Source organism: Parasteatoda tepidariorum, chromosome 4 (genome assembly GCF_982258835.1).
Source record: "Parasteatoda tepidariorum strain Cologne lab strain chromosome 4, Ptep-v5.0, whole genome shotgun sequence".
NCBI classification, from domain to species: Eukaryota; Metazoa; Arthropoda; class Arachnida; order Araneae; family Theridiidae; genus Parasteatoda; species Parasteatoda tepidariorum.
In genome coordinates, this window is record NC_141758.1 from 48,650,077 (window position 1) to 48,794,255 (window position 144,179).

General features: G+C 29.0%; 5 protein-coding genes and 1 long non-coding RNA gene across 7 annotated transcripts; 3 read left to right on the plus strand and 3 right to left on the minus strand.

The window, feature by feature from the left end:
* Positions 1-321: 321 nt before the first annotated feature.
* Positions 322-26,537, minus strand: dnr1 (E3 ubiquitin-protein ligase defense repressor 1). Its single transcript, XM_087161068.1, has 6 exons — positions 26,262-26,537; positions 24,508-24,698; positions 22,312-22,609; positions 16,100-16,344; positions 2,845-3,280; positions 322-1,187 (listed from the first exon to the last, which is right to left on the minus strand). The coding sequence occupies exons 1-6, from the start codon at positions 26,346-26,348 to the stop codon at positions 960-962; spliced, it is 1,485 nt and encodes a 494-aa protein (XP_087017194.1). The 5' UTR covers positions 26,349-26,537; the 3' UTR covers positions 322-959.
* Positions 26,538-31,225: 4,688 nt separating this feature from the next.
* LOC107443272 (dynein regulatory complex subunit 4) lies at positions 31,226-62,466 on the minus strand. The gene is made up of 8 exons (XM_071182250.2): positions 62,310-62,466; positions 61,751-61,840; positions 58,625-58,822; positions 56,787-56,993; positions 52,942-53,202; positions 49,347-49,499; positions 47,313-47,399; positions 31,226-31,438 (listed from the first exon to the last, which is right to left on the minus strand). The coding sequence occupies exons 1-8, from the start codon at positions 62,319-62,321 to the stop codon at positions 31,373-31,375; spliced, it is 1,074 nt and encodes a 357-aa protein (XP_071038351.1). The 5' UTR covers positions 62,322-62,466; the 3' UTR covers positions 31,226-31,372.
* Positions 62,467-75,796: 13,330 nt separating this feature from the next.
* Positions 75,797-76,948, plus strand: LOC107456228 (chromatin target of PRMT1 protein). The gene has a single exon (XM_016074051.4). The coding sequence runs from the start codon at positions 75,797-75,799 to the stop codon at positions 76,493-76,495; it is 699 nt and encodes a 232-aa protein (XP_015929537.1). The 3' UTR covers positions 76,496-76,948.
* A 7,687-nt stretch (positions 76,949-84,635) lies between these two features.
* Positions 84,636-101,761, minus strand: tamo (PUB and ZnF_RBZ domain-containing protein tamozhennic). The gene is made up of 4 exons (XM_016074052.4): positions 101,430-101,761; positions 98,417-98,757; positions 96,949-97,128; positions 84,636-92,400 (listed from the first exon to the last, which is right to left on the minus strand). The coding sequence occupies exons 2-4, from the start codon at positions 98,747-98,749 to the stop codon at positions 90,766-90,768; spliced, it is 2,148 nt and encodes a 715-aa protein (XP_015929538.1). The 5' UTR covers positions 98,750-98,757; positions 101,430-101,761; the 3' UTR covers positions 84,636-90,765.
* Positions 101,762-102,012: 251 nt separating this feature from the next.
* On the plus strand, positions 102,013-126,406 carry LOC107450727 (uncharacterized). 2 transcript variants are annotated; one of them, XR_015433045.1, is made up of 4 exons: positions 102,013-102,103; positions 118,156-118,320; positions 124,849-125,095; positions 126,248-126,406. It is a non-coding gene; the product is annotated as an uncharacterized LOC107450727 (long non-coding RNA). The 2 variants fall into 2 exon arrangements; XR_001584988.5 differs by lacking the exon at positions 102,013-102,103 and adding an exon at positions 117,054-117,148.
* Positions 126,407-128,182: 1,776 nt separating this feature from the next.
* LOC107450728 (uncharacterized) lies at positions 128,183-132,147 on the plus strand. The gene is made up of 2 exons (XM_016066598.3): positions 128,183-128,338; positions 131,650-132,147. The coding sequence occupies exons 1-2, from the start codon at positions 128,318-128,320 to the stop codon at positions 131,995-131,997; spliced, it is 369 nt and encodes a 122-aa protein (XP_015922084.1). The 5' UTR covers positions 128,183-128,317; the 3' UTR covers positions 131,998-132,147.
* The last annotated feature ends 12,032 nt before the right edge of the window (positions 132,148-144,179 follow it).

The following is a 144,179-nucleotide window of genomic DNA, read 5'->3' on the forward strand; positions in this document are numbered from 1 at the left end:
ATAAACTTGGGGTGTTAAAAGAGACATTAACAAAATCTAACTTTAACAAATGTTAGTCAAATGCATATAATTATAAATTTCATAGACATTTAAGGTAAATGGTAAAAATTCTCAAGGGTCTATAAGGTAAATGACCCTTCAAAATCTAATCAATAAACACAATTTTGTTACATTTAGCAAAAAAATTTGAATACTAAAATCAAATCTTGTTCTTGTTTGATACAAGTATGAATGTTCACTTTCAATGAATTGAATTATCGAATTTGATTAGCTGTTTATGACAATATTATTTTAAGAAATATCTTTCCAAATAATAAAAAATTTTCATTTGCTAAAAATATATTAGAAAAGAATTAAAGAAATTACTAAGCTTAAAAAGACAATTTAATCTGTACGGAATAAAAACTTAATACAATGTTTAAATTAAGTATAATTGTTTTCGAACAAATGTTTTTGTCCACCAAAGTTAATTAACTTCGTCAAAAAAATAAATAATTCATTGAGAAACTCTTGATTGCCTCCCTTAAAAGATTTTTTTTCCTTCACACTAGCATGTGAAACAATAATTAGTGAATTGCCAGATTTTGTACAGGTCAAATATTTTACTCATAATTATGAATTTAAAAAAAATCAAATTCTCACATAGATTATTTATGCTTGTAGCATCAAAGATTAACGATGCTACAAAGCACAAACAATCTCCAGTCAATAATTCACTCTAACATAGGGTGAAAGTCTTCTCACATTCACAAAATAAAACAGTTTTATATGGCTTAGACTATAAGTTTATGTGAAATAAATATAATAAATAATTGTACTAGGAAAAATGAATTCCTTTTCTGTCTCTCACTGAACACAAGATCATGAACAACAAATTTGAGAATATAATTTGATATAAATAGCATAAAGCTCTATTTTTTATTTATTAGTTTATAATTAAAAGACTATTTTTGATAAAATCACACATTTTCTTCTATTTTCGAAGTTTTCCTGCCCGTATAAGGAAGATAAACGTGTTGTGTTTCTGTAATGGTGCTTCTGCATAGTGGGCAACTCAAACAGAGGGGAGCACAAGTACTGCAGCATGCAACATGACGACATGGGAAAAACACTGTACTAATGTCCAAATCCATACACACACGACAAAGCATAGAATCTTGAAATGTGGCGAGTTGTTCTTGCACCAACTAAAAATTCAAATTAGTAATAATATTAGCATAATAATTTCAGTTTCGTGTTCATATAACTCATTAATTCATCTAAAATAAAATGGTTTTATTTATTTTTAATATAAAAGATGCAAAGTCAGGGTGCGTAGCGTTTTTAAAAAGTGCTTATTTTCGTTTTTTAAAAGCCCTTAAAGGTGCTTTTTTCATTGGGTGTTTTTAAAAAGTGCTTAATTATCCCTTTTTCAAAATGAGATTTTTCCTTTACTATGTTGATTTTCGCTTCGAATTATGCAAAAAGACACAGTTAACATTCTTCTTTCTATTCAACGCTTTCATAATTAATTCAACTCCAATCTATTTCACCTTATAGTTAGTCCATAGCGTTTGAAAACGCCATTCGTTTTACATAATTCAAAATTTCATGATTTTTGACAATTGTCAAAAACAATGTCAAAAGGTTTTTTTTTTTTTTGACATGACGGTTAAAACAAGATAAAACCGTCGATTGTCCAACCCTGCCTAATTTTGATATTTTTTTAAAGTGCTTAAAAATATTTTTGAGTGCTTGAAAAGTGCTTATTTTTTGTTGAATTATTTAGCTACGCACCCTGAAAGTGCGCAAAAAAATAATGGACCACCCTGATGCTAGTTAATTGGGCAGACGGTATTTTAAAATACGAAATCAAACACAAAAACGCACTTGCTCTGAATAAACATACTTTTTTTTTTGGCGGATTCGGATGTTTGACCCCATAATATATAAACTATACAGGATTATTCATAATTCCTTCCAGGGTTTCGAAGCGTTATAGTGAAAAAACAAAGACGAATATGGCAAAAAAGAACATATGAAATTATTCTGAAAGTTTCCAAGTTTTAATTTAAGCAGTTGCCGGTAGATGGCAGTAACATGTACCACTGAAGCCGGTTGTAGTAACCAGAGGGAATTATGAGTAGCCCTGTATAAATGTATGTGACGAACATAAATCAATAATGCATTGTTAACATTTATGAAGGACTGAGAACGAATAGTATAAATTATGCCTTTCGCTCATAGTTTTAGAAGTTTTACGTATATGAAACTTTTGACAGATGTAATGTAATGTAGGGTTTAATGAATCATTTACTAAAGTAAACAACATTAACATGGTTTTTCGAAGCTCTTTCTCCAAGGGAAAAAAAAAAACACTGTTTAAGTGCCTTACACTTGAAGCAACGCTATATTTTAAACTCTATATACCATCTTGTTGTGATCCGGACTTAGGAACAGTCCAATGACTTGAATTTTTTACAAGTTATTAAACTTAAAAAAGAAAAAGAAAAAAAAAACGCCTATTTGGCGACATTTATCAAAATCACTGCCTTATTCTCAGTTTTTTGCAAATTTTTGCGAGCTTTACATAAGTAAGTTTTAAATATGGAAGAAAAAAAATAGACCACAAAGACTTAATTTTCACAAAACTGTGGCCTTCTTCCACATTGACGTTTTGTGCCATTTTCGGAATAAGCATAGAGAGCGCTGGCTATAGATAAGACTAAATTTGCTCTAACAGTCGAGAGTAAGTGTTGCGAATTCACAGAAGTTATGGAAATAGCAAATAATTCGCAATGAGCATCATTTCATATGACGACGTAACCTTCAAAAAACAGCCTGAAGGACAAAGAGCACACTTACCTTACAAGACGCAGATTGGCAATCTTTTTCCTTCAAGTTATTCAGCTCGTCCATTGAGCGTGTTTTTGATGGATTCATAGTCTTTTTATTGCAAATATCTTCCACCTGATACATGACTCTTCTAGTATGGTCATACACTTCTCTACAAGTTCTTTGAATATCAAACACATAGTTCTTTCCCAAGGCAGTGTTCTCATTAAATAAGGACGCGATCGTTCCCTTAAGGTCTCTAATGTACTGTGAAGTAACAGCATTACGCACTGTTTCACAGCTGTAGAAAGCATGCTTTTCAGTAACAGCTCGGTACAGGGCACTTGCCGAATGACAGTTTTCGAGCTTGAAACCAAGAGGCTGTGATTCTCCAGAATGGTTCAGGAAGGTCAGGAAGAAACAACGACCTGAATGCGTGGCTAGATGAATGGATGCATAGGTGATGCTGCAAATGGAAAGAAGCAATTAAGAATTTTTTAGAATGAAGAAATATTTTGCATTGTGGGTTAAGTACATGAACGTTTGTAGTTAGGAATCCATTTTATATTATCTGTTACTGTGTAAGTTCGAAATTTATTTTACCCCTTTGATGCAGAATTTTTACAAAACATATTTCTTATAATCTTTTCATTATTTTGTATTTATTTAGATCAAAATAAGTAATTCCAATGATCAGATTTGTTTTAGAAACTTTCACACTTTTTCTTATGATGATATATATATATATATATATATATATATATATATAGGGTGTCTCACCCGCTTTAAAGGTTTAATTATCATTATTTTAGAATGGTGCGTGTCAACATTCCGTAAAATTGATGATGAATTAAGAAATAATTTATATTCGATTGTAGGGAATCGTATAAATACGATTAGCTACAAAATGAGGAATTTTTTTTAAATTTTTTCTGCTTAAAAACGTATATTAAAAATGTAGTGTGTATTAACTACCTTAAAAATTTATGTCCTGTGCAGTTTTCAACGAATTTTTTTAAAAATTTAAAAAAAATAATTTTGTAATTAATTTTAAATTGCTCCAAAAATTTTGATTTTTTTAAATATTTATTTAGTTATAGCAATAAATTAGTTTTTTGTTTTATAAAAATAGCAAAAAATTCGTTTTTTTTTTTAAATAAAAATGTTCGCATCTCCATAAAATTTTATGCGGTTATCGAAAATAACAACTTAAGTAATCAATACAAGCTTATTGCTTGATTTTCTGGCATAGGATGTTTAAAAATACTTGTTTTCTTTCGTAATTAATTGTCAGTCTCCCAAACCTCTGAAAGCTTTAAATCTTATAGCTAAGTATGAAAAATTGTATAAACTAAACATCTCTTAAGTTATAAAATAATCCTTTAAGTATTTCCCGAGAAATTTAGAAAAATGGCAAAAGTGTGCAGTTGATTATTGTAGGGTAGTGTATATCGATATATACATTAAATTATGTAAATAATGCTAAAATCTAACAAGTTTAAATTTTTTAAAGGAGTTAGAAAAACGACAGTTTTACATTTAAAATACTTTGGAACCATCTAAAATCCATAAAAAAAATTATATTAAAATTTTGTACTAGGTGACATTTCCTTGCTAAACCTCCCTTTTAATACACACGGTGATAATTTATTTTCCTACGTCAATAAATTTAAAAATAAAATCTGTATAAAGAACACTACGATATTTTTTTTCTTCTTCTGTTATATATCATAAAACGATTTTTTAAAATACTTTGGAACCATCTAAAATCTATAAAAAATATTAAAATTTTATACTAGGTGACATTTCCTTGCAATACCTCCCTTTTAATACACACGGTGATAATTTATTTTCCAACGTCAATAAATTTAAAAATAAAATCTTTATAGAGAACACTACGATATTTTTTTCTTCTTCTGTTATGTATCACAAAACGATTTTTTTTAAATACTTTGGAACCATCTAAAATCCATAAAAAATTATGATATTAAAATTTTATACTGGGTGACATTTCCTTGTGAAACCTCCCTTTTAATACACACGGTAATGATTTATTTTCCTATGTCAATAAATTTAAAAATAAAATCTGCACGACGTTGCATTTATATTACAGTGCAATCTAGCACGCAATTTCAAAGTTGCAAATACCATTATAATATTTTTCAATTATTCTGAAAACGCAATTCGCGTTAATACAAACTGTAACAAAAATGCCTATTGCGGAAATTCGTGAGTGTATGTTTATATTTTATGATCATCCTGAATAAATTTTTTCCTGACTCCATTCCCACGACAAAGTATAACAGGAAAGAATGAAAAAAAAAGAAAACATTTGTTCCTCAGAGGAAGGAGCCCCGAACAGGAAGAGCGACCCACCTGTATTTATGAAAGAGGAGGAAGAAAGATGAGTTTTAACAAAAAAAAAAAAAAATATCAAACTATCAACTCCTACCAAAAAATTTTTTCCCAGCAGTAGTGTGGATAATTTGGAAAGTTTTCTTGTAGCTCCTGCAATTTTATTCGAAAACAGCAAGAGCATGGATCATATAAGTAGTACATTTAAATTAATGTCAATTACCTTTTAACAATTTAATAATATAAAAGTCGTATTTCTAAAATTTAATTTCTCAGGAAATATTCGATCAATTGCGCACAAATTTTTGCATTTTGCTATGTAAAAGTACATTCTTTAAAATTATGTAAAAATTACAAACCTTGCAATTCAAAATTTTTCGAGTATTATTAAATAAAATAATAAATAAACTAATATCAGTGACGCGACAGCCCAATGCCTATCTCAGTGCAGGGGCAGATGTTCCGGTTAGGTGGTCAGTTGAATGCGAAACCTCCAGTGTTTAGTCCCCAAGCATGCTTGGTACTCATTTATCGACCCACTGAAGGGATGAAAGGCTGAGTCAACCTTGCTCTGTCAGAGGATCGAACCCCAGACCTGTGGCACGGGAGTGCGAAGCGCCATCACTCAGCCACCGGGCGTCCAAAATAATAAATACTTTTTAAAAATCCTAGTTTTCGTACTGAATTATATTTTGGGAAAACGAATTTTATACTTGGGTGCAAATTTTTTTTCAATACGCTTTAAAAGTTCTCGAGATATGATAAAATACGCAAAAAGTAAAATTATCCGGGTTTAAACTGCGGTCACCCTCTGAATTTTGGGGGTCAGAAATCCGAATCCGTCGAAAAAAGGGTTTGTTTATTCAGAGAAACTACGTTTTTGTGTGTCTGATGTCGTATCGTAAAATTTCGTCTGCAGTAATTAGCATATTTGAGGTCACCCTCTTGAGCCATTGAGTCCGAGAACATGCAGATCCGACCATTAGATCAAAAGTTATTCAGGATGGTCCGTTTATTTTTTGCGCACTGTACTAAGTATGCACTTGCGTTTATTTTACTTGAAAAATTCAGCGATTTTACATTGCTTTACATTTCGGGATGGAAAATTTTCATAAAATTTTACATGTTTTAGGAGTGAGCTAATCATAGATTCGCGAAAATTTTCTTTGAATGAAGTCTTAATTTTTGGAATCACATTCCTGCTATAGAATATAAAGAAGTTAACAGTTACATCATCTGTTATTCTTCTATTCCCTTCAAACATTTCAACGTGCAAATTTCTTCAAAAATGGCGGAAATCGAACTAATAAACGCCTGAAAATTTCCAAACACGACGAAAATAAACGTCTCAATAATTCGCAATAGAGAGACAACCATTTCATTATAAGGAGGATATTTTGAGCGTAGTTTAATGTTCCGATTAAAAATTTCGATGTAGGGAGACTTCGCCTTTACGTATACGCTCACCATTTAAATTAAATACATTACCGAAATAAATGTAAATGAATAAACACTATTAGCAGCAAGTTGGGACGTCCCATTACTGATGTTCTAGGGAGAAAAAAAGTTTTTTCGAGTATCGTTTTATAAAGATTAACCCTTTGACGCAGATGGGCATCGGTGTCCCTTTAATATATATATTTTTCTGACGTTCAAATTACAAGAAAAATGCATTTTCGTATTTTTTAATTATTAAAAACAGTCTAATAGTTACTAACAAAATCAGTTACACTATCGGAATTATATCTGTACAAAAATAAAAAAATAGAAAAAAAGAAGCTAGAATTTTTTTTTTTCATTCATATTCAAAAATGTATCAATAATTGATTTTGTAAATTAAAGTAATTTCAATAATGAATAACTGTTTCTCTTAGGTTTAAATAAGTGCAAATTTGAAAAATTATTGTTTGGAAGTAAGCACGTTTTGAAGATTTTACCTTTAATGCAAAAAAAGATAACGGTGTTTCATGCTGCAATTCATAACCATAAATTATTAAAATGCTACATATATTTTTCACTTATTTCGACCGAAATTTATGCAAAAGAATGAAAAAAGTATGAAAAATATGTTTAGTAAAAATTCAACATAAAAGGGTTAAAGTATACTGTTTCATAAAGCAGCGGTTCTCAATTTTTTTTTCTTCTTTTCAGTCACGGAACCCTAAATGATCGAACTTCTTTAAGGGGAACCCTGTTCTGTAAAAAAAACGTTTATCAGGGTTCATTGTAAATGTGCTAAAAGAAAAAACATTCCCAATTAATAGAGAAATATTTCATGCAAATGAAAATTTTTCATTGTTTCATCAATAAGTCTTTAAAATTGGGTTTTATGTTAGGTAGTTGAATTCTCACGTCTGCAGCTGCTACGTTTTTGCTTTATAAGTCTAGTAGTTTTTCCGTATAAATTGAAATCGAATAAATTAAGCTGAATTATGGTTTTTGAAAACGAAATATTATATACAGTGAAAATGGTTAACCGGGAAAAATAATTCTTATTCTTGAACTTGTTTATTTTATTTTGAAGTTCGATAAGAAATACTGATGCAATCATGTGTAAATGCAAATCCTTTTAGTAATTTATTAAATATAATGTTATTAAAAAATATTTTTTTGAAATTTGCTACTTCTTTTTTATTGCGATTTTACATAAATAATTTCATATAAATAATCTTAATATTAAATAAAGAATGGATTATTGGTTGAATACAAACTTATTACTGGTTTCAAAAATCCTTACAGGTTAAAAAAAAAAAAAAAAAAGTCCCAACACACGGAACCCCAATGACCTTTTCATGGAACCCTAAGGGTTCTCGGAACACCATTTGGGAACCGTTGGTATAAAGTATTGTCAGCTTCGAGATAATGTAGCGTTTGGGGAAAGAGAAGTGAGAAACCTTGGATACATTTATCGATTCTCAATTTGTTTTAATTGTGATGCAACTGTTTAACTGTATTATCGTACCATATGTATTTAGGAACATAATAAAGTGGGAAACGGGACAAAAAAAAAAAACAAAAAAAAGCTCACGATATTCCCTTCAGAATAGAGAGCAACACGAAACCATAAAACGGAACATTTTCATTATACACAAACGATTTTTCTAATGCCCGAAGCAATTTTTCCTTGTTTGAAAATACAGAAATTTTATCTTAATTTTATAAAACTATTATTAATCTGGGGAAAATTGATATGGACTTCAATTATATTTGATGAGTATAATCTTTTTTGGAAGAAAAAAAACTGCATTATGTGTATATATTTCTCTTATGTAATGGAAGGCTTGCAATAATGAGGCTCGTACAATAGAGAGTACGTAGTCTGTATTTAAATGTATGTGTTTGAATGAATGAATTTTTTTTAAAAAAGGTTAATAAACTTGGGTGATGTTTTAAACATTAAAATATAATTAAACTGTAAAATGCAATAACAATAATTAAAACTGTAATAAATAAATAAACGAATTTTTACCTTCCAAGTGGAGTTAATAAACTTTCAATAACAACATTTTATGAGAAATAAAAAAAAAGAAAAAAGACACATTAGCTTTTTACCGAAATATCATTTTTAACATTAAACATACCATAATCGGTCAAATGACCGTTTAAGAACTTTTGCATCGAAAATGCGCTTATCATCTTATCGTTTTTGCACATTTGACTTCATAACTTTTTCTAACAATTATATACAGTTAATATTCTATTAATATTTTTTTTTTGTATTTTGTTTGTTTCGAATAATACTTCTCGTATACCTATTTCTACTACAATCTGTCATTGTCTGTCTACTACATCAGACTACAATCTGTCTACTACATCCGGAAGAACAACTTATTGCTTTATAAGGTTACCGGATCAGAAATTACGATGTAATACGATGTCCAGACCTACGAATTCAACCGATTGACATAACACCTATAATTTTAGGATTATTATTGATTAAATTTCATTAAATCACATAAAATATTATCAAAAGGAGGCGTTGGCCTAACGAATGATTAATTCTAAGGCATACAGTAATTTGAAAAAGCAAATAGAAAATTGTTTTAACTTTGAATTAGTAGAAATAGACCTATTCCATTTTCACAAAAAGTGCTATTGCGATAGCAATTTTAGCTAAAATTCGTTTGATTATTTTAACAAATCGTGCTCCATTTAATGTAGAATTACAAATTTAAAAAGAGGATATCAATCTTAATAAAATTAACATTAACTCATTTTTTTTTCTCCATAAGTCCACTTTCTAAAATAGCAGATAATTTAATTAACTCATTTGTAATTTTTGTTTTATTATCTTAGAAAATCTCCTCAGTTAACATTATTTGTCAGTTAACTTTTTTTTCTTCCAATATTTAACTAATCATTGCCCATGCAAAAAAAATAAATAAAAAATAAATAAATAAATACATGGGAAGAATAAAAAATAGATAAGTTAGATAAAATTAATACAGGTAATGAAATCGCATTAGATTTTTGTTTTTCCGTTTAAATATTCTGACTATTGCTGTTTTTCTATTTATATAAAAGCGGAAGATGTCTGCCTAATATGTCATCATTGTTATCGATAATTAAACTTTAAAAACATACACCCAAAACAGAACAAATCTAAAAACAAATGGCGCAAATCGATCAAAAACTTTTCATGCGTAAAACTGCTAATCTTGTATCTATCTGAAGTTTTGTCTAGCCCAACAAAAGCAACCGATTAATGCTATATCAAGCATAACATAATTTTTCCTATTAAAATGCTTCAATGTTGCTTATTAAGACATTCTATAGAAAATGATTTTTATGATTTGTCTTGTTAGCAAAAATAAAGGGACTTATTCTATTTTTTTTAAAAAGAATTATTAATAATCATCTGTTGTACTTATAACTGTAATTAATGAAAACCTATTTATTAATTGTTTTGTTTAAAAGAAAGTAATGACTGAAAAGCAATGTGAATAACAATATCAAACATCTTTTTTCCGTTTTAACATATTTTTTTGATTAGATTTAATCATAAAATTTCTTTATAATTATTGCTTATGGAGTAATTTAAAATTAATTGTTATAATTATTTAAAAATGTAAATCTTTTTTTTTTATAATCATTAATTTTTATAATTATTGCTTATGTCAACAAAGCCTTATTTCTAAGCATAACTTTTGTTGAGCAATTTCGTTGTTAACAACTAGAATGAGCAATTAACTTTTATTTCCTTATAATTTTCACAATAAACGTTTTTCAATTGCACTTATGTGCTGAAGTTACACACGTTTTACGTTCGTCGATCATTTCAAAGAAATTTAAATTTAAAAAATACAAAGGTAGCTTATGAGAAAATTTTAATGAAAAGCTGAAACATGCACACTTTTACATATTGACCGAGTCCTTCATTTGCATCATTCATTTATGTATGAAGAGCTTACCAGGAAACATTCTACATGAGCAGTTCTTAAATTTTTTAGGCTGTGGAACCCTAAATGATCAACCTTCTTCTGACGGAACCCCCCAAGATTTAATGAATAAATTTCATTAGCAATTGCAAACATATTAATTAATGAAAGACTAATTTATTTTCAAACAGGGGTAATTGTTACAAGAAGTGAAAAACCCTGAAATTTTACGTGCAAAATATCACTTTATCTACCATACATGTTTCATATTTAACATAATTTTGAAATAAGATTTATAACTAAATTATGAACCAACAAAGAATGGTAATGGTAATTAATCGTTAACATCGTTATGGTAATTAATTATGGAAAAATCTCAGTTCTAGCAAGAATTGCAATATTGCAATTTGAAATAGCGTGAATATGAATTACGATATTGGATTCTTAAAACGAGTGAATATGAATCGCGAAATTGATTTAAAAAACGCGTAAATACATGAACTTATAAGCCGTGTGAATACGAATCGCAATGTGTAATTTTTAAATCACGTGAACACGAATAGCTAGGTGTAACTTTTAAATTAGGTAAATAACGAATTCCGGCGCAGTTCCAAACATTAAAAATGGCGAAAATCAGTGAAACCGCCAAAATAACATGTATGTAAATGTTTCGTTAACGGGATTAAGCGTTTCAAAATTTAAATTTTAGATTGCGGAATTTCGCGATATTCCCAGAAAAATCATTCGCTGGGTCCTAATTTTTAGATCCCGATGGACGATACGAAAACCCCGGAATTCAGGAGTACACACAGAATACAATCAGCTTTGTTAAAAACATGTAATAATCTAAATTTTATTAATTATTTTTGAAAGATTTAGTGATTGAAATTTTTTCATCACATTGATTTTATCAATTTTAGTCTTAAAATCGGTTCTTATGTCCACCAGCTGATTTGCACAGGTTTGGGACAGCATCTGTTGTCTAGTTCTTAATTTGAATTTAGTGCATGCATAAACTAAAAAATGAGTGAGCTGGTTATGGTTTCCATGAAGAAAAAAAAGGAAAAAAATAAAATAAAAAAACGTTGAGAGCAACATATTTCTTTATTGTTGAATTCGGTTATTTTTATTCGAAGCGAAATACAAATGGAATTGTTCACAAATGCATACATGCTTTTCATAATTCATTTATTATACAGGGTGGCCACTCAAATCAGATTTCAAATTTCCCTGATTTTTCCAGGTTTTCCAGATAAAAATCTTAAAATTTCCAGGTTTTAGTTTCTTAATTCTAATAAAGTGTAGGCGAGAAAAGTGTCTATATTATAAAATATTTTATTCAAAATGATATTTTTTTAACATATCTTGAAAAAAAAAATTTATTTTGACAATTTGGCAAGATTTTTTATTCATTTTAATGTTTCGGTACAAAATTTTGAATCAAAAATCATATATTGACCAAGAAAAGAGTAAAAGTAAATATTAGTATATAGTTAGTTCCTAAAAAAAACCTTTTTTTAAAATTAAAATATGTTATAAAAGGTTAAAATGAAATAGAAAAAATTAGCATTAATGCAACAATTGTAACAATTTGTCGATAAACATTGCTGTTAGCGATTATAAAAAAAAATTTGCGATTGGTTGGTTTGCTGAGAAAAAATAATTCACAGATTTCTTTTAATGGGAATACAAAAGCTTTCAGAAAAAGAGTGCAATATAAAATCTATTATTATTATTAAATTATAACCAACTAATTTTTGGAGAATTTTATAAAGTTAAAAATACAAAAACATTTTGTCAAAATGGAAAAAAATTACCACGAAATCATAGGAACAAACTTAAGCCATAAATGGATTCAGCCCAAGGACAGAATTTAAAAACAGAAGCTAATATCCCTTCTTCCACCTCTACCACAATATTTCCTAAATTGCACAGTCCATAGCGGTCAAAGATCTCCACATTCGTTTAGCAACAGTGGGAGAATTTTATGTGGCATTCTAGTTTAACAGAGCTGTAATGGAGCAAATTTTAATGCAAGCAAAGTATTGCTAAGTTGATGATATTTAAACTGCTTGGAGATACATTTCCGTCTAAAAAAATGGGTATAATAGATGAAATAATTTAAATTAAGAAAATTAGTAAATAATTTACATTAGTGAAATTAAAAAAATTTCCAGCTTTTCTTTAAAATTCCCTGATTTTTCCAGGTTTTTATCCAAATTTCCCTGATTTTTCCAGTATAAAAAAAATTCCCTGCTAATTCCAGGTTTTCAAGGTTTTCCAGGTGGGTGGCCACCCTGTTATAATACTATTAGAAAAAACATAGTTTTCAAATTTCTTTCTTCACGAGCATTTAAATTAAATAACCTCATAAAAATAATAGAAATATTAATTAAAAAATCGATTATTAATTGGATAGCAATTTAATGAAAGGCTTTGAAAATCGTAACTGGTTTTAAAAAAAATCTTAACTCTTGGAACCCCTGTGACCTTTCTGAACCCTAGGGCTCCACAGAACGCCATTTGGAAATAGCTGCTCTACACGGTAAAGAAATTTAATTGCATACAGAACCACAATACAGTTTAGATTTTTTGCAAAATCTCAATAAAATGCTTCTTAAAATTGCAGACACAATGCAATGCTTAAATTGAAACAATTGTCCAAGATACCATTATGATTCAACGTAAGATTCCAAAGAGCGTATAGTTTTAAAAAGAAATTTCAAACCAAATAAATCCATTTCTTGGTAATCATAAAGAAGATATCAAAAATTTTTAGTCAAACTCCCTCTTTTTGCTTTGGAACCTTAAAAATTGAGAGTATTTTCAAAATGTCACGAAACACGATCATCCACCAAACTCTTCATGTCCTAACATAAACCCTGAATTAAAAATAGGAAATAACACCAATAATTTTAAAGGTGCATTGGGGCTTAAGAAAAGAATGAATAAGAAAAATTTAAATATTACATAAACACCTAACAGAAGGAGAGGTTTGTGATTTCCTAATTTTTGCTGACAAAGAGGCAGAAAAGCCGCAAGCTTAAGTAAGATATCAAAATGCCCATTGTTTCAAAATTTTCTTTAAATAAAATGTACATGGAAAATATCAAATTTGGTATAAAATTTAAATTCTTGTAGAAGGAAAAAGTGAAAAAATTTTTTTTTGAAGAGTTTCAGAGTTTTGAAGTATTTTAAATCACAGAAGAAACACACAAAAGATTTCTAAAGAAAATTCTGCTCTAAATTATAAAAAGAAATTAAAAGATAATTTTGTTCTATGCAAACTTACATCTTTTACTTGAATTTAATCCTAATAGAAATCAAAGTTAAAGCAAAATACACATTAACCAGATATACTAAAATTTAGAGCATTAGGGCAGTTAAAAATATTTGAATAATCTCTACGCTATTATAGTGATCTTTTCCAAATCTGGTGATAGCAAAACAAAACATGTTTAAATAACGTTGATAAAAAATTCTAAGTTTTAGCCTGTCAAACAAATTATTAGCCATACCACATGAATGGCCATTCATATCATAAAGAAATTCCTCATTAAAAAAAAAAAGGAAAATTGAAATGACAAAATCATTGACACATTTTCTCCATGATTATTTAAAATTCTAAGGATTTTTCACACCTGTATGCAGATTAGAGAAGAAAAAATTCATAACAGGGGCAGAAATTAGAAGAGGAAAAAAACAGATAAAGTTGTATAACTTTTTTGAGCCAACTTTAAGAATCAAGTATAATATTAAGAATGTTCTGGTTGGTTGTATACTGTGGAAATTATAATGAGAAGACAAAAATAAATAAATCTACAAAACAAATATAAAACAAAAATTTTTACAACATGGGTATTGAAGAAAACTGAGATTATATAAAAAAAATTAAATTTTATAAAAAGCTGTGTCATACTATAAATCCATACTTGACAATTAAAAATTATATTTAATGTTTATTATATTTATTATGTATTTTATAATTATCATGTTTTTATGTATATTATATTTTTAAATTATATCTTATGTTCTAATTATTTAAATTATTGAATTTATGTAATCTTTTGATAAAAATAAATTTATAGAAATGAACTTTAATTATTACCATACTAAGTTTTATCTGGTTCTGCCTGCATTTTCGATATTGTATAAATGATTAAAAAAGATTTTTTGGTTACCATTATTTGTTTCGTTAAGAAACTGTAGGTTCCCAAAATTGCATATTTTTCAGAGAAAAAGAAAAATCATACTCTTTTAGAAATGAATAAAGTAACATTTAGATTTTGCATTTTTATATATAATTATATTGAACCAAAAGGAATGGCAATACAATTCGGAAGGGAAGTAACTTAAGAGAATTTTAAATTATTAAAAAAATTATTATATAACAAAACAATTAAAGTATAAAAAATTTTAAAATAACTTTAATCTATAGGTAGTAAGCGTTTTCAAGTTTTAGAGTACAAATTGCCCTCAAATGAGCAATATAAATAAAATTACAATGGATATTTTTTAAATGTCATTATAATACTCCTCATTTTAGTAAAAATGTAGGAATGATTCTTTTTGAAGAATCCCACGTACTTGGTTTCAATCTTATTTCGTGCACAGTTGTAATTTTATTCAGTCGAAACTGTTAAAAATCTATTAATTTTTTAAAACTGAAAGTAACTTAATATAGGTAATAGAAATGAGTGAGCAGTATAAAAAAATAATATATTGCTAAGTTTATGAGGTTAATAAAGCAAGAAGCTTATGAAATAAGAATGTTAAATGCAATTGTAAAATATATATAAGCCTGTAGCAGTTAAAAACACGAAATATAAGTTCATGAGATAAATTTCGAGAAAAATCATTTTCTAGTTTAAAGATAATATCAAAACTAATCCCTACAATTAATTTTTAAAATTCAACACAAATACTAAAAATAGCTTGTGTAAAAACATTAAAAAAGTTATGTAAAAACTTTCTTAAGAAATATTTACTTAGTTTTCACATATGCTAGTTAAGTATATTTATTTATATATTACATAAATAGAATAATGGGTTTCAGTGGTCTAAACTGGACAAAAATGATTCTGATCTGAAAGGGTAAATAAACTCCATGGTGACTAATACAACCCAGATTTCTTGTTATAAAAAAAAATCATGAAATGATTTATGAATGATAGCACTTAACTAGAAAATAGATTTTTAGCAATGAAAATGACGAAATAATAGTTTGTATAAATTAACTATATCCTTGCAAAAGAAAATATAAGGGATACATGCGAGATAATACAAAAGAAATAAAAATGTGATTAAATAAATAATTATAAAGTACAAAAAGCTTAGCTCAGATCTAATTCAAAATTTCCTCAGACCTATTTGAAACATCCCCAGTAATAGACAAACCACGAGTTATAGTTTCCTTGCTGTCGGATTAACCATGAGAGGATCCCATGCCACGAAGGTGAGTTTACACATTGCATAGTAACTACGCTTCTAATATTATTTTTCATAGATAAATAACTTATTAAGGCTAGAAAAACAATAAATGAAATGCTTACTTGTGTTTTAAACGAAGGTTGAGATCATGAATGAGAATTCCTGTAGGCCCAACACCAATTCTAAAAGTCTCCCCATTTCGGTTTTTCACAAAATATTGCTCCATACCAAAATCGTCAATTTCAGAAACTTCTTTTAAAAATTCATAGATTGCAGCATTTGTTTTTATACCTCTGAGCAGGATATGTTCTTTTAAAACATCTTGACATATTTGAGTGATAGCAGTTCGATCAGATTCAATAGAAACCTAAAGTAGAAGCATGAACCAATTAAATAATATAATAATAAAATTAAATAATATATAACCTCATTGATTCATTCTAATAACATAAAATTTCTTTAACGGTTTAAATTTTACTATTCACAATATTTTTAACGATTCAATATGTCCATTTGAGACTGTATTTAATACCATTAAAACCATGGTTGGTTATTATATAACTTTAAGTACAAACTTTTGATTGAAAATTATTAATACAGTAAAATTAAAAGCTTTTGTTGTTCCAAACAAAAAAATTAATAATACAATATTTAGCTTCCATTTTTCATTATTTTTAACATATACTCAAGGCGTTTGTTAAGAGACTAAATGAAAAAAAAAAAAACTAATTTTGAAAAAAATTTAATTAAAACTTACATAAACGAATGTCTAGAATAAAAAAAATTAAGGAGCTAAGTCCTGGTAAGGCATGTTATACAACAGTGTTTCTCAACACGATTTACTTAAAGGACCAGTAAAATATTTCAGCTTTTTATTGTGGACTGGTAAGGTTAGCAATGTATACTATCGACTTAACTTTTACACATACAAAATTGTGTGATTTGTACAATTTGTTTAATAGCATCTAATTTCTCAGATAGTTTTCTTTTATAGTGAAAAATATTTTAAGCCTAAATGGATTTAAATAGTATAAATAAAATTTATATTAATTCTAATGCAAATATAAATTTTTTTAAAATTAAATATTGATTTAAGCAACCATGTGTAGGTAGCAAATGATACTAGTTAATCTGAAATAAACAAAAAGGAAATAATTAAATTTAATGTGTTTGCTGACTAAGGCATCAATGAGTAACAACAGCACACATAGCAGGGCCAAGATTAAGACAATTTTGATGTTTTGTTTTAATAACAATCATAGTTTCACATAAATAAGTTGAAGAAAAAGGCAATAAACAGTACAGCAGCTCAAATCGGGTTTCAAACTTCCCTCAAAATTTCCAAGTAAGAGTGTTTTTTTTCCTATAAAATGTAGGATAGGTACGAGAAAAGTATTAATATTATGAAGTATTTTATTTAAATTGATATTCTTTTTAACATATCACTTAAAAAAAATAATTAGACCAGTGGCCCTCATCCCCCCTAAGCTCTTGGGCGCATTCTTGGGCAAATTCTAAAATCCCCCCCAAACTATCGTTTTATTTAGAGTAAAAATTCCCCCCAAAGCTTCAAGTGGGCGCATTGTGCGCCCACCTTTCCCGCTGAATTAGACTAATTTTATTTTAACTACTTAGCAAGATTTTGTGTTTTTATTTTATAATAATCAATGTAAATTTTTAAAGAATTAAGATTAAAGAGGAAAAATAACATGTTCAGCTTATAGAATATATTGTTTTTATTAAATAAATTTTTTTGATGCGTTACTATAAGTAATTTTTGCATAAAATGTTGAATTTTTTCTTATAGTTATTAAGATTATAACCTCAATTCATAATTCCTTTTTTTAAAAATTAAAATAAAGAAACTTTTAACTTTTTATTTTAAAATGTGGTGATACTACCTATAATTTATTATGAATAAATATTTTATCATGCTGCACTATGACAAAAATTAAAATGCAAAACAATGGATACCTATGTGTTAAAAGGACACCAATTGAGTTTGAGAATTTAGCAAGGTTAGCTTGACATTGCAGTGAACATGACATAGTAGGATAGTTTGATTACTATTATGTAGTGTTCATTTTACATTTTTATTATAATGTATTTAAAAATATATATATATATATAGCATAGGGGTGCACAACCTGCGGCCCGCGGGCCAAATGCGGCCCTTTGACTACTGAAGTGCGGCCCGCGAGAGCTTCTGAACACAATAAAATTTTTTTTATAAAAATGGCAATTTTTAATCGCCCTTTTAAGTCATCACGTTTTGACACAATCAATTTTTACAGATTCTTTAGTAAATGTACGTTTAACGCGCTTTCTTTAAGCCGATTTTATCGTAAATATAAATGATTTTTTTAAACAGTTATTTCCGCTTTCCTACGTGATTTTGAAAATCCCGAATTTTTATTATGACGCGAGTTTCAGACCGCAAATTTAAATAATTACTTTTTGTGCACTTTATTTGTGACGATTTCATCTTAAATCTAAGTGATTTTTTTATCCTTTTTTTGCAATTCTTTCTTTTCTTTCAACAATTTTTTCGGCAGTTATTGCTAAGCGTTCCCACGTATTATAAAAAATTCCAATTATTCTATTACGACATACAAATTTTAAATCATGCATTTGACACGCTTTATTCGTGCTGAGTTCAGCATAAATATATTTTTTCCCAATTATTTCTATACTTTTCCACATGATATTGACGATCCCGTTATTTAACTATGATGTTATTACGACACGTGATTGTTAATCGCGCAATGAAATAATCCCTTTTTGATACAGTATTTCGGTACAGTTTTATCGTAAATCCTAGTTATTTTTCCTTCGTTTTTATTTCCGCAACGAATATGATTTGGTCGAATGTGGTTATGAATTGTGATTTGATCAAAAACCAAATATTCGGCAAAAAAAAAAAGAAGCAAAAATCGACTGAACGCCGTACACTTGGGGCCAAATAGCAAAATCTTAGAGCAGCATAGCAACAATGAAACTAAAATTTCAATGCTCAGAATAATATTTCCTGGAAAAACGTATTCATAAATTAACTCTAAAAAATAAGGCCAATCAAGAACGTTTTTGAAAATGTCGAAGAGCGAAACAGAGAACATAAAAATCAATCTTAATTTTTGAAATTTTTTTTTAAAGCTGAACATCTTAGTTTTTCAATTACCAGAAAAAGCCAAGAAAAAAGAATTAAGTCAACAGAAATGCTATTAAAATTAATGCGTTATAATGAAAACGTCTAAAAAAAGTTTTTTTTTATTTAAAGAAAATAAAAAGATAGAAAAAATGTTCTTAATTTTTTAAATGAAAATCTTATGCCGAAAATCTCAATTTAAATTTTTCTCATTGCCATAATTTTAATGGAAAAAAATTGCTATAAAATAAATTATATTAGTAACTTTATTTTTAAAAAAAATGCTGAGTCATAATAAAAATGCCTTAAAAAAGAAAAACAAAAAAAAAACAAATTTTTCTTAGTTCCTGAAACAAAACTTTAATACTGAAAATCACACTTTTCTATGTTACTGGTTATTTATATTACAGTACAGGGAAAGAGTGATAATAAATTAATAGTATGAGACGTTCTGTTAAAAATGCTGGGTTATAATAAAAACAGCAAAAAATGGGGAAAAATCCTTCTCAATTCTCAAAGTATCGAAAAAATAACAAAATTGACTTGTCTGATTATAATTTTAAAAAAAAAAAAGTAATATCTATAAAAATTCAAAAAAAAAAAAAAAAAAAAAAAAACTTGGAAAAATAAATTTCGAAAAAATATTCTGCCGAATATTTGACTGATCATTCAACCAACTGAATTTTTAACAAAAGGGCCAAATACTCGTTACATCCTTCCCTAATTTAAATACAATGTTATTGCAACTTCAAAAATTCATAAAATGACAGAAAACGTGAATTTTTAAACTGCTCACTGTTTGTAGTTTAGATTTCAATTTTTTGTTGCTTAAGTGATCTTTTTCGATAAAAAAAAAAAAGGAAAATGTTCACAATATAAAAAAATCTAATAATTCATAAAATAAAATAATAAAGTACATTACAAAATAAACATTTAATTTTATTTTGAACTATCACATTTTTGTTTTTATTTTAGGCTTTTGCTTAAAACCTATAAATTTTCTTCAATTAAAATATTTAATTTGAATTTATATTACTTAATTAAGACTAAACTTTTTCCTACTTTCATTCCGTGGGCATTGCAGTTTTTTTTAAATTTATTAGAATTTAATTCTAAAATGAATTTTCATATTGCATGATATGATAAAAAAAAATACATTTCTTTTCTTCAATGTTTATTTATTTTGATAAATCTATTGTTCATATGATAAAAATAGCAAGTTTTTTTTTTTTTTTTTGTAAAAAAAAAAATTATAAGTTTTTTTTATTTTTGAATGAATTCTAATAATGGAACACTACCAAGTTATTGATATTACTAGGTTTATTGATAAAAAAATGGAACCCTAATGTTTAAATAAACATTTCTACATTTGTCATTAACATGTCTAAATACATGGGCGGCCCTTCGTTAGCCAACCTGCTGTGCAAGTGGCCCTTCACTCAAAAAGGTTGTGCACCCCTAATATAGCACAACCATGCAAAGTACATGACCATCTTGCAGGTAGTTTTTTTACACAGTACTTATTTATAACGATAAAAAACACAATTTAATAAGTAAGAAAAATTAGTCAACAAATGAGATATAATTGGCATGATTAAAATTAGCTCTTATAAAAGGAAATAACAAATTATAATATGCATCGATAAGAAACATTAATAAGAAAATAATAATTATAAAAATAAATAATTACACAATTAATTAATAAATTTATTTTTCATACTTAACTATTTTAAGATTGAAATGGAAAATAGTAAACAAGTTTCGTAAATTTTTAGCATTATATTTAGAGTAGATTTCTGTGAACCTATAATAAATAGGTATATTAAAGTATGTAACAAAAATCATATTGTCACATTTACACTTAATGTAATGTGACAATTTAATTTCTAATTTTGCTTAGGCCTTTAATTTTTCTTTAAACGTTTTCCTTTTTTCCAATTTAGCAATTTTATTTTTAACTTTCTTGTTGACCTTTCTCATGGTCATTGCGGTCATCGCACTTCCTGTGGGGAAAGTCAACCAACCCCTCTATTCATGCCTTTCTTTTTCTTCCTTTAATTTTAGGGGGGCTAACTAACCAATCTCTTTCCTTTAAATTTCAAACTCTCCGCCTCTTTAAATTTAATTGGCCGTAATTTTTCTGGTCCTATACCAGTTAAGGAATTTTTAAGTCACTTTTTTTTAGGAGATTCTCTGTTGGTTTTTCCTTCTTGCTGGTTCCTTTTTTCCGAGATGCGGACTTCGGTCTGTATCGAGGGATTTCTTTTTACATTTTTTTCTTAACCTTTGTTTTAAATTAAATCCATAGCTGTAATCAATTTCTGTAAAATTTAAAATCAACATGTTATACCTTTAATTTTCTTTAACATTAAAAGCCCTCTCAAATTTAAGTTTTCTTTTCATATTTACTTTAACGGTTAAATTAATCGTTCTTTTATATTTAACTTCATGCCTGACGCCTTTGGTTTCTTTAAATTCTCTTGTCACCCATTTCCTTTTAAAAGATATATTTCTTCTGTGCCACAGAATGTGTTGCAATCATATTGTTTGTTTGTTGCGATAAGTAGTTTTACAAAAATAAATGTTTAGTTGAACAGAAAGTTTTGTGATTGTTTTTTTAGCTTTACCTTTATAACTATTAGTTATCACCTTTTTCCTTCTGTATGTGGTGAGTACTTTTTTTTTATTGTTATGGGCATGCATAAATGTGAATTTATTAGTTTTTCTTATTGGAAACATCAGCTTACTGTATTAAATCATATATATATTTTGGATATAGCATGACTTTACCTTATTTATCTTTAATATTTAATTTATTTTAGTTTCGCCCTTTTTCCAAATTCGGTGATACCAAATCATCCAATTTGTTCAAACCTCACACTTTGTGACCCTTTGAACCTATTGGGTTATTGTTATCCCACATTAGCATTGTACTACCACTTTCCTTAACCACCACATTCCCCCTTAATTCAATTTAATTACCTATATATATTTTAGGCCTTAAATTAATTATTATATCAATCATTTAACTGTTTTTTTAATCATGACTATATCCAATTACTAGTACATATACCAAATATTTCAATCTATTAATTATAATTCTTAAATAACTTTGCTTCATACGCACCAAATATAATACTATTTTATTTAACTCTTACACATATTTAATAATTATATAGAACAGCTTACTTGTTGGTCATCATCTGCTTTTGCTTCAAAGGAATCTTCATTACTATCATTATCGCTAGTACCACCGGATCGCCATCGTACACGCAATTGTGGAGGTCTGTCATCAGAGCAATTAACAGCACAATTAGATGGCAGGAATTTAGAATATCTCATTAAAGCAGTGGTTGCATCAACTGCTACTTCAAGGTCACCAAGTTCAATTTGAGCAATCAAAGCAGCTAAGTGGCACATCTTACATTGTGAAGTTCTCAAATTATTTTCAACAAATGCTCTTCGAGTATCCAAATAAAAGTGATGCCTGAAATTAAAAGAAATATCAAAATCAATAATTAGATTATGAAAGATTTTTAAATTTAATAAAGCGTAATTTTTTTTTGCATGAATATGTTTCTGATTAATCTCAAAGAATAATCTTTGACAGGGAGAATTTCCGAAATGGTACATGCACCAAAATGGTCACCAAATTTTAGCAACCATTAGGTATAAACCAAAACAAATCATCACAGAATAGGGCAAGTGAACTAGCTTTAAATGAAACTATCACACATTGACTGAATTTTTTATGTTGTCCTTAAATATTAAAATAATATTTTTGAAAAAGAATTTTTATCTAAAAAACAATGAAGGAAAAAATTCTATATGAAAGATTTATTTAATGTTGATATAACTACTTTTCTAATTAAATTAAAATAATTATATTAATATATAACAAATTTTAATTAAATAATTCATAAGAAACAGTAATAAAACATATGTTTTTCTCAGTATAGATTTTTCTTTCAAGGTTAGAGTTAGACAGTGGCGTACGCAGAATTTTTTCAAGGGGGGTGTTCATAATTTTCTGAAGCCACTAAAAGAAATTCGAGTATGTAATAAAGCACTATTATTTCCCTAATTTAGACATCTAGACAGTTTTGTCTTTTTATTTAGACAGCATTGCTTAGTTGAATTTTGATTTGATTTTTTAAGTTTAAGAACATAATGTAATATCTTCTCGCATGTAATATCTTCTGAAAAAAGTCCAATGTCATATGGGTGGGAAGAAACACTTTGAGGGCCACTTTCACATTCATCAGATTTCGTTATGCTAGAAACGTTTTCTTCAACGGAAGTATCACATTTCTGTAGAACAGAAAAACTTACATTGTACTCCGTTCTCCCTTTTATATAATTTTTCACCACATCTCCAAAATTCTCGAATTGTCTCAAAGACGACAGAACGTCTAAGATTCCAGAATCATCGCGTAAAGACCTCGCAAATGACAGCCAGTCTCGAAAACTATCGCGACTGGCAGAACAGAAAGGAACCAGTCCATAACAGTGGTTTCAAAAGTACAACCCTATTATAGTGATTGTTTTTTTTTTCAGTATTCTGAGAAATACCCTGAGATAAAAAGGTAGGCATAAGGCAAATAAAAATATATAGTCTTAAAAAATAATACTCGCATAATTTCTACTAAAATGTTTATTTTTGCCATTTTGTCTGAGCTCAAGGGGGGTGTTCAAACCCCTAAACTCCTCCCTTGCGTATGCCACTGGAGTTAGACTATTTTATAAACAGCAGTAAATATTTGTTTTGTCCTGTTTGAAAAAGAAAGGATACTTAAAAATAAATATCATCCTTAGCTTGCAAATGGTTGTTTTAATTACCAACAAAAACACAATTTGACTAACAATTATTACTTTGTTTAAAACAATATAGTTCTGAGAAAGGAAGTTATTTTTTCTTATTTACAGCAATGCCCATTTTTACAACATTGACATTTATTTGAAGAAAAAAAAAAAAAAAACTCATCAATATGCTAAAAGTTAAAGCGCCATTGTTAAAAAAGTGAGTGAAAAATTTTTTCCAGGTGCATTACATAGGTAATAAATTGGCCTGTTTTTGGACTAAAAATATTTTTAAGCCTTGAAATACATAAACTTCTAAGTATTAATAATGGTAGGCCAATAAAAAAATATTTTCTGCAGATATGTTGCAGAAATATAGAGCATTAATAATAGATTCAACAATGTAGACATATTAGTATGCAATTATGAAACAAAAATTTACAAAAATCATAAAGAATTACATAAAAATTACTAAAAGATATATCAATTAGTTAATAACAATAGTATTAATAATAATAAAGGGCATAATTTCTGATTTAGAATTACTAATTTTAAGGTGGTAAAATGTTTAATACATATACATACCGTGTTACATCTTGTAGAATTAGATGGGGAGGAACAAAAAATTTAACTCTTAGATCAAGTCGATATGGTGGAGGCCCAGGCAATTGCTTTCTTAGTTGGTTACGCAAATTTAACCACAACTTTTCTCCATGTGGACCAGCATATTGCAAACCCATGTAATCAGATTCAATTATACCTAGAACTTCACAAACCTAGAAAAAATACAAAATAAAATATTACACCAAGACAACTATTAAAAACCACACTGAATTTTAAATTAGCCCATAAGTCTAGCTCTACTGTGACAGAATCAAACAAAAATAAAAAAAATTATTTAAATATTATAAATATTTAACTAATGTAAAAGATTTCACAAATGCAAAATTTTGTACTAATTTATCAACTCAATCTATACTACAAACTTTTTAAAAAATAAGTGAAATATTATCCATAAAATTAGCAAATTTTATTTTATTAATCTTTGGTACATGAACTATAATCATTCTATTAATTTTCTAAAGAATAATAAATCTTTAAATTATTTTTTAAGAAGTAGTATGCACAGAATAAAGATATTTCCCTTTTGTAATCTATTGCAATCATCAAGGTACATAATGCATTTTGAACTTCCAATTTTTAAAAAAAAACAAACATGTACAGTTTTGCCTGGGAATGGCTTCGAGTTACACCCTTAAAGTCAGTCTCCTTATAAAATGTTTAACTTTTTTTAAATCAATCATGGGCTGCATCCCCAAAATCGCAAAGATTTGGCAATTATTCTACCGTATTGCAAATCACAATACGGAAATCTTCCTTAAAGAATAATATACTTAAAACTTTAATAGTAATGAACAATATAAAAATTCTAGCACTAATATGAAATCAAAGTAATATTGATTTGTTTTCTTTCTTTCCAAAAGGAAGATAAAATAGATACAATTACATGGGGAGATTTCCGTATCGTGATCTCTGTCAGAATAACCGTCATGTCTTGGAAACTTCCGGGCAGTGGCCAGCGAGAAACTTAAAAAAAACATCACAGAAAGGGACTAACTTGAAAGGTATAAGTCGTAGCCACCCCCAGGCAAACATCGAAATTTTTTTTTATTAATTAAAAATTTGCAAGTTTAGGATCTATTTGGCACCTTGGCGATTGTAGTTGGAGCGACAGATCACGTTACGGAAAAAAACCCCGATTATAAAACAAAGAAAATTTCATACCAAAACGAAAGGAAAAATTAAATTAAATATAGCAATATTGACATTTTTTAAAAGTAAGATGATACCTAAAATAACTAGATAGTTTAACATTTCATATTTCAAAGAACTGAATTTAAAGAACATTTTTACTGCTTAGAAATCTGAAATTTTTTAATTTGCTAAATATGACAAAATAGGCTTTTAACCATTATGACAATTTTATTAAAATAATTTCAGTAATTTAAATTTTCAGATATATAACTATTTTTTGAATTTCACATAAAATTAAATAATGAAAATTTTAAAAAATCGTGGAGTTAGATAGGTATCTTCTATGTGGACAAGTATTTTTAGAAGATTTCGTGGTGCATATTTTATTTTTCTCAGAATTAATTATTAAAATTTTATTTACTGAAAAATGAAAATTATGGTTTCAGATAAAATCAGAATTATGATTTAAGTATCGAAAAGTAACTAAATGAAACACATCATTAATACATTTTCCATTGTCTGTGCATGAACTCAATATTTTGTCAACAAAGTAAATATCTTCATTCTTCATAAACAAAACATACTTTATCAAGGCATTGTTTTCCTTTTGCTTTGGAATCTATCTCGACTTCAAGTATCACAGAATCAGCTTGTCTCACAAGGCACAACATAGTGTTTTTAAATCAAATATTGAACATTTTAACAATATTTAATTGTAAAAAATTCCATTCTAGCTTCCTTTCATTGCTGAATACCACACCAGCTGACAGTTTCCTAGCAGAACTTATAACAAAAAGAATAACAAAACAACATGTAAATGTAATGTGTAACACGGTTAATCTACAGAGGTTCTATAACGCAATTATTAAAGATACTCCCCAGATGGCAGTAAAAAGTTGAACACTGAAAGGAATACTCATCCTTTAAGGGTGATTCTTACTGCATTTGTAAAATTCGCAGATGTAAATTTGGAGAGGCAAACGAAAACTTGATTGGCGATTTTTTGGTTGTTCACTAATTTGCGATCGCAACGCTCGAATACGCCGTCTGGGGTGAAGACCGGTTCCATGTCTTGAACCTCTCCCTCTTCTCTTTTCAGCTGTTCAGGAATGTACAACAATATTTTCCTCTTTCTTGCCATTTTTCGTATTTACTAGTCAAAATTATTATTTTTAAATTTCAGCGACGTTTCATTTTATAAATATGTTCAATGCAGTTTTCAGTTCCATATAGTTACCTAACTTCAAAGTTTTTAATCTATTTGAAAATCAGGTCGGAAACTAACCTATGACTCTCCACACTTTAATGGTGAAAGCATGCGAAGTGTTACCACATGTGGAGAGCGCTGCTTTACGCCACCTGTAGCCCATTTCAATCGTCAATACTTTTCGCATTCAGACTCTCAAAAATATGTTTCAAACTTCCGACGATGCTCACTCTAAGAACTATGTTTAATACAATTTCGAATTCCGTAGAGTTTCAAAACTTAAAAAAAATTAAATCAATTTGAAAGTCAAGACGGAAATCGAAGTCTTTCCATCTCCTATGACTGTCTACATGATAATGGTGAAAGTATGCAAGGTACTATAGATCAAGAGTTCTGCTATATATAGCCCATTTTGATTGCTACTTGACGACAATTTCTGTCTGAGATTCCTTCACGTGCAAAAAAATCGTAGGTTGAGAGAATGGTTCTTAATGTTAAACCGAAGACAATTCTGGTACATGCGCTTTCTATAATAACACAATTAGATTGGAGAAAAGGTGGTGGTTTTACTCCCCTGGTCTCCGCACCACACTTCTTAACCATGTGAGGACTTTTCCAGCTGTCAAATCATCAAGGGCGCGATTACAAATTAACAATTGTGCAATACTAGTCCTTTAATTTCAAGATTGCTTCCTTTGGAGTTTGAATAATTCCATAACTTCGTTGGTAGAGAATGTTAGGGAAGCGACTTCTTCTTTGACAGCACTACAGCCCAGTGCAGGACAAGGCCTTTTCGGTCTGGATCTTCCAGACAGTTCGACTAGTAGCTAGATTTCTCCATCTATTCACTCCCAATACTTTTAGGTCCTTCTCCCCCAAGTCCCACCACCTTGTCTCCGAGCTCCCTCTCTTCCTTGTACCCTCAATCTTTGAAAATGTTTTTCAGCTGCATCAGAATCTTCAGGACGAAAAACATTTCGCAGCCATTTGGTCCTGTATGACTTAACTCGCAAAACGTTCAGTTGTCAATATTTATTATGCATCTTATGGTGATATAAACTTTTCCATGTATTATTTTCTTTCACTATTCCAAAAATTGATCGACGAATTTTTCTTTCAAAAGTGAGTAATAAATTTCTTCTGCTTCATTAAGCACCCCAAGTCTCACTGCCATACAAAATAATCTGTCTAATAAGTGCCTTATATAAGTTTATTTTAGTACTCATGGAAATATATTTAGATTTTAATTGGTTCTTAAGTCCAAAGTAATAACTATTAGCTATCAAAAGTCTGTTTTCAATTTCTACTTTTAACTCATTTTTATTGGTAATAAGTGTGCCAGGTATTTAAACTGGGTGAATTCACTAAAGATATAATTACCAATCTTGAGTGTGAGTAATTAACAAGTGTGCACTATTAGTCCTTTAATTCCAAGATCGCTTCTTTTGGGGTATGGATAAAAATGCAATGATTTTGTTTCTAGTTGTCTGCATAGGAAATATAGAACAAGAACTCTTTAACGTAAAAAACAAATGAGTGTAGAAAGCCCACTACATCGACTGAACAGCATTGATTTGGAAAATTGAATAATTATTTATCATCACCTGATATTTCTGAAACTGAGTATATTTGAGAATGCGAGCATCATGAATTCTAATGATATAACTTATTAAATTAAAAATGTCAGCAAATTCTTGCTAGATTACTCAGTTGGAAACCTTGTTCTTTTAAAGAGATAAAATCCTGTTGACAATTAAAATTCTTTAAAAAATTATTTTGCTTTGCTAAAATTTTTTTGATTAAAAAAGATTAACTTAGATTAAAAAAGAGAAAAATATTGTTATTGATAGTAACGTTGATGTTTTGAATTTTATTAATAATAATATGGTTTCTAATATTAATACTTTTGACTTTGAAAATTTGTACACCAGTATACCACATGCACAAATAATTGATATTTGTAGTGGCATTTCTGATAAATATTTATTTAAAGAAAATATTGATAAATCTTATTGGATGGATATTTGTAGGTTTAATCTTTTCGAAAATGTACTTTTTTATGGCCTTAATTATTATAAGAAAAATATAGGGATTCCGCAAGGTAATTCTTTTACTGGTGCTTTTACCAATATTTTTTTGAAGCAAAAGCTAGCGAGTTTAGTGATTTTAAAGCTTTTAGATATATTGATGATTTAATTTTATTTAATTGCGATAATTATGATTTTATTTTTAATATTTATCCTAAAGAATTGGTTTTGAAGAAGACTAATGAAAATTGCTCAATGTTGAATATTTAGATTTTAAAATTAATATTGTTGATAAACAAATTAAAATTGGTGTTTATGATAAAAGAAAGGCTTTTAATTTCAAAGTTATTTTTTTCTGTAATTTTAAAACTAATTTGTACAGTAAAATTTTCAAAAATTTAGTTTTTCTCAATTGTTTAGAATAAATAAAATTTGTAATAATCTGTAAGTTTTCAAGAGGCAACTAGTAATTTTTCAAAAAATTTAGAAAATAATGTTTTTTTAAAAATTTTCTTAATATTGATTTTAAAATTAAAAGTATGATTGAGAATTATTAGTTTTTTCCTTGAATGTGGCAAGATCCCTGTCAAGTTTTACTATTAATGAATTCACTTTTTTCTGACTCTTTCTTAACTTCTCTCCTTTTTTTTCTATCTACTGTGCAAGGGAGGGGGCTTTTTTGTTGTTGTTTGTTTCAATTCAGTTGTGTCTTGCAGTCAGCTGTCATATCTAGTTATTGGATTTTTGTTACAAATAAGCTTTTGTATGTACTATTCTTGCGTATTTGTCTTGTTTTTATTCTTCTGTATTTGTTTTATGTATTTTATATTATGTATTATATTTTTTTCCTGCACTTTGGTAAAACCTTTGGGGTACAGAGAGAGCAATTTTAGACTTTTGTCGTGCTCTCTCGATAGAAAAGGTCTTGCTTTTATGACTTCCGGAGCTGGTACCCCATGAAGACGTCAGCTTTGGTTGTCATATTTATCCATTTTTTACATAATACATTGTTTCTTATGAAGCTTTGCATTTTATACAATTTTGTGTTACATAAATTATTTCACACAGCTTAAACTTAACTACTAAATATGGCAGCAATATTAGTCTGGAACAGATCAATAATATATAATTTTCTTTTATCTAAATATGCATATTATTATTGGATAATGAATGTTTTATTGGTTGTAATTACTTAAATCAAAATTTTAAAATCAAAATATTTAAAAACATTTTTTTAACACTTGCGCTGTTTGCATAGACAAATTTCATTGCTAATTCATTTATCATTGATCACCAGCATTTGACGATTTCATGCTTTTTTATACATAACAAAACTTACTTAATTTGTAAAAAAAATATTAACTCAACTAAAATTTTATTTTAGAATAACATAACCGAAAAGGCATGGAATGTCTTAAAAATAATATAAATTTTGACTGTATAAAGCTAAGTACAGATGGTATTAGGGGTTGAAATTCGCTTTAAGACTTTCTACTTTCGATTTATTTTTTTGCCTCAGTTTGAAAAAGCGAGCCATTGAATATTATACTTGTAAATGTTTCCAATATAATGTGCTATTTCAATATAACTTTCAATGAAATAAACAAAAACGAATTCGAAAGATTCTGCAAGCATGCTATGATGCTACTCAAAAAATAACAAATGGCAATATTTTTCACAAATATAGCCAAATAGGGGATAACATTCGAAACATGATAAACCTTACGTTTTATTTATCTTGTGATATTAATTTCCTAAATTTTTTTACAGCTGGCGACTTTTTGGAATTTCTAAGTTACAAAAAACTTGTATAAATGGTAAAATTACGAGCAAATTTAAACACAAATCACAATAATAAAACTTCCTTGACTATCAATCCTGTTCACACATCACCTCGTAAACATTACATAAGTGGAGGGATACACTGGAATTTTTCTAAATTTCTTTCTGTTTTAGGAAGCTTGTAATTGTTTACATTCAGTCAACCATCCATATTAATAGAGAAAAAAGAATTGGCGGAGACTGATGATTCAAACTGATTCCATGTACAGAGCAAATGCTATGGAATAATTCATATGTATGCTCAACAAGCCTCATATATGAAATTGGTCAAATATTTCTGAGACATAAGAAAATAATATTACACAGATTTTAATAATTATATTAATTTATTTGGCACAGTGATTTATCTCATGCATCATACAAATACCATGAAATGAAGCATATATTACATATTTGTGAACATTGGTAAACTATTTTAATTCTGTTAATTATCAAAATAATAACACTATGCAGTTACAAATAATTACACAAATTTATACTTTCACATTTTAATTCTTTATTTATTCCATTTGCATGTTACATAAATTTTTAATTTTATAAAATAAATGCCATGAAAGATCACAAATTGCTATAACTAATTCTTTAATGAGCTTCAAATTCAAAGTGATTCCCAAAGAAGTTATACTTTCTCATTATTTTTATTCGTAAATTTTTCTAAGTTAACTTCAATGTTTTTGCTCCTTATCTGAAAAAAAAAATATAGAGTTGCTCTAGGTGCTACATTTTTATTTATCATATATCCTGGTGTATAAGTTGACCCGTTGTATAAGTTAAAGTCCCATTTTTGATTACGAAGTAGCAAGTTTCTGGTATGTCAGGTGTATAAGTCAATCACAGAAAGAACCAAATATGAAAATTTCAATTTTATTGTAAATTTTTTTTAAAATTTGTGGAATTTCGATTTCATTGAATGGGGGTGGACATGGTTTTTTGTGGGAATCAGTAGAAGAGGATGAAGTAGAATTCATTAAAAAGTGGGATCCTTATGATGATACTGCTTTGTTGTAGAATCTGACACAGATGATGTTTTGGAATTTTTAAATTTATAACTGTATGGTATGTTTTAGAAGTTTTCACAGTCAGGGGCGCCGGGTTAGGGGGTGATGAGAGGTCTCTGTGATCTCTCAAAGATTTTTACTATTCAGCAAATTTTGCCTGGCAAATTCAGGATTTTTATGAACTTTTATTTTCTATTTCTTTTTTTAGAAAACAAATAAAATTGATCAATATTACAATTAACTTTTAATTTAGTTAACTTTTTTAACTAACGATGATAAAATTATGGAAAAATATAATTTAGCGTATTTATTCCCCAATTCTTACATTTTTCTTAATAAATCTAATCCCTTTCTTACAATTAGAAAAACTATTTTTCAATCATTTGTCAATGAGCTCCTATTTTCGAGTACAAACGAACCAGTTCCATCAGAAATTCAGAGATAAAACATTAATTGTCTCATATTCAAAAACCCCTTGTACATTTCTTTTATGAAAAACTAAAATTCGAGAAGTCCAACAGGGAATATCGGCAAATGTTGCACGAAGTTGCAAAAAAAAAAAAAAAAAAAATATTTTTTTTATTGTAATTACATATTGCAGAAACTTGACTTAATTTTTAAAGACTTAAAATTTTTAGGATTAAAAGAGTGCTTAAGTTCTGGTAATGAAAACCAAAATATATGGTATTTAAACCATTTATTTGGTCTAAAGTATCACTATAAAATTACCAAATTTTATCACACATTCTAAAACCATGTTTCACTGTTAATTATACTAGAATCATGAGTTAAATGCTTCTGTGAAAATTACCAAGCTTTTTGGTGCTCTTGCGGTGCTCGCCACTCTCACCAGTCTTACCGCCAGCTTGGCGATTTAAGATCTTCAGGTAAAAGCAACCCTGTGATCCTAGTGATATATATTCTGTCCTTCAGAGGAAGAACAGCCACTTACCTTTTCAACTTTTTCACTAGCTAGCTTGGTCGCAGGACGACCCATAATGTTTAATTTAGTTTATGTTATATTGATGTTTGTGTTCATGAAATAAATATGCTTTAAGAGAAACCCGCATTTCGTACTCACTTCAGTGGTGACCCGGACTTCGCAGCATGCTAAGATCAACTTTCATGGAAGAACCCTTGGATTATACTGTATGAATTATGGCATTACAAAGCTAGCTGGCGACGATTCAAGTATGTTTTTATGGTCATTCGCTTGGTTTAGGTATGCAATTTGTCCCTCTTAGTCATTAAGTTATCAGTGCTAGTATTTATATTTAGGTAACTAGTCAATTCTAAACTTAAAATGCTTGTCAAATTACGTTAATACATTAATTAGTTTTAGCTGTTTAAACTTGCTTCTATTTAAAGTTCAAAATGCCAAATGAAGGTGAGCAGAATCTTGCCGAAGCACAAATTGCTCGTATAGCTGTTAAACTACCACCAATATGGAGAAATAACATCAAACTTTGGTTTGTTCAGGCAGAAAGCAATTTTGATTTATCAGGAATTACTAACGACCAAACTAAATATAACAATATCATTGCAGCAATAGACCCAGAGACTTTATCAGCAGTTTCAGATATTTTGTTTAATCCTCCAACTGCAAATAAATACCATACTCTTAAAGAAAGACTTATCGCGGAATTTACAGACTCTGAAAGTAAGCAAATTCGTAAACTTCTTTCTGAATTACAATTAGGAGACGACAAACCGTCCCATTTATTGAGGAAAATGCAAACGCTGGCAGGTACATCTTTAAATGAGGATTTTTTGAAAACCTTGTGGCTGCAGCGTTTACCATCAGAGATACAAACAATTCTTTCCGTTAGCTCAGAGTCGCTAGAAAATTTAGCTAAGCTAGCGGATAAAATAGCCGAAGTTAAAACGGATTCCCTTCCAAATGTTTGTGCAACGAATAACGCCACGAGTTCGAATCCCTTACTCTCAGCAAAAACACGAGAAAATCCGTCAACATCGAACCCGCTATATCAGGAAGTATGTGCACTTCGCCAGCAAATAGCTGCACTTAGCCAGCAAGTTGAAAAATTTTCTCGTGAGAGATCACTCAATCGTTCTCGAACAAGATATAATAATTTTCGTAGATATACATCTAGCTCTAGGGATCGGAAAAGATCGTCTGAAATCTGTTTTTATCATTCGAAATTCGGCCAAAAAGCTAGAAAATGTTGTTCACCGTGTTCATACAACAATAACCAGGAAAACTAAAACCGGCTGTCGCTATTACAGCGACAAAAGATCCGACAGCCGTACGTTCGTGTCGCTTATTTGTATATGATAAAAAAACTCATTTAAAATTTTTAGTGGATTCAGGTTCAGATGTGAGCTGCTTGCCCGTCCCAAAAATGATTAAAAATTTACATCCTGGTCCCTTACAGTTAACTGCAGCTAATAATTCTAAAATTTTTACCTACGGAAGTAAATTATTGAACATTAATTTAGGATTACGAAAAGACTTTAAATGGAAATTTTTAGTTGCTACGGTGCCTATTCCAATTATAGGAGCAGATTTTTTAGAGCACTTTGGACTGTTGATAGACCTAAAACGTCGTAAATTAATTGATGGTGTCACTAATCTTTCTTTATTGGGCATAACTGCCAAAACTAATGTTTTTTCAGTAAAATTAATTTCAGGTGACACATATTATCATAAATTATTATCAAATTTTCCGGAATTAACTAAATTAACACCAAAAATTAAGCAGGCGTGTCATAATACTGTGCATTACATCGATACAACTGGTCCGCCTATACACAATAAACCTAGGCGATTAAGTCCAAAAATATACGATGTTGTAAAACAAGAATTTCAGTTTATGTTAGAGCAGGGTATTTGCCGGCCTTCGAAGTCACCATGGTCCTCTCCACTCCATGTCGTTACTAAAAGCTCGGGAAGTATTCGACCAGTTGGAGACTATAGGAAATTAAACGCCGTGACAACTCCGGATCGGTACCCTATTCCCCATATACAAGATTTCACACACGCGCTGAATAACAAAAATATTTTTTCTAAGATTGATATAGTCCGTGCTTATTTTCATATCCCAGTACACCCAGATGACATACAAAAAACTGCTGTGTGTACGCCTTTTGGGCTTTTTGAGTTTCCTTTCTTAAATTTCGGTCTATGTGGAGCCGCGCAAACTTTTCAGAGGTTCATGAATGAAATTCTGGGAGATTTGCCTTTTTGCTATGTTTACCTCGATGATATCCTTATTTTTAGTGAATCAGAAGAACAGCATAAAATGCATGTTCAAACCGTGTTTCAAAAATTAAATGAATACGGTTTAACGGTAAAGGTATCAAAATGTCTGTTTGGTGTGCCAGAGATTTCATTTTTAGGCCACTTAATAACTAAGGATGGCACCAAACCATTACCCAATAAAGTAGACCCTATTTTAAATTACCCACAACCAAAAACAATTAAGGAATTGAGAAGATTTCTCGGACTTCTAAATTTTTTTCGTCGTTTTCTACCTCGCGCAGCTCATAACCAAACTCACTTAAACGATTTTTTAAAAGGCTCAAAGCGCAATGATAATCGTATGATTAACTGGTCAGAACAAGCAATAAGCGAATTCCAAAACTGTAAAACTCTTTTAGCGAACGCTACGCTGCTTGCTCATCCTAACCCCGATGCAAATTTAGTACTGCAAGTAGATGCCTCGGATTTTGCTATTGGGGGAGCATTATTTCAAACAGAAAATGAACATCTTCAGCCGTTAGCATTTTTTTCGCGCAAGTTATCCGAAACTGAAAAACGCTATAGCGCATATGATAGGGAGTTGCTTGCTGCATACGCTTCAATCAAACAATTCAGGTATATGCTCGAAGCACGAAATTTCGTTTTGTTCACAGATCACAAACCACTCACCTATGCATTTAAGCAAAAGTTAGATAAATTTTCACCACGTCAAGCTCGTCAATTAGATTTTATATCGCAGTTTACAACAGATCTAAGACACCTAAATGGTTCTGACAATATAACTGCAGATGCGTTATCAAGAATAGCATCTATAAATATGCCAAATCCTATAGATTACAGCGAAATTGCAAAAGCTCAGGAAAATGACAAAGAATTGAACTATTTAATCAAAAATTCTCAAAGTTTGGATTTAAAAAAAGTAAATATGCCAGATTCGAACACTATTTTATATTGTGATATTTCTACTAAAAACGTTAGACCTTTTATTCCAAAACAATTTCGTAAACAAATATTTGATACTATTCATAACTTATCACACCCAGGAATAAAAGCAACTAATAAATTGATTAGTAATAGATTTATTTGGCCTAATTTGAATAGAGATTGTAATGTGTGGTCTAGACACTGCATTCCATGCCAGAAATCTAAAATAATAAGGCATACTAAATCGCCTATTTTTAATTTTCCAATACAGTCCAAACGCTTTGACCATATACATCTTGATATCGTTGGCCCATTACCACCATCTAAAGGATTTTCATACTGCTTGACAATGATCGACAGATACACTAGATGGGTGGAAGCTGTTCCAATTCCTGACATTACAGCGGAGACAGTAGCGGAAGCTTTCCTTAAGACCTGGATTGCTCGCTTTGGATCACCTTCAGTGATAACGACCGACCAGGGTCGCCAGTTCGAAAGTAGACTCTTCAAAGCGCTAGCACAACTTCTGGGCATCAAAAGAGTTCGATCCTCGCCTTACCATCCTCAAAGTAATGGGATGATAGAACAATTGCACCGACCCTTGAAAGCTGCACTCAAGGCCTACAGTACAGACCATTGGTCAGACGCCTTACCAGCTATCCTGTTGGGTTTTCGAGCAGCATATAAGGAAGATCTACAGTCATCATCAGCAGAGCTCGTGTACGGGACAACACTTCGTCTTCCAGGAGAATTTTTTGACTCAACAACAATGGACTCGTCCCCAATTCAACTAGTCGAGGATTTAAAGAAACATTTCTCTACTATCAGACCATCTCCAGCTTCCAGCCACTTTACAAAGTCAGTGTTTGTGCATCCAGCCTTAAAAGAATGTAGTCACGTCTTCATTAGGAATGATGCTGTGAAGAAACCCTTGCAAGCCCCTTACGATGGACCTTTTAAAGTGATTCAGAGAACTGATAAAACTTTTGAAGTTGATATTAGAGGTCGGAAGTCGACAATCTCCATAGATCGTGTGAAACCTGCCTTCATTGAAAGTGAATTATTACAACCTTCTGAAATAACTAAGACTCTAAAGTTTGAAATACCGTGTACTCCTGTAATGCGGGAGACCAAAAATAGGTTTGGAAGAACTGTGCGTTTTCCAAAAAAGTATAGTAAGTGATACACTGCGGGGGGAGTGTGCGGTGCTCGCCACTCTCACCAGTCTTACCGCCAGCTTGGCGATTTAAGATCTTCAGGTAAAAGCAACCCTGTGATCCTAGTGATATATATTCTGTCCTTCAGAGGAAGAACAGCCACTTACCTTTTCAACTTTTTCACTAGCTAGCTTGGTCGCAGGACGACCCATAATGTTTAATTTAGTTTATGTTATATTGATGTTTGTGTTCATGAAATAAATATGCTTTAAGAGAAACCCGCATTTCGTACTCACTTCACTCTCATAGAGCCAGAAACAGAGTAAAATTTACCATATTCTGTTAGTTTTGACAATACTTTTGCTCAGTATGGTGTTTTTTATACAGTCCAAAAAAGTTAATAAAAAAATGCGCATTTGTTTACATCGTTTGGATAAAACAATGCCAAATATTTTTCTTTCATTTAAAAGATAATTGGGATTATTTTCATGAAAGGACTCAATACCTGAAACATTATATTTCTATTCAGTATTTGTTGATACTTGCTGATTACTACATTATTTGTTATTCGATTTGTGAGATATTAAAAAAACCAATGTTTTCATCTTATCTGTGAATAAATTTTTTTTTTAAATTTATCAAATGTTTCTTGAATAGTTTTTAGTTTTATGTGTTCACTAGAATTAAGCAAAAAATTGTTAAAGTAGTAAGATATTGGTAATAGCATAATGTGAGTACACTTCCAATGGATTCCATCACACGTTGGAATCAAAGGTAACGAGATGGCGGACTCACTGGCTAAAGATGCTTCTTTGGAACCTTTACAGCCAGATCTACCTTCCACTTTCAACGAGGTCTTTGCAGAGTGCAAAAAAATGTTTATGGACCTCTGGAGGGTTCCTCCTCCGCATAGTTGGTATTTCAGAAAACGACCTCGAAGTGCCTTGCTTTTTGAGGGACCTAGAAGCCAGCAGACTTGTTTATCTCGCTTTGCAAGTGGTCACTTGAGGTGTCTCTCGTATGTTCAGGGGCAAAAGACTTTTGGACTTTGCACTAAATGTAGGACTGCTCAGGCTTCACCCGAGCATATTCTAAACTGTATCGATTTTAAGATCGACGAGGTTTTTTCAAAACCTCATCTGTTTTTAGACTTCCTGGACATTTTTGGACTTATGGAATTGGTCTAATTGGGATGGACCTCTTGGGGATTAGAAACAACAACAACACATAATGTGAGCATAGTAGCAACAGAATAATTTCCTTTTTTTACTGAAGCAAATGAATTACATCCTTAAATATACTTTATTCTACAAGAATACGGCTTATAACATTACTTTTTCGAATTTGACACATATTTTAAAAGATTTAAATAAATTTATATTCAATATTCGGCAACATTTGCTGAATTGATCACTTTTTTTAAAAAGTTTTTTTCAAGGGTCAGTGAAATAAAAATTGCAACAATAACTTTAAGCCTCAATTTCTGCAGCATTTAAACCCACAACAACGATTACCTGTTATTTTTTTATGTGTTTAAATTAATTAGGTATTTATGATGATCAAGAACATTTTAAATCATATTTATTATATAAAGAAAAATAAAAATGATTGCCTTTTTGTAATTCAGTCCAATTATGAATTTCATTCACCAAAATCAGAATTTCCCCCTTCCCAAAAATCAAAGTTAATGGTGTTCGGTCTTAGGCGAAGCGCCATCTGTAGCAATTGTTGTGAACTGCTCAGTTTCTCTTGAACTCTTGTTTGAGCCAGTCGTGGCTTCCATTGTAATAGTGCAATGATTTTGGTTATTTACAATTGTTAAAATAAAATATTGTTTGTTGAAATTATAGTATTTAATGAACCAGCGCACTGTGTACAATCGTGTACATAATAAAGTGATCCTAGTGGAACCGGAGAAATCGTACTTTCGAACTTTCGGTTTGTTGTGGAATGCGTAGTTTCATTTCATTTTCTTCATAATGAGCAGTAGTAGTGAAGAAGACAAAAAATCAGAAAAGACTGTGCTTAGTCGCAGAAAGGGTTATTTGAAAGGTCGAATAACCAAATTAGAGACATTTGTTCGTGAGAAAGCCGAAACAGCTGGACTATTATTGCTTCAATGCAAATTAGAAAACGTTTTGGATACTTGTGATAAACTAGAGAAATTAAAATTGGATTATTATGCCACCCTCGATGAAAAAGATTTGCCCAATTTTGAAGCTGAAATGGACAATTTAGAAGAGTCTATAGAACATATAAAGGTAAGCTTGCAAACCTTTATAATTAAGTTTCAACATAGTGAAGTTAGAGGCAATGATTCTATTGTAACTAAAGTGAATTTGAAGTTACCAGATATTAATTTGCCTACATTTAATGGACAAGTTGAGCATTGGTCAAGCTTTAAAGAACAATTCGATAGTTTAATATCTAATAATTCTTCATTGTCTGATTTACAAAAGTTGATTTATTTGAGATCATCGCTTAAGGGCGATGCTAAATATATAGAAACTAGTGAAGATTCATTTGAATCTTTAATGAAAGTTTTAATTGATAGATATGAGAATAAGCGTATTGTGGTAAATAGTTATATTTCTAATATTTTAAACTTAGAAAAGTTATCGTATGATTCTTTTAAAGACATAAGAAATCTTATTGATGTGTTAAACCGTAATTTAAGAGGTTTAAAACTTTTGAAATTAGAAAGTAACGATTTATGTTATCAATTGCTAATGAATATTATTCTACAAAAAGTAGATAAAAATACACGTAAGGAATTCGAAATGTCTCTAACAACTTCTGATTTACCCGAATGGGATAAGTTTTTGGACTTTCTTCATAAAAGAGCTCAGTTATTAGAGAATTTACAAGGTGTGCAGCCAAATAAATCGAAACTTCATCCCGTAAATAAAAGTAAATCTTTTATTCTAAAATCCAGTTTGAAATGTTTGTTATGTAAAAAACCGCATGAACTGCATAATTGTCCATTATTTTTAGATCTTTCCCCTTTAAAAAGGTTTGAAGAAGTTAAAAAATTAAGGCTATGCATTAATTGTTTTGGTAATAACCATAAACTTTCTAATTGTTTATTGAAAGTTAGTTGTAAAATTTGTAACTGTAAACATCACGAGTTACTTCATAGAGATAATTCTCGCCCGCTTGAAACTATTAAATCAAGTTCAGATATGCCAAAACAATCCCCCACCCTGGCGCCAAATGTATTGAGTAATATTTCTGAAGCCAGTGAAATTGCTGACTCAGAGAAATCGAAAGAGAGTAGCGTCTCCCACGCATTCTCAACTCGTAATCTAAATAGTAATAAATTAGTTCTTCTATCTACTGCCTTAATTAACATCTGGAGTCCGCTTAAAAATAAATATGTTTTAATTAGAGCATTGTTGGACAATGGCAGTCAGTCGAATTATTTAAATTCTGATACTTGTTTTGATTTGGGGTTGAAGCGAGAAAAAATAAACATTTCTGTTAGTGGATTAGGAGAGAATAAAATGAATGTTAAGTGGAAGGCGACTTCTTTGATTTGTAATAAGGATTTATCTTTTTCTTCCCAAGTTGAATTGTTAATAGTTCCTAGAATTACGGGCTTGATTCCATCGACTCCCATTAAAATTAGTGAGCATTTAATTCCTGATCGTGCGTTATTAGCTGATCCAAATTTTGAGATACCGAGTAAAATAAACATGATTATAGGAGCTGAGCTCTTTTATGATATTTTAAAGGAAGGAAAAACCAGAGTTTCTCCTAATTTGTTATTCCAAAATTCTGCTTTTGGTTTGATAGCAACGGGTAAGGTTCATGAGAACAATTTTAATTCCTTTTGCAGTTTAACACATACCTCTGAAAATATTGAAGATTCTCTTCAGAAATTTTGGGAAATCGAAAGTGTTTTGTCAGATATGCTTACTGGTGAGGAGGAATATTGTGAAAATCATTTTTTAAAAACTCATTATCGCAACGAATGTGGTAGATATGTGGTTCAAATGCCACTCAAAAAGGATCCCCAATGTTTAGGTGATTCAAAGAAACTAGCTCTAAAGAGATTGAATAATATATATCGAAAGTTAGACTCTAATCCTGAACTTTGTAACTTATATAAAGACTTTATGCTTGAATATCAAAATTCAGGACACATGCAACTAGTTGACACCGATATTAATGTAAACGCTAGTTACTATATTCCCCATCTTGGCGTACATCGCCCTGACAAAACTACCACAAAATTGCGTGTCGTTTTTGATGCTAGTGTGCAAACATCGAGTGGTGAATCACTTAACTCTATACAAATGAAGGGGGGCGTGCTTCAGGATGATTTATTTTCAATTATGTGTAGATTTAGGAAACATCCTGTAGCCTTTACGGCTGATATTAGAGGTATGTTTCGCACTGTCTTAATTGATGAAAATCAACGAGACTTACAAAGAATATAATGGAAATTGAATAAAGATGAAGAAGCTAAAATTTTCAAACTCTGTACTGTAACCTATGGTACTACCTCTGCTCCATTTTTGGCAACGCGTGTCTTAAGACAAATTTCGATTGATGAAGGGAAGGATTTTCCCATTGCAGCTCGTGTCGTCCAAAATGATTGTTATATGGACGATGTAGTCTCGGGGGCTAATGATATTTCTTCTGCCTTAGAGTTAAAAAATCAGTTAATAAAACTTCTTCATCGGGGTGGCATGGATTTACACAAATGGTCATCTAATGAACAGTCCTTGTTAGAAAACTTACCGTATGAAGACCAGGAGTACCATTTCGATATTAAAAACAACGTTAAGACTCTCGGTGTGATATGGAACCCAAATGCTGATTTGTTTGAATTTTCAATTTCAGATAGCACTAATCTGACGAACTGTACTAAAAGAACTGTTTTATTGTGCATTTCAAGACTGTTTGATCCATTAGGCCTCTTGGGGCCGGTGATAGTGAAGGCCAAAATTTTTATGCAAAAGCTCTGGCTACAAAAACTGGACTGGGACCAGGCACTGCCAGATTGCAAAGTTAAGGAGTGGGAGAAATATGCTTCCTCTCTTCTCTGTGTGAAAGACATTAAAATAGACCGCTGTGTAGCGAATGGAACTGTTTCCTCCTTTGAAATCCATGGCTTCTGCGATGCTTCGCAAGATGCATACGGTGCAGCGATTTATTTACGATGTAAGAATGAATTGAATCAAGTGACTATTAACTTACTGTGCAGCAAGTCACGCATAGCGCCGATAAAAAAGTTGACGATTCCTCGTTTAGAATTATTGGCGGCTGAACTAATGTCCAAACTTCTACAGAAACTGTTAAAAGCTCTTCAAATGGATATACAAAGTGTCTACTTGTGATCGGATTCAACCATAACTTTGGCGTGGATACGAACTGATCCATGTTTGTTGAAAACTTTCGTATCGAATAGAGTGTCCAAGATTCAAGAAATCACTAGATTATTTAAATGGGGACATGTGCCTTCCGAAAGCAACCCTGCTGACCTCATTTCGCGTGGTGTTACTGCAGACAAAATCTCAAACTCTGAACTTTGGTGGAATGGCCCTTCCTTTCTAAAGACTGAGGACTATAAGCAATTCGAACATTCTCCTTCTTCCAGCGATGAATATATGGTTGAACTCAAGAAAAATTCTGATCTTAGTTTTACTGTGTTTGAGAAAAACACTTTTATTACTGATTTTTTGATCAAAAGCAATAGTTATATGAAACTAATCAGAATCTTAAGTTTTATTTTCAGGTTTGTAAGAAATGCTAAAAACTCAGCAAAGAAAACTACGGGACCGATTTCGAGGGATGAGTTAAAATTATCCGAATTGTTTTTGATTAGAGAAGTACAGAGGGATGAATTTTCTTCTGATATTGCAGATATTCAGAAAGGTGCAATTTCTTCTAAGAGTAAGATTAAATCACTTAACGCCCTTTTAGATGCAGATGGAATATTGAGGGTGGGTGGTCGTTTGGCCCACTCGCAGGTAAGTTTCGATGCTAAGTTTCCCATTATTTTGCCTGCGGGTCATAAGCTTACATATGTAATTATGTTGTATTTCCATTTAAAAGATTTGCATCTTGGTCCATAGGCATTACTTAATTCTGTTCGCCAAAGGTTTTGGCCAATTCACGGAAGAAATCTTGCCAGAAAAATAGTGCACGAGTGTGTTACTTGTTTTAAATTTAGACCTGTAGCTATTGATCAATTAATGGGTAACCTTCCATCTTATCGATTAAGTCCTGAGTTCACCTTTAATAAATCAGGCTTAGATTTCTGCGGACCGTTTCTTGTCAAGCAAAAAAATCAAAGATTTAAATTTGATCTTCAAAAAATGTATGTAGCAGTTTTTGTGTGCCTTTGCACTCGGGCAGTACATTTGGAAATTGTCTCGGACTTAACAACTGAGGCCTTGATTGCCACATTAAAAAGGTTTTTTGCAAGAAGGGGGAAATGTTCTATGTTAATGAGTGATAATGCGAGTAATTTTTGTGGAGCTCGGAACGAGTTAAAACGGTTATATAGTTTAGCTCAATCCCCGGAACAAGAATTAATTGATTATCTGTTAACAGAAGAGGTTACTTGGAAATTTATACCGCAATGGGCCCCCCATTTCGGGGGTATTTGGGAAGCAGCAGTGAAATCCTTTAAAACCCACTTTAAAAAGACAGTTGGAATTTCAAAACTAACCCTTGAGGAATTTTTGACCCTTGTTACGCAGATAGAGGGAATTTTAAACTCTAGACCAATTACCCCATTATCTACAAATGCAAATGATATGAACGCTCTGACGCCAGGTCATTTTTTAATAGGGCGTCCAATAACTGCCCCCATAGAACCCGAAATCACTCAAATTCCAGATAACAGATTGTCTAGATGGGAAAGAGTTACAAAATTGACTCAAAATATTTGGAAAAGGTGGCAAAGAGATTTCTTGTCTAATTTACACGAGCGAACTAAGTGGCAATTTTCGAAGGATAATGTTACCCCTGGTACAATGTTTCTAGTTAGGGAAGATAATCTTCCAGTATGTCATTGGGTAATTGGTAGAGTTGAAGAAACTATAGCTGGCAAAGATAAAAAGGTTAGGGTTGTTTTAGTGCGAACTCCTAAAGGTTTATTTAAAAGACCAATTCATAAATTGAGTATTTTACCTATTGAGGACAATAAATAGTTTGGTATTAATTGTAACCTCATTGAATTAATTTTAGTTAATATTTGTATTGTATCATTGTATTTTAATAATCTCCTTTAAATTTGGAATTGTGCATTCATTTAATATTGGAACAAATATTTTTCTACAGTCCATAATTTTATTCTATTAATTGAAATCAAATATTTCTAATAATTTTATTGTGATTCTTATAGTTTCAATGTATATTAGTTATTGTTGAAATATGTTAAATATTTCAAGGGGCCGGCATGTTCGGTCTTAGGCGAAGCGCCATCTGTAGCAATTGTTGTGAACTGCTCAGTTTCTCTTGAACTCTTGTTTGAGCCAGTCGTGGCTTCCATTGTAATAGTGCAATGATTTTGGTTATTTACAATTGTTAAAATAAAATATTGTTTGTTGAAATTATAGTATTTAATGAACTAGCGCACTGTGTACAATCGTGTACAAATGGCACCCCTGTTCATTGTATCATACTCTTTGAAATATGTTTGAATAAATGATCTCAACTTTTCATATTCTTAATTTTTTCTGAAAGTAATTTAAATTTTCTTCCTAAGAAAACTTTTATATATAAAGAAAATATTAGGAGAGAAAATGAAAATATAATTGTTTATAACATAGTAAAAATAGCTCTCGAAATTGGTAAATTCATACAGAGTTATTCATATTTATAATGCATCAGTATTTCACAATCAGGGAATGTTTGATTTTATTACCAATGTATAAGTCGACCCCCTGATTTCCATAAAAATTTAGGCGTTTAAAAAGTCAACTTATACACCGAGATATACAGTATTTAGTTCAGGTAAAGAAAATATATTGGCTTCCATTAACAAGTTGTCAGCCATTTATAAAGACTGCACACAGAATACATACAAACATTCAGCACATTTTTGGCGCACTTTGCTATTGAAGTTGACATTAGAAATAGGTATGTTATGCATTACAAATGAAAAGCTCACAAATATTTTTTATGGCCCCACCAGGGTCAGCCCAAGGAATAAGCCTACTAAGCGGCTGCGTAGGGCGCCAAGTATGGGGGGTGAGGCTCTGGAGTCAAGTAAGGCTAGATTAAAAAAAAACTTTTTACGGTTTTTTCACCTTCTAAAAACTTTTTTTCTTTGCTTGCTTGTTGAAAAATAAAAGTTAAAATGAACTTGTTTTCCTAAAATAAAATGGGTAAATATATCTAATACTCTAATAACAAAATAACCCTTCAAACTGTGTAGCAATGCAACATTCCTTATCTTAGTGCTGATAATAGTCTGGTCTGAAAATTTATGATTTGCGGGTGCAGTCACTCAGGCCTGCACCCGCCTGACTAAGGCCTGTTAAGTTTCTTTTGTTTCTTCAAGAAAACCCTTTGGAGACAATGTGAGTGACTTGCCTATAGTAATTTCATCTCACAAATGTTATAAGAAAAATTTATTATGTGAAGGTAAGCACTTTTTCTTAAAAGAAAAATGGGAAGTTGCAAATATACAATTAATACAAAATTTTTAAGGAAAACAAATAAGCGAAAGGTAGTTTTTGATTCGTCAGAAAAATTAACAATTACTTTGTTTGAGGAAGGGTATAACAGGCACTCCTTGAATTTCTTGCAGCACAGTGCTATGAAAGCAAGTATCGATTTGAAATTTTTCATATTCTAAAAGCATACCAGCATTTTCAGATTCAAGTTACTTTTTGATTCTTTTTAAAAGTAAATACAAAACTCATTGCTTTCCTTCAGTTAATTAATAATTTCATAAATTTTCAGTTTTCAAAATGCAATATTAATTTAAAAGTATTATAATCATATTGTTTTATTTTATTTTATCAACATATGATTTGTTTACAATGCTTTATTTTAATTAAAAAATCAAAAACTTGAAATTTTTTTCCTTTTAATTAGTATGAAATAATGTGAACTTGTCAGATCAGATTAGTATTAATTTCCTTAATTAATTATTAAATTAGTTCTTTTTTTCCTTCTCAAATCTATTCTGTTCAAAGAATTGCCGATTGTATTCAAAGTCCTCCAAGTTCGCATAACAAATCATTACCTCTGGGGGACTGAATTGGAGATTGATCATTTTCTGATTTAGGTCAAAATTACGCTATGTTTATGAATGAATGGAGTAGGATTGAGCCCTCCCTGCAAAACTGGCTGCGATATGTATGTGGCTGAAGTCGTATTCGTGGCCATAGATTGTGCCACTGTAAAAACTAGAAATGCGTCCTTTGCTTTAAAAATTTGCTTGATTTTAAGCAGGCTTGCTAATATTGGCAAGTGGCATAACAACAACAGCAAAAATTATATCACTCTTTATAATTATATTATCACTCTTTATAATTACATTTCTTTATGATTATATCAATTATATAATTATAAAGAAATGTATTGATATTTTAATAAATATTTAGCAGAGAATTCACATAATAAAGTAAGAAACTCTTGAATGAAATATCTGTATGCATCTGATAGTCCAATGTGTAAACATTTGAACAATTTTGAAATGTTTGCAATATTTCGTTCATGCTCTGTATTTTGGCATGTTAAACTATGAAGCAAAACAAAATGTTACACTTTATTATCCAATTTTTCTTTATCATTATCAAATAAAATGATTTCAAAATATAAAAAATTAAGATTTAAAATCGTATGCAAACAATACTTTCTTTTCATCTGAGAATGCCTGTCATAAATGAAAAGTAGATAAAAATGCAAACATTATGTAGATATCTAATATTTTGATTGCTCTTCTAAAATTGGTTAGGGTAGAGTATTTTTTTTCTCCACGCTATTGAATTTACATAAAAGTATATTATAAAAGTAATTTGTACCGCATTTTTAAATAAAAAAATAAGTATAGAAAATGTGTAGACTTTGACTTACTAAAAAGTATTAAGAACAAAATTAATTTCACTCTGTACAGTATATTTATTATTATCCTTAACGTATAGAGTGCCAAAAATATTTTTGCTTACACTTAAAAATTGCCACAGACCAGCCCTGGGTGCCACAAATTAGATGACCAGCTAAATTTGTTAACTAAGTTTACATATCAATCAGCATAAAAAATGAAATAAAATATTTTTTAATATTTACCTCTTGTAGTCTAGCAAAAAGAAAATCATTTTGAGATTTCACATGCTTTAATTCCCTTTGAGTGTTTCTTAAAGCAGATTCAATTGCCTACAATAATTAATAAATATTATTATCTAAAAAAATTAATTTATAAGTTTTATATGCAATGTTTACAGTTAATAAACTACAGCAGCAATTTTATGTGGAATAATAATTAATGACATCTATTAATAATAGTGTTGTGTTTTTTAATCAATAATATAGCCAGAATTTTATTTTGGAGGTCTAAGAAATTTTAATATTCATTCTCTCTCTCTGTGTATACATATGCGTGTGTGGTCTTCACTTTCTCCAAATAAGCTATCAAGAGAATAATAATCGCTTATGTAAAGAATTCTCTTCGCAATAATATCAGGAAAAATGTTCTGACTAACTCTGGAGTAATGCTAGTTAATAGGAATAACTCCGGAATAATGTTAGTGACCATGGTTACGATGTTTAACTATTTCAAGAAGGGGTGTGGATAAGCATTTAAGACAGGTTTTTGCTGAGTGAGAGAATCTTTCTCTCTTTAAAATGCTTTATTTTTTTATCTTATAGCAGCGTTGATTTTTTTGACTGTCTAAGATTTTTGTAGTGAGGGGTGTTCTATATATAGATAGGGAAAGAAAATAAAAAAAAAAGTAAACAAAATATTTTGTGCTTCAATTTTTCCAAGGAGTCAAATTAAGTATTATTTACCATGATGTTGATTTCTTGTTAAACAATAATATCGCCTTTTTTTCTAATTAAAGGGCGAATTTTTTTTTTTTTTCAAAATTGATTTTCACCCTATGGACTTCTCCTCTGCTGCACAATTGACTTAAATGAATATTACTCCTTTAATTCCTTATTCAATCTCATGACAACTAATATTTAAAAAAATGATTACCATTTTATGTCATTAGCCAAGAAATGGAGGAATAAGTTTCATAAGAGTATACAAAAATCTATAGAGAATATTAACATTTTAATAACGATAACATTGTAGAATACGTGTCATAAAAAAGAGAAATGTAAATTTAAGTTAATTCCTTTCATATAAACTTGAAAGTCTGTTTGTTTTGATGTTTGTTGATAACTCCAGTGTAGTGTTATTTTATAGTGATTTGTGTTATTTTTTTAGAGCAAAATGTCAATAAAACAAAAAAGATTGCTGAAATTCATTGTTTTAAACTAAACTTTTCTTCATAAGCTTTGATAAAACATTTTGTGTCTATATATAAGGACAATTTTTCAGATTATTCTGCAATATTTCCATATTCTAATCTCAAATTAATCATACGCTGAATGATATATTTTATTTTACAAAGAACTATAAACAGTATTGTAACAAAATTCTTATCTTTTCCATTTTTACAAGTGCAAGCAAGATGAAATAAACTCAATAAAAAAAAAAACTGATGGTATAAAAGAGTGAAACTGTACTTTTTGAAGATATATATAAGATATAATTTGCAGCTACAGTCCTGTATTAACCAACCATGGAATATAACTTATAATATAACCATGGAAATCTTAGTAAAAAAAGTTATTATGTCTTACACATTAGGAGTCAAAAATTAATATTCAAATGAGAAAAAAACATGATAGCATTAACAAAGTAGAAGTTAAGCTTCAAAACTAGTTTATTCATTAAGGATGAGATCATAATTGTTGACAATTGATTTAAGATGTTAAGGTAACCTTTAATTGCTTTAAATCTAAATTCAGATTTTTACTTTAAAAAAAATCCGAATTCTTTCACTGAATATTCATTTTTGAATTTTCACTCTCCTAAGCACTTTTTATTTATTGATTACTGACATTGTTGCTAAAATACATACCAAAGATGGGATTTGGAGAATACTTAAAAGTGATTAAATGACTCAAATCATCATGCATAAGGGGTTGATATATGTATTAGCATTGAATTCATTTACATCAAAAATTTTATACGCAATATTGAATTATCGTGAATATTAAGAATTCCAATAAGGTATAAAGAACAAAATATAAACTTTATATAAAGCTTACTGAATAGTGTGTTTCATCCTGGAAAGAGTTTCTTTTATTTATACATTGCTGGAAATCGGCAATTTTTTCACCCAACCTCTTATTTTCTGTCTGCAGATCAGTTATAGCATCTTTCAAAAAACATTCTTTCCTTACAGAAGCCTGTAACTTTTCCTGTTATGCAAAGAAATTAACATATGTAAAATTACTTAAAAATAAAATATTAGTGCCATAAAAATGGAAGCAAATTTATGTTTCAGGAAGTACAATGCTTCTCACATATATATATATAATATTTACCTACATAATGAGAGAATGAATATCCAAGGGACACAAAATTGGTGTGCCCCCCTCAATAAAAGTTAGGGAAAATCTTGCAAAGTAAATTCGCAAAATGTCTCGAATAAGAAAAATCTTAGTAATTCTAATAGGTCTATTAAATAAGTCGTGGGAAAATATATTTCTTACAAGTTAGAAAAGGGAAAAGGATTAAAATGTTAATTAACGCATACTTGAACTAAAAATAGATTAAAAGACAGGATGCGAATATTAAAGTGCGAGAAAGAGCGTTTTGTTTTGAATGATAAATTAAGAAAAAGATTTACAAAAAAGGAATAACATAAAAAGTTTAGTTGAAGCTTTTTATATTATATTATATTATATTATATATATAGCAATAGAATGATCTAGAACATTAATAAACATTTGCTTCATTAAATCATAAATTTTCCATCAAGTCTAACTTTTTAAGTGCCTATTGTTCACTTAATAAGTTCACAAAATAGAAGATAAAATTAAAATAACAAAAATGAAGCATATAATTATAACATGAAGAAAGTAAGAGAATAGAATTGTCATGTATTTCTTTTATTTATTTTTTTATAAAAATTTATAACAGAGTAATTTATATGTAACATTTATATGTAATTTATAGTAATTTATATGTAACATCATGAGTTAAAATAATTAAGTTTGAGAATAAATATCCATTACTGATGATATTTTTCAACTGTAGTTGTAGTTTGTTAAAAACATTCCCTTTAACTTTTAATCACTAAACTTTTTGTTTCTATTTAAATAACTCATTTGTTGAAAATCACACATGTTCAAGACTTCTAATGTTTGATATTGCTTAAATACTTATTAACACAACCAAACAACAATGAGTAAACATTCAATTATCTTTATTCAGCTGCAATTATGAATGTGATATAGCAGTGGTTTTATAAGATCATGATTAGCTTAATAGCTCAAAACAAATCTAGATTCATTTTAATATTATATAGTGGTAAAAAAACAATGGGATTATAAATGGTGCATATACAAATCTTGTGTTTTAACTTTGTGATGTTAAATAACACAGAAAAATTCTAAAAATCTAATTTAAATATTTCATATGACACAATGAAATATATGATTATAATAAAAAATTTAAACAGACAATTTAAGGTTATGGACAGAAAGATTTGGCAAAACATTCTTTGGCAAGCCCCACTACAACAAAAAATATGAAATATTTTAGGAGGATTGTGATGATTCAGAAAGATTCAATGTGGTTAAAGAAAACCAATGTGACCAACTTCTTATGCTTAAAATTTATACTGAAAAAAATGACAATTTTTGATAAAAAAATCTTCAAAGGATGCTGGTGGGTTGATTTAAAAATGATTCTTTAATTAATTTGATAAAACCAAAAGAAATTTTTTAATATATGCTGTTAAATTATTCTAATGTAATGTAAATGTTTTTATTATATATTCATTTAGGACTTTCCTTACATATTGGTTGCTGACATTTAAGCCTAACTTAACTCAAAGGAAAAAGAGATAAGAAGCCTTTTGTTCATCTTGAACAAGACTTACACTGCCAAAATTAATAAATATTAGCATTAACAGTATGAACAAAAAAAAAAAGTTTTAAAATAATTGTTTTTATTATTTATTTTAACATATAAGTAGCATTTGGAAACAAGATGGTGTTATAGATTTTCGCTAAGCCCTCTCTCTAAAAGTACAAAATGAGTTTGTTGAAATTTTTTCAAAGTAAATTGTGCATCAAAAGACATGTAAGTGTTTCGATTTCTGTTTTAAAAAATTGGTCTACAGTGAAACCTCGTATTATGGACACTCCTACAAAACGGACGCTCCTCAATAAGAGCATGATTTTAATTCCCTGTGATATCCATAATAAAAAATATTGTTAAGCTATTTCACTACTAAAGAATCAATCATCTTGCCTTATCTTTGCAAAGAAAGGAGAGAAAATATTTCTCATGTGAAATAATTCAGACCGTGGCATATTTTGATCTTTTCATCTGGACGACGCAAGTTATGAGACCCGCACAAGCTGAAATGACATATTAAATGCTCTCAATGCTTCTTCCCCATTGAAAATTTCTTTCATTTAATTGTCAATTTCAAGGCTGAATTTAACACAGCTGGGTCAAAAAAAAAAAAAGAGAACAGAAATATAGTTTTTGAGGTGTTCATGTAAATGAAACATTTATTCAGATATTTGACAGATGATCACTTGTGAATATATCAAGTCCATAAGTCTTTGTGCCGTACAGGTATACGCGGGAGATTTACTTTCAAAGAGATATAATAACCATGTTTCCTACCCAGTGTCGGGTAGGTGTTAAGGGGTGTGAACCTAATAAATGAAACTGTCTGAGGTCTAAAAGCTCCTATTTGGTATCATGTGACTAACTTGAATATCTGTGTTAATAGGAAAATTATATTAATTTATCTGTATATTTAGAATTACTATTATAGATTACTAGCTATATTTAGAATTATGTATTTATAACAAACTTTTTCATGTATATAGAAAAAAATAATTTTTGAAGTTTAAATAAATATCCTTGAAGATAGTTATTGTAGATTATTTATTTATTTCGATATCATCAAAAATATTCTAAAAACAATTTAAGGTGTCAAACTTCATTATTAGGGAATCCTTCCCATAAACGGACATTTTTTTCGGTCCCAAGAGTGACCGCTTAACCGAGCTTTCACTGTATTTTTAACTACCAAATTATCCTTATAAAAAATAAAGACAGAAAAAATAACAAATGCAAATATGAGAACAAATAGAAAAGGAATTATCAAATCACAAATGTAGGAGGAGCATTCTAAATAGATCTTTTTGATAAAATTTTGGTGTGAAACCATTTATTCTATTTTTGTAATAAATTGTGATTTAATACTTTATTTGTATAAAGATAAAATAAATTGAAAAATAATAAATAGTTAAAATTTTGTTTTTAATAACATTGGTGGTTTTTCAAAAACAAAAATTGATTTAATTTTAGTAGCAGAAAGTGCTTAGCAGTAAAAATCTAATACAATTCTACCCAGAGGATAGTAACTAACTAACCCCTGAACAATTTCAAATTTACAATAAATAGCTGCATAATCTTACCGGATCTTAAGCAAGTGCAATTCTAAATCAAGCTTGTGCATATGCTACATACGACAAAGAGTGCATTCTAAAATAGAAAAATATAAGTGAACATGTAACAAAATAATTAAGAGATTCAGAAACATTGTTACAACATATTAATAAATTAAAAATTTTCTTGCATTATGAGCAGAAATGTAAACATCTATTTTACCTTCATTGAGTTAATCATAAGTACATTATTCTTAATTATCATATTATAGTAGTTCTTCATTTTTTGAACAAGTTCTTCATGGGTTTGAATTAAATGCTGAGTATGTGCATCTTTCAGAGTTTCAACCTCTTCAATTGTTTTACTTTGCAGAATACAGAGTTGATTTTTAATGTTTCCGATTTCTTCTACTTCTTTATTTTTAATTATATCTATTTCAGATTGATATTTTTCATGAAGAGCACAAAGTTCTTCCCCATATTTCTGTAATAAAATAATAAAAAATAAGAACTGTGGAAAAAATGCTAATCTTATTATAAAGACAAAACCCACAGGTGAATTCGCAACAATAAATTAAATTGCACATATATTCAAGAATTTGTCAGAATCACAACAGCATTAAAATTTAATTTAAAAATACTCAAAGCTTTTAGGGTATAAAAGGATAATAATAAGCAATGCATAGCTGCAGATCAGAGATGCACAACCTTTTTTAGATACAGCACCAAAAGAATAGACTAATAGAACTAAAAAATATCAAGTTGAGGGGCAAAATAATTAACAAATGTTATTTGTAAAAATATAAGGTGTATTCTAATGCTGCTAGTTACAGGAGAGAGTGAGAAAGCTGGAACACACAATACTTGACTTTTATCCTAATTCGTATTAAGCTGATGCCAACAACTAAAACCCAACTATAATTGTTCAAATTTACAGAAGAATAAAAGTATAGGCTAATTCTCTTCCCTTCTTGCTTGCAAAGCCTCTAGTGAATCACTGAAAGAAGTACAAACCAGTGGCGTAGCGAGGGGTGGGCAAGGGGGGGGCATCATGCCCCGGGCGCTACTCACAAAGGGGCGCCAAATGGTCCGCGAAACAAAAAATTGCTGGATAATTTTTGTTATAATTGATTTCTGGAAAATATATTTTAAATTTAGTGCCAGTGTAATATAATAAATGTTAATTCGTAAATAAAAAGGAAAAAAGGAACACTAATAGTCTAAATCAAACTGTAATAATATATTCATAATAGATATGGCACGTCTTTTCTACTGGCAGGGCGACCTGTGTCTGTCAGCACTTTCTTATGGCATCTACGCTGTGTGGTTACATAAATTATCTCCTTTCCTGATTTGTCTGATAAAATAATATGTTACAATAAATATTTGCAGTGTACACAGTACAAACATTCTTCCTTTCAGAACACTATTTTTTTTTATTTCTGGAAACGCAATGTAGCTTACGCTTGTAATTTTAAAACAGTAACAATAACACTCTAATGTACTTGCATGTACAGTCACGGTCAACTAATCGTCTAATGCCAAAATGTTGGTTTTCTCGACGGGACGGTAATGAAGAAGAAGGAACTGAAGTTAATCGATCCTGGTTATTATATTCACCAAAAAATAATGCAGCGTTCTGCTTTTGTTGCTTACTGTTTATTACATCAAATTCCGCTACACAATCATCTTTTGTAAAATCTGCTGGTTTTAATAAATGGAAAAAAAAAGATTAATTGATTAGCCATGAAAGAAGTCCAAATCACTGAAAATCACTTACGGCTTGGAAAGAAACAGAACGAAGATTAATAAGTAGAACGGGAAATGATGTATCATTAGAAGCGAACATTCAGTCCGAAAAAGAACGGTAGCGAAATATATTTAAAAGAATATTAGCTTGCTTGAGGTATTTAATTATACAAAATCTTCCTCTACGTGGCCATGTTGAAAAACTAGCACTTCTAGATGGTACAAATGTAGGAAACCTATTTTCTTTATTTAGATTTGTATCTCGGTTTGATCCGCTACTAGCAAATCATCTTAAACATGCCACAGGAACTCCAAAAACTGTCTCATATTTGTCACCACAGATTCAAAATGAATTCATTCATCTTCTGGCATCTACAATTCGAAATAAACTAATAAATGATATCAAAAGAAATAAATATTATGGACTTTTGTTTGATTTAACTCCTGATATCTCTCATCGAGAACAAATGTCCCAAGTCGCTAGGTATGTAGATGTTGATTTTATCCATAAAAAAGTTTCCATTAAAGAATATTCTTTGGGTATTATTGAAATACACGATAAAGATACAGCCTTGTTCGAAAATTTAATTTTAGAATAATTAAATTCCAATGAAATTTCATTAACAAACTGCAGATCACAATGTTACGATAATGCTGCCAACATGGCAGGTCACACATCTGGCGTTCAACAAAGAATAATGGGAAAAAAAATCATAAAGCATTATTTGTAAATTGTGATAACCATTCATTGAATTTAGTAGGAGTTACTGCAGCTAAATAAGATCCAATCGTTGTGACATGTTTTGGAATAATTGAAAACATATATCTATTTTTCTCACGTTCAACGTTACGATGGAGCTCCTGAATACAAGCGGTTATCGTTATCGTTGATGTGCTAGAGAATATAGTAGAACTATTAGAAAAATTAGCAGAGGACACAACCACTACAAGTGACACCAGAAATGAAGTTACAATTCTGTTGCAAAATATACTAACTCTTAGTTTCATAACTTAAGTTCATTTCTGGTGTGAAATCTTAAGGTGGATTGATCGTGCACAGCTCACATTACAAGAGCCTAGAATGAATTTTAGAGAAGCGTTCTATGATCTTGAATCATTAACTACTGAACTAGCCGAAATTCGAGACAAGCTCTGTGAAGAGGCATTAGAAAAAGCAAAGTCTCTTTGTGAAAAATGGGATATTGTTTCAACAATACGTGTAAGAAAACACCGCAAAATGCCTGGAGAATTGAGATGTTGGTATTTCCGCAGAAAGTGAAATTTCTCGTGTTATGGAAAGCGTTCTTGATCGTCTCCAACAAGAACTATGTACACGATTAAGTGACCCTAATTTCAAATTTGCATTTCAACTAGACGTTGAAAATTTATTAAACAAGGATAATGTTGATAACGACCTTGAAAAAAATTTTTAAAATTTGGGTTAATTTTATGATACAGATTTCAATGGACTCGTTATCAGAACTCGTTATCGAAATATGTGATTGCGAAATGTTACTCCGCAGTAGAAAAAAAATCGATCCTAAAACTCCATTAGAATTTTTTACTTTTATAATATCGTATGGAGAAGATGATTTTCCAAACCTGAGAGTGGCACTTCAAATACTCCTGACTATCTCAGTATCAATTGCTAGCTGCGAACGTCCATTCAGCAAATTAAAATTAATTTTGACATATCTACGATCAACGATGGGACAAGATCACCTAAGTGACCTAGTATTTTTAAGTGTGGAAGGAGAAAAATTTGAGATTATCAGCTTTGATGATATTATTGATAAATTTGCTTCATCAAAAGCAAGGAAAATTTATGCATAGTAATTAGTTTTATTAATGTATTATAATCATTTAAATATATGTATCTCCTTAGAGATAATAAATACTTACCTTTTTATTGTTTTAAAACTGCGTGTTTTTAAAATATTTCTTTATAAAAATGAAAAATAAATAATAGGTATCTTTTGAACTAATTCTAGATGACCATTTATACATTTCAAAATCTAGTCTTGTTTTCTCAACTGCATTTTTTGCCTCAAATTTAAAGCCTAGATTGAGCCTATGACTTTATTTATTTATTTATTTGCGAGTATATTTTGCATATTATATTGTATGGTTTTCGAACGGGGGGCGCTAAAGAGATATTGTGCCCCGGGCGCGAGTTAAGCTCGCTACGCCACTGGTACAAACAGAAGACTTTACTATACTCTAATCTGGAATTGCGACAGATAATGAATTTATAAAAGGGGGACAAATATATATTAATAGCACTTTGATAAAAGCTAAAGAAAAGAGGAGTATTGTTACCAGTCTTTGCTCCATAGCAGCATTTTCATGACTTATTTTTAGTTGGAAAATGTCATCCTTTAACTTATTTATTTCTTTTTCCAAGCTATCGATTTTCATTCGTTGCTCTTCTTCTATTATTAATTTTTCACCCATTTTTTCTTTCATTTTCTCGTCAATATTTTGCTGACATTCAAACATAACCTGCTTCATTTTTTGTTTGTATAGCTATAAAAAGGGACACTATATCAATATTTAATTATAATTAATGTGAATAATGCTACACCAAACAAAATACTTAAGTATAGAAAACTAAAATTTTCATGTGTATATATTAGCAGTGTGACAGTTAAGAATAATGAAAAAAAGTTTTTTTTCATTAAAATTTCATACATATTACTCTTGACTTATTTGTGCAACAAAAAGAATTAAAATGATTATTCACAAGAAATACAATTTAAAAAAAAAGCAAAAAATAACTAAAGGCAGATTAGTATTTGGTTCATAAAAGCAGATTGCATACTACAATAGTTAATAAGGACAAGTTTCTTTTCCAAGTTACATTGTTTTGATTTATATACCGACCATTTTTTTAAAATCAGATACAACACAAGGTTTCAATTACATTTCCGGTAGTAATGATAAATTCTTTCCTGACAACATATTGTTACAGGATCTCTTCAGACAGAAAAGGGCTTCTATTTCCTGTATGCCAATCTATGCAGTTCAAATGAATGCATTTTCCCTAACCCCTTCCTTCTTGCTCTCGTGAAAATAATAGGGGGAGGTTTTGCCCTCTATTTCTCGCCCGCATGAAATTTCCGGGCTGGAGTGTTGCTGTTGTTGTGTCCAATCCTTCAGGATCTAGCGACAGCTAGATCAAATGCAAGAGACTGTGGACCCTAGCAAAATCAAGCACCAGAAGTGGGCTATCACGGATATCCGCAAGAGCGAGCCTCAAGCAGTCGAGGATATGATCGGGGGAGGCCGGCATCAGATGGCACTTGGTGCATGTTGGAAAGACTTTGCGGCCGCATTCAAAGGTCATGCATGGGCTGGAGTGTAAGAAAAGCCACTGTTATGACTATCTTCTTGAAAATTAACCAATCGTTAAGGGGTTAATTACTTATTAACTAAATTTTGGAATAATTTTATTCATCAAAATTTATTTAATAAACTTTAAAAAGCGCAAACAGGAAGGATAAGGAGGTTTTAAAAGCATCCAAAAACTTAAAATTTTATAACTAACACATTTCAATGAATAACAAAACATATTTAAAACTATTATTAATTAGTCACTTAATTAATAAAGAATTGACTAGGTTAACAGGGGTAAATTGATAGTTTGATGGTCTAGGAAACATCCTTGAGGATGATCCGAAGATATACCATCAAAATTTTGATCCTCGGCAGAAAGGATGGCTCCTCCCATTTGGTAGCTCGATGACTTATGTGCAAAGTCAAAGTCGAGCACTCTATAGAAGAACAGTTTAGGGTGGACTGATACCGCACACCCTCGGTCCCTAAGCAGATTGATCAAAGTGGTCATCCACTCGCTTACTCTCCACAGTCACTGATGCTTGGCTTTAGTGTTCGACATGGAACCGTATATTTACGATCAGTCCAATGTGGGACTCTGTCTGAAAAGTATCCTTAAATGTTTTAACACAAAGATATGCAGGTAAAATATTTTAGTCAATATGCAAACTATCACTAGAATAAGCTTATCTTTAGTTACTCTGACACTCATCTCTGCAGACAATTGAACAGTTTACTGTAGATGAAAACTTAAAAAATTTTTTTAAGTTAAAGCACACAATTTTAAAAATTATACAAATACAATATGCTCTGATCTATACCTTAATTTCTGCAAGGTGTGAAAGCTCAGCTTCATCAAATTCACTGTCTTTCAACTGAAGGAGAGCATCTTTTTCTTCCAGTTGAGTCTTTGTAACTTCCCAAAATAGCTGAATTTTATCTCTCTCTATTTGAAAAAAATTTCTCTCTTCTTTCTCTTTTTCAACTTCTTGCTGAAGTTGATGCACATGATTTTCAAGCTAATGAGACACAAATTTTTTATATTATTATTTAATTGCAAAATAAATAGACAGAACAGTTTAAAATGTTGGAATCTAGGTTAAATTTGAATAAATATATAATACTTCTTTTTAAAAAAAAAAAAAAAAAAAAAAAAAAAAAAAAAAAAAAACACTTAAATTCATCCATTCATTGTCAATAAGAAATAGTATTTTTTTTCTTTTCATATCTTTATCAACAAATATAAGCATCTTAGCTTCATTTTAATATTTTGTATGCTAAACCGAATAAAACATAAACTATTTAATTTTTGCTGGTTTAACAGAAATTTATTTTTGTTTGTTAGCATGTTACATAATAAAAGTGGTATAGTGCACAACCTTTTTCAGTGAAGAGCTATTTGCATAACAGGCTGGCTAATGAATGGCCAAATACACAAGTTCTTAGACACGTTGATGACACTTAGCTTCTTCAGAACTACAGCCTAGTGTAGGCCAAAACTTTCTCAGTCTGCCTCTTCCAAACAGTTTGACTACTAGCTAGATTTCTCCAACTATTCACTCTCAATACTTTTAGGTCCTTTTCCACACAGTCCAACCACCTTGTTGTTTCTCTTTATTGTGACCTCAATCTTTGAAAATGTTAGTTTTTTTAGATGGATCAGAATCTTCATGATGAAAAACATGCCCCAGCCGTCTGATCCTGTATGACTTAATACCTCTCAAAATGTTATCATATTCTCACTTAACACTTATACGTTAATTTTTATATGAACATGAGTCCTCACTGTTCCAGACATTAAATCCTTTTTATTATTCATCTTAGTAATAAAATTATTTCATTTACGGAAATAAGTACCAAAATTTGTTTAGAATTGGTGAATTTAAAATTCATACTTTTATGTTGAAAATATTTTTCTTATCAAAAAGTTTATCTTATTTATTGGCATTCCAGGGTAAGCCACTATATATTATTGTTTAAGTTATTCCAAGTTAAACAACCAGGCAATTTCCTTGAGGGTGTGCAAATTCAAATACAGTAGGGAACCGATTATCCGGAACGATCGGGACCATCGCTATTCCGGATAACTGATTTTTCCGGTTTTCTGAATCGCTACGAAAAGCCGTTTCTTTTAATTGTTAAACCCAACTAAAAAAAAATATTTGGTAATAATCTTAAAAAGAAGAAAAAACGATGAAGTAAAACACTAATGATTATTTCCAAAATGATTGTAAGGTAAACATCTTTCAAAAAAGAAAGAAAAATCCTAAAATTTTATGAGCGAAAATTTTTTTTTTTTTTTTAAATTGGCCGGAAAATTTATCGAACTTCGTTCCGGTTTTTTGGTTTTCCGGTTTTCAGAATTCCGGATAACGGGTTCTGTACTGTACTAAAATATCCCCATCAAATACACATGTAGAGGTGTTAAAAATCCATTCCATTATAGCATTGTCAATAAGAAATAATATTTTTTTTCTTTTCATATCTTTATCAACAAATATAAGCATCTTAGCTTCATTTTAATATTTTGTATGCTAAACCGAATAAAACATAAACTATTTAATTTTTGCTGGTTTAACAGAAATTTTTTTTTGTTTGTTAGCATGTTACATAATAAAAGTGGTATAGTGCACAACCTTTTTCAGTGAAGTGCTATTTGCATAACAGGCTGGCTAATGAATGGCCAAATACACAAGTTCTTAGACACGTTGATGACACTTAGCTTCTTCAGAACTACAGCCTAGTGTAGGCCAAAACTTTCTCAGTCTGCCTCTTCCAAACAGTTTGACTAGTAGCTAGATTTCTCCAACTATTCACTCTCAATACTTTTAGGTCCTTTTCCACACAGTCTAACCACCTTGTTGTTTCTCTTTATTGTGACCTCAATCTTTGAAAATGTTAGTTTTTTTAGATGGATCAGAATCTTCATGATGAAAAACATGCCCCAGCCGTCTGATCCTGTATGACTTAATACCTCTCAAAATGTTATCATATTCTCACTTAACACTTATACGTTAATTTTTATATGAACATGAGTCCTCACTGTTCCAGACATTAAATCCTTTTTATTATTCATCTTAGTAATAAAATTATGTCATTTACGGAAATAAGTACCAAAATTTGTTTAGAATTGGTGAATTTAAAATTCATACTTTTATGTTGAAAATATTTTTCTTATCAAAAAGTTTATCTTATTTATTGGCATTCCAGGGTAAGCCACTATATATTATTGTTTAAGTTATTCCAAGTTAAACAACCAGGCAATTTCCTTGAGGGTGTGCAAATTCAAATACTAAAATATCCCCATGAAGTACACATGTAGAGGTGTTAAAAATCCTTGGTTTAAGTCTTTTAGAATTTCATATTCATAAAATATTCATTAAAAAATTACACTATATTTATCTATAAATTAATATTATTTTTTAAAAAATTATTCAACCTTTTAGTAATTTTTAACAAGAATAACAAATTTGAGATGCCTGTTTTCTATGAACTCTCAACACTAATGGTTTTCAAAAGAGTTCTGAAAGTTCATATCAAAATCCATTAATTATTTGATACTTTTGATACATGAGAAAGAAAAAAGCCTAACAATGTTCCTGATCTACAAGTTCAACTATCTGACATAAAGCCAAATTTAATGACTATTACTAATAAAGTGTGACATTTTTTTTTGTTTCCATTAAATGTTTTCACAATATAATTGGTTGTCTTACATTGGTTCATAATTGCTAATAAACTTTATTTATAAAGTGGGAGTATAACTAACTAAAGTGTTTTCAACTATTATAAAGTGTGTCGAAAATAATTCTTCTGAAAAACAGTATAGAAGCAAAAACATTTCATTTTATATAACAGAAGGAATAAAAAAATACATATGATTCATAAAATTTTCATTTTAATCTGATTGTGCAAATTATAAATAAAAAAAGTTTCGTTTAACTCACTTGATCTTTATTCATATCAGCTACAGACAAACCCAGAATAGCATAACTTCTGAACTGCTTCTTTCCTGTTTTTTTAGCAAGCATTTTCTTCTATTATGAAAGTAAAAGATAGAAAAATATAATAAAACATTGCTTTGAAATTCATCTAATATTTAAACGTTGATTGAAAAAGTAAACCCCCAAGTAAACTAATTAAATAATTTTCTTTTATATTTTCAGATAGACATGAGTATTTTGTTTTATACTCTTAGAAAGAAATAAAATAAATAGAAACTTATGTCTAGTTTAAGAAAAGCTCGATGTGATGAGTACGGCATATTGCGAGTAGATATTTATTATAAAATAAGTGTTTTATATTTATTGCATGCAACGGTAAGAATATCAAATAAATCATTTCTTAGATCTTTCCCCTTTTTAAGTTCTGAATGGAACATATCACAGCACACATCAAATACATGAGAGTAATTAATTTTAAGTATCTAGCAATCATTACAAAACAAGCAAACAATTAAAAAGAAGTTTTTCGTAAAAATACAGATCTGAAACAAACATGTCATACTTTGCTATCCATTATTCTGATTGGGAAATACAAATATAATGTTCGAGAGACAATTAGATACTGGTATAAAATGATTTTCAGCGTTGTGTTTAAAAGCTGTTTATTTATATTATGTTTATGACGCTTTTGGCTGCTTATTTCTATTTTCTTAGTATTTAAGAATCCCGGTAAAAATATTTCGTTTATACGACATAATCAATACCATGCTTATAAAATAAAAATGGAAAGTTTTGCAGATAATTAATATGTAAATCTTGAGAACCTTTTATATTAAAACGTTCTCATTTATTAACTCCTCAAAAAATGTTTATTTTTTACCGTAAAATATTCAATCACTTTTTCGGCTGTTGCTTGGCTGACCGCCTTTTTAATAAATAGAGGCATTTGATTGGTCAATTACATCATCGTTTTCATCGTTATCGCTTAATCGTTTTGTCAGGTTTACTAGAATGGCGCTATTAGCATTTTTGCTTGGCGGAATTTTAATAACGCGCATGCTCAGTTTGATAATTTATTTAAACCAATCGAAGTACTTCGTAGACAATGAATATAGATGCTTGTATCCTCTCCTTTGCTTGCGTATACTCAAACAAAGACATAAAGATGGAAAGATCAATCACTGTACCAAACAGATGTCAGGGTGAACGAAACATTGGACTCATCACCGGTCTCTATTTTTTTTATTTGATTTTCATAAATTGTTATGATAAATAATAACATTCTGTCTCTGTGCCAGAAAAATCTGAACACATTTTTTTTAAAGATTTATAATTTGTAAATTTTAAATGAAAAAATTAATGTATTTTAAAAAATTGATTTTTATATTGTTCTGAAATTCAAATACTTGAAATAAATATTAAAAAAACAATTTAAGTGCTTATTAAAAATATATAAAAAATATAAAAGTAACTAAAAAATAAATAAAATAATTAAAATAAAATAGAACAGTTTTATAAGCAATCTAAGCTGCCCAAAGCATTTAATTTCATGAAGAACAATAAATTGGAAAATGTTAATAATTGCTGAGATAGAGTCTCATAATTGCCTGTTAGCGTTCAGTTAGTTAGTTATTAAAACTTTTTCATGGTTTTCATTTGTGCGTAATCTAAATTCTAATTATTTTCATTCAAGAAGTCTTTCAAAATATAATTTCATTCCTGTATTTAAATTACAAGTAACTTTGATATCTGGGTGGCCTACAAAAATTCAAAAAAGTACAAAAAAAATTTAGAGCATTTCACAGCATTTACTATTTATCAAAGATGATAAAAAAAAAATTATTGATTATTAAAATATTTTTTATTGCGATAATCAACATTAAGCTGGAAACCTATTACTATTAAGCAATTTAAAAGACTTTTTCGTGGTTTTCCTTCGCATGTAACACAAATTTGATTACTTTAATTTAATCTTCATTAAAATAAATTATTCTTATAACTTTCATGAATATGATTGTATTCTGATACTTAAATTGTTAATTACTTTGATCTCTGAATTGAATTAAGCATAATAAGGGTGTTTCATTACATTCACAAAATAAAAAAGCTCACACTTTGATTTCTGGGTTGAGTTAATAAGAAGAGCTTTTCGTTCTGTTCAGAAAGATGGTACCCTATCTATTAAGGATAATAATAATGAAAAAATGTTTATCTATAATTTTTACTCCGATACTTAAATTGCAAATTATTTTATTTTATATACCAATAACAGCGATCTGAAAAACATTTTTGTCTGTTTTTCATAGCGTGTAACGCGAAGTTTGATAATTTTAATTTCAATTTAATCTTGATTATAATTAATTATTTTTACAACTTAATTATTTATTAACTTAATTAATTTAACTTAATTTATAATTAATTAATTAAAATAATTAATTAACTTAATTATTTTAACTTAACTTTAATTTATTTATAACTTAATTATTTTTATAAACATAATTATTTTTATAACGTAAATATGGTTTTATTCCGATACTAAAATAGCGAGTTACTTTGATTTTCGGTTAAAAACAACAAAAATTTGAATAACATCTCGTTATAGTCACAAAGAAGTCTCTCAAAGATGCTGAAAAATGATTCATTATAAAAAAAAATTCATTGCGATTACTGAACTTCTAAATGGAATCAAGCCATCTGAAAGATATTTTCGTGGTTTCCCTTCACGTATAATGCAAAATATGATTGTTTTCTCAAATTTTTATTCAAGCAAGGAAGAAAAATATTTATACCATTATTAACCACTCCAAAAACCAGAGTAAATGCTTTATTATAAAACTGATACGTCCAGAATTTGGAATTATGAACTTGCCTGTATAATTTGATTCAATAAACTGATTTATTTTCTGCTTCCCTTCTTACCATTATTATTATTTTTTTTTAAGTGAAAAATGATTCTTCTACATTACTGTTAGAAAATTTGACGGTTCATCAGGTTGTCTTTTGTCAACATCTGAATAAAATTCGAGCAAATAGTATTATATTTGTAATGGCGAAAATATCCAAATGATAAAATAAACATGAACTTTTTTTACAGTGTTAAAATTAAAAAACTTAAGTACTCGGGTTCCTATGATTTTATTATTTTACTAATAACTTATTCTAGTATGTTATATTGAAATATCTGATATATGTTATATTGAAATATCTGATATAACTGGAGAAAAAAAAATTTCTAACCAAATGTTCTTTGAGTCAGGAAGAGACAAAAAATACCTGTTGATTTTTTTGAAATATGCTTTCTATCACAAACGCCTTAAAACTTTGTTCTCGATAAAAATAATTTCAGATGATTTTAATCCTTCATCTCTTATTAACCTCGTTATATCATGCTTTTGATCAAAGTTCAGCAGCGTGTGCGTTCTTTCTCTCCTAAATATTAATTTGATCCCTACACACGTTTTTTATTCCATTACTTATAAGGATTCGTAAAATATATATTAACTGCCCGGATTAGAGAACAACTGAATTATCTTCTTCAAAAATGGCAGTTATTTAATTTAAATTTGATACTTTTGTGTGTGATCATATCTCAGTGTCAACCATATCGGTGTCACGTATCAATGACATCCAATAAAAATCTAACTGTCAATGAACTTAACTGAGGAGAAGGAATTAACTGAATGCTTAATAAAATAAGAGCTTTCTTTGATGATATCTTTTTTAAATTAGTGGTGAAATCGTCTAATAATTATTTTTAAAAATCGTTGCAAGAAAGGTTTGCAAGCGTATTTTTTTTCCAGACTCATGCGAGTTAATTCAAATCAAATAAATATACTATATGTACTCTCTTTTTCTTTCTTCCGGATTCTAACGAATTAAATAGTATTCATACTTATCAAGGTATTTTACAACAAAGTGCTAACATAGTACAAAGGTACATATACTTGTATTGATTTCTGTGTATAGATTTTTTTTTCCTTCTATATTTGCTTTCGGAAATTTAGCTGTATAATATTTTATACCCAATTATGTAATTCTGTTGCGATCGTAATTTTTCTTAGAAAATTATTATTTAGATGATTAGTTGAATATTCATAAAGTACGTTAAGAAGAGGTTTGAAAAAAAAAGTAATCAATATCATGCGTAAATGCTTTGGTTTTTTTTCCTTCTTTTTTTAATAATGTGTTACGTTTGTTTTTTTAAATCATTCATTGCCACTTATTTAATTTAATTACATATAATGTCAGGATAAAAGCATATCTCAGTTTTTACATAAGCACGTGAGAATGTAATATTTCATGAAGTTTTCCTGCTGGTTTGTGTTTAGAGTGATAAATATTTGTTTCAAAACTATAATTTATGTATCTGCAACTGTATCTCAGGACTGACGTTTAGCAGTTAATTCAATAACTAGCATTTTATTCAAGTGTTCCACACGCACCCGTAACTCTCTAGAAACTACATTAAGAGGCACTACTCATGCATGTTCGTATCATATGCTAAATGAACACCAGTTATTTATTCTTCTAAGAATATGGTGTTTGTTTTACTTGCAAATTTCAGATCCCCATTTGTAGAGCACCCTGTTGACATGAATGAAATATTGTAAAACTCATATTGAATATAACTGTATGATATATTCTATATAGTGATTAACTCTTCTTTACTTGAATTTTTTTTCTAGTTAGCTAACTCTAGCAGAGATGACTTATGTGTCCTTTTTTTAGAATTGAACCTTTATCAATAATAATGATTTTTTATATGATTGGTCTGGGCATTAAATGAAATAAATATAAGTATATCGATTATCACTAAATGTCAAGTTTACTACGATGTATTGCAAATTTATTCAATTTCTTTTATTCGTTATGCAAGTCAATTTCCTGAAATTTTGAAATTTTTTTTTATTCAAATTGACACTATTTAGCGATAAAAAAATATTTGGATGCATTCTCAGATGTATAAAACAAGCTTTTACAAGTTTTATATAAATTTTACTCAGGTATTTGATAACTTCTTTAATATTTACATGATTTCGTTATAATTTTTTTCTACAAATAACTAATTAATAACTGTTGTTATATTCATTTAGTAAAGTTAATAAACAGTATACGATTTGATAATTAAGAGTTCATTTAGAGCAGAAAACAGAACAGGAATAAATTTAACTTCATCATAGTTATATTCTCTAAACAATAACTGCCTCTTTTTTTTCCGTAAAAAAATCACTGAATTTTAAAAATAAAACTATTTTTTTAAGAAAATAAGATCAAGGCAGAAGAGATTAGATAAACAATATATAATTGATTTTAACAAATTAAATTTAGATATTAAAAAAAAAACTTATAAGGATGGAAAATTTCTTTCTGAAATTAGATATTTGCGTAGATAAACTATTTCAGCTTAAAAATTGGGTTTTAACTTCTAAAATAAATTGATATAAATTAATACATTTAGTTATATTTTTTAATCAAACCATTTTATGTAAAATAATATGTTTCTTAAAAATCTAGCAAATCTTTTTCGTGCATAACATGACCCTGTTTAATCATAACGAACAACTGAAAATGTGTTTCGCTCATTATAATTATGTAAAGTCAAGCGTTAAGGCTAAATTAAATACTATATAAAAATATTTAAAAAATTTTCGCTTTTTTTTTTTAATTGTTATGTCTTTCTGTCTTGTGCATATTCCACAATGTGGTTAAGCACTGATTAATTCATTGTTTGCTTTTTTCAGTCCATACGAAGAAAAGGTATTCTGCTCACATGCTATAAATAAAAAGTGAATTTTGCAATCGTTCTTGAGGCACATTTCAGGATTTAAAAAAAAAAAAAAAAAAAAAAAAAAAAAAAAAAAAAAACGAGTAACTCCTTAAATTTTTAGCGCAGTACAAAGAACAATAAAAAATACATACTCTAAATATTCCTCTACCGGTAATTTAAGAGTTTACGGTCTTCAGTAACACGGCTGAAAAGGAGACATGAAAACCTTTTTGTAAAGTTATATCACAAAAATTTTACTACATTTTTAATTAATACTAGAAAGACTGAAACTTAGTATTACCTATATTGCACTCTGAAAAAGTATTACTATGCATTCTGAAGGAGTAACTAATGCGTAAAAAAATTAATTTATGTAATTTTCACCCATACTGCCCTTTTACCTATAGTATTTTTACCTATATACCTATATTGCCCAAAAGCAGTCAAAATGATTGCATTCTGAAAGAATGGCTAATGTGTAAAAAAATTAATTTATGTAATTTTTATAATTTTTTATATTATCTACAGTTATATAACAAGCTAATAATAAATATTAAGGGAATAAAAATTACTTCACTTGGGAAAAAAATTTATGCATTATTATTCGTACAATTTTTAAAAATGAAAAAGCGGTCAAAATGACTTCCTTAGGCAATCTAGTGTTAAGTAAGATTTGTATATGCATCTTACACGACATGAATATTACTTTTTTATGCGCAATGAATCTGAAATAAAGTTAATTAAGTTTTAGTGCTACTTAAAGGGAGAAAGAAAAAAAAATTTTAATTAAGAAATTTTCTACTTTACTATTAAGTTATAGTATAATGTTTAAATTTAGGATACATTTATCCTATTAAATATTAATAGCGGATTGTAAATTTGAGATGTTATAAACTGGTTAAAATCACAGAGCTTAAATTAACTTTGTATATACACAGCGTGCGATCCTCAAGTTTGATTTATTAGATTTTGCTATTTTTACTAGCACTATTATGCGAATAAAAAGATGTTAGATCAAAATTCTAAATCTTTTGATTCTTCAAATCGATTTTTACAAAATCTTTGAATTGATATTTTCTATCAACAAAGATCTTCTGAAGAGATGACTGAAAACTAAATATCAGGACAAATGAGGATAGTTTTATATGCAACCAATTTATCAATTTTGTTCGTATCCATCCTTTTATTATTGTTTTGTCTTAAATTTCTCCTTAAATCATCTTAGAGGCTATGTAAACAAGAAATGATTGGTTGTAGACAAGACATTAATATATAATTTATTAAAGAAATACATAAAATAATAAAAAAATTATTTAAAATTATCAAGATTTCTGGAGAAGTTTATTTTTTATACACTCAAGAGCCAAAACATTATGACCAAACATTTTGCAACGAACTCTCCTGGATGACGTGGAAGGTACGTGATCAGGTGGAAGTGGTATTAACTGTTGCTGGAGAGTTTGAAGAATCATTCTTTCACTTACTTCTGTGTGTGATAGGAAAGGCTGCGGATCTAAGCGACTTTGATAGAGAGCAGATTATAAGGGCTCGAAGGCTCGGAACAAGTATTTCCGAAACTGCATGACTCGTGGGTTGTTCCCGATCTACAGTTGTTAGTGCTTATGCAAAGTGGATGAATGACGGTGAAGCCAGCAGTAGACGACATGGTGTTGAACTTTCACACGCTATCAAAGAAAGAGGTCGTCGGGGATTGTTTCGCTTGGTGAAGCAAAACCGGAGCCAGACAGTGGCTCAGCTGACAGCCCAATACAATGCAGGGTCAAGTAGAATAGTATCAGAGCACACTGTTCAGCGGACACTGTTGGATATGGGGCTACGCAGCAAACGTCCCACTCGTGTGCCTTTGCTAACCAAGCGTCATCGCCAACTACGCCTGCGCTGGGCCCGGGAACATCGCGACTGGTCCATGAATCAGTGGCAGAGAGTTGCCTGGTCAGATGAATCACGGTTTATCATTCATCCCACCGTGGCAGTATCAGGATACGCTGTCTTCCAGGCGAACAGTTGCTCCCTCAATGTACTGTAGGTCATACACAGGCAGTGGTGGCGGTATCATGCTTTGGGGGACATTCTCTTGGGCGTCACTGGGACCCGTGGTTGTGGCAGAGCAGACCATGAATGCTACAGGGTATCTGAACATCATTGCGGACCAGTTGCACCCTTACATGGCCTCTGTTTTTCCAGCTAGAAATGGAATTTTCCTACAGGTCAACGCTCCGTGTCACAAGGCTCAAATTGTGTTGGACTGGTTCCAGGAACATGACGCTGAATTCCAGTTAATGTCCTGGCCACTTATCTCACCGGATCTCAATCCGATAGAACACATTTGGGATGTCATGAAACGGCAGCTTAGAGTTCAAAGACCACCGAGTCGCAATATCTCGGATTTGTGTGACCGTTGCTTAAACATCTGGTACAATCTGTCTCCGGCCATCTACCAAGGACTTGTGGCATCCATACCAAGGCGGGTTGCAACTGTGTTACGGGCTAAAGGTGAGCCAACTCGTTATTAAGAAGTGGTCATAATGTTTTGGCTCTTGAGTGTATCATTACAACGTTAATTATTATACCGGTTGTTCATTCATTAGTTCGATAACGAATCCGTAAAAACTTGTTGCAACATTTCCCATATTTCAATAGCATTTCGGAGCAGACTTCTACGAATTTGATATCTGGTCCTAAACTTTTTGTTACAATAAATTTCGGTTGTAATGTAAAATTTAATTTTAAATGAACAATTTTTTTTAAATTAGAATATTACACCCATAAGGAAATTCAAACATTGATAATATAATTTGAACTTTTATTCCTTAATATTTATATTTTTCGTAGGATGTGAAAATATTCTAAGTCTAATATTCTAACTAATATTTACAAATAAATTCATTCTAATGAAACTCTACATAAAAGGCATTGTATGCTATTTTGTAATATTATTAAAATTTTTACCGTCCCGCAGTGGACGTTAAGACACGGTTCCCAGCAGATCACCGAAGTCAAGCATCACTGGCTACGGTCAGTGTGCGGGTGGGTGACCACTTGGATCAGTCTGCGTAGGGACCGAGGGTGTGTGGTATTGGTCCTCGCTAAACTGTGCTACCGTAAAGTGCTCGACTTCGCGCGCAGGTCGTCGGGCTACCGAAGCGGGGTGCCATCCCTTCCGCAGAGGATCAAAATTGTGATGGCATGTCTTCGGATCATCCTCCGGGATGTTTCCCAGACCGTCGCCAATAGCCCATTGTGCAGCTCTAGTGCGACGTAAATTAACAACAACCAAGTAAAAAACTTTATTTGAATTAAAATAAATAATTTAATTCTTTGTTAAAACATTTAGCAGTTTTTTTTTATAATTCTATTTTAAAACAGAATAGGTAAATCCTACAAAGGTAATTGGACCTTTTTACTCTCATTTAAAATAGTATTGTTACTTGTGACTAATGACATAGATAATGAAATGTTTAAATAATTATTATTAATGGCTTGGTTAGGAATAAAATTTATGGTATTTATTTATGCAGCAAGACTAAACTACAAAAATTTAAAGAAATGAAGACAAAATCAGACAAAATTGGAAAAACCCATTCCTTGAAAAAACCTGAATCGGTTCTTTCAGGGATTCGATATATTTTTTTTTTTTTAAGTTTTTTAAAGTAATAAATGCATTTATCCAATACTGCATTATTTATAAGTATATTGTGTTATGCCTAAAAGTTTCATAAGAATTTCCATGTTCTTTAATATTAAAACTTTCATTATGTCAAGAGAAAAATAAAACAAGATATCTTTAATTTATAAGTAATTGAACTATATACCTACCCTGGAAAAAGGACATTATATAATTCTGAAGAACAGCATTTTTATGTATAGAACTGAGGAGCAAACAGCCAGCATAACTCACTCCTATACATATGCTTCCAATACATTTATATTTGTAAGTAGACTTGTTAACATAATGTATAGGAAAAAGGGAAATTTCTTACTTTTTATTAAAATATTAATGGTAGAAAACGTTTTTATGAAATACTTTTTAAATAGTCTAATAAAACAACTTTAATTAATTGCCTAAAATATTTTACCACTGAAAAAATTAAGTTAAAAATTCCCAACCCTGGTTTTTTGCTCCATAATTAGCTGAATTTCATGGCCCTGATAAATTTTTTTAATAAATATTTTAGAACTTTCGTTCAATCATTATGGAAAGAGTAATTTTACACACACACACAAGAATAATTTTACACACACACACATATATATATATATTATTTATAAAATAATTTGTGGTACATTGTTAGTATGCATTTGCATTTCATATTAAAATATTGATACTGATAATATTGATATTGAGCTAATTGATAATGTTCATGAAAAATCATAGTAATTGTTAAATTTTCTACACTTTAATTACAGCCTAGCATAAATTTTTATAAATAGTGAAGCAAACAGATTCTTCTAATTAGAAGAAAACGATCACAGTACAGCTTACAAAAAAGTCACTTAAGTTCTAAAATTCCACTCATGAAAAGATTCCTGAAAATTGTAATAATCTGTAAAAAAATAAATAAATTAAAAGCATTATATTTATAAAGATAACCCTGAATCAATTTTCTTAACTCAATCAAATTAATATAGAGTCAATATAAAATATACTACTATATAATATATAAATTCTGTAAATAACCCATGCATTATTAAATATATCTTTAAAACTAATTTAAATGTATACTAAATCAATATTTCCACTTCCTTCATAATGTTGATTTGGAGTACCCAGAATTTTTGAAGAATCAAAACTGGAATTTCAACAAGCACTGACCTGGCAATTCTGATAATTCTCAGGTCAGAGTAGTTAAAAATTCAGTGGATGAAAGAGCCTTTTTTTCTACATTTAAGGATGCATCACATTAACTGATGATCATAACAACCTGGAACAAAACTATTAGCATTGCAACTGCATATACAAAACATGAAACACAACTTGTGCTTTTTCAATTATTAAAATTAATGAGCTCTTAATATTAATTTAAAAGTATTATTTATAGTAGTAATGTAATCATAGCATCATTAAACAAGTAATGAAGTATGTAAACAGAAAACTTTAACACATGTAATCTAAATTTTAAAAAGTAGCAATATAATAAAATGTAAAACAATTTTTTATACCATTTGAAGATATTTATACAAAAAAAAATTGATAACTTATTAATGGTAACTTTAAATTTAGGGTGTAATATACTAATTTAACCTTCAAAAGAGAGAAGAAAAAAAACTGATTTCTTCCCAACCGTGTATTATTAAAGTATAACTTATTAGTCATTCATATTTCCTTTCAAATAATATTCAATATACACAAGTAACTAATTCAAATATGCATATTTTCATACTATTATAAGTAACTATATCCAATATAATAATTAGAAGCACAAAAAATTGCTTTACCCCACATAGATATAATGCAATGAAAAAGATACCTAATTAATTATAATGTAAGAGATTAAAATATCTACAAACATAAAATATGTCGGAGGTGCATACCAATTTTAGATTTATGCAGAGAGGCAGCAACAATAAATGACTAGCAAGTGAAATTGTCACACTAACAATTATTTAGGCAAGAAATGTGACACTTATACTTACTCAGCATCAACACAAATCTTTGACAGCATGTATTCCAGTAGGTATTTCTATTCCGACAAATTATGGTCATAACAAGCAATTTCATCACTCCCATTTAAGACAAAGACATGCTGAAGGAGCTTTTAAAGGATACACCTGATTAGTTGATGAAAAGAAAGTCTCAACTTGCAACAAATCTAGATATGCAAAACACGAAGACGCACAAATTACAATTTGTGATACAATTGCTACTTACTTGTGCTTCTTCTCAACTATTTAAATTCTATACTAGTCTCTCCATATTATTCTGAACTATAATATTAGATTTAAAAATGTCATTTACAGAAATGTTTAATAAGTAGAATCTTACAAATGATAAAAAACGTAAACACAAAATCTAAAACTTTAATGTATGTAAAATTTAATAAAGGCAATAAGACATAGTAAAAGTACATTGAAATTCTTCATATTTCTTGCAATTAATTGTTTTACTCACTACAACAAAAAATAATTTGGACTTTTAACCACAAAAAATGCGTAAAAAACAATGATGCGACAATAATGAAACAAAATTTGATGAGATACCATATTAATAATTATGTAAGATATTAAAATACATATAAATTATATATACATATATTTTTAATAGAATTTTCTTTATATAAAACTATAAATATTAATAATAGATAAGGTTAATATAAAATATAGTACAACGTAACATATTAACTGCGTAAACAAACCAAGATTAAATATATCTTTAAAACAAATTAAAATGTATACTTATTCAATATCATAACTTCCTTCTTAATGTTGATTTGACAGAAAACTGGACACGACGGATCAAAACTGGAATTTCAACAAGCACTGACCTGGAAATCGTAATAATTCTCAGGCCAGCATGGTTGAAAATTCAGTCGATGAAGGAGCCTTCTCTCTACATTTAAGGATGCATCACAATAACTGATGATCATAACAACCTGGAAGAAAACTAAAAGCATTGCAACTGGATAAACAAAACATGAAGCACAAATTGTGATACAACAGAACTTGTTCTTTTCGATTATTGATTCATGAACCCTTAATATTATTCAAAATTTTAATATTAATTTAAAAATATCATTTATAGTAGTAATGTTATTCTTGCATCATCAAACAAATAATGAAGTATGTAAGCATAAAAACTTTAGCACATGTAATCCAAATTTCAAAAACTAGCAATATAATAAAATCTACATTTTAAATTACCAAGTCCATGATTAATTCCAAGAATTTTTCAAAACTTTACAAAACACAACACTCTGACAAAAACACAACAGCAAATTTAAAAAAGCATTATAATAACATTAATTGAAATGATTGGTATAGCCAAAACTGTTGTAATCTGCATCCTCAGTTGATTTTTAATTTAAAAAACAGAATAAATAAAGAGTTGAAGCAATAAAATAGCTGAAAAATACAAAAGCAATTAATTTCTTTTTTGCAAAATTATATTCTAAAAATACTTTTCTTGCTCATTGATAAGGAAAGAAATACTTGATTTTTCAGTTCTAATTTTAGAATAAAAAAATTGCCAATGACTGGCTTGCTTCAACTTGCTAAATCAAGGAAAGTTGATAACTTCTTATTGGTAACTTTAAGTTTAGGGTGTAACATACTATTAATTTAACCTTTTATTCAAAAGAGAAAAAAGGGGGCTTCTTTTCAACTTTGTATTGTTAAAGTATAACTTATTAGTCATTCATATTTCCTTTCAAATAATAAATAATATTCAAGAAAATTCAATTCACTCACTAATTCCAATATACTTCCATTCCATTATAACCAATATAATAAATAGCACAAAAAATTGCCTGAATAAATATAAAACTCTACCAACTCCACATAAATATAATTTAATGAGAAAGATACCTAATTAATTATAATGCAAGAGATCAAAATATGTACAAATAAAAAATATGTAGGAGGTACATACCTGTGAACAACTTTATTGAGTTGATCTGACTAAAGATCTATGAGGATAAGCAACAGCACAACATACCAATTATAGAGTTATGCAGTGAGGTAGCAACAACAAATGACTAGTTAGTGAAATAGTTACACTAAGGAGTATTTTGCCAAGCAATGTGACACTTATACTTACCCAGCATCAGCACAAATCTTTAATAAGAGATATTCTTGTAGGTATTTCTTTTCCTACAAATTATGGTCATAACGTGCAATTTCATCGCTTCAACGTAAGACATAAAGATACACTGGGCTGGTGAACGAGATTTTAAAGGATAGGAATTTACCTATCTTATTAGTTCATGAAAAGATATTCTTAACAATTGCTTACATTATGGAGATGGAGAGCTATAAAACGCATTCGCCATTTTCACCACGCTCAAAAAAAATCGGGCATCCAAGCTCTTGGCGATAGAATTAGTTTGGCAATCACCAATTTCAGCTGATCGCCAAAGTCTAGGGTTATAAAATAGGCGGGCATTCAAGACAGTGCGCACTTTTTCACGCTGCGAAATTAATTTCCTAACTATTATGGTCGTATGGCAACACCATCTTTAGTAGCCATAAGTTAAGTGAAAACATGAAAAATTGAAACAGGTACGGAATTTATGTTTATTTAGCTGAAATTTGACTTCTTTTTCATAATGGCGGCTTCATTAGTTAATAAAATTGTTTTAAAAAACACAACGAAAATGTCATTGAATGAAAGGTTTACTGCCTATCGCGCTGAAGCCCAGACTGTGGCTAATTCCTATCGACAGAAAATTCAAATGCAGAGGCAAGCCAGTTCAGCAAATTTGAGGTTAGCACAACAGATGGCTAACAGACCAACGGTAATTGCTGCTCTTCGTCTAAAGAAACGAAGTTTACAACAAAGGCTTGGTCTCAAACAGCCCTACTCCAATATCAAATCTCGATTAAATCTTAGTGCTAAGCGCATCTTCGCTGGCACACCTTTAAGAGGTAGGTTAGGTGGACGAGGAGGACGTGGTGCATTCAGACCTGGTACTTCGCCTCTTATTAAAGCTAGGTTAGGAGTTGCAAGGCAAGGATTTAATGCCAATGGGAATCAACGTGGAAGAGCCCGTAACAGAAGAGGCAGTTTTCGAGGTGGAAATCGCAATAATGGAGTTCGGAATCAAATCAATAGAAACAGCAATCAAAGAAATCCCCGTGGTCGCGGACGAGGCCGTGGAAGAGGTAGTTTTGGAGGTAGATGGAATAGGAACACTAGTGCAGGCTTACCTACTAAGCAGGAATTGGACAATCAGCTTGATGAATACATGGCTGAAACAAAAAGCAGTCTTGATGCCCAACTAGGGGTATATATGTCTCAAGGTTGAATAGTTTTATAATTAACTTTCATCTTTGTTGGACTAGTGAAGGTACATCATTGTGTGTGGTGCATTCAACTTATGTCATTTGTTATATCACTCAGTTTTTTTTTGTGAAAATATTGTAATTCTTTAACTTCATTGTCAAATCCTTCATCATTTCATCTATGACTTTTAAAGTGACAGCATACTGAGGTACCCCAATTGTTACAACACATTTACCTTGTCTATTCTATACATTTTGAGGGCATCTTTAGCACCTGTAATTATTTCAATGTTTCTAAAAATATTGTATAAAGATTAGCTTGTTTATATTTTGTTTGTAAACATTCAAAAAATTTTTTGTTTAAGATACAGCTATAATACTTTAATGGTTTTTATTTAAGTTATGTTTCTAGTTTAGAAAATGTAACTATTGTCATAAGCATCAATTTGAACAGAATAAAAGTTTTTGTTTGGTAATGTGTACTTAAATTAATTTTTTTTACTTCTTATCTTAAATATGTGGTTTAGGGAGCAAATAACTGTGAATACTATTAAAAGAAAATTTTGAAGCCTTAAAATAGAAAATTTTGAAATACAGTAGAGCGCCGATTATCCGAACAGCTCGGGACCGAATGTAGTTCGGATAATTGGAAAGTTGTTTAAAATCTAGTTTAAATGATTATTATTTATGCACTAAATTCCCTTCGCACTTTTTCTAGGCTTAGGACTGGCAGTACTGTCTAAAATAGCTCTGGCGTGTTTAAAATTTTTCTTTTTACCATATATAAATATTTTTTATTTATTATTTTTGAACTTTTTTTTTTCATTTTGAATTATTTTTATCATATTTCAGCTTTTTATAATTTTGTTTTTATCAATTACTGATTTTACCACATTTTTCTTTATTTTTCATTGCAACAGAAATAAAGCAATGACTATTGTTTCAAAAAAGATGATCTTTTTTGAGCAGCCATATCCCTTATTCTTAAATAAATCAACTGAACTGGATCAACATCATTTTGACGTTTTAGCCAATTCATTGCAATATCTAATGAATTGCATGCTTCTATATAAAAAAGTCCACTATCTTGAATTTGATCACCTACTTCTTCGTCTGTGGAGTTCCGATTTTTATTCAAAATTTCATCATCATTTAAAATTAGAAATCCTGGGTCATGTTCAGTGTCTGGACACCAGTCTATGATTTCTTCTGCTGTATATCCTGCCATCTTTTCATCGGGAAGATCTACTGATTCGGAAACTTCAGTTTCTTTTATTTTTTTGTTAAGAATTTTATTCCAAGATTTAAGATTCCAAGCACTGTAATCATTAACCATAAATGACAAGTACTCATCCCCCGATTGTAGAACTTCAGCACACATCTTTTCATAAGTTCCTTTGTCATTTCAACCATTGTAGACTGTCAAATCAAAGTTCACATTTTTAGAAGATAATTTTCAGTTGAAGAGGGCTAAAGGGATATGTAGGTTTAACTGTATAACAATACATGTATGTATTGGCTACTATATGAAAACTGCTAAAAAAGGTTGTAAATTAAATATGGTCTTCAGATGTTGTGGATATTATTTATTCTTCTAATTTTAGAAAAATTGTCGATAAGTTAAAAAGTATTCTAAACTTAAAAAAAAAAAAACGAATTCGAACATGGTTCGGATAATCGGCGCTCTACTGAAGTTAAAATTATATTTTATTGTATTTCATGACTTATATTTCAACTTAATGTCACATTAATTAGTTCATGTATCATGCATAGTTATCTTGTCATATTCTAAGTATGGATTATTGTTTAGCTTTATTTATATTACATATCAGGTTCTTTAACTTTGTATAAAGTAGTTAGGAATCGTTTGATTTTACATATTTTGATTTGAAAAATAATTAAACAATGTATGACATAATTCTCTTAACTATTAATTTTATATCAGTTTCGCAGTGGATGTTTGAATTTTTTTTTGCAAATTTAGTTTATTTGTAATTTACTTGTTTTAAAATTTAAACATTCATAATTTGTAAAAGCCAAATAACTTGACCTGAATTTTTTTTTATAATACTCTCTTGTAAGATATTTGTTTTTTCTTTAGAATTAAAATCTGAAGGGGGAAAAATACCAATAATTGATTAAAATATTTGAGTGTTTAAGTGTCATAAAATTTTGTTATTAAACTGTTAATCTTGTATTGGATTGACATTAAATTTTATTAGAACTAACAAAATGTGTCAATGTGCTATTATTCTCAATTTTAAACATAATGCATATAAACTTCGCAGTTGTTTTTGATAATACATTAATTGGAAGCATTTATTCAGGAATGCAGTGAACTATTAAAACATTTAAAATGGTTACAAAATGTACAATTTTAAAAATAGTTTGTTAGATAAATTAATTAAAATGTTAATCTGTTTTAAATTATCTCAAGCTCTTCTAACTAGGAAATTTTTTCAAATGATGACTCCAATGAAGTTGTTTTAATTATTTCCAATTTAAAAATTTTAGTGGAATTTGAAAAATGTTCTGTTCAGAACATTTTTCATTAAAGTTTATTCAAACTTTTATGACTTCTAAAATTTTAAAATAAGAATCAAGTTTTGCATTAGATTCAAACTTTAAAATAACAAACATTAACACTTAAATTTTAAAAGTTTCTCAGGTGCAACTGCTTGGTTGTCATGCAAACTTGGTGCATGTACCGAGACTATAATCTTTTCCTCACCACCATGTGATCTGTAAGCAGTGGTAGTAGCAATCACACAGCCTTCTTGTCAAGCTCATCAAAATGCTTGGACTATTTCAATTCTGAAACTGCTGTGGGTAACAACTAAGTTTCTTAAGACACTATCAGAGAAAGTGCAATCGAATTGATTGCTAAGACTTTATCACAAAGAAATTAACCAAACTATTATAATCTATGATTATCCACCAGGTCCCAGCAAATCAACTAGGTGTAGAACATTGAGGGAAACTATGTTCTGTCTAGCTCACAATCAATTGATACAGCTAGCTTTGTAAGATCACTGAGTTTAATTCCACGAAGAGGTGTAGGAAAATAACCTTGGTACTTAAGACCATCAAGGCTCAGCTGTATACATATATCGCCTTTAAATATCACTAATTAATATTTAAATTGACTCCAAACAATATTATTATCCCAACTAATTTTAAATAAGTCTGTCCTTTCTCAATACTATTTTTCTAAATGCAATGTGATCACTCTTTCTAACTTTGATTAAACTCATATTGAAATTATGTTGAAAATTCAATGTTTTTATAATTCCTAGGGGTGTATAAAAGGAGTTCAGCAATTCTGTGGAATGTTTCTTTCTTTCTTTTTTTTTTTAAAAAGAAAAAGTTCACACAAAGATATCTCTTAACTATGAGTTTCCGATTTCTTCAGATTAGTTTTCACGAAGACTCGTGGAAGCATTTTGTTTTTGTCAAACAGCATTGTCATATTGCAATGCATACATGATCGTCACAATAGGGAGAGACTGAGTGGTCCAAGCTCCCTCAATGCTTAAGAAGCCTGAACTCAACATTCTGGGGGATAAAAATTATTTCTGTTTTACTTTCCATTGAATATTTTTTTTTGACACATTAGACAATTTTTTATGTAAAAAAGCATAAATGTTTATAATAGTAGTTAGTAAATAATTTTCACTTATTTGTCTATTAATGTGTATAGTTCGATGCTTCCCCCCCCCCCTTTGAATAGAGTGTGTCAAGGTTTTACTAAAATAAGGGTTATAATGCATAAAATTTGCTAAAAATTATTGAGGGAACTCTAAGAATAAGTCATGATGCGTCCTTTGAGACACGTAATTCCCTAACACGAAAACAAAATAGTGTACCAGCAGATGTATGTATGTCCTTTGAGAAACGTAGTTCCCTAACACGGAAATAAAAATAGCGTACCAGCAGATGTATGTATGTCCTTTGACACACGGAAATAAAATAGCGTACCAACAGATATATGTATGCAAAATTATAATCAAACTTTTAATAAATATGAACAAAAATCATTTTCTTATTGATCTCTTTTTCTATCGTATCAAATTACATTGTAGCTTTTGGCACTTTAACTTGTTGCAGGTGTTTGATCTGTCCTAATTAAAAAGCCATAATTGTCTAAAACTCATCTTGTTTTGAAATAATTTTCCTTTCTACCAATGGAAGAATTTCGAATGTGCATATTGATTGAAGGATGGACAGGGTGCGTAGCATTTTTAAAAAGTGCTTATTTTTTTTAAAAGCTCTGAAAGGGCTTTTTACGTAGAAAAGATATTTTTTTTTTGTTACACTGTCACCATAAATATATAAAAAGCTTGGTTTTCACAATGTTCTGTTAAATGTATATACCGTCGTACATATATGAAAGAGCCAATCATTTTACATAAGGAATTAATTACTCGCATATACACTGTACTGGATTTATTGGGAAAGATTTTTGTAATATGTATTCTATTGTAATATGAATTCTTAAGATCTTTATCAGTTCAACGTGTTTAATAATATTAATTCTGTAAATGTTTTTGTTTCGATACATTTATAAATAATTTTTATTTAAATCTAAAACTTTCACCCAATAAGTTTTTTAAATTCAAATTTATCCAGTTGTAATTTTGAAGTGACAAAAGGTGTTTACGTTTTGTTGATAAATTTGGCTATGCACCCTGAAAACTGAAAAAGGTAGGAAGTATATATATTAAATAGGGACTAGCTTTTTGTAAAGAAAGAACCCAGAAATATAAAAATCCTTGGTCCTAAAACCTGCAGTTTCCAAAGTTAAACAGAATCACTGTTGTCATAGAAATATTGAATTCGAAAATGCTACATGGGAAGGGTTGACAAAAATCTATATATGTTGAAGATTTATTATAGAATCGGCATAAATAGATCAAGTCTAAATGTAATATCTTAAAATTCGACAAACATGTGTTATAATGATATTGTATTTAAAATATTGACGTTAGGAAAAACAAGTGGAAATACTGAAAAATAATCTTAAAACGAATAATAAAAATAAATTTTTTTTTGTTTGCATTTACTTTGATTTTGTATGAAATTAATATCTACTTCACTATCAAAAATTTTTATTCGTGTTTTATATTTCTTTAAAACATTTTTTTTTAAAAATCGTGACACTTAGAATTTCTATTTTTGAGTCTAAACGAAATAACACATTGATTGTAAGAAGGTTTGAAATTAGTTAATTCCTTTGGGAGTTAACAAATGTTTGTATTAAAACAATTAATAATTATGTAGATGTGTAATGCTTGGAATGTATTTTATGTGTCCATTGGATCATACATCAAACTGATGTATTTAGCAAGTTAAAATTAGTTCATGACTTTTAACTCGTAGGTTTTTATTCAAATATATATACTTTGAAAACTGATAAACTTATTAAGCTATAAATCGAGAAGTCAAACTGCATGAAATTAAAGTAAGTTCTTTTCATTTAATAATGGAATACTTATACATAATTTGATTTTAAGGAAAACAAAGAAAGTTTCTTCATGGGCAGCAAAAATTTTATAATTATCATAATCCGAAAATTATTTACTTTTAGCTTGGTTAAGGATTCAGATATTTTAGATTGAAATACCTTTTATTTTTAAAATTAAAAATATTGGCAAGTCATATCTGGAGTAAAATTTGCTTTTAATTTTAAAAAAATGTTATAAAATAACCTCATAAACTTAATTTTTACATTTCTCTTAAAATAAATTGTGAGTCAGTAGTTTAAAAACGTTAAATATAATTACTCCATTTTTTAGAAAATTGAACTTTTGACAAGTAATTTTATAAATTATCTATCAGCACAGATATTTAACTCTTGAAATTAAAAAACATGATATTTGGACAATGCTTCCCTTTTATGACATAGGCACCCACTAAGGAATGAATTTTTGATATTCCATCCCTAAGGGATTAAAAGATGGTTTAATAAAAAACTGCCAATTTCGTTAGATTGTCAAATTAATAATTTAAATAGTGTTGACTAGTTAGTTATGCATTAAGTATTTATTTAGAATAATTTTGTATTTTTTTAAAAATAAAAACTTAGTTATGAAGTAATTATTTAGATTTATTTTCAATTCTTTCTAAAATGGTTGTAGAAATATTTAACATAAATGGTTCTGGTGCAGCATTTGGGATTACTTTTCTATCTTATCTCATGGCAAAGGTGGAAATATTAATACGTTTGCTGTCTACTATGCTAAAATACTCCTAATTCATACATGTGATGGTTTGTATAATTTAATGGCTGCCGGGCAGATTTTAAATTAATAAAATTCAGTATGCAGAGAGCATTTACAATATCCGGACATCTCTTGAAAATAGTCAAAATTGAAATCAAAGTACTACTTCTGTGTGGGCAAAACTAGTTATTAATATATCAACAATTTAATTTTAATGTTTAAAATTATCATTTTTACAAATTTAACTCAGAATGTACATGAAAACAGCTAGTCTTAACTTAATAATGTAAAAAATTTTCAGACGTGAAATAAAGATCAAAACGTTCTATCCGTTCATAATCTTCAAAATGTTTTTTTCGACTATGGAACCCTATATGATCGACCTTCTTTTGAGCGAAGCCCTATTTAAAAAATAAAATTCTTCAGTAATTATTATCTATACACCGAAGAAAGACTGCTAATTACTTTTAGTATACCTAATTAATGTGAAGTATAAAATTTTTAAAAATGATAGTTTTAAAATTATTTTTTATGTCGGACAATCAAATTTGTAGGTGAGCGACATCTAGTGTGAATTTGTTTTTATTGTATACATAAGCTGAAATTGAATAAAATAAGCAAATTTGTGGTTTTTGTTGAAATGAAAAATTGTTATATTTTTATTGTTGGATGATTTATTTTCAATTGCAATACTAATTTAATGGGTAATACTAATGCAATTTCCTTCATCCTTTTCAGAAATTCAATATACATTAATATTTAATTTTTTAAAACTATTTTTTCGATTCTTTCATTTTTATAAAAACATCTGAAATATTAAATAATTGTAAAATAGCCTCATTGTTTGGATATATATAGTTTTTAGAAATCATTACTGGTTAAAAATTTTATAACCCTAAAGTGCCTTAGTGAATAAAAATTTATGAGTATTTTAAGGTGAATTAGCATCAAACTGAAAAGTAAGAGTGAAAATTATTTCAAAACCTTTTTCTATATTAATAAAAAATTGCAGGTAGGATAAATAAAAAAAAGTTGTGTAATAAAATTAAATCCAGGAAAATTAACTTAAATCTTCCTTTGTTATATGGCCTGCTTCATAACGGAAGAGCTTAGTGGACGAAAGTTTTAAGTGACATTTTTTAAAACATTTAAACTTCTCAATAAAATAAGACCTTTTTAGTTTACCAATTTAATTTAATTTTAGGAAATATCTATGGTTAAAGGTACCTTTGGGTGCAATAATCTTAAGGTGTTTTCAGAAAGGAAAAATATTTAAAGTGCATTTGGCAGCATTCGACAAGTAGCCTTAAAAAGCCTCTCTTTTGGCCACAAATTAATACACAAACAGTAAAAATGCTATGTTGTGAGCAGTTTAAATAATTGTAGAGTCATTTCTATTGTCAATGTATTAAATTTATAACTAGCCTAGTGTCTTGCTACTTTCTCCAAGTGGTTAAAAACACACCGTTGTTTGAAATAGTATTTATATGTATTTTTTACAACCACAACACTAGTTATGCTTTTTTCTTCAAAATATGTTTAATTTTCAGGATTGAACCAGCAGAATTTTACACCTAAGTGATAAAACTGCTATTTTTCAATTTGTTTGGATCACAAAGAATTGATTTTATTCTTGGCAATAGAACCACTGCGAGCACAGAAAACGGAATGAATATCTTCGTTCAAGACCACTTTTGAGTAGAAAAAGTTCAAAATTTTTCTTCGTCAGCTAATTGCTTTTCTGCAAGTTTGTAAGAACTAAGATCGTCATTTAAGGTGTCAGGTGACTTAAAGCTAATTACCTATAATGCAATGTTGCAAAATTATCACAAGTACATTTTACACATTTTATAAGGATTAAAAAAAAAAAAAAAAAAAGAAAACTTAAATTTGTTGAGAAAAATAATTGTGTTTTGAAAGTGGATGATACAAATTCAAAAGATGAGCAAGCAAACAATGTTTAATATGGGAATCAAAAAATACAAGCATTAGCTTCAATCTGGTTACAGAATAAAATAATAACTACAATTTGAAGTGCATAAATTCCATATCTTATGAGCAAGTATATGCTACATGGAATATAACAAGTGCTGTAGCAAAATTATAGTTTTATTTAGCCAATTATATTCAACATAAATCAAAGAAAGAAAGAAAAAAATTTCACCTAAATAAGCTCTGGTATATCATTAGTTTAAAAAAACTTCAAACAAATTTCATAACATGGAAAATTAAATTCAAATTATTTTTTCCCATTATTATTTGTTTTGATAAAAAATACTACTTCAATCACAAAAGTGCACAGTTTAAAAATAAACAGCTTCAACTACTGTAAAAGCTCTTATAATATTTTTCACTCAATTTGAAAACAGCAAATAACTTTTTTAATACACTATTATATATATTTATGTATATAATTTCTAATAACTTTATATATTTTTTTTTCAATGAAAGATCTTTCAATAACACATGAATGGAAGAACTAAGGGATATTAAAAACTGTGCAAATACATATATAGATTCTAGATTAAAAACAATCCAACTGGGATGGCATTAACCCAGCTGTGAAATTCTTGTGGCATCTTGCAAGAACTTTGATGGAGTATGCAAAATATATGTATATCACAGCAGAAGCACTGACTGAGAGAATAACGTGATTATACAGGGCGGCTACTAAATACTGTTATTTTCAAAATATAATTCAAACTAATTTAAATAATATGGTAATACCTTTTTTTTTATTGAACCATTAGATTTTAAATAAAACAAGTTAATGCATCAAAGATCTTCTCTAATTTAGAATTATTGTACTGAAGATTAAAGAGATTATTCAAAATGAATGGTGATGAAACAGTTTTTTTTTTATTGTGGGAGTCCTGCAGGTAAAAAATTTAATCAAACCTGTTCCCATTTTTTACAGGGTATTTATTTATAAAATTATAACAATTATTGGACAGTAATAATTATGAATATTGGGCTATAAACATACAAGTTCTATTTTAAGAGGTATGGAAGTTCAGGAAAAACTCTAATAAAAAATAGCAAGGACGTAAAAATTAATAAGACACAAGAAAAAATTATACTCTGAATAATACTTTCAGATATAAAAAAAAAAAATTGCATTGAAAATTACGAACTGGAAAAAGTTTTCAATTCAGGAATTTTCATATAATAGTAAAGCATACAAATTTTCACTTTACCGAAAAAAAAAATTAGAACGTCATTACTGCCAAGTTATTCAGTATGCTTACTGTTCTTTTGAAATTTTTTTAATCAAAAGCAAGAAAAAAACATGGTACGTTAAAGCAATAATCTGTGGATTGATCGTAAAGACAGTGTTCCCAGTAGAACACTGAAGTGAAGCATCACTGGCTGCGGTCAGTAAGCGAGTGGGTGACCACTTTGATCAGCCTGCGTAGGGACTGAGGGCGCTTGGTATTGGTCCTCGTTAAACTCTTTTACCGTTAAGCGCTTGACTTCGCGTGCAGATCGTCTGGCTCCTCAGGGATGTTACCCAGATCATCCCCAATAGCTCATCGTGCAGCTCTAGTGCAATGTAAATAAAGTACCTATCTACCACATAGCTGTTGTCCTAGAAACTGCTATTATTCACTTCTACAACAAACATTGTTTGTAAAGAAGAATGTAAAAGTCTTTCTAGCTTGTTGTCTAAAAAACGAAGTATTTAAATCTATGCTTGGATCACTGCATACTATTATTTAAATCACACATGTTGTCAGGTGAACCATTTGGATAAGTGAACTAGATATATAAATAATACAAGCCAAAATAATTTGTGGGAAGTTGTTTGCTGTTCGGAATAATACTGTATCTGAAATTCAGCACTAACTAACCAATAAAATGCCTCAAGTATGTGGAGCAGTTAGAATTTCTAAAGGCAATTATTTTACCTAAGGGAAGATTTAAGACAAAATTCTGCTTTGTATGCACCTATATATCATTATACTTGAATAAAACATTTCATTTATGTGAGAGTTAAATTGTGTACTTTTAATGAGCTGTAGTGTATACTGTCAAGAGCTTAGAAAATAATGGTTACCGTTTTTGCACTGAAAGAAACTGAAATTTTGCATTTGAGGGATTAATCCGTAAATGACAAACATGATAAAAGTTTGGATTTTTTTCTTTCAAAACTGCAAAGTTGAAACAATAGGAAAAAAAATTTGTAAAGTGTTTTGTGCCACCATACTCAAATAGCATCTACAACAAGTTCCTGCAAATCGGCCAATCAGAGAAATAATTGACCACGATAGCCTTTTAAAATTTAATGTGTTAGATCTTAACAGTGTTTTGCAGCAACCCTGTAATAAAATACTTAAAAAGCAGATCATTCTAAAGAGCTAAGAATAAACACAGCTCCATGCATACATTGTAACATTAGAAATAAGGCATTTATTTAAGAAATACTGATTTTATGCACCTGAAATATACACAAAATGAATTAAATTTTAACTGCTTGAAAATAAAACTAAAACTACTCTACATTAACAATGTATTTTTGTAAAAAGAAATATAAATATATTTTGAGAATATATCATACAAGGTGCACATGAAAAAAGGAACCTATTAATATGTCATGTACTGAACAAAAGTTCAAAATTTTTTTTTTAGCAAAATGTGTTACTTAAATTTTTTTAAACTAAAAGTTATCTAAAAAAGAAATTTTGCCCTTTATATGTAATATTAAGAATGGCAATCATATTAAACTACATATTCATAGTTAATAAATTATATTTCTTGTTGATAATCTTGTTTCTGTACTCATAAATAATACATATCTGAGAATTCAATGCAAATATGTATTCATTTATTACACACATGATGCACAAAATTTTTCTTTTTTGGTGACTTTATGGTACCAAATTATTTTTATTATGAAATTGAAATAGCATATTCTGCAGAGTATGTATACCATTTTTTTCCCTTTTAAATTCTGCCCAGAACATCACATGTTATTGGGTGCTAATAAACTCATGATGCACTTTTGTAAACAAATCTTCCATTTTCTATGGAAATTAATAAAGAAATAATTATTAGTAAACAAATACATACTTTTTTCTAAAAGTAAAAAAATGAAAATTTGTAATTTTACTAGTTAATAAAAAGTAGTAATAATAGTGTATGATTTTTCATTTAAATTCTACACATATACACATTTATATAATTTATTCTACTTGCATAGTCAAAACAACTGTTTTAAAATTTTCGTTTCTTCCTTTTTATATATATTTATTTAACAATGTTACTTAATTTTTTTTAAGTATTTGGCTATGACAGTAACAATTTAAATAGTAGTACCTTTTGTTTTATCTGGCCATAGTAGAAAAGTGAACTTTTTTTTTATTTTCCATTTCTAAGTGTGCCTGTTTATATTTTCCAATCCTCTAAATGTTTCAATACTGTTGTTGTAAGAAGTTAATGTTGCCAGGTTAAACACTGAAGTTGTATTCAATTTAAAATCTAATTCACAATTCAGTAAATTATGACCTACATCAATTTAATTTCCTAAACTTCTGTCCCAGCTCTAATATTCACAATTGTCCTCATTTAAATAAATTATTGTCCTCATGTAAATAAATTAATAAAATTGAAATTTAAACATAACTTTGAATTTATAATACCTTTAATTAGGATTAACAAATGTGAGTAGATTTTCATTATTATGGTGCTTTGACAATTTTTTGAACCTAATCATCACTTTAATTTTTTATTCATTAAATTCTTAAAAAGTATTAAAATTTAAAGTAAAAATGTGTAAAGTCACTATTATAATCATAATTATACAGTCAACGCTTGGTAAAAATAATACCTGTGGTCCAAACACAATTGGACATATAATTTCATTTTGCTACATTGTGAGTACACAAAACTATAGCAAATATTTACTCTAACCTCATAAATACTATATTTATTTTAATTAAAAATTATTATTCTATCCATTTTCTATAAAATTTTTAATTTTTGTTCTAAGTCTTAGACGTTAGGCTAGTCATGAGTTTCTGTTCTTACTAAATAACATACACCAAGTACTGAAAAGTCTAAGTAAAAATAAAATTTAAAAGACTATGAATACTGCATGTTTTAAATCCAAAATAAACAACCTATTACAATACTTTTTCAAAAGAAATATGAGATTGGTAAATTTATTGAATCTATTTAAAAGAAATTTATAAAGAATACAAATGCACACAGAAGGTTCTGATTTCAACACAAGAATGCATTCAACACTCAAAATTAATCAATATTTCATCATCTTTTCGACTAGAGATTATTCCTAAGATAAAAAGAGGAGGTTCTTTAACATAAAAAAAAAGAAGGTTCAAATAGTTTCTTCCAGGGTTTCGTAATCGATTAATTCAATGTCAATGCATTAAAAGGTTTATTTTGAAACAGTAAAAATGTTCAACACCTGTATTTAGAGTGATTTTCTATAGAAATTTTATTTTCCTGTTAAAAGTTTCGTATATTGGAATGAATAGTTTAGTTCAGTCATTCTAATGGGTCTTAAAATTGCATAGTTAGAATAAAATAGCAAATAGAATTTAATGTATTTGGACGCTATAAAGAAAGAGTTGCAGTAATAAGGGGTAGTACTTAAGAACGTAGACTGTACATACTCATTGCAGATCATTCTAACTTTAATGCAAGTTCTTGTCATTTTAACATTGTTTAAAATTCCTAACACTCAACTATCAAACTATTCCCTAAATTGAAAGGCCTCTAAAAATTTTGAAAGCACAATTAAAATTTGCAAGTTGTAAAAATTTTATAAAACCAATTTACAGAAAGTCATAAAATAGGTTACCACAGGAATATTATTATACAAATAACATTAAAATACTTTGAAACTGAGAGCTTGCATAAAATAACAATACCAGGAAACAAACAAAAATAACATCCAGATAATTTTGAAACCTTGTTGAGTTTTAAATACACTCATAAATGTTTATTTAAAAATAAATAAAATAAAGATAGTTAATATAAATTTTTCATTAAGCCTGAATCGGGTTAAATTTGATAATAGCTATCTTTATATTTGATATTATGAAAATAAATTGTCAAGTAATTCATACATTATAGAGAAACATTTTTTTTTTATAAAAAAAGGAAAAATAATCTTCAACTAATGTAGTTTTATAGAAACATGTTCATATACTGAAAAACTTATATTTACTATAAAATTTATTTTGAGTCTATCAAAAAAAAAAAAAAAAAAATTTTTTTTTTTTTGTATGCTTAAAAAATTTATTAAAAATGAACGCTACTTTTACGGAAGTTACGACATATTAGATAATGAAGCAACACTTCATTATAATAATAAAATGTGAATTTTAATTTTAAATATTAATCAAAATTTATATAACTTTACATTTCTAATTTTACTGAATTATCATGAATATATTTATTAGTTTATGAACATAAATATATTTATAATAAAAGAGAAACAATTTCAAATCCATCAATAAAATGAGAGAGAGATAATGCTATGTTAGCATTATAATTTACTTTAGTTATAACCAGATAATTAACAAAGTTCTAAGTTAAAAATAAAAAAAAATCAGAGGCTTAAGTTAAACATTAGTGGAAAAAATATTCACCGATATGCTTTAAAAAAATAATAACAGGCTGAGAAAATTTTTATCAAATCCCTGTATCAATAAAAAAAAAATTTGAATCTGTACATGTTTTGATTAAATTACTATATATATATATATATAAAACTTTAATTATTATATGATGTATTCTTTAAATATTTTTATATTTAATTAAGATATTATTAAATATATTAAAATTAATATTACCTATAGCATTTTAATTAAATAATTTGTGTTCAAATACTTATCTACAACAGTAAACACACACACACACAAATAAATTCTCTCAAACATTTTCACGAAATAAAAGTCTGATAGATAATTTCATAAAGAGTCATTAATACAAGTAGGCATTTGAATAAAATATATGTCATTTTGTTCAATTTTATTATTATGCCACAAGATATCACAGCTGCATAATAAAACATAGATAATATTTTAAATATAGTTAGAATAAGCTCATATATAGGTTGGGGAATCTTTCAAACTGGAGCCACATGCAATACAGTTTTCAGTGTCTTTTTTATTAACTAAAGTACATTGGGGGCACTCTCTGCCCCCACTCACTAACGGAGCAATTTCGGGACCAGGATTTTTACTTCGGCCGCACATGTTACAAATACTCAGGTCAGAAGGGTTATAGAATGTACAGGATGAACAGGACCACTTTTTGCAATTTTTAGAATCCTTCACTGATCCAGCCTGATTGGATTTAGTACATTTTGAGTCAGAACTGGTTGATGCATGGGCTCCACTTTGAATTTGTTCTGGACAAGGTACCCCATTAGAGAAACTCTTCTTCAACACCGGTTTTGAATGCAGACTGCTAGAATCACTAGTTGTGGTAGTAGTTACTTGGTTTCGGGTGCTAGTTGGATGAGTGACACTAGGAGACGTTGACCCATTCAACTGGTAATCACATTTTGGCGGTAAGCTCTGCCCAAAAGAATTGTTTAGATCAATGTCAAACGGTGATGGTACATTATCATAATAGCTACCTCTTTTGCAGTTATCTTGTTGCGGTTTATTTCCACCATTAGATCTAAGCACAACATTATTACTTGGGTTGGAATTAGTCTGATATGGAGAAAACGGAGATGTTAGAGGGAAATGTTTGGTTTTCACACTAGGACTTTCAACAGACATTTTTAAAAGGGAGGAGCAAATTTCACTAGGATCTTCCGTAGAATCGGATCGCACGTAAGGCTCAAAATCATGATCATCCGCATCCCTACTGAGAGGGTATTTATGGGACAAGGGAGATAATTGCTTAGTTGAACACATTCTACATGGACACTGCCTAGGATGAACACCAAATTCATGAGGTACAGAATAAGCAGGTAATCCTAAGGGAACAATGGGGTGAGATGGATATATGTGACCAAACTGAGGAGTTTCTTTTACATTTGGCACTAGTGTGGTATAGCCAGTCCGATCATGACCGCTGCTGAGGTAAGTATCATGCCTGCTTTGACCCGATGAAGGTGTTTGCAGTGCATCCCAGGAATCACTCCAGCTTTCCGGAGTTAAATCTGAATTTGTAAACCTAGAATCTGAATTACTGCATTTGCCTAAAAAATAATTTGGTTGCAAATGGCTATCAAAGCTGTGACCAGCATAGCCATCTCCATGCATTTCCTCAAATTTTGATACATAGCTTCTACTAGGGTAATCAGTTATTTGAGATGAGACTCCTTCACTCCAAGAAGGCAATTTTGAATGGGTATGCAAAATTCCTTTGTTAGTTTTAGCAGTACGTGATTCGTTAACTACGGTGGGTTGCAAAATCACAGAACTATGGTTATAACTAGGAAAAGAGCTAGTACTGGGCCAGGTATTAGATACATCAACTAATATACCTGTCTTTTGATAGTTTGAAGGTTCAGGTTTAAGAAATGGCCTATCACTAAGAGAATCATTTTCCTGCTCCCTTAGCCACCTCTCTTGCTTCTGTTGCTCCACCACATTTCTTTTCAGCTGGTGTAAAATGCGTACAGTTTCATCAATTCCACAAACATAGTCTTGTCGAACTTGGTTGATTTCCTGCCATGTACACTTAAAAGATTTCAAACGCTCACATATTTGCAGCATCAACTGTTGAAAGAAAAAATTTGTTTTATAAAATATTTTCTACTGATAACATATGCTAATTAAAAAAAACAAAAAAACAATATAAATACTACTTATTTTGTACAACATTTATGAGAAAAAATCCATTGAAAAATGAAAAATTATTAAGTTTTTTTTTTTTTGATCCGATAAACCAAGGCTTTTATATCTCACTTTTTTTAAAAGGCAAATACAGAGCAGTCAAATGATACCATATTATTAAAAGTTTGTTCATATTAAATGCTATTGGGATAATTTTTATTGTTTTCTTTCCATTTTTTAAGTTGTTTTTGAAATGTTTTCAAGTATACTGCATCCAAATTTCATGCCTTTAAGTTGATTAGTAAAATAAATAATCAAAGAAATTCCTAAAACAGCCAAAAGTGGCCATTTTATCACCCATAAGAAAAATGTTCATTCCAGAAGTTCGCTACCTGTTTTTGATTTCGCAAAATTACTAAATGAAGATGATTTGTAAAACAGAAATTGGAGACCACTATGTTAAAAATATGCCATGTAACAGTTTCTGTTAAAAATTGGTGTTTTAGATTCTAAGTTCAAAGTAGCTTCATTGAGGTCTTATTGAATTATGAATTTGTTACTGCAGGAGTAATTGTAAGACAAACTCAAAAATCCTGAAAATTTCTTGAGTAAAATCATTAATGAAAATTATGTCTTTATAAATTTCAATCATTGATATTTTCACAACATTTTTTCTAATGCCCACCTGTGTTAACATCCGTCAATTCAGGCATTTACAGGGCAGTTTTGTTGGCCTCTCTTTCAGGGGCACCATATTAAGTGGGCCAACGTTGCTCCTACAGTAAGGACAGATAGTACAGAGAAGAAAAGAACATCCATGCCTTGCTCTGGATTCGAACCCAGAACCTTTCTGATGCAAGAGCAGTTCCCTAACCCCTACACAGGCCGGTCGGGGTATATATTTTCACAACACGAAATTCTAAATAAATTAACAGCATAAGTTTTATTTCGTTTTTAATCACATTTATTATTTTACCAGAAAAATTATTTAGATAAGAAAGAGATGCCAAGTATAAATTCTAGTTCTTACATTTTTAAATAAAACATACAAGAATTTTTATACATAAATATGATTGATAATTTCTTGTTTCTGGACCTTAGATTTTCACAAATTTTTTTTAATCGGGGCTAGCGAAAAATCCGGGCTTTTTCTGAAGCACAATCATCTCTGTTACTGTGTTTGCAACAATTTATGGGCTGATTATAAATAGCTATTTTTGCTACAATCCTGGATAAGAAAGAGCTGTTAGTGAACAGTTATTACTATGTAAATCAAAATAGAGATTAGTTTGGAAAATAAAAAATCAGTATCAAAACAAAAATCAGTTTTAAAATAGAAAAAAAAAGTTTTGAATGGCTCTTTTTATTTCTGCAAATTGAAAAATGGCCAACTGAATTACAACTTGGGGAAAATATAGGGCTCTACGTGGAACCACACCTAAACTTTAGACACAGTGGGACTACTGATAATTTTTTTTACTTCCACAAGACCTTCAAATGAGCTTTTTTTGTGGAAAAAAAAACTACAAATTATTGGGATAGTATGTTGTGGTAGTAGATGAGAAAATTTGCTCCTTTTTCAGTATAAATTTTTCATCATGACATCCATCTTTTGCACTGCAAAATGGGAATAAAACACTCAATATATTGGCACAAAAGAAAAAGAATGTCATAATTCTAAATGCAAACAGATTTACAGACAACAGTGCAAAATGGAACTGAGCAGACTCATTTACTATAATAGTATTAAATATGACACAAATTTAACAGACTAGATGCCTAGGAATTATTCTACAAGATGTGAAACTTCCAGTTGGTTAACATATTTTTTTTTACAAAGTTTGCAATATTGCTGTCAGATACAATGCTCAGATAGTTTTCAAGAAATTATTTGTCACCTCCACCAAAGATTGCTAATTTATAGAGTGCTTGTTGAATAACTGTGGACTTAATATTTTGCACATCAGATGACCATCAATTGATAGAATTTAGAATATAATATATATAGTGTCTTAAGGAAGAGACAGAATAAAACTTTAAATAGCTTTGAGAAAAATTTGTGGATGTTTTGTTGTCACATTCAGATCATGCTGATATATTGTTGTACACCTATACTTATGTCTAACAAATGATGTAACTTAAAACATGTTGTGTGCTAATGTGCCTTAATTGTATTTATATTTTTCATATACTTTTAAATTACTTGTGCTCCCACAAAAGAATAATCTTCAGTACAACATTACAATATATTGTTATTACAATAACAATAGTAATAATAATAAAAATAAATCGATCTCTAAAAAACTTTTACATATTGTATTTTCAACAATATCTATGAATTTAAAAATCAGTAACTTTGGAATGACATCAATTACTTATGATGGTTAAATTGACATCATATAGCAGTTTTAGGTGAGTACAAATTACAGTTTTCAATTGTTAAGATCAAAAAGTAACTGAGATAATGAAAAATTTAATATACAATCCAAGATGGTGAAAGAAAGGACCTTTTCAGAAATTTTAAGAGCTAATAATTGCATACCAGTCAAATCAAAAATTGTATCGAACTAGAATAACCAAAATCACTTACGCAAATCATAAATTCTGCAATTAAAAAATCAGTACATAAAGACAGATAAAATTCAAATATTGGTCATACATTGAAACATATAAATATATGTAAAAATAAAAATTATACGAGCTTTAATATAAAAAAATGAAATAAATGATTAAATTCAGGTAACTTTAATAATAAATAAGAGGTGGATTTCACCTGTTGCTTCACCTTTCTTAAAAAATTAGCCCTTAAAAAAAGTAGCATACAGCATCCCAAGTCAAGATTGTAAGAAATGGTTTATCTATTTTTGGAAAAAGGTTAAAACCGGCCGTTATGCTCATAATTAAAAATTAAGACCGTAAAGATTTTACTCTAGCTAGTAGGCACGACATACAAAGACTTAGAAATGACACTTACCATAGCATTAATGATTCAAATATATAAATCTTTAAAGGAAAACTAATGACATCGAAATAAAAAATGCTACTAAAAGACTTCTGTATTTATTAATAAATTGAATCTTGATTCAATCTGAACACATTCAACATTTTTACAGGTTACATATTTCTTTATGTACATGGTCAAACATTAAATAGAATTTAAACATCCAGCTTACAAAATAAGATATTGGCGTTAGCTTTTAGCATAAGAAATAACTTAAAATTTACTTAGGAAACATTAGCTTCAGAAGGTAATAAAAAAAGGGTCCTATTCTTATCGTACACTAGCAGCTACTTTTTCTTGCCTCCCTAATGGCCTTCGTCAATCAATAAGATCCACCATTTCATGTAGAAGTTAAGTTGCAAAAGAGGACAAGATTGATCTTTATTGCACTAGTTTGCAGTAAAGAACCGTCATCGGTCTCAGCTGATTGGAAGGAGGACAGTAGCGGTTGCTAAACTAACGACTCAGTATGAAAATCATTTATTTGTATATTTATGTTATGAAGTTAAAAAAGAATTTCTGATTAGTTCTGGGAATTATTATTTTTTCACTCTGATAGAAGTGCCAATTGTACTAATCGGATTCGAAAGTGCAAGTCAGCTTTAAAATCTGATTTGGCCTATTTTTGGGCTTATCTGTTAACAGATGCAATGAGAATAGTCCTTTTTAAAAAAATATAATGCAAAATCATCATATAAAATTGCTTTTAAATAATTTTATGAGGTTTGAAAAATTTGTAATATTAAATGACATTATTTTTTTTCATAACTCTGTCTTACATATTTTATAATCTGTTAAGCAATGAAACCAATCTAAGAGTAAAAAATTATGTTCATCCAATAAAAAAAAGAGGGGCTTGTGGAGTTTACTCACTCTTTATTCAAGACACATTTAAGGTAACATAAGTTATTTTAAATGCAAACTTCTTTTACTGTTAAACTCTTAATAAAATCCCTGGATCCCTTTTCGTGCACATGCATTTGTATATTTTATAGGTTCTTGCTATTAAGCCAATGTGTTTAAGAAATAAGTAGTGTATAGTATTTTTCAAGTGCTAATGAAGATTGTGTATTCATTAAGTAATATTTCATAGAAATTTATATAGTTAATTAAATTATGTAGTGATGAATACACTAAAGATAAAAAATAATGCTAACTGGCAGAAAACTCTTTTTTTTTTTTTGAAAAATAAACATCTGCTTTTCTTTAATTAAAGCTGGTCAAGTAATTTAAACTGGATGTTTATTGCCCCTACAAAAATCAGTCACTATGACAAATACCCAATAAAAAAATGAGTTCTCCCAAATACATTTTCAGACTACAGCACTGCCCATGGGAGCTCTGCGGCCATATTATATAAGTAAAGAAAGTCTAACCCTAACAAAATATCGATATCTTAATGACTGCTTCTATTTTATATGCATTCATATTTATCTATGGATATAAAACAGAAATTTAATCACTAAATAGATAAGCGTAAATTTATATACCTGACATTCCACATATGCTATCAAACAATCAAGTGCTACTCTGGCTACTTTATCAGGATCAACAGGCTCATCAAGGAAAAGGACTCCTTTTTCAGTAAATTGGTAACCTAACAGATGAAACATTGAGCTTCCTCCTAATAGCTGTGATTCAACAGAATGTTTGTAGAATCCACTATATAGCTAAAAGCAGAAAAATATGCATTAATTTTATATTGAAAAAGAAATCAGAAATGATCAAATTAACAATTTTATAAAGAATTTCTTAAATGGTTTATATTTTCAAGAAAACTCATGGAAAGGTGAATTCCGCATGTGAGTTACAAAAGCAATGCCCTTGTTCGTGAAATGCTGAATTGATCAAATTATCCCATCATTCTAGTCTACTATTTAAATAATATGTAATAGTCCAATGGATGTCCAGTGAGAAGACATTTTCAAATTCCCTGTGAATCAAAGATTTTTCTTTTATGACGCCGATGGTATTTAATATTAAATTTTATTTAAAAAAAAAAAAAACTATTGTTAAAAATATATAATCAATCAGAGTAAAATAAAAAAATATTGATGGGCAGTTTAATATCATAAAATAAACATTGCCCATTTGAAAAGATTGATTGATTTTTAAAAAACATGAATACAAATTGCAATATTGTTTCCCCCCCTTTTTTTAAACTCGTGCAAATGGGAATCACAATGTGTAGTTATTTAACTGCGTGAATATTAATCACGGTATTTGGCTTTTAAATCACTCAAATTTGAATCTTGAAGTGCAATTTAAAAAAAAAATACCCGCAAAATCTAAGAATTTTCGCAGGTATAAACCTGCACGACATGCGTCTATATATCCAACTCTGGATATGAGATGGTGACTTATTTGGTTTTGATCGCAGGCCAATATTTGCATGAAACTATGGGTGGGATCTTAATCGAATCTGCAGGCTTGTTAAATGTTTCACAATAAAATTGACACTAAACTTCAAGTTTCAATTAGTAAAACAAAAACATTTGAAATAATTCAGAGAATCTCCTACATGCCCTAGATATTTATATATTTTTTACACGAGTCTGGAAGTTTTTATTAAAAATGCATTTTAATAAATAATAATACACAATTTAAATCCCTTTTATTTCACTTTTCAAATGGTTTTAAAAGTTTTTATTCAGATTCACTTTCCTTTCATTTTATTAATATAATTTCTGTATGGCAGAGATATCAATAATGTCCCCACAAAACTTATGATATGGGAGCATCCTGAATCTTGATTCCTGCATCCTGATTCTTGATGTATCTTATAGCGAGTCATACAAAAAGAGAGACTTAAACAGTCGTTGCAAGGCTAAATTATAAACTTTCCGGGGACTTACCCTTTGAGATACATAGTTTAATAAAGAAAATATTAAATATTCAAGTTTGATAGTAACACTAGCTTTTTGTAGTTTTGTTTTATTTCAAATAAAGAGAACATACCTTTATAGTTTTATATTCTTTCCTCCAAGGGTGGCTAATTAAATTTGTAGCATATTTTTCCAATGCTTCAAATGCAGAAGCTGCTTTGTAAGCACTGAAATCAAAGTTATTTTCTATGCTGTTATTCAATATGTTGAAGACTTCCGCAAATGTGAACTTTGCTCTATGTGAAACAGTACTCAAATACTCGGAGATTAAGTTCTCCAGATTGTGTCTGTGTTGCAGTTTAGAAGGAGTTTCTTCTTGGTTCAGGTATGCTAGATGACTCCGTAATATATGACGATGAAGATCATCACTACGGGCACAATGCCCATCACGGAATTGAAATGACATATTCACTTCTAAAAGCAAAATAATAAATTATTAGAATGCAATGATATAAAATAATAATGAAAAATGTTTTACAGCTCTTTTGACCATTTTACAGCTCTTTTGATTTCATGATCAGACAAAAAAAAAAAAAACACACACAAAATAAAGTCATTGTCTCCATGATTTTAGATAAAACAGTATAGTGCTATGACTTCTAAGTAAAAAGCTAAATAGAGTGCAAGTAAATCATGATTAAAACAATCACTTATAAATTTATCAATCAATTTATTCACCACAATCTTAATTATCATTAAAGTAAATCGACTCGTAAGAAAAAATCAGATATAGCTACATTCTATAGCGTTCAACGACCAGCTATGCTTATACCATATCTTGTTTCATTATAGCTCATATTAGATTTCTAAAAAGTTCATTTTATTTTTTAAATCTAATGACAGTACAATATAAAAGCTGTATTTGAGTAATGAGAAACTCCGTTTGTTAGTTAAAAAAGGTACTTAATTTCGGTAATACAGATAAGGTTGCCTATGAAAAAATAGTACATTTAATTATTTTTTAATTGAATAAACAAAAAATGAGACAGATGAATTTAAAATTAATCGCGCCAGCGAAGTATACAGGTCAGTGTTCTCCCTAAGCATTTTTCGAAGGGTGGCCTACCCTAATTACCCATTCACAGAGGTAAATGCATTGCATACAGCTTTGAGTTTGTTAAAAAAATGCTCTTTTTATTTTAAGAAAAGATATAGCAGCAGCAGGAACTTCAGATTACCATAACTAGTACAAATAATTTTTAGGCTAAATAACTTAAAATACTATTATTTCTCACACTTATTGGAGTGTTTTTAAATTATGTTTTGAAGTGCGTAAATCTAGCTAGATATAATTAGAATATTTTGCAAGATTAACGCCCTTTGAAACTGAAAGTGCCTTTGTTTTTGAAAAAGCACCCAGCCTTTTAACTTTTAGTGAGATTTCTGGTTAAGTACCATAAAAAATTGAGTTCTACTATCAAAGAGATGGCATAACAAATCAGACAAGATAGGAGAAATAAAACATTTATTCGATTTTACAACACGGTATTCAAAATGTAGCAAGATCTTGTTTGTGCACTTTTTAAATGATTTCTTCACAAGAGAGGTTCACACATTTGCATAACTACTAAAGAGATTAATTAGCTCATAATTATTAAATCATAGTTAAAAAAAAAAACTCTTTATCTCTTTAAATATCAATCTTGGACCTAGTTAAGCACAAAATAACTTTCAAACATTGTTGACAGAGAAAATTCTGAATCATATGGCGTTAATCACAAATATTTTAAACTATAATAAAATTGAAATATTTAAAAACAAATGTGACTGAATAAACACAGTGTTTGTGAAATAATCAACTATGTTCCTTTTCAGGAAAAGGTAGTTCCTGCAATCACTGAGTAATAAATATCACGAAATATGGCAGATTTGAACTTTTTTTTTAAAAATAGCAGCGTTTAAGCTTTTAAATACATTTTTGAGGCAATAATTTAAAATTTTATTTTTGCAAAAATTAAGATAAATACCTAAACAAATAGAATTTAACATGCTTTTAGTATTAGCATTGGTCAATTTTACTAAAGATTTAAATTTTATTTTTTAACCTAGAAAATGCCTCAAGCAGTGTGGACATAGAAAAAAATTCCATAAATAAAGCACTAAAAAAAGATATTTATTATTTAGTGATAAAGGGATAGAACGCACACTTTATACTTTTAGAGATAAAACTTTTTTTCACAAGAAATTTTAATATTTAAGTTTTATTCTTAATGGAAGTATATCAGAGTTTAAGTTTTTTTGTCAATATTATAAATAGGTTTAAAAAAATCTAATATATAGGTAAATGACACATGAAAAACTGGAAAAACTTAAAATGATGGTCCATAAACAAAAAGAAATTTTTATTTTTTTTAGAATATATAATATTTTAGCCACTGATCTAGTGAACTAGCTGCTGAATTTTCTTAATTTCCACCTTTGATATATTACAACTCTAATTTTGAAATATATTAGTTCTGAACATGCTTTGGTTAAAGAAAATTTAACTAAAAAATAAATAAACATGTCAAAAGATTTAAATATTTTGACATTTTATAAAACTCTACATTTGAGAGTTGTAATATTATAATTTGCTTCCCATTAAATATTTATTGAAATTAGTCTGAAAAACAATTTTATATATTAGTTTTGGTTGTAAGCAAGAGCCATATTTTGTCGCTGTTATATTTTGTTATATAGGTTGAGCATCTCTAATTGAATAGATTTACACAACTTTAATCTAATTACAGTTACTCTAAATCACAGGAGAAAATAGAAAAGGTGTTTACTTGAATTCAAGAAATAAATGAATTACTTTTAAACGGTGAGCAATGATGGTGCAAAAAAGATGTTCATTTTGTTATTATAGTTAATAAAATGGAATTTTTTTTTCTCAAATGAAATAAATCGGAATATTTTTAAGTGCTTGAAAACAGATCAATATTTCTATCAGCACTATTAACACAAATTACACATCGCTTATGTTAAATAACACAACATCAAGTATAAACTTAAAATCTCATCATCTGTCTTAGCTAAGTTAAAGAAATAGATATATTTAAGTTTCAGAAAATGAGAAGGTAAGTTTAAATAGGTAACATACAAACCATTTTTATAGTAAAACAAATTTATCTTATATTGATGTTAATAGAGAAATTCGTAGGTTTTTTTATGAAAGATTCCGATTATGACTCATTCTTCATCATCCTCATGCTTATTGAATAAGTTAAATGAAATCTGATACGTGTTTTGTAAAAAAAGTGTTCTTCTTTTATATACACATTACTTGTATTATGTCAACTTAAAATTTCTTTAGCAATATATGTCTACATCGCATTTAAAATTACCCAACCCGTCAAAATTCTTCCCACATAAACTAAAATAATATTGCCATTGCCCGATTTGGGCTTTTGGCATGAAGCCAACTTTTAATTACAAAATTTTGTCTACTATTAGTTTTTCGGAGTTCAAGAAATTTAGATTTAAAGAAAAAATACAATTAATTAAAACTTTAATAATTCGCTTATTTTTTGTCTACAAGAGAAATTTGCATGATATGATAGAAAAATTCATTTTGTATTTCGGAAAACTATTTTTAAGTTACAATCTTACTGCAAGCTAATTCACAGAAGATGAGCGGAAAAAGTTCGCAAACAAAACGATCTCATCACGGAGCATTGGCGATCGAATTGCGCTACAAGTGGCGTCGAGTCTCTCTACCTTTATGGTAGCACTTCGCATGCTTTCACCAGTAGCGTGCGGAGAGTCATAGAAGAAGTAAGTAAGTTGCTTTCTGTCTTGATTTTCATATAGATTAAAATCTTTTAAGTTGGGAAACTATATGCAACTGAAAACTACATTAAATATAGTTTTAAAGGAAAGCATAATGGAAATTTTAAATAATACTTCTATTAATTAAAACGGAAAATATTAAGAAAAGGAAAAAATATACATTTCTATACTACTAGAAAGAGTAGAGGGGAGGGAGGGGCCAAAGGCATGGAAACGGTCTTCTCCCCACGTATTCGAGAGTTGAGATCGCCTATATAAGCGGTCATTGGTGATTTTCATAGATAAAAAGGTATAAAGATTAATCATTTGACTAAACGGACGTCACAATGAACTTTGGCATCTCTGGTCTAGAGTACCTGAAAAATTTTAAGAATCACTGAGAATCGAATCTCTTTATCGTCTGTTTTCGTTCAATTAGGCTGCTATTGAAATTTTTTCGTCGTTTTCACTTGTTCATAACGTAAATTCTGATTATTATCATTGAAAAAGTCTTTCGAAATAGGATTTTACTCCTGTATTTAAATTAATTACAAATTACTTTGATATCCGAGTTGTGTTAATAAGGACAAAAGTAAGAGGAGCGTTTCACAACATTTACCAAATTAATACGGGAAAGTACAGAAAAATCGAAGCATTTTTTAGGTGCAAATGAGGAATTTTTAAAGGTTTAAAAGAGGTTGTTATTTAAGTACGTCGTTAGGTTGCGAAGGGTGCAAATGAATATCTCAAAATTAACCTCAAATATACCTCCAGAGGTATATTTGTATCAACCTCATGTGTTTCATTATACATCTGTTGTGGAGAGGTAGATATTTACTACTTTAAGGTGTTTCGTTTTCAATTTTAGGTTATTACTTATCAACCTGAAGTATATTTTTACACTTGTGGAAGTATTTATTCAACAACCTAAGGTGTTTCATTTAACACCTCAGGTTATTATAAATCTTCCTCAGGTGCAAAAACAACAGTTGGAAAGGCAATTTTTTACTAACGTGAGGTGTATTATGTTCTATCTCCGGTTATTATATTTCTACCTCAAGTATATAAGAGGAGCATTCAAATGAAACCCGGTCACTAGTGCAAAGTAACTGTAATGATTTTATTAAATCACAAATGTAGTTATATATAGTACACATACTCAAAAATAGTAGCCAAAACTGTTGGCACATTTATCCCATTGCGACACTAGCCAGTTGATTTCATCTTCGAAGAAGATAGTAGACTGCCGACGGATCTAGGCCTGGACCCGTCACAAACGTCGTCGTCCGTTGTAAATCGTCTTCCGCGAATAGCTTGTTTTAGAGGTCCAAAAACATGAAAGCCACACGGAGAAAGGGATGAACTGTACGGTGGATGTTCCGGCGTTTCTCACTGAAACTGCTGTAATATCATCTTCACCGCATTGACCGTGTGTGGGCGGGCATTATTATGCGGGAGAATAACGCCATTGGGCAACATGCCTGGCCGTTTTAACTTGATGGCTCGTTTAAAGTTCTGTAAAGTGGCTTGATAACACTAGGCATTGATGGTGGTTCCCAGTTCCAGGAACACGCCAAGCAGTGGGCCCTTGCGGTCAAAAAAGAAGGACATCATGACTTTACCAGAACTGGTGTGCACGGTCTTGGATTTTTTTGGAGGTGGAGAAGTCGCACGTTTCCACTGCCAGTGCTGACGCTCACTTTCCGGTTCAAAGTGGTGACACCATGATTTATCACCAGTGACAATATGCGACAGAAAGCCGCATTCCTCCTCATGATAACGTTGCAGATTACTCAAAGACAGCGCCATTCGAGTATTGCGCTGTTCGGCTGTCAGTTGGTGGGGAACCCACTGCGAACAAATTTTTCGAAAGTTCAAGTGCTGTGGCATTACGGTGAGATTGGTGCCCACGCTAATACCTAGTAGCCGACGGATCTTATCCACTGTAATTCTGCGGTTGTCCAAGACTAAATCATTCACTTCCGCAATCATTTCCGGTGTGATGATACGATGAACCTGTCCAGGACGAGTATCGTCTTCTAGTAACTCACGCCGCCTTCAAGGAATCTTTTAGGCCATTCCACAACACTTGTAAGACTCAGACTGTTTTCACCGTACACAGCTTTCATCCATCGATACATTTCACGGCCTCCACTTTCCTCCGCCGCTGAAAATCAAATCTCTCCTCGTTGCTCCTCCTTACCCGCCTGCATGTTCCGTAGTGGACGATAACTTGTGTAACCGCCTTTTCTTCACCTTTCAACCACACTGTCCCTATGCAACGTCAAATTATGCGCATGAGCCAGTCTCTCTACCAATAGATGGTGCCACCATACACGCAGTTACGTGGCGGCCCATTACGCCTGATGTAAAGTTGGACGTACTGACCAGGTTTCATTTGAATGACCCTCATATTTTTATGCTTGTAGAGATATTTATTTATCTACCTAAGTTGTGTTATTATACACTTCCAGTTATTACTAATCACCCTCAAGTATATTTTTTGACCTTTGAAAAGGATACTTTTTAATAATGTAAAGTGTTTCATGTTCTACCTTAGGTTACTATTTCGTAACTTCAAGTATATATTTTTAGAAGTATTAATTTATCAACGTAAGATGCGAAATTTTACACTTCAGGCTTATATAGCTCAACCTAAAGCTGTTTTCTTTAATACTTACGAAGGTAAATTTCAGAAACGTGAGGTGTTACACGGTCCACCTAGTTTATTAATTTCTATCCTCACTATTATATAAAGATATTACTCGTATATATATCATATGAAGAATAATGCATATTTTTACATTTATTCACTAGTAAAGATCTTGATTTATCAACCTGAAGTTTTTAAGATTATACCTTCATCAGTAATTGCTTCTTTTGTCAAACTATAGAAGGAAGTTTCAAATACATAATTCTCCTGTAATTTTAATAGATTCAATTGAATCATCTTGAAATGACAATAATCCAAATTCTAGTCCAAAAAAAATAATAATTTGTAGAAACTTACTTTTTTATAAGATATGTCTAACTTGTTTGAATTTTTAAAGCTGTAAAACTGCAAATTTAAATAATTAGCCAGCTGAATTTCAAAATACTTTTATTAAAGACTAAAATTTCATTTGTTTTACAAACCAACAAAATTATTTTAAATTATTTTAAATATTTATTCTTTCTCCCTGTTGAAACTTAGAAGTATTGAAACCTTAAAAAAAAAAAAAAAAAAAAAAAAAAAAAAAAAAAAAAAAACCTTAAATAAGAAAGTTATGTTTACAATAATAGTGGCAGGTTTTAAAATATTATAAATCCTTTTTTTTTTCATGATTTAAATTAACTGAATGAAATTAGTTTTCTTTTTCGGATAAATGGCATTCAATCCTTGTAGCTATAAAAGCGTTTTAAAGTGTAACAGGTACCACAGCCACAAAATAAAATACACGTTTAGTCCAAAACAGTGTCATACATAAAATACACTACAGTAAAATTAGGGTGCTTTACTTTGATTAGTCACATCAAAATAATTTATCTTCAGCAATTGTGCAATTTTGTTCCAAAAATCTGTAAATGCAAAGTTCAAATTTCTTTTGCTTCTTCTTATTTTTTCTCCCTTTTCGAGGGCACTTTCTGGATTTCATCATTCATTGGGAGCGATCCGAAGTTGTAATCATTTGCATTAGGAGGAAATGTTGTTTTCTCTACTAATTTATCATGAATAGTGACACGTTTTTAGGTCTTCAGTCTGATCATTTAATAAGTTTTATTAAAACAATTTATTCACAATAATAAGAATGAAACAAATTACAAGAAATATGTTTTAAAACTATATTAAATGCTTCAATGCGCGTTAAATTTCGAGTGAATATGAGATCAAGCGCCAAACTTTCGAGGAAGTCTCACCCCTCCATATTAGATAGTAGCTTTGACGATCACAATTTCAGGTGTATGGGCAGTACGACCCCATTCAGTCTATATTTATGTTTGCAATAAAGCAGTTGCTATTTCATTTTAAACTTAAAGTAGTTACCAGAAGAAGAAAATGTTTGCTTATTTTAAACATGGTTTAATGAATCAATTAAATTGATAAATCACATACTAACCACATAGTAGATTGGTCATGTTCTACGTAAACCTGAAAAATTTAAAGTAAAACAAGTTTTTGATAGGAACCCACAGGGCAATAGAAAAAGAGGAAGACCTAAAAATAGTTTGAGCAGGTCGATTGTAAAAGAATTAAAAACAATCGGAAAAAAAAACATGGAGAGTGGCATAATATCTGGCCACAAATAGAGTGAGATGGAAAACTACGATCGAAGTCCTATGCGAAAAGGAATATGCAAGTTCGGAGTGAAGAAGAATATCCAAGTATACTAACCACCTACACTACTAGAAATCACTTATTGAATTCATTATTATAAATGGCTTATAAAGCTTTACGATTAAATAGTGTTAATTATGAATACTCAAAACTCTTTAATATGAAACATAAATTTTAAAATCCTGCATAAAACTAAAACAAATATTATAAAAAAGCGATTTTTTTTGAAATTGTTGGTGTGAAAAATTTTAAATTTTCTGATATTATAATGAAAACTTTTAAATTGGGTTTTAATAATAAATTATTTGAATTATTTAGCAATAAGAATTTTCGGTAAACAACATAATGGTTACTTTTAGTTCCAACCATTTCGTTTAGTTTTTAACAATTTGTCCAGTTACTTCTAGTTTTTTCCTATATTTTGGAAGAAATAGGTTTCCTCTGAACAAAATGCCAAACCCGATTCTGAGGCACGTATTTTTTATTTAGCCCTGAAGGCTAATAAAACAGCTAAATACATCAAAAATAAAACTCATTAGTGCGTGTCATGTTTTAACCTTTATTTTATACATTACAACAAATACCTAGTTTATCTGTGGTAAAAATTGAAATTGTAGCACATTTCTGTTGCAAGTCATGCGAAACAACTCAGACAAATTAGCCTCAGCATCCATACATGCATATTCTTGATACAACATTATTGTAGATTGTTTGGAAATGGAAATAAATGCTTTATTCGATAGTTTTGATTTTACTTGTTTTCTAAATTTATTTTTGTTTTAAAAATATTTCAAGCGAAAAAGAAAGTTTAAATGATTATTTTATGTTAATATCTCTCTAACGGTCACTTCTGTTCCAACTACAAGAGGATTTTAAGGGAACAGTAATAATCGGGACAAAAGTGATCGGGAGATGCTAAACCCAGCTAGGGTTGTGGGGATAGTACCAACCATATATGGCAGTACTTTTACTTTCGTTACTTGTACCGCCGGAACAAGTAAAAAGTACGTACTTTTACTTGTACTTCGTTTCTTTTTAAATTTAGTACTTTTACTTGTACTTTCGTTACTTTTTTAGGGAAAAAGTACAAGTATTTGTAACGGAAATGTCGAATAAAATCGTTACTTTTTCTAAAACTCGGTAAGCTTTCTAAAAAAAAAATTTTTATTAAAAAAAATGCTTATGTTTCTTTAATTTATAAAATTAATGTGCAATATATATGCATTCACAGCTAACTTCGTGTTTAAATACCTTGACCTTTTAAAATTGTCATTCCTGAAAGGGAAAAGACGGCGCTTTTGATCTTTTTTTGACTGCAACTATCATTGTGAATGTGGTGTTCTCCAGAATTAAGTGTCCAGAATATTCATCTGAAAATTGCCTGTGATAAAGGATGACATGAATAGCAAAAGTTTTGAATACCAGTGGTTATCGTCTCAAGGGGGGTTGGAATGAACAAATGCCCATATGAATACTGCAGGGACTAATATAGGGAATAACTAATATAGGGAATTTATATCTATGGAATACTGTTATCACCGCATGTGATGGAATGCTTTTTTTCCTCTTAAAAAATAGTTTTGTCTAAATAAAAAATGAACTGTATCTTTGATGTCTTATTGACACAAAGATGATTTTTTTTGGTTTTTGCTACTCCTCCAAAAAGTAACCATAAAGAAGAAAAGAAAAAAAAACTTTCTCTTTTTATTCGCGGAAACCTATACTAATGTGCATAGTTTCTCTTTTCGAGTTTAATTAATTCCAATGGGTTATGAAATACACCGAAGATTTATCTAAACTATTAGTGAATTTATCATTTTTCTCGTTTTCTTGAGAAACAGGAAAACTACTCAATAACCACAAAGGAGTAAGTAACAACAAAAATATATTATAACATGTGATATACAGGACAAAAGGCTACATTCAAAAGGCGTAGATATCTCTCTTTTTAACAATATCTTTTACAGTTGCGGTTACAATTTAATTTACAATAAACGCTGCCATCTGTCGGTGGTTCAACAAGTATTTCTACACATAGATTGAGAATCCTTATTTATGAAACTTTGCTTTACGAAGGCTCAGTAGCCCCCACCCCCCCAAGCTCTTGGGCGCATTCTTGGGTAAATTCTAAATTCCACCCCCCAAACTATTCGTTTTACTAAGTGTAAAAATTCCCCCCCAAGCTTATAGTGGGCGCATCGTGCGCCCACCTTCCCCCCTGATGGGGGCCCCTGAGAAGACTTCATCTTTTTTGAAAAAAGTAAGTAATATTTTAATATCTAATTATTCTCTATTTATAAAATAACATTTAATATTAATTTGAATCATTTTTCATTCATTTAAATATGCTAATTAAAAATTTTGTTAACATTGTGTGCGCATTGGATGCTTTTTTAAATAATTTAAATAACTAATTTCATATTACTATTGCAAAAAATTTTGCACAAGTTTTACATTTTTTAACGTTAATGTAATTAATTATAAAAACAATGCTTTATTTAATGGAAATGTAGTATGCATTAAAAAAATCTAAAATATTATAATTTTTTTTATTTTGCAACAAAATATTTTTTTTTGAATTATATTAAACGTAACATATATACTATTACGTAAACGTATTAGTTATTCATATCATAAAATTTTAAAATCAAACTTTTGTTCATAATTTTTGATTATGAGTGGATTTAGTCTTGCACATCGTTATTACAAATCCGAAAATTGCCATTATGAAATATTTTAAAATAAAAAAAATTTATATTTAAAAACAAAATGTAATTTGTAGTTTATTGGATTTATAGGGGTTTCCTGTATATGAATGTATTTTTTTTAAATTTATTTTCTAACATAAGTTATAATGTTTATCAAATATGTCGAACAAGGTAATTTATTTATAAAATAAAGTTTCCGAAAATAAAAACAAAATGCTAAAAAAAGAATTCTATAGTTCTAAAATTAACATAAATCTAAGCTCCTTGTTGATGCCAGAAGCACCATCTATGAAATTTTAGTGTGTGTTATGAATCCGAAGAGCTCGGAAGGGAGAAATGAGTTATGTGAATAAAGTATTGTGACTAATAATTACAGTCCATTTTCTGAGTTTTGAGAACTTTTATTTTATCGAGAATTTATGTAAACTGAGCTATCGTCAGAGCCATTGTTGGTCCTGTCTATCAGAGCTATCAGTAGTGAAATTAGTGGATAATATACCTAATAAAAGGTACGTGATTTATTATTTAGTTATTGAAGTTCAATATGTTTAAAAGTGCTAAAAAAGAAGACTATGTTCGGCTTGCTGTCGAGCTTAATGTAGACATTTCTAATATGAAAACTATTGTTGATCTAATTACAGCATTTCAGAGTTTTGATACGTATAAAAATAACATTGAGTTAGTTGAAGAGTTAGCAAATAACATAATCGAAGGAAGAAAAAGTGATGAAATCCGATTAATTGAAAAATTAAAAGCTGAAAGAGTGAAATCGGAACTTGAGCTCGCTAAATTGCGAATCGAATCTAAAAGTGAACTACCTGTTGATAGTGTGAAAAACGAAAGTGTAGAATCTTTAGACTCTCTCATTAAAAGTGTGAGGACTTTAACTCATAAAATTCCTAATAGACCAGAAGGACGGGGATATTTCTTTTCGTCATTAGAAAGAGCTTTTATTTCAAAAAATGTCCCTGAGAAATTTAAGGCTGAAATTCTTCTAAATCTGTTAGGGGAAAAAGCCACAAATATAATTACATACATTAAAGATGACGAATTAGGAGATTATTCTAAAGTTAAAACTATAGTTTTGAGAGAATTCGAGCCATCCCCCCCCCAAAAAAAAATCTGTTTAGAGAATTTTAGGAAAGCATAAAAAATGACGAGTGAAACGTACGTGCAATTCGCGTCTAGATTAATAACGAGTTGGGAATATTATTTAAAGTTTAAAAATGTAACTGACTTCGAAACTTTAAAGCAATTAATAGTATCTGATAAATTTAATCAAACACTTGATAGAGAGGTTATGTGCTTTATAAATTTAAGAAGCAAGTTCTTGGTTTAAACCTGTAGAATTAGCTAGGGAGATTGAATTATTTTATACTTCTAGGGGAAAACCCGTAGTTGATAATGCTAGAATGAGTTATAAAAATAACTCGAAAACTATGTCAAAAGCGTTTCTAACGGATGTAAAAAATACTAAATGTATTTTATGTGATGAAATTCATCCTTTGTATAAATGTACTATTTATAAAAATATGTTCGTAAGTGATAGAGTTGAGTTCGTTAAATCAAAATATTTATGCTTTAACTGTTTAAATAATTATAACGTAAGTGAGTGTAGAAACAAAATCTTTTGTAGTATTTGCAGAAAAAGGCATCATATTTCTCTTCACTTTCCGCGAGAGCAATAAATAAATAGTTTGGAATCAAATGAATAATGAAAATAGGAACATTCAATCGTCCTTGAATTCTTCGGCACCAATTTTCCAAATGCCTGTGTATTACGAGACGCTTGTATGTGAGGGTGGGGAAAATATATTTTCTTCTACTACAATGGGAAAAGAATTAACAATCTTACTCAGCACTTTTATTTGTTTCAAATAAGTGTTTTGAAGTTCGAGGATTATTAGACGTGGGAGCGAATTCTAATTTTATGAATAAAAAGGTTAGCAGATTCTCTTAATTTAAATAGGTCAAGTTCAAATATAACTGTATCGGGAATAAATAATATGTTTCTGAGCATAAAATCGAAAGTTAATGCTACTATTTTAAATAGAGATAAGAGTTTTGATTTAAACTTAAATTTTGTAGTAATTCCTAAAATTACATAACTTACACCAGCTAATCCTCTTAATGTAAATATTCTATCACTAAATAATATTTATTCCGAGTCCTATTGATTTGTTGTAAGGAGCAGAACACTTTTGTGAAATCTTAAAATCGGGTCACATTTTCCTTCAGGTACAAAATTTAAGATTGCAAAATAGCGTTTTCGGGTATATTGTCAGTGGGAGTCTTCCGACCAAAAACGAAAATAAAATATATTGTGGGCTCGTTACAGATAATTTTGAGTTAGAGAAAACATTAAAAACTTTTTGGGAAATAGAAAATGTAGAGAGAGAGAGTCTAAAACTAAAAAAGCTGAAATTTGTGAAGATCATTTTCTGGAAAATTATTCAAGAACAGAGAGTGGAAAATATGTTGTTAAAATGCCCTTTAGAGAAGATCCGTCGTGTCTGGGTGAATCTAAGAAAAAAGCTTGTGTTTGTGAAAGTAAAAGTAGTGTGAATTCGTTATGGAATCGCCTTGCTAGAGAACCTCAATTTTGTGAACTTCACAAAGCATTTATGCTAGAGTATTTAAATATGGGTCATATGGAGGAAGTACAAGAGTCTGAAGAACCAGATCTGCAGCATTATATTCCTCGTCATTGTGTGTTTAGACCTGAATCCAAAAGTACCCCTTTGAGATTTGTGTTTAACGCAAGTGCATTAACTTCTACTGGAACATCATTAAATTGTTTACAGTACAACGGAGGTATAATTCAGGATGATTTATTGTGCATCATGCTTAGGTTTAGAAAACATCAATTTGCCTTTGTTGCTGACAACAAAAAGACTCCTTTTTATACGTAAACAGATAATTTTGATTTCTGGTTTGGCTTCTGGGTATTTTAAATGTTCACTATTGAAGGAGCTTTGTACCATCCGAATGAGATTTTATTCCGCAATAATATGATTTCTACCACTTTTATCTTTTTTTTATTTAAATAAATTAACAAATATTTATTTTGAATTAGCAAATATAAATTTTTATTTAAATAAAAAAAAGACTCTCTTTAAATTAATATAAACTAGGGTATAGTTAATAAGACTAGGGAAAGAATAAAGAACTGTCGTTTCCGTAAATTTTGGTATTCGTTTCTCATTAATCAACATTATTGAGGTTTATTAATTATAATTGTGCACTATAAGTCGCGCCAACGATATTTTAAAGTTAGAGGGACTTGCTTGTTTGTAAATATTTAATCAGTTCATTTCTTTTCTTTGAAGCACTTTTCAAATTTTAGATTAAATAATTTTAATCTTTCTGATTAGCATTGATGGGGAAGATGAACCTTGTAAAAAAGCAATGGATTTGGGATGGAGGTATTGTACTAGCCTCCATACTCAACCGATATTGCGCTATAGGATTTCCACCTTACTTTACTTTATTCCATATATAATAATATAATAATAAAATATGGGAGATGTCCAATATGTCATCTCAAGAAATTTTGTTTTAAAATAAATTGATTTTTATCAAACTGGCATTGAAAATTTATGCACTAGAATTGAAAAAGATTTTTAAATAACATGAGTGTAACACTGACTAAAGATGAAACTTATAAAAAAAATTTTTTGTTGAAATTTAACGTTAAAAAAAAGAAAGAAATTTTTTCCAAGTTCCTCTAACGAAAAACAAAACAAATGTATCAAAAGTAGAAATTAAAAAAAATTTATTCGACTTCAATTTATGAAGAATACAGTTGTATTATGCTTAGAAAAAATACCATTTAAATGATATTAAGCATTTAAAATCGACGCATTCTTTTAAATAAAATTATTACTTTCCCTTCTGGTTTATTGTGACAGATAATAATTCTTTCTATTTATCCAATCAAGTTCAAATACATTTTATTTAACTTGTAGTGGATGACAATTGATGTAATAGATCTTTTCCAAATATAAGTTCATTATTTCATTTTAAATAATTATTTTTTAGTATTTATGGTGAATTTTTTTGGATTGTCAATAATTTTATTTTCTGATGAATTTGTTTGAGTTTCTTTTCTAAATTAATTGGTTCTTTGTATTTCATGTTTTTTCTTGGACTTCTATACAAAACCTTCGGGGTACTTATGGTGTTACTTTAGACAATTGCGTACCCCTCAATAGAAGAGGTTTTGTTTTATGGCTACCGGGGCCGGTACCCCCTGAAGACGTCAGCTTCGGTGGTCATATTTTTATTTTTATTTCCTTCGTTTCCTTCATTGCTACAAGTTATTTTCCTTCATTTTTGAGTTTTATGCATATATTTAATACATTTTAAATAAAAAATGTTGGATTTTGTTATTACGTTTTTCAATTTTCTTTTTGAACTCACTAATAATACATTTTTGTCTTAATACATTTTTTACTAAATACATTTTTACCTAGTACATTTTCTACTAAAATTATGTTTATGCCCGACCTTGTCAAACAACGCCCAGTCAGATCTCTAAGAACTTCAGAACTGTTTGTGCTATTGAAAACTATTATAATTACTATTTTAACTCTTGAAAGCTCGAAGGTATTAGTTTAGCCGCTGATACTAAAATTCGTTTACAAATTTTAATTATTCCGTTGGGCAGAAATGTTCGGAAAATGATTTTCTCGCACGACTTCAGCATTAGCCATTGTTACAAATAAAACTAGCTCAAAGATCACTAAGCTCTCTGAAACCCCGTGTTTGCTTTGTTTATGTTTGTGCTTTTAAAACGCGTTTCTATAGAGTAAAACAATTTTAAATCAATGGTAATTTAAATAAATAAGAATAATAAACTAAAAATTTAAATCAATAGATAAAATTTCTTTTTCGTGCAATTCCATAAAAAGTTTGATATTAAAATTATATTTGATTTTAAATTATATTATACGATTATATTATAAAATTATATTATAATATTCTTCCGAATTTAAAAATAAATTAATGTCCATAACTTTCAAAATGAAAAATAATTAAATAAATAACAACAATTTTGCAAAAACATTAAAGAACATAAGAATATTATTCAATAAAATTTTAGGTTACTTTGAGTTTTCGATTTCCCAGAAATTTACTTTTAAATCGTTACTTTTTTGGTTTAGTACTTGTACTTTTACTTGTACTTTTTACTCGTTACTTTTTAAAATAAGAACTTTTTACTTTTTACTCGTTACTTTTTTTAAAAATACTTGTACTTTTACTCGTTACTTTTTAAAAGTAACGTTGCCATATATGGTACCAACATAGAGTCGACCCCAACATAGAGTCGAGTTAACATGGCTTAGATACTAGTGAAAGGTAATTGTAATTTTGTAGACACACTGCAGTATTCCTCCACCATAACTTTATCTGTGACAGAATTCGATGTACGGATACCGCTAGTTGATTCATTGCTGTTAAGTGAGAAACTGGGAGAACTGTATTAAGATCACCGTACTTTTGGGTGTTGAACGTGCGAGCTGTATTAGATTTGTATGAAATTTCCTGGAAAAGAAGTCTTAAGTACAGCAGAAACAAAATCGATTCACATATATGGTTACGATTTAACCTTATATAATATGGTCCTAAACTTATTTCCATGCTACAAAAAACTGATTTGGTACAAGTGCAGTTAACTGTCTTTCAAGATGGTTAAAGATACAAAACCTGCCCCCAAAAAATTTTTGAAGATTGAAATCGACAAATATGGTTTGAAATGAACCACATAAATATGTATGGAACAAAAACGGACAAAACTGTCGTTATTTGTAGTCGTAGAAGGCTGAACTTTAAACAAAAGCTTGTGTTGGACAAATAAATTAAAGCTGGAAAAGTTTTGCCAATTTAAATGAAAACACTAGAAGTTTGCAAATAAAAATAGTAATAACTGTTTATTCTATAAACGCAGAATGGATTGGTAACAAGTAATATATATATATATATATATATATATATATATATATATATATATATATATATATATATATATATATATATATATATATATATATATATATATATATAAAAAATAGGTCAATTCCTACTTAGATCAACAAAGAAATTTTTTACTTTAGTTACTTTTTATTAAATAATTAATACTATTTTTTCTCCCATATTAAACTAAAATTAATTAATTAAATTTAATTAATGAATTAATATTTGGAAAACTGTATTAACATTAAGTGTCATCTACTATAACAGGGGAGGCCAAGCTCCTTCATAGTCGAGCCATTTTTTCAAATTTGAAATTTTTCGCGAGCCGCAATTAAATGCGTATTTAAGTGGTATGCAAAAAAGGGCATTAAAAAATTTTTTTTTTACAGAAATTATATTTATTGAAAACATATAAATTAAAATACAAAATATGTGTATTGAAATTAAGTACTAAAAATTAAACACATTTATTTTACTTCTCTTGATAATTCATTAAAATTTGGTGAATAATTGGTGACCACTTAGCTGTAATTCGTTGAGATGCTGGTTAGTTAATACTGATCAGTGTTGGGATTTCACGAATTTTAAAGTGAAATAAGATGATTCACACAAGTACGTTGTTCCGAATATTGAAATAATTCGACCAGCAGCCTTTTTTAATTCAGGATACTTCGATTCTGGTACAAATTTCCTAAGTTCAGTAATCAACGTCGACTTATATTTTAATTGTAGAGCTTGATCTTCTTGCATCTCTATTAATTCTAATTCATCAGATGCTTTTTGGGTCATAATTATATTGGAAATGGAAAACTCACCTTGAATTATGTTAATTTCAAATAGATTCAGAAAAATATTAAAATATAATAGCACAAAAATGAAAAGGAAACTCGGGTACATTTATCGAGAGCCACAAATAATCCTTTAAAGAGTCGCATGTGGCTCGCGAGACACAGGTTGGCCACACCTGTACTATAAGTTTGAAAGAAAAAAAATGTTTTTGAACTAGAGTGGAGGAATAAAAAGTATTTTATTAAAGATTGAAAAAATTGAACAAGATAAAGGGAGAGTGGGAACTAATAGTAGGAATTAAAAAAAAAAAAAATACAAGTTAAGAAGTAAACGAAATATTAAAATAGTACAATTGTCCATCCAAAATGGCTCGGTAAAAAATACAAGCTAGAAAAATAAACGTAATATTAAAATAGTACTACTGTTCATATTATAAGCGCAAAATAGGTCGGAAGAAAGTGAAAGGTGTGTTTACTATCTTTTAAATTAATTTTCGGAAGTAGATTGTGTGGTGTTTCCTAACCTCCTTCCGAAGGAGGAAATTCTGGTGAATGACCTACTATAGATGTTATGTCATAGTCCTTGAAGCATTTTTTCTTTCATTTTATTCTCACCTATTTCGCAAGATAATGAAATTTTTTTCAAATTTGGGAAAGTATACATTTACATACATTTATTACGGAAAGGAGCATTTGAGCATCGATTTGTTATGATTAGTTAAATCGAAAAAAATATAATAGTATACTTCAAAGTAGCATTTGAAAAGCTTAAAAAATATCGTATTAATTATAATTTTTGAGTAGTTTTTAAAAATTTTATTCTAGTTAGAACGAGCGATTTATTGCACAACAGATCGAAAAAAAATGCTTAACTATTTTTTAATTTTTATGGAATTCTTTAAAAATAAGTTAAAACTAAATACGCACTTTTCAACTTTAAGGTATGCGGAAACAGTTGCAGGCTTGGATTTTACGGAAAAGAGAAAATTTAAGAGATTAAATTTAGAGATTATTGGCAATAAAATGATAAGCCACGTTTTCAAATGATTTAAGAAGGCATTTTTTTTGGGAAAATATCACGATTTTCATGTAAGCATTAATAAAATTTTATGTCTTGGACTGATAAACCTCCTTAAATTTACTTATTGCCTACCTCGAAGTAACAAAATAATACCTTTAGGATAAATATAGGTTATCGGTATATCGTCCTAAGTTTTCAAATCGTGGTTTTTCTAAAATAATAGTAATAAGCTCAACGGTTCTGCAAGGTAATAAGCATATTTTTCACACAACATGAATTTTTCTCTCTTCTTTGCATAAAAATAAGCTCCACGGTTCTTCAAGCTAATAAGCATATTTTTCACACAACATGAATTTTTCTCTCTTCCTTGCATAAAAATAAGCTCAACGGTTTTGCAAGTTAATAAGCAAATTTTTCACACTATTTTTCTCTCTGCTTTGCATAAAAATTTCGTAACTACAATTCTTTATGTTAGTGATAGTCAAATTAGTGATATCTTGAACAACTTTTGTAAAAATGAAATAATTTTTTCCTTTTTAATCCACTTAGGAATCACAGTTTTTAAAATTTTAATTAAATTTTAATATTATTTTTAATTTTTAGTTTTAACTTGATAGCTTATAAATATCAAAAAGGTGTCAAAACTTCGATTGGCCATAAAATGGAGATGTATTTTACTTGTAACGCTTAGGAAACATTTTTAATTTGTATTAGCATTAGGCACAGAGCTGCTGTTTTAACTTGAGCTCTCTAACTAGTTGAAAAATGGCTGAAATTCCAATTGACAATAAATTCCAATTGGTAATAAAATGGTGATAAAATTTGCTTGGGGAAAAATTTGAATATTCTAGCTAGTATGGAAATAGTTGAAATTTCGATTGTAACTTTCAACTTAGAGAGAAAACGAAAGTGACTTAATAAAGAAGTAGCAATAATAGCATGTAAAATAATGACAAAAAATATAGCTGTTTTTACGTTAGATTACATAAACAATAAATTTATTAAAAAATAAATTTCTCTTTTGAAGAATTAATTACAATAGTTCAGAAATGAGAAAATTTAAAATATTTGCGTTAAAATTTATCAGTGATGCGTCCACTGTTACCTATAATTTCTTATGACCTATTCTAGATGTATTGTAATCTAATCATAAATGCCGAGTTTCAAATTAAAGTTATTTCCGATGGTGAGTTCCGGTTTTTACTTTCTTTTGCTGATGGATGATATGTAATGTTCGCATCATTTTTCCAATAGGAAATGGAGTTCTTTGAGTGAAATCATCAGGAAGTACACCTGAAACGACGTGCGAAAAGTTTCCTTGTCCATTTAAAGTGGGACACAGAAGATGTAGCTTAGAGCTTTCACTCATTATGTAACTTGGAAGGAAGGACAATTCACCTTGGAATGAAAGGCGGCATGGTAAGTGAAAGTAAAGCTTTCCTTCTTACTTCCTTTTTTTTGCATTTATTTTTAAATACCTTTTTTTCTCATTTAAAGTGTTGTTTGTTTATAAACATTTAATTAATTTGGTATTTGCAAAGTTTTTTGTGACAATGGACATTTTGGATGATTATAAAGGATGATGTTGAATTTAGAAAAGTGAAAAAAAGGGACCCAAATGAAGAGACTACGTAAGGGACCTAAAACAGACTTACCAGAAAAATTCTGTTGTTATTTTGTCTGAAAATGAATTTCTTGAAAGAAAATCAATGTATCCGAAGTACTAATTACTTTAAAATTACAAACTTTCATAAACGCGTCTTATTGGGTCGGCAACTAAGTTTTCTCCATTTTCCTAGTTTTTTTTTTAAAAAATGGTTCCGGAGGTAAATGTTTTTAAAAAGTGGTAAAAGAAATTTTTTTTAAAGTGGTTTTCTTAAAAGTTGTTAAAAAAGTGGTTCCCATTTTTTTTTGGTTATTGGAACCTTAAGCGATTGAGTTTTGGATGATTAAGCGATTGAGCTTTGGATGATTATAAAGGATGATGTGGAATTTAGAAGAATGCTAGAAAAGTGGGACCTAAATGAAGAGACTACGTAAGGGACCTAAAACAGACCTACCAGAAAAATTCTGATGTTATTTTGTCGGAAATTGAATTTCTTGAAAGAAAATCAATGTATCCGAACCACTACTTACTTAAAAATTACATATTTTCACAAATGTGTCCTATTGGGTCGGCAACTAAGTTTTCTCCATTTTCCTAATTTTTTTTTAAAAAGTGGTTCCAGTGGTAAATGTTTTTAAAAAGTGGTAAAAGAAAATTTTTTGAAAGTGTTTTTTTTTAAAAGTTGTTAAAAAAGTGGTTCCCATTTTTTTCCAGTTATTGGAACCTTAAGCGATTGAGTTTCGTTTGGCGGAACCCCGACTTTATAAATAAAGTTTATTAGCAGGTGTGAATTTAATAACTAGCAAAAGACTGCAAATTGATTTAAAAGAAGTTATTTCCCTCTTACATCATTTAAAGTCTTAAAATTTGTTCTTATGCTGCACAGTTGAATTCGCAAGTCTTTAGTAGCTTCTAGTCTAATATTTTTTGTCTTATCTATAAGTTGAATAAAAATTTCCATTCTTTTATTTGTACTTTGTATGAAGAATAACCATTATTACTTCTAAACTATTCATTCTATTCACACGGATTTTACCTCATTTAATTCAGTTCGAAAAGTTACTCGAAAAGTTAAACTCTAGGTGAATTTAATAATTAAATTTTTAATTATCATACCAAATAATATTTTTTTTCATATTTCATATTTTGACCAATATTTAAAATAAATTTAAGAAAATGTCACTTTTTAATATACTGAACTCAAACTGAAAAATTATTTTGAATAGTAAAAGATTTGCTAATTATTAAAGTAATTAGTTACGTAATTAACTAATTTGTAAGAAATTTTAAAATTATTTTTAAAACAATCTTTTCAGTTACACCGGAGAGTACAAAGAATAATTAATAATTATCGTTTCATCAAGTTTTATATATATATATACATCGTAGAAGAATCAATTCAAAGAACGTACCTAATGCACCATTTGCGAACTGCTGGAAACCTTGGAAAGGTGAGCTAACGAGATATTTTTCGCAAACAAGACCTTGATTTAAAACTGCTTATAATTCCATCTTTAGTACAATCATTATAATGAGGAATTGTAAATTAATTAACGAAAAAAACGTAATACGAAGAAAAAGAATAACGATGGTTAACGAAAAGAGTAGCAAAATTTTATTTGACAACAGCCTTTTTTGCAGACGAATTTTTTAAAATTTTTTTTAAGATCAGAAACTAAGTATTTTATTATTATTTTAGTAATTTAGTAATAAGTTTATTTACGGTGCTAAGCTGCATGAAGGATGTAAGAAATTGTGTATCTTACAACTCAAAATTGTTTTGACTATTATTATAAAAAAAATAATAAATACTTACTAAAAGTTATTTTTTGCATGGAATCATCTTCAAATGAGCGAATTTCAGAATTGTGTGAAAATTTTTTCAATTCGTTTAAAAAGTTATACGGCGAGATGTACGCATAAAATATAATTAACACTAAGGGGTCCAAACTTTAGAGCGCTCTGTTGATCAAACAATGGGGACCATAGTTCCCAGATTTCAGCCATCCTCTATATTTGAGTCAGAAATCCGAAACTGCAAAAAAAAAAAGAAAAAAAAAAAAAGGATATGTTTATTCATTAACGGTAAAAAAAGGATGTGTTTAAGCGTACTTTCTGTGAAAGTACGTTTTGATCGCAAAGATCTGGGGGTTAGATTTAAAGTTATTCAGAACGGTTCCTTTCTTCTTTCTTTTTTTACGCATTCTTATTAGTTTACAGGTGCACAAAATAGCTGATTTGGTGATCCATATGCGTTTGAATTCCTAATTTATAGATAGTTAATTTATATAAAAATGCTAATTTGCAAGTGCATATGTGTTTAGGCAATATTAACTTTTAAGCTACTGTAAATTTTCGATGAATAAGGAGATAATAATTTGTGGCAGCTTAGAATTACATACTACAAGCAAGAAAAGTTTTCCTTTTGAGAATATTATTTTCAATACGAAATATCTTTATAAGTCACAAAGTTGTAGAAATAAAGTAATTTATATTTCATTTAATACCTCTCTGGGCCATGCGATCGCAGTAGGTTTTATTACAAAGTTTGTTTTTTGTTTTGTTTTGTTATGTTTGATAGTTAAATGCTACTCTGGCAGAACTTAATGTTTAGTTTTGTATACACTCTTATAAAATTCAATATTGAACCATAATATCTGAAGCCTTAACCACAATATCCTGTAAAAATCTTTAACATTTAATAAAATCATGCACTGAGAATACAAGTATGGTCAAAACTAGCAGAATGTGATAAATACCGTGCTTCTTTCTCTATGGGAATAACAAAATAATCCTTAATTTTTACTGAGGAGCTTTGGAAATGATTTTGATAAAATTAACAAATATATAGTGTTTTATAATGTGTGATAATATTTTGGTCGTTTTATCATGATTCCTTAGAACATTACATAAAAACCATTTAGTTGGTTGAATTTACTTTTCAGTTTTGTATTGTTTATTAAATGTGTGGTAGTAAAATCTAAAATTTTGAAAACCAAAGTTTTACCATGCAAGCGGAAAAATTACGAAATGAATGATTCAAATACAGTATATTGGGATTTTATAACCAGATATAAGTTCTTTTTTATTTTTGAAACTAAAAATATCATACTATACCCTACGCTAATTTTACTAGAATTTTATTTTCCGTGTTGTATCGTTCAATTCAAACTATATTACTGTATAAGCAAATTAAAAATTGTATAATTTACAGGTTAATAATGTTCATCATTGTATCTCTTTAAGATTGCAGCATGTTTGTATCATATCGTGATGCAACATGGCCTGAAATTTTTAACATTGTACTAAACAAAGTACATACTATACTTAATTCTGATTATATGCATGAAGATTAAAATAAATACACATAAGTGCAGTTTGTGGAAAACAAATCATAAATCTATATTCTGATATCCATTAACTGTCTATGTATACATTATTAGAAATTTTGGGGGTGAGCTGAATCATCTTACAGTTAAAATTTGCTGTACCGATATGATAACATGTATTCAACTTAACAATGTGGTGCTTAGGAAGTTGAACCAATTTTAATCTACTTTAAGACTACCATGGTTCAACATGAGTGAAATGGGGATATAGATCAGTTTAGCCACTTAGACAGGTTGCAGCAAACTTGCTCTGTATTACGGCTTGAGATATACCAATATTATGTGGGTGTTGATGAGGGTATATGCAACCGATAGTATCGTACTATATTATGTTGCGTGCAAAGACAGTTACTTAAAGTTATTGAATTTGTGAAGAGTAATGTATAAAATTGGAGATTTGAATTAATTTTTTTTCAGTCTAAGCTGTTTATTTGTCAACATTTGAAGCACGGAGAAATGAATTTTAATTGGTATTGACTCGATTTAATTAAGTAAATTTGAAAAGAAATAGAACAAACGATATCAACACCACCAGTGTTGACATTGAAAAATTCAATGGCGGCTGTAGTTGAAGGAATACATACAAATCGGTCATTAATGGTAATTATCTTTAAACGGGGTTAATTCCAGGTGAATAAAAAAAAGAAGAAAAAAAAAACGTTTTGCTATTTATCACGTGATTTCATTTTCAATGCGATTCTGTTCTTTGAACTATTTTTTTTTCGTAATTTTTCTTTTTAACGGTAGAGTAATCCTAATCAGTTTGTGTCAGTAGGTTTTGTTCTTACTGATCGCGATTGCCAAAAAACCTGCAATTTCTCGTTTAATTTGAATTACGAACGTAATTCTCATGTTTGTAAGGGCTCAGAACACTCTCACTAAGTGCTTAGTCACGCTTCGTTAATCTACCGGAAGTACTTGTCTTAATGATCAGACAAAACCTGTAAACATAAACTGACGTTTTATCATTAAAAGAAAGTAGACGCAGTTTTTTTTTTTTTACGAACAATTTGGAAGTTATTCTGTTTATAAATAAGCTAACTTAAACAATGTATAAAATATTCAAAAGATTAAAAACAATTATACAAATCTGTGTCATTTATGAAAAGAATACGATTAAAAAGGATTAGTGAAAGTAAAACTGATTAGACACGTCTTACTGTTATATTTTTGTTTTATTTTTTAATTGCGATTACAATTATTATATTGAAATATAATATGTATCTATATAATGGGATATAGTTCTAGTTTTTATTTCAACGTTCAATTAATTTCTCTTACTTTGTTACATTGCAAGTAGCTCCTGTAAATTAAGGCTAGTACTTTAAATTAAACTTCTGAAGAAAAAAAAAGTAATTCTTTTTATTTAATGTCATTTTAATTGTAATGAACAAACTACTGCATTTAATAATTACAACAATATGATTGATAATTGTAATTCTTCCTTTTTGTGTTTACGCATAGTTGGATTGCAAAAAATAATAATAATTCGTAAATAATTAAAAAAATAATTAGGATTATTGAAGGCCATATATCATATGCCGCAATTACAGCCGTTAATATTTATTTTGAATCCTTTTAATAAATGAAGTTAAAAAGAACGCTATGTTAGTGGATGAGCGAGAAGAAGCACGTGTTTCTGATCTAAGAGCAATCGTTATTGAGTTCAAAAAGTGCGAAAATAAGATTAAAATAACCAAAAATCAGTTCATTTGTCTGGTGGAATTGAAGTCTACTCATCTGTCTCACACAAATAAGTTGGTTTTAGATTATTCTAATCCCTGTTTAACTTTTAACTTTTTTTTTACATCGATTGTGTTTAGTTAGAGTTTCTAAACATTTTTAAATTTATATTTCTGATTTATGAAACATTAATTTTCTATCTCTAATGTTCATAATTTTTAGACTTGAAAAGGGTTCTAAGCATTCAGGTATTAAGGGCAATCATAACCCATCGTAGTGGTGTATTTAGAATCTAAATTTATGGTCTTTAGTTGTCACTGTCTGCATTATAATTCAGATTCAAGAAACTTATTCATCATATATCGATTTGCTATTCACAAGTTATACTGATTGCAGATTCGAATTCATGAAAACTACTTCGTATTAACGTAATTTATGAGTCATAAATGATCAAAATTATTGCTGATAATAAAGAATCATGATACAGGCTAATTCTTAAAAAAAAATTAATTGGCAAGCAATTTTTCTAGATAAGTTTGTTTGAAAATTTGAAGGAGTGTATTTCTTTCCCTCTGTATTTGTATTCCTGCTTGCAAAATCAGGAGCTAGTTCGTATGAATATTAATTATCTTAAGACTTCGAATAAGCTGTGATAACTCAAAAAAAAAAAAAAAAGCTAATAGCTACATCAGCAAAGAGTGATGAATTTTGCCAAAGCAAACATATTTTATCATGCTAGGTATTCAGAGTGAGTTTTAAAGGCTTGTCCATTGCTAGTTTTTCTTTTAATTTGTAACACTATGACTTAAGTTACTACTTTGTTTACTACTTTGTTAGGTTTTCAGGAACTAATATTATAATTATTTGCAGAACGGGATTTGTTTAGAATTGGTTTCATATGAAAGAATGCTTGGATGTAATACTTTACAACAATATTCTCACATGGTCCAGTAATATTAGACTTCTTCTTCAGAAAATTATTACCAAAGATTTTTTTTGATAAAAAGCTTTGTTATGTTATTATAAATGATGAAATACTTGTGGGAAATATGGGCGATTTGAAGGAAAGCGTTAAAAACTGAGCAAGAAAACAATGAGTAAAGCTATTAGTTATTCTTAGTCTTAGTCTATAAGTTCTCTTACCTTTACAGACGTGACAATTATTTGTAAGTGAATTTGAGAATTTGAATTAGTAAAATTTTTCACAGAGCATTTTACTTGTTATTTTTTTATGTTTGTTAATGTTGTTATTTTTAAAAAAAATTTCAGTTGAAGTGAAAACCAAAAGGAATCAACATGTCATCTCTATGTTTAATTGCAATGGTGACGGATAGTCACCTGCTCCCATGGCCACACTCTATGTTTTCTGCGCATCACCTCACGTTCTCAACATGGACAGCGACAATAGTCACCGTTCTCTTGATGATTACTTTTTTTGCCCAAAGCACTGCCGTAGTACTCATGGCTGATCCATCCATCAATTTAAGACATTTGCTCTGGGGAGGTGAAATCAGAGGTACTCTTAAAACAAATTTATGATTTTTTTTTGTCTGATAAATGTGCAGAGCTTAAAAAAGTAAACATTTTTATAACTTTTGATATATGGTCAAAGTTTCGCTTCAGTGTTCGCTTTTGATAAAGTTCTTTCAGTGTTTCAAGACATATATGGGTATCTTCAGAAAAATTTGACGCTCTCATTTTAACATGAAATCAGTTTTAAAAGAATCGTGCTTCTTGAAAAACTTTAAAAAAATTTGCAAAGTGTCTTCTTTATTATTTCTTTAACATGTGCGATGGAAATATCGTGTTTTGGACAAAATAAAACTATTTTTAAGATATTCTTTCAGTTTGCAGACTTATATGGGATGTATTATACGGATATAGTGTTTTAAGACTTATAAGGATTATAGGGGTTATAAGACTTATATCTTCAGAAAATTTGGCGAGCACATTTTAACATGAAAGCAGTTTTAAACGAATCGCGCTTTTCAAAAAATTAAAAAACAAAAATTAAAAAGTGCTCTCTTTATTATTTCTTTAATATTTACTCTGAAAATATCGTGTGTTTTGGACAAATTAAAACTATTTTAAAAGTAGTCTTTCAGTGTTTTAAGACATATATGGGAATCTTCAGAAAATTTGACGCTCACATTTTAAAATGAAACCAGGTTTAAAAGAATCGCGCTTTTCAAAACATTAAGAAAAAATATTTACGCCAGGAAAAAAGTACCATGCCCATGTTTTTATCTTAAGAAAGAATAAAAAAAAAAGAACAACTTTTAAATTATACTAAATAAACTGATTTTATATAAATTGAAATTAGGAAAGAAAAACCGGTATTCATTCCAGTGGAAAGTATTAAATGAGTCACGCTATTATATCACATGATGATTTAAACGCTCCGCGCAAAAGTCGATATTTTCTTATTTTTCCCGATCAGGTTTATAAGCCTACAAAAAATGAAACATTTTTCTAAAGAAAGAAGAAGAAAAACCCCTCGAAGAAAACATAACGTTGAAAAAATTAAATTGTTGACTTTTTTATTATATATTGTATCTATGTTATTCATTAAAGGTAAAGTTATACAAAATATGCAAGCAACAATTTATTTATTCTTATAAATTTTCTACTACTGCTTACTTATTATAACCTCCAAATATGATTTTAGGTTCTAGATCAGCAGCTCCACGTTCCTCTTTGATACAAGAATGAAGCATATATGTATTTGTTCCTTTGTCATTGTAATTAATCATTCTTCTTTTATTAATTTGTTTTTATAATAACAATGTCATATAGTTCTAATAAACATTTTTAGTTTACGTAATAAGATTTCTCTAATAACTAATAATGCATTTTAAACACTCAGGTAATTAAAGTCATATGTATGACTTTGAACGTTTACAAAAGAAGATTTTATACTTGTACAGTGCATGTGTTCGTATAAATCATCATATGTTTTTTCTTATTATTAATATTCAAAATAATTATTCACAGTTGATTAAGATGATTAATTTTTAGTGAATTTATGAATTATGATGAATTTTTAATAAATAAAAAACGACGTCGAGAAAATTCGTTCAAATTTTAATGATAAGGGGAATCTTTCTTTAAAAACTAAATATTTTTAAAATTGAAAAAAAAAAATTGCAGCTCAGTGTATTTTTTAAAATAAATAATAACCAAAAATTAATTAAATAAAAAAAACAAAACAAAGAGATAGAAGCATTCGGTTTGTTATGTTTTGCTTAGGAAACGAGATGATTTATTTTCATTAAGCTTCAAAATTTGCCACAAAGTTCGTCATCGGATGGAGCTGCTATCTGAAAATCTACCATTATGCTATTTGTGGCTAATTATCTGATATTCGTCAATGGACCAAATTAAGAAATGCCTGTGTAAATATTTTACCTGGAATGGTCAGGCATATAGTTAAAAATATTATCATGTGGATTTACAACAGTCAGTGACTCCATCTGTTGGCATTTTGTTTAATTAATTTCTAATTTTGGCAAAAATTGTATCTGGTCTCGTTAGCGGAACGTAGATTAAGTTACATTTCGATCTCTTTTCGTTTTTTTGGGTCATTTTTAAGTTAGGTCACTATTGGGACACCTGGCATTTCCTTTTAAGAATGTAGCATGCAATCTAAAGCATATTTGTAATTAACTTTTCCTTTAAAGGGTTTTCTTACTGAAAACAAATTCCTTCATGTTATCTCTAGAGAAGTATATTAAAAAAGTTTCATTTTTGTTTTTTACTTTTATTAATTAATATTTCGAAATATTTTTTGTTTCATTTCATTCATTGAGCGTACTTACCAAATATTTGCTTATATGTATTTTTTTTTTGGTTTATTGAATAATTTACACTGAAAAAAAGTATGGTCAGAGCTACCAGAGTATGGTAAATTTTACCATATTTTTTGCTCCATGAGAACACCAAATAGCTCGGTAATTTTTACCGAAGCACTTTGGTAGTGATTTTGATAAAATTAACAATAATATACGCTTTTATAATGTGTGATTAAGTATGGTAGATGTAAAATTTGGTAATTTTATCAGGATACCTTAGATCATGGTATAAAAAAGATTTATTCGGTAAGATTTACTTTTTAGTTTTGCATTTTTTACTAAATGTTTGGTAATAAGAACCATTTTTGAAAACCAGAATTTCCGGTGAACTGTAACCATATGTATGAAAAAATTGAACGGTTTAAATAATAATGCATGTTTTGGTTTTTAATACCAGAATCATAGTTCTTTTCTTCATTACCAGAGATTTCATTACCGCTTAGTATGGCAATTTTACATAATTTTTTCCTTTGTGTAAAAACAAATCGACGTTTAACACCTACAGCAAAATACACTGCAATATCAAAAAGGTACTTAAATTTCAATTTGAGTTTCTTGGAAAACTCAGTTTCACTTTTTTAATTTAGGTTCACTTTTCTTTGATACTAGTTTTCTAAAGTGGTTTATTAATTATCGATAATGACTCACTGATACAGTAAGATGGTCAACTAACGAACCATTTTTCTTAGAACGGAGTCAAGAACCGAACAAAAATAATTAAAGTTTTTCTCAATATTGTTTCTAACAACAGAGGCAATTCTTGGGATGTGGGCAACAAATGTGATAAGTTAAAGAATCAAGAAAAAAAATTCCATTCAAATAAAACTCTGGGTAACTTCAAATGAGCACATTGTTCTTTTCCAAACCACAACAAGTTGATTTCGAAAATGATGAAAACACGCTTATTGGTAAGTTATTTTATGATTCTTTGAAATATTGCTTTAATCTTTTAATAATTCAATTCTTTTAATAATAATTTTTACTTACTTTAATATGCTTAGAACTATAATTTTGAAATTATTTTATGAAAGATAAAACAGTAAAACCGATAATCATATCTTCTTAACTTTGTCCCGCAGTAAAAATTTATAAGAGAAATAAACTAGCTAAATTCTTTTACTTATATTTTTCTTAAGGCTACAGTGGACCTTCAAAAAAAAATTTTTTTTTATCTTTAAAAGTGAATTTTTTTCTTCTTCCAACATGTATCTTAGCTAACTAATTATATTCTGAAAGTTTAGAAAAAAAATTTCCAGCCATTTTTGAAAAATTCAATTTTTTAAAAAAAAATTTAATAATTTTTAAAATGCTCCCAACGGCTTTTATTTTGAATTTTTTAATTTCTGTTTTTAGTTTTGACTTTAATAGATATATCTTAACAGAAGTTCGGATGAGGAGCAACAGTACACAAATTAGAATTATAAATATAGAACAAAATAAATTTTAAAATTAAATTTTCTCTAAAACAATAGATTTCGTGATAAATAAATACCTATAACTTATTTGCTATTTATGATAATTCAGAAATGCATCCTAACATTTATTCCAACATATCTAGTAAATGTCATAAGTAAAAATCAAGGCAATTAGATGAAAACCGAGCTCCCTGGAACGTTTTGAAAAATTGAATATTTACAAAATTTTCATTTTGAGAAAAACAGATTTTTGTAAATGACAATTTCACTTTTATTTACCATTTTATGTTATTTTTGTTGTTCTAAGCAATTGATTATGTGCGAATTGCTTGATAATAAACAAAAACTCATCATAGTGACAAAATTTCAATTGTCATTTACAAAAATCTGTTTTTCTCAAAATGAAAATTTTGTAAATATTCAATTTTTCAAAACGTTCCAGGGAGCTCGGTTTTCATCTAATTGCCTTGATTTTTACTTATGACATTTACTAGATACGTTAGAATAAATGTTAGGATGCATTTCTGAATTATCATAAATAGCAAATAAGTTATAGGTATTTATTTATCACGAAATCTATTGTTTTAGAGAAAATTTAATTTTAAAATTTATATTGTTCTATATTTATAATTCTAATTTGTGTACTGTTGCTCCTCATCCGAACTTCTGTTAAGATATATCTATTAAAGTCAAAACTAAAAACAGAAATTAAAAAATTCAAAATAAAAGACGTTGGGAGCATTTTAAAAATTATTAAATTGTTTTTAAAAAAATTGAATTTTTCAAAAATGGCTGGAAATTTTTTTTCTAAACTTTCAGAATATAATTAGTTAGCTAAGATACATGTTGGAAGAAGAAAAAAAATTCACTTTTAAAGATAAAAAAAAAATTTTTTTTTGAAGGTCCACTGTAGCCTTAAAAATTCATAAAATTCTATATTTCACATATTACCTCCAATAAGTTTAGCAATACATTTTATTTATTTAGCGTACCTATGATGATTAGAAATATGATTTTAAACATATTTTTAGAAAAAGCAAGACTGCAAAAATGATAAATATCTTTACAACTTCGACGTACTTTAAAATTCGAAAAGTGTTATGAATTGTTTGTTTGTTTTTGTCAGGTACACAAAACAAAAATATATCATGGCTACAATAAACTCCCTAAGCAAATAATGAATCTAAGTTAAGTAAAAGACACGGAACAGAAAGTATTATATTTTAACAAATTCGATGTGTGGTACGGCACTGTATATAATTAACTTCATGTTAATTAGCGACAAGTTAATTAACATTCTAACTTGGGCGGAGAAACTTAGCTCAACTTTAACACCCCAGTTTGCATATAACCGATCAGCTGGTGCTGGCGACATAGGTTATATGTATGGGTATCCGTAGTCTTCTTCTTCTTGAAGTGTAAATAACCAATTATAAATGAAATAAGCTGGAAAAATTCTGTATCATACATACGGACGAACATGCCTTCAATGATTTTTTCTGATGGAACAGACCTGAATTGGAGTTAAATGGCGAGGAAAACCATGAAACACTCCCTCGGTTACCTCGAATCCATGATCCGTTTACTAGTAATGATATCTTACGTCTGCACTGTTTTCTTTGCGAACCGACTAGCCATCGCTAGGATTTGAACCTGGGGCATCTCATTGGGATTATGTATTATATATCTTCAAACATCCTTAAACATTCATTAGCATAAAGTTAACGATAGACCCATTAAATTACGCTCTTGTACGCAAAAATTCGATCCCAAATTTTGTTTTGTGTTTTGTTTAATTGCATTTACAAGCAGTCGATATGTTCGTACAATTCTATATTTTTAACACTTTTTATAATATATAAAGTACAGTAGGGAACCGATTATCCGGAACGATCGGGACCATCGCTATTCCGGATAACTGATTTTTCCGGTTTTCTGAATCGATAAAAAAAGCCGTTTTCTTACTGTTAAACCCAACTAAAAAAAGTAAAAATAGTTGGAAATAATCTTAAAAAGAAGAAAAAACGATGAAGTAATACACTAATGATTATTTCCAAAATGAAGGTAAGGTAAACATCTTTCAAAAAAGAAAGAAAAATCCTGAAATCTTATGAGGAAAAAAAATTTTTTTTTTTAAAAATGGTGGGGAAATTTATCGAATTTCGTTCCGGTTTTTTGGTTTTCCGGTTTTCTGATTTCCGGATAACGGGTTCCGTACTGTACTTAATACGTACAATACGCAAAAAAAATGGACCACCCTGAATAATTTTTGATAAGTTTTACTTTTAGTTAGTTTTACTTTTGTTAGTTTTATTTTTTGCCTATTTCACCATATCTCGATAACTTTACATGCAAATTGAAAAAAATTTTGTCCACAATTATGAGATTCGTTTATCATTAATAATTCCATGTAAATGTAACTTTTAGAAAATATTTTTAATTTTTTGTGATTTTATTTAATAATAGTCGAAAATTTTTGATAACTGTAAGGTATACAATTTTTACATCGTTTTAAACAATGTGATTTTAAATAACAAAATGCAAAAATTGAGAGAAATCGGACGAATCCAGAGAAATCAAATTTTAAAAATAAAACTTTTTAAAATTTTTTGTGTCAGACAAAATAGTGTCTGTACTAATTAATTAGCATATTTGAGGTCACCCACTGCGAACCATTAACATTGAGTCCTAGAACGTGAAGATCCGGTCATTAGTTTAAAAGTAATTCGGGGGTGGTTCGTTTTGTATTTTGCGCAATGCACATAATATACTGAACATCTTTTTTTCTTTAAATTTTACAATAGATGATGCTCTGCTTTTCACTGCTTTTCGTAAGAAGTCATGGGGAAGTCGATGAATTCGACAAAGGCACCCATGGAGGTCATGGTGTTAAATCCCATGGTACCTCTGGCGGTGACCATGGAGGAGCTGGATACGGTGGTCAGAAAGGTGGTGCCGTTTCCTCTGGATATGATAGAGGTTTCAGTTATGGAAAAGGACATGATACGGGAAAAACTGTGAAAATAGAGGATGAAAATTATGGTGGTAAAGGATATGGTGATAAGGAATTTAGGAACTTTGACCTAGGTGGATTAGGTTATGGAGGATTAGGAGTAGGAGGTTTCCGAGTTCCTTTCTTTTTTCTTGGATAAATGTCTTGTGAATTCTAAAAATCTTTATTGATTTTATTTCTAATAATGCTATTTTTCATCTGTATTCATGTTTGCTTAGAACAAATGTATACAAGTTGTACAATAAGTAGAGTTTTGATTTTATTAAAGATTTAATTGCTTTGAATTTTATTATAATTGCTGCATTTATATTTTTATATTTATTCTATATGTATATATAATTTTTTTTAGAAAATTTTTATTTGCGTTTATTTGGATGATTAAACATATAAAACATGTAAGTTCCATAAAACATATAAGTTCCATAACAAGAATTTAAATTATTTGTTTTTAACCTTTTTTTTCAATTTTTTTTTGTGATATTAAGAAAACAAGATTCTTTTAACCCTTTGAAGCAAATAGGACACCGATGTCTCCTTTAGACCTCCTTTTTTGACATTATAAATGCAAGCAAAAATATATTTCGGTATTTTTTAATCATAAAAGACAATTTAACAATCACTAAAGAAACTTGTTTATTTATCGGAATTATATTTGAACTAAAATATAAATTTAGAAAAAAATTTATTTAAAAAATTGTATTTTTCATTCATATTTACAAATATATCAAAAATTGATTTAGTAAATAAAAGAAATTTCAATTATATATAATTGTTTCTCTTAGATCTAAATAACTGCAAATAAGTATAAATTTTAAAAAAATTATTGCCTGGTAAAGAGTCTTGTTTAGAGGATTTTACTTTTAACGCGAGAAAGATCCCGGTGCATCATGCTGTATTTCATAACCATAAATTATTAGAATGCTAAATGTAATATTGTCATTTATTTTGACCTAAATTTATGCAAAATAATGGAAAAAGTATGAAAATATCTGTTTGATAAAAATTTTGCCTCAAAAGGTTAATACAGCTTGAGATTTTATTCGAACCATTAACATGAATCAAACTATAAAGAAAGTCTATACACAAATCAGCAGAAAAAATATCTCAAAAATTGCAAGAGTTTTTATAGATAAAAAAAAAATATATTTAACCACATGCTTATGCATAAACTTTACATTGCTGTCCAGAAACTATCTGATGATCTTGTCAGGTATATTTTTCGATGAGATTTTTTGGCAAAATTGTATGAAATCAAACGACGAACGATTAGACTAATAGTTTAGAAGTTAAAAGGGTTTGTTCAAAATAAGTGCAGTTCAAAGGTAGTACATTTTGCTATAAAAGAAAAGAAAGAAAGAAAATCAACTTTTGAAGTATTAACTGTTTTCATTCGTGTTTCGCCTCCTTCGATTAAAAGAGAAAAAATACATATTGAATGAATTGTTTGTGTAGCAATATAAAATGTATAAATAAGTTCAAATACAAAATCGTACTTTTTGTATATAAGACAGTTATACTTATAAACTGTTATCTCAAAATTGGTCTTATTAAATTTTTCGTGAAAAATTTTATCCGAAAATATACCTCACATGTTCGGATAGTTCCTGGATAGCCATGTAAAGTTAAATAAACACTTAATAAACATACTTAAATAAATGTCAAAAGTTGTACTTTTTAACACAATGCTAGTAGAACTTTTAATAAAATTTTTCCCTTGACTTTTGTATAGCCTCATTCTATTGAACATAAAAAAATACATAGAAACGATGCCTCATTTTTTTATGTACGTTTATAGGTATAAGTGCAAATTTGTACTTCTTGTACATAAAACACTTATAACTTCTAAGTTACTAGTGTCTCTGTCTCGATGTTGGTTTCATTCAATTCAGGAAGAAAATATACATTGGAAAATGTGCCTTACTCACTTGTATAGAATAGATAAAATTTCGTCCTTCAATCATCCCTACTTTCCACAAAAAGAGGATAGCACAGGGGAGAGTAGGATGATTTCTAAGTATAATTTATAGTAATATAACAGAGCTTCTTATTAAAAAATATCTTGGGTATTAATTTTTGGAAGAAAAAGGTGAATTTTACTGGGTTGTTTATGGATACTGTAGTAAAGTATGACATCCACATGCACTCTTTCATATGAAGCCAATTCTAAACAAATCACGTACTGCAAATAAAAAAGAAAATGCGATTTTCCAGATTTCAAGTAATCATACTTCGCTTACGAAACTAAGCAAATTTGGGAAGAAAATATGTAATAACTATTTTGCGTGAACTCTTAAAGAAAATGCACACATAGCATGCTGTATCGAGTAATGTTAAGGAAGCAGTATTAGTGACCAAATTTTCGTCTTTAGGATTAAATTAAATTTTTTTTTTTTAAAAGGTTATATAAATATTTTTTATTCTCGAAAAATAGGACAAATATTTTTTACATAGAATATTAATTCCAAGCAAATATGAGTTACAACAAAAAAGATTCTACAAAAAAATTTAGAATAAACTCGTAAACTCCCCACTAGAGAATATCGAACAATGAGATTCAATTTACGGAATTGGAAAAGAAAATTCAAAATAGCAATTTCCTGTAATAACCCAAAAGAAAGAAGTAATATATTGCATTTTATACTTTAGTCAAGAAATATTTTTTAAACAACGGTGTTAGCGCCATTTTTGCTGCGAATTTTGCGTGTTTTAAACGGAAATAATTTATGGCAAACATTTTTACACAAATAGTTAGTTTCAAACGAATTCTGAATTGCAAAAAAATTATAGCAAATTCATGAACTCTAAACTGGAGATCATCACACAATTGAGAGTCAATCTACAGAATTAGAAAAGAAAATGTAAAATAACAATTTACGGTAACAACCAAAAAAGGAAATAATATATTGCATTTTATACTTTAGTCAAGAAATATTTTGTAAATAGCGATATTAGTTTTATTTTTGCTGCTCATTTTACGTGTTTTAAACAGAATAAATATTTTGAAAGAATTTTTGTTTTGTATCCGTGGTGCAAACAACTATCAAAAGAAATCAAATTTCCAGCTAGAGAGGATTTGAGACTTTTTGCATCAAATAATCAGGCGCTATTTACAAAATTCAGCATACTGGAAAAGAAAATGAAGCACAGCAATTTTACGTAATAGCCGTAAAAATTGACAAAAACATAACATTTCACAACTTAAAGAAATTTATTGTATATAATATTACACATTTCATAAGTAAAAGTTCTGTGCTATCTATGCTGCAGATTTCACGTTGTTTCGGACTAAAAAAAATTTTAAAAAATGCTATACAAATATTCTTAACATATATGGCTATTTTCAGAAAATATGACAACTATGAAACGATATAATATAAGAAACAAGTTTCAAACAAAGTATAAAAAATTATAAAAATGCATTAAACAGAGAATATCAAATACTCAGAATAAATCAAGTCTCAAATTTGAAAAGAAAATGTTAAAGATCAATTTCCCGTAATAATCCTGAAATCAATATAACACTTCAAATCTTAGTTCTATTCATATTTTAATATCTTAAAATACATCAGTATATGGTATTTTTATAATTATCTTTTATAAAGATCTCTGATAGAGCAATTTTAATAAATTCGAATATTGTGGGTACATTTTTTTTATTTCAGGAGAATAAGAAATTGTTTTATACAAAGATACAATTTCTAAAATATTAATTTTAGCAATAAAAATGTTATTTCTCCATTCGCTCCTCGCATCTTACGTATAAAAGGTAGAAAATGAATTTTTTATATCAATAAAATGATCTTAATGCTACTTTTCTTCGATTTAATTGTCTTGTTTTTGTTAACTCTGTTTTAATAATGTCCTATGTTTCTTTACTTAAAAGGTAGATGGCGTTACATTAGTTTGTTCAAAATATAAAGGTTTTGTATTAATTTTTCTTATCTCATCGAAATTTAGGGATTGATTTATAAAATTATTTTTAATATAAACATCTTTTTTTGCTCCTTAGCTTGATTGTTATTATTTGTGAGTAATCAGGACATCTAGAGTTAGTTAGCAGTAGTAGTTTTAATAATCTGATTTAAAACATTTTTGGAAGCTTGGAGTTGATTAATAAATTAAAAATTAAATAATTGGGTTTTAACTAATTATAAATTAAAATATGGATTTATTTAATAATTCAAAAAAATATCATAAAAACATAATTAATTTTGAATATTTTAAATATTGGTATTAATTTGCATTCTAAATATTTGAGGAAATAGATTGTGATTTTTTATTGCAAAATTAATAATCACTATAATAACACGTTCATGATATTTATATTCTAAACAAATTAAAGTGTTTCATGATCTGTTTAAAATGTAACCATGCCTATCTCATCAAACATGCATACCTTTATATGAAATTTCTGTAAAGAAATTCTGTAATCGAAACTGTCAAACGATTTCATAATGTTTAGTGTAAGAAAGATAAAAAAAAAATTATGAAATTCAAAATATTCTCAACAGTACTATATTTTTTAACTAAGAAAATTGGAAATGCTAATATGTGATATTTATTCGTAATCATTAATCGAAATCGTTTTCTTTAAGTTAAAACGACAAAAATTGTCCGTAATCTAAATTTTATAAGTTTTAACGAAAGCTTCGGCATTAATAAATGATCTTTCAAATAAAATTCGTTACTAGAGTTATTTCTGCCATCAATGGGTATTATATTAAAACAATGAACAAGGTAAGTAGACGTTTTTAAAATCTAATATATGATTTGAATAAAATTCTCATGAATTCTCATGAGTGTTGGAAAAGTTCTACGCTTTCAATGTTTTAAAGATTTAGAACAAGCGTTTTTTTCTTTTTGTTTGCTTCTTAAAAATATTTAATTGCTGAACTCGAAATCTTTCAGAGAATAATAATATTTTATATGAGTATAGAAAGTTGTTTGGATACTCTTGTTATCTATTTTAATCATTTAATTTAAATACATCTGCCTTAAAATAAGATTTTGTTTTCATGAAATGCCACAATAACGTGGTATTACGGTAAATTTTATCCACCTACAAAGTTTGAAGAATTTCCTTTTGAGAATAAAATGTTCTACACTCTATTTAGTGTTTATCCTTGCATGTGCTTTCTTCACATTTTTTACAACTTAACTTATAATTCCTTTTTAGCTATGATGATTATTGATACATTTATTCAGAAGTTTTGGTATTTAATTATGTGCAATGCATATTTTTTATTTTTCAGTTTTGTTTGTATTTAATATGTATATTCACTATCTAGAGCATGGTAAAAATTGATTTCTCAAAATTGAGCAAAAATGTGCAAAAATAGCTCCGAAACATATAATTGTCGAATTTATAAACCTCATGTATTCAAAATTAAAACAGCGTATACTCTTTTTAGAGCAATATGCATATGGGAGAGAAAGACGTATGTTGGTTGTCAACATTATTCGAACCCAGGGTGGCCGCAGTCGGGAAAAATTTAAAAAGCGGTGACAATTCTTTAACGAGGTTATCATGAATTTTATAGACTTCAATATCACGCCAATTTCATGAATTCAGTTGGTCTTTTGCAATACAAATGTTTAATTTACTGATATTTTTGGTTAATGGTAATTAGTAAAAACATTTTGTTTCCTCGAAGTTTTTCTAAAAAGAATTTTTTTACATAAGATTGCATAGTTACTGTTAGCTTTGTCTATGGGCTAAAATTTAAAAATTATTCTAATATATAATTTCTTCTTTCTTTTCTTTTCATGAATCTTTATTATATTTTATTCCATGTTTTCTCTACATTTTTAATCTATTTTGTGGGTTTTATATACTTGTAGAGCAGTAAATAAAACTTATTATTTTTCTTAATTTTCTTCGTTTTTTTAAAAATCCTATTTTATCCTTTTAGTCTTTATTATGTAACATTTTTGGAGATAATATTTAATGCAGCTTTATCACTTATTAATATCTACTATTAACTCACTATATATATATATATATATATATATATATATATATATATATATATATATATATATATATATATATATATATATATATATATATATATATATATATATATATATATATATATATATATATATATATATATATATATATATATATATATATATATATATATATATATATATACTTAGTGAGTTATCGAGTTAAATGCTATTTTGAGAAACACGCTTAAAGTTGGCGAGTGCTAATTACATTTATTCATGTATGCATCTAAGTATTTATCTGAGTTCTATCTTATTTAAGGAAAATAAAATAGTTTTTGAAAGTGCAAGTGAAATAATTATTTATTTTAAACAGTAAATAAATTAACAATTCTTTTGAAAATTTCATGGTGATATTCCTCTTAACTACATGGGACGACAAGATATAAATTTTCCTCCTTAATTAAAAAACATTTTTAAATATTGAAATTTCAGTAATATTTTTTCAGAACTTGTGTTAAACACCAAAATGTTAAAGCGACATAAATTTTTGTTTGAGAACGAATTTGAAGTCAAAACCCACTACTTGATTTGGTAAATCTTATTAGCCAATTGGCAATACGTTTAACAGGAAATGATATCACCTACGTGTCATATATTACATAAGTAACAAAATTTTAGCCCAAATGTTTATTAAAGGTGGAATATTTGTTTTCCGTTAAATAAATAAAGTTATTTGTAAAACAGTTTTCGATGAATATTCCTTCAAAGAAAGAACAGAGTTCTAAGAAAAATGATTGTTCATTTTTTTAAGCTTAAACCTTTTTGACTAGTAACTAATTAATGTAATATTGTTCAATTAATCAGCACAATTTGAACGAAATTTTTTATATTTGTCTATTTAAATGTTTATAGCCCTTTCACAGGTTGAGGTATTGATTTTTTATTATAAATTATTATTGGAATGAAATAATTACTTTAAGAAAATATTATCTAGTTTATTGAAATTGAAAAAAAAAAGCTTAACAATTTGAAGCATGCAATGATAAATTTATTCTGTTTTTTAAGTTCATATTATAAGTATGCAATTTTTATCACGGTATATTTTGAGAAGTTAAAGATATTCTTCAGAGTTTGTAATTTGTTGATATTATAATTTACAGAATAACTTATTAAATATTGTTTTGTAAGTTGTTAAGTGCTATACTATTGTTAAAAATCATACTGTTGAAAATGGATTCTTAAAATTCAAGTAATTTTCTTCATTTTCGACTAAACCGTTTCCTGAGAGAACCGTTTCCTCAAATGAGCATTTTGTTAAATTTAGGAAATAGCTACCTTCACTTTTTTGAAGGACACGAATGCAACATATGGAATTTATTAATTAACACAATCGATTTGAAAGTACAATTTTAAATAAAATAAGTTGTTAATGAATGAGTTCTCAGTCTTCTTCAGAATTTGATCCTAGAAAAACTGCTTGACAAGCGAGTGCTCTAACCTTTGTATCATCAATTCATAAAGTACAAATGGTTTAAAAATCAAAAACAAGCGTTGGTGGACTCTCCAAATGTACCGATGTGACACAGAAATGAGAAAATATTTCGAAATAAACTTTTTTTTGTGAAATTGTTTTTTTTAGATAGTTTAAGGAAATTATTGACATTTGCATTTTCACCAATTGTTATGATTTTATAAAAAAAAATTTTTTTTTATTAAAAATGAAAAAGTAATAAAAAACACAAAAATACAAGTTTTAAATAAACAAAACAATTTATTTAAGTCATCAAGTCAACTATTAAGTTCAGCCCATAAGTCCTCCATAACCAATTCCCATCATAGGACCATAGATTCCAGCTCCATATCCAAGACCACCCATAAGTGGCCCACCCATGCCCATCATTCCCATTCCTTGGCCTCCGAACATACCGATACCTCTTCCTCCCATCATTCCAAGACCTCCCATCATTCCGAGACCTCTGCCTCCCATCATTCCAAGACCCCTTCCTCCCATCATTCCGAGACCTCTGCCTCCCATCATTCCGAGACCTCTGCCTCCCATCATTCCGAGGCCACCACCTCCGATCATTCCGAGACCTCTGCCTCCGTACATGCCAGATGTGTATCCTCTGGTTACACCATAGCTTCCTCCTAGGCCACCTCCGGCACCTCCACTAATTCCTCCTAGGCCAACTCCGGCACCTCCACTAATTCCTCCTAGGCCAACTCCGGCACCTCCACTAATTCCTCCTAGACCACCTCCTATGCCTATCATCTGACCAAAGCATCCAGACAGAACAACGGCAATACAAATCTGAAAAATATGGAAAATAATTTAAATATATTAAAAAATATGCCTGTTAGATGAAAATTATTTAATTAGATCTAGATATGAGATAAATTTTTTGTTGTTGTTTGTAGATGGGAGTGAAAACTACATATTTTTTTTATTAGTATATACATCTTTCTTTAATTCCAGTATTGATATTAGTGCCATTACACTAAAACAATGAATTCGAACAATTATTTCTTTTAAAAAAATAGCAAAATTTCACATTCTATAAGTGCACTTTAAGTAACTAAATAATTCTGGTAAGTTTTGACTAAATAACAATATGCTCTTTACAATTCCATCTAGTAAGAAGTGAATGTTATTTTGTTATGCGACTGTTCTGTCTTTCATTCCATGAAAATACATATACGTATAAAAAAATTTTTGATGTAGTTTTTTGATGACATACTTTGAAATTGTTTTTCTTTGTTTCTTGTTAGTGATCAATTTAAGAAAGATGACATACGAAATTTTATTGCTTTAAAACAGAATAAAATTAATAATTGTGCAGCTATTTGTGTGTATTATATTAAATATTTCAATACTATTTGCTGAGACCAAAGAAATAAACAAAACAAAACAAAATGAAATGAATAAATAAAATAATCGAAGCTCTGCATAGGCTTTGGATTTTAGCAAAACCTTACATCACCGAGTACCTTATCTACAACTAAACACATTCCTATATTTTGTGCAAGTCATGCTGCCAATATAATGCTCAACAGTAGACTTTTTTTAAATTCTAAATATAAATCATTTCCATTTCGGTCCATATGATCTCCGATTTTTAGCCCATGAAATTCTTTTTGGATTTTGATGTGACTTCAGAACAGGGGCCGTTTACAGTGAGTCATTATTTCTGATTTTAGTATTCCCTTATAAATTGTATACTAGAGAATCTTATGTATACCTCAATGAACCATTCAATAGAGTCCCGATGACATTTATAGTGTCATGAACAGTCATTTGGATACTTGTCAGACGTCGAATCAAACGAGTATAGCGTTTATTCATTATACGCGATCTAGATATGTGTTTGCTTCATATTTGTAACCATTTCATAAACCTTAATAAATAAAGACCTTTTATCTCTTAAAAATAGCGGAATTTTTCGAAACATATTTAACAACTGTTTGTAGCTGGCAAATTTTTGTAATTACACCTCTTTAAATAGTTTTAGTGGTAGTATCAGTTGCTAAGGGTTACCATTTGCGGATCGTAAGTACTTGACGTTTGTGATGCATATGAAAAGAAATATTAACAGAAACTCTTAATCATGTCTAAACTTTTGTAACAATCAAATTTCTCTTTTTATCTGTAACACTAGTGTTATAACAAATCACACAATTTTATTTATATTATGACATTTTAGAGAGGGTTTTTTGAACATGTTTACATGTTTTTTTTTTTTAAAATCTGTTTATTATAATTCGATATTGTAAATTCCATAATTTCATTGTGTAAACTTTTACATTGAGCTCTACCATATTCATATAAAAATTGCGAGAATTTCTTTTCGTATCGTACATATTATGACAATGTAAACCTTCTTTATTTTCTTTGAAGAGACTAAATAGCAATAATATATAAAAAACATCAACTTTACAATTGCTAATACTTTTCTAAGGTAAGTATTATTATTATTATTATTTTTGTTGCTTTTTTCAATACTAGAAAAATGTTGGAAAAAGATTTCGCATTGATTCTAAGTGGGAAATGAATGTACGAAAATATTTTTTCAAAGTTACAGAGGTTGCAATCAGGATTAGCTGCTAAAGTTTTGTCTTCATATAGTCACAAGTGTAGATTACTTTGTTTCATGTTAGTTCCAGGTTAATGCTTACTAATAGCTCTAAATTGGAGATAAGAATAAAAAGTTTGAAAGTTTTGAATTATGCTGGTGTTCATAAACAAATAGTTGATCTAAAATACCGAAGATAACATAAATTTTATGTATATTAATAAAACTGGAAGCACTTATAAAGCATATTTGAATATGAGAAAACACTCCTCTTAGCTTTAGTGCGCATATAATGATGAAAAATAGTTTAAATTAATCAGATTTTAATTATCCTTAAAATTAAGTTCATATTCAAATTAAATATGATTACAGGAATTTGAAATGGTGCAGTACTTACGACTGTTCGTAGGTGGAACATTTTTCTTGACGGTACTTTAAGGCAATCTGAGTTTGCAATACTTTCCACTCTTTAAATCAGCTTTATATATACAAGTTGATAAAAATAATGTCTTTGCGTCTGAATAAAATAATAATATAACTTAAATAAAGGGAAAGACTCAAATAAGAATAGCGCAATGGCAGTTGTGTCATTTAATTGAAAATGTTCCACGGAGCGGTCAGTTACATTTATTCAAAGTGTCATTGAGGGTGCTTTGATTTTTTATGCCTCTAGTTTACGCTCTATGAAGCTGAAGGCGCTAATTGAAAGTTATTTCTATGAAAACTGTTTCCGGGCAATTTTACTATACTTATTGTATACAGCTACCAAATTAAATACCTTTTTTCATGTCATCTGTAAGAATCAAAAATAAAGTGAATTATAAGAATAGAGTAATTTCGTAATAGCTAATTTTTTTGCATTTTCGTCATTTTTTTTTCAAGCTTCGAGACAGACTTTTGATAGTAGGACATTTTTTGAAATTTTTAAAAATATACTAAAAGGGTATTTACGAATGACGTCACGCTTGGAAAGCGGGGTTCTTGGGGTTGTGATTGTTAGTGACAAGGAGGAGGAACAAGAAGTTAGAGATCATACGTATCGGCTAGAATAAGTTACTTAAAATCAGTAAATAAATTTTTTAAAAATAATATTTCGTTTTATGTTATCTAGCTTTGCATTTTTATCATGATTTTTTTAAAACATAAAAAGGGGTTTTCTTCTGATAGTTTTGTTTTGCATTCTTGTTGATTTCATTAAGTTCTATTTTAAATTGAATTCTACTTTAAATTAAGTTCTATTTAGAATGATAAATTTAATAGACCCATGTACTCGATGACCAAGTATATATCCTCTTCTTAGGCGGATAAGTCGCAGTGAAGAATTTAGAGTACTTTATATTTTATGACTGTGAAATGCAACTATAAATTAAATTGACAAAGGAAATTACTAAAAATCTTTCTTTTAAATGATCACGTAATGCTTTTTTTAGACCTGATACTTTGACACTTTGTGACAAAAGGGGGAGTAGGTCAAAATATTGAAAAAGTGTAATATCATCAATGTATACCCCCTTAACAGATTGTTTCATAACTTGTTGATTGTGTTAAAAACAAATTTATTCACTTACACTTTAGAGGTCTTGTTACCATTAAAATTTGAGGACAGAAAAATTTAGTGACTAAAAATATGATTTTAGCATATATGATATAATGTATATTTTATGTTAGTATAGCAACCTATATTCACGATATAATGTGCATTTTATGTTAGTATAGCAACCTATACTCACGGAAACTTCCATCGCAAATTATTTTGTTCGCTTTAAAACATAGCAGTTCTTGCATATTTAATTTTTATAATTGAACCTTTCTTAATATGAATAATTTTTTATTAAATAATATTGCTTTCATAATGTGTTAGTTCTGAAATAACTTGATTTTATTTATGAAGTTAGATTATTTAATATTATTTGACGGGCAATTTATGATTTTTTATAGTATTTTTCGCTGCGGGATGCATTATAAAAATGACATTAAATGTTTTAAAAATGTTAATATAAGCCTGGAAATAGTTATGAAGCCTTAGAAAAAATTTATTTTGGTCCTAAGAATACAAAATAAAAAACATAGGAGACTATATATAATTTTTATATAGCCTATATGTTTTTATACAGGAAGCAAGATAAGAGATTTGCACACACCAGACTTTGGAGAAGAGTCTGGTGTGTACAAATCTCTTATGCACTTCAGAAAGTCCTGGAACGAATCGGTTACCGTCTAATCCTGCACTGACGTCTCCACATAAATTCAGCAAAATAAGAATCGGAAGATTTCTTCGGATATTGACGAAAATCTT

What these genes read in the sequence shown, in the direction of transcription:
- dnr1 (XM_087161068.1), bottom strand. Translation starts at nt 26,348, where the DNA reads ATGTTGTGCCTTGTGAGACAAGCTGATTCTGTGATACTTGAAGTCGAG. An exon ending in AACCTTCGTTTAAAACACAA is followed by an intron (nt 3,281 to 16,099) that starts GTAAGCATTTCA and finishes TTCCATTTGCAG; the next exon opens with CATCACCTATGCATCCATTC. An exon ending in GCCAATCTGCGTCTTGTAAG is followed by an intron (nt 1,188 to 2,844) that starts GTAAGTGTGCTC and finishes TTGAATTTTTAG; the next exon opens with TTGGTGCAAGAACAACTCGC.
- LOC107443272 (XM_071182250.2), bottom strand. An exon ending in CTGCTATGGAGCAAAGACTG is followed by an intron (nt 53,203 to 56,786) that starts GTAACAATACTC and finishes ATTTTATTACAG; the next exon opens with AAATATGGGGAAGAACTTTG. An exon ending in TTATGATTAACTCAATGAAG is followed by an intron (nt 49,500 to 52,941) that starts GTAAAATAGATG and finishes TTTGCATAACAG; the next exon opens with GAAAAGTTACAGGCTTCTGT.
- LOC107456228 (XM_016074051.4), top strand. Translation starts at nt 75,797, where the DNA reads ATGGCGGCTTCATTAGTTAATAAAATTGTTTTAAAAAACACAACGAAA.
- tamo (XM_016074052.4), bottom strand. Translation starts at nt 98,749, where the DNA reads ATGTCATTTCAATTCCGTGATGGGCATTGTGCCCGTAGTGATGATCTT. An exon ending in AAGAATATAAAACTATAAAG is followed by an intron (nt 97,129 to 98,416) that starts GTATGTTCTCTT and finishes TTCTGCTTTTAG; the next exon opens with CTATATAGTGGATTCTACAA. An exon ending in TAGCATATGTGGAATGTCAG is followed by an intron (nt 92,401 to 96,948) that starts GTATATAAATTT and finishes TTCTTTCAACAG; the next exon opens with TTGATGCTGCAAATATGTGA.
- LOC107450728 (XM_016066598.3), top strand. Translation starts at nt 128,318, where the DNA reads ATGATGAAAACACGCTTATTG. An exon ending in TGATGAAAACACGCTTATTG is followed by an intron (nt 128,339 to 131,649) that starts GTAAGTTATTTT and finishes ATTTTACAATAG; the next exon opens with ATGATGCTCTGCTTTTCACT.